Source organism: Triticum urartu, chromosome 5A, assembly GCF_056163025.1.
Source record: "Triticum urartu cultivar PI428250 chromosome 5A, HENAU_Tu73, whole genome shotgun sequence".
NCBI lineage: Eukaryota > Viridiplantae > Streptophyta > Magnoliopsida > Poales > Poaceae > Triticum > Triticum urartu.
The window spans coordinates 26,003,940-26,148,118 of record NC_141877.1 but is presented as its reverse complement, the minus strand read 5'-3'; the positions used below and the strand labels follow the sequence as shown (position 1 = coordinate 26,148,118).

At 45.2% G+C, this 144,179-nt stretch overlaps 7 protein-coding genes, 3 long non-coding RNA genes and 2 pseudogenes across 12 annotated transcripts; 7 read left to right on the top strand and 5 right to left on the bottom strand.

Moving 5' to 3' along the window:
• The first annotated feature begins 51,114 nt into the window (after positions 1-51,114).
• Positions 51,115-56,870, top strand: LOC125530321 (5-methyltetrahydropteroyltriglutamate--homocysteine methyltransferase 1). The gene is made up of 14 exons (XM_048694717.2): positions 51,115-51,272; positions 52,565-52,918; positions 53,008-53,095; positions 53,806-53,933; positions 54,011-54,202; positions 54,314-54,513; positions 54,599-54,762; positions 54,872-54,952; positions 55,039-55,205; positions 55,281-55,386; positions 55,525-55,775; positions 55,864-55,936; positions 56,031-56,159; positions 56,246-56,870. The coding sequence occupies exons 2-14, from the start codon at positions 52,569-52,571 to the stop codon at positions 56,612-56,614; spliced, it is 2,298 nt and encodes a 765-aa protein (XP_048550674.1). The 5' UTR covers positions 51,115-51,272; positions 52,565-52,568; the 3' UTR covers positions 56,615-56,870.
• Positions 56,871-58,233: 1,363 nt separating this feature from the next.
• LOC147967703 (uncharacterized) lies at positions 58,234-61,427 on the bottom strand. Its single transcript, XR_015603848.1, has 4 exons — positions 61,225-61,427; positions 60,857-61,110; positions 59,391-59,447; positions 58,234-58,933 (listed from the first exon to the last, which is right to left on the bottom strand). It is a non-coding gene; the product is annotated as an uncharacterized LOC147967703 (long non-coding RNA).
• A 4,400-nt stretch (positions 61,428-65,827) lies between these two features.
• On the top strand, positions 65,828-74,305 carry LOC147967702 (uncharacterized). Its single transcript, XM_087523220.1, has 9 exons — positions 65,828-65,857; positions 67,021-67,085; positions 72,698-72,817; positions 73,145-73,226; positions 73,383-73,575; positions 73,670-73,765; positions 73,839-73,956; positions 74,024-74,146; positions 74,233-74,305. Exons 1-9 carry the CDS (start codon positions 65,828-65,830, stop codon positions 74,303-74,305), a joined length of 900 nt encoding a protein of 299 aa, XP_087379346.1.
• A 147-nt stretch (positions 74,306-74,452) lies between these two features.
• Positions 74,453-76,277, bottom strand: LOC147967701 (uncharacterized). Its single transcript, XM_087525352.1, has one exon. The coding sequence runs from the start codon at positions 76,230-76,232 to the stop codon at positions 74,643-74,645; it is 1,590 nt and encodes a 529-aa protein (XP_087381478.1). The 5' UTR covers positions 76,233-76,277; the 3' UTR covers positions 74,453-74,642.
• A 16,032-nt stretch (positions 76,278-92,309) lies between these two features.
• LOC147967700 (uncharacterized) lies at positions 92,310-95,067 on the bottom strand. The gene is made up of 2 exons (XM_087523219.1): positions 95,031-95,067; positions 92,310-94,330 (listed from the first exon to the last, which is right to left on the bottom strand). Exons 1-2 carry the CDS (start codon positions 95,065-95,067, stop codon positions 92,310-92,312), a joined length of 2,058 nt encoding a protein of 685 aa, XP_087379345.1.
• Positions 95,068-95,184: 117 nt separating this feature from the next.
• LOC125507307 (uncharacterized) lies at positions 95,185-96,353 on the top strand. Its single transcript, XM_048671929.2, has one exon. The coding sequence runs from the start codon at positions 95,369-95,371 to the stop codon at positions 95,978-95,980; it is 612 nt and encodes a 203-aa protein (XP_048527886.2). The 5' UTR covers positions 95,185-95,368; the 3' UTR covers positions 95,981-96,353.
• Positions 96,354-96,553: 200 nt separating this feature from the next.
• LOC125507304 (disease resistance protein RGA2-like) lies at positions 96,554-101,144 on the bottom strand (annotated as a pseudogene). The gene is made up of 4 exons (XR_015603847.1): positions 97,545-101,144; positions 97,237-97,437; positions 97,031-97,129; positions 96,554-96,946 (listed from the first exon to the last, which is right to left on the bottom strand). The product of XR_015603847.1 is annotated as a disease resistance protein RGA2-like (transcript).
• Positions 101,145-102,905: 1,761 nt separating this feature from the next.
• On the bottom strand, positions 102,906-107,454 carry NLP1 (nitrilase-like protein 1). The gene is made up of 10 exons (XM_048671928.2): positions 107,282-107,454; positions 107,011-107,169; positions 104,873-104,921; positions 104,590-104,681; positions 104,332-104,483; positions 104,201-104,247; positions 104,042-104,075; positions 103,737-103,903; positions 103,492-103,588; positions 102,906-103,389 (listed from the first exon to the last, which is right to left on the bottom strand). The coding sequence occupies exons 2-10, from the start codon at positions 107,097-107,099 to the stop codon at positions 103,214-103,216; spliced, it is 903 nt and encodes a 300-aa protein (XP_048527885.2). The 5' UTR covers positions 107,100-107,169; positions 107,282-107,454; the 3' UTR covers positions 102,906-103,213.
• Positions 107,455-115,058: 7,604 nt separating this feature from the next.
• Positions 115,059-115,809, top strand: LOC147967699 (uncharacterized). The gene is made up of 3 exons (XM_087523218.1): positions 115,059-115,338; positions 115,438-115,652; positions 115,741-115,809. The coding sequence occupies exons 1-3, from the start codon at positions 115,059-115,061 to the stop codon at positions 115,807-115,809; spliced, it is 564 nt and encodes a 187-aa protein (XP_087379344.1).
• A 48-nt stretch (positions 115,810-115,857) lies between these two features.
• Positions 115,858-116,881, top strand: LOC147967698 (uncharacterized; annotated as a pseudogene).
• A 1,250-nt stretch (positions 116,882-118,131) lies between these two features.
• Positions 118,132-121,811, top strand: LOC125507303 (uncharacterized). Of its 2 annotated transcripts, XR_007282853.2 has the most exons (4): positions 118,132-120,153; positions 120,244-120,339; positions 120,454-120,684; positions 121,377-121,811. It is a non-coding gene; the product is annotated as an uncharacterized LOC125507303 (long non-coding RNA). The 2 variants fall into 2 exon arrangements; XR_015603846.1 differs by having other exon boundaries at positions 118,132-120,339.
• A 15,940-nt stretch (positions 121,812-137,751) lies between these two features.
• Positions 137,752-140,550, top strand: LOC147967697 (uncharacterized). Its single transcript, XR_015603190.1, has 3 exons — positions 137,752-138,218; positions 138,302-139,845; positions 140,353-140,550. It is a non-coding gene; the product is annotated as an uncharacterized LOC147967697 (long non-coding RNA).
• The last annotated feature ends 3,629 nt before the right edge of the window (positions 140,551-144,179 follow it).

The following is a 144,179-nucleotide window of genomic DNA, read 5'->3' as shown; positions in this document are numbered from 1 at the left end:
GTTCGGTCTCACCGATGGGATCTCGGTCTCACCGAGATGGGCTTGCAAACTCTCTGTTACCCATTGCAATATTCTCGGTCCCACCGAGATATGCAATCGGTCCCACCGAGTTTGCTTGACCAAATCTCAGTTTCACTTATTACCCAAATCGGTCCCACCGAGTTTGAGTAATCGGTCAAACCGAGTTTTGGATTTACCCTAACCCTAGCACATCGGTCCCACCGAGTTGATCCAGTCGGTCCCACTGAAATCACTAACGGTCACTAGGTTTACATTTTCGGTCCGACCGAGTTTATTAATTCGGTCCCACCGAGATTGGAGAACTGTGTAACGGTTGGATTTTGTGTGGAGGCTATATATACCCCTCCACCTCTTTCTCATTCGGTGAGAGAGCTATCAGAACACACACACCATTCCAACTCATATGTTCTGAGAGAGAACCACCTACTCATGTGTTGAGACCAAGACATTCCATTCCTACCATATGAATCTTGATCTCTAGCCTTCCCAAGTTGCTTTCCACTCAAATCTTCTTTCCACCAAATCCAAATCATATGAGAGAGAGTTGAGTGTTGGGGAGACTATCATTTGAAGCACAAGAGCAAGGAGTTCATTACCTACACACCATTTGTTACTTCTTGGAGAGTGGTGTCTCCTAGATTGGCTAGGTGTCACTTGGGAGCCTCCGACAAGATTGTGGAGTTGAACCAAGGAGTTTGTAAGGGCAAGGAGATCGCCTACTTCGTGAAGATCTACCGCTAGTGAGGCAAGTCCTTCATGGGCGATGGCCATGGTGGGATAGACAAGGTTGCTTCTTCGTGGACCCTTTGTGGGTGGTTGCTTCTTTGTGGACCCTTCGTGGGTGGAGCCCTTCGTGGACTCGCGCAACCGTTGCCCTTGGGTGGAGCCCTGTGTGGACTCGCGCAACCGTTACCCTTCGTGGGTTGAAGTCTCCATCAACGTGGATGTAGGATAGCACCACCTATCCGAACCACGGGAAAAACATCCGTGTCTCCAATTGCGTTTGATCTTTCCAAACCCTTCCCTTTACATTCTTGCAAGTTGCATGCTTTACATTCCGCTGCTCATATACTCTTTGCATGCTTGCTTGATATGTATTGTGTGTGTTGAAATTGTGCCTAAACTCCACTTAAACCGAAAAAGATTAAAAATTGCAACTTTAGCACGAAGTGTCTAACCCCCCACCCCCCCTCTAGACACATCTACTTCTAGATCCTACAGCAGTGCTCAAGAGGTAGCAGGGTGCAGTTATGATGTTCGGACACACCATCACACTATGGTGTTCCAGGCGGTATTAGTTGTGAAACAATTTCCACAATGTCTTAATTGTGTGTCAAACTCGTAACTCAGATATTCATCTCTATGATCATATCATAGACATTTTATCCTCTTGTCACGACGATCTTCAACTTCACTCTGAAATTACTTAAACCTTTCAATAATTCAGACTTGTGTTTCATCAAGTAAATATACTCAGCATCTACTCAAATCATCTGTGAAGTAAGAACAGAACGATATCCACTGTGCGCCTCAGCACTCATTGGACTGCACACATCAAAACGTATTACTTCCAACAAGTTGCTTTCTTGTTCCATCTCACTGAGAACGAGGCCTTTCAGTCATCTTGCCCATGTGGTATGATTTGCATGTCTCAAGTGATTCAAAATCAAGTGAGTCCAAACAATCCATCTGTATGGAGTTTCTTCATGCATATATACCAATGGACATGGTTCGCATGTCTCAATCTTTTCAAAAATGAGTGAGTTCAAAGATCCATCAACATGGAGCTTCTTCATGCGTTTTATACCAACATGACTCAAATAGCAGTGCCACAAGTATGTGGTACTATCATTACCATCTTATATCTTTTGGCATGAACATGTGTATCACTACGATCGAGATTCAATAAACCATTCATTTTAGGTGCAAGACCATTGAAGGTATTATTCAAATAAATAGAGTAACCATTATTCTCCTTAAATGAATAATCGTATTGCGATAAACATAATCCAATCATGTCTATGGTCAACGCAAACACCAAATAACAATTATCTAGGTTAAACACCAGTCTCGATGGTAGAGGAGCATGCGATGCTTGATCACATCAACCTTGGAAACACTTCCAACACATATCGTCATCTCACCTTTAGCTAGTCTCTGTTTATTCCATAGCCTTTTATTTCGAGTTACTAACACTTAGCAACTGAACCGATATTTTAATACCCTGGTGCTACTAGGAGTACTAGTAAAGTACACATTATAATGTATATCCAATATACTTCTGTCGAACTTGCCAGCCTTCTCATCTACCGAGTATCTAGGGTAGTTCTGATTCAGTGACTGTTCCCCTTATTTCAGAAGCACTTAGTCTCGGGTTTGGTTTCAACCTTGGGTTTCTTCACTAGAGTAGCAACTGATTTTCCGTTTCATGAAGTATCCCTTTCTTTCCCTTGCCCTTCTTGAAACTAGTGGTTTTACTAACCATCAACAATTGATGCTCCTATTTGATTTCTACTTTCGCGGTGTCGTGAGTAGCTCAAGGATCATCATATCTATCCCTGATATGTTATAGTTCATCACGAAGCTCTAATAGCTTGGTGGTAGTGACTATGGAGAACCATCACTATCTCATCTGGAAGATTAACTCCCACTCGATTCAAGCGATTGTAGTACTTAGACAATCTGAGCACATGCTCAACGATTGAGCTTTTCTCCCTTAGTTTGCAGGCTTAAGAAACTTGTCAGAGGTCTCATACCTCTTGACGTGGGCACTAGTCTGAAATCCCAATTTCAGTCTTTGGAACATCTCATATGTTCTGCGACGTTTCAAAAACGTCTTTGGTGCCACAATTCTAAAATGTTAGCATTACGCACTGAACTATCACGTAGTCATCAAAACGTGTATGTCAGATGTTTCCCAACATCTACAGACGACGCTCGAGGTTCAGCACACCGAGCGGTGCATTAAGGACATAAGCCTTCTGTGCAGCAATGAGGATAATCCTCAGTTGATGGACCCAGTCCGCATAATTTCTACTATCAACTTTCAACTAAATTTTCTCTAGGAACATATCTTAAACAGTAGAACTAGAGTGTAAGCTACGACATAATTTGCAAAGACCTTTTGACTATGTTCATGATAATTAAGTTCATCTGATTCTTTAATGAACTCCCACTTAGATAGACATCCCTCTAGTCATCTAAGTGATACATGATCCGAGTCAACTAGGCCGTGTCTAATCATCACATGCGATGGACTAGTCATCATCGGTGAACATCTTCATGTTGATCGTATCTACTATACGACTCATGTTCGACCTTTCGGTCTCTTGTGTTCCGAGGCCATGTCTGTACATGCTAGGCTCGTCAAGTCAACCTAAGTGTTTCGCATGTGTAAATCTGGCTTACACCCGTTGTATGTGAACGTTAGAATCTATCACACCCGATCATCACGTGGTGCTTCAAAACAACGAACCTTCGCAACGGTGCACAGTTAGGGGGAACACTTTCTTGAAATTTTAGCGAGGGGTCATCTTATTTATGCTACCGTCGTTCTAAGCAAATAAGATGTAAACATGACAAACATCACATGAAAATCATAAAGTGACATGATATGGCCAATATCATCTTGCTCCTTTTGATCTCCATCTTCGAGGCGCGGCATGAACACCATCATCACCGGCATGACACCATGATCTCCATCATCGTGTCTTCATGAAGTTGCCTCACCAACTATTACTTCTTCTACTATGGCTAACGGTTAGCAATAAAGTAAAGTAATTACATGGCGTTTTCATTGACACATAGGTCATAAATAAATTAAGACGACTCCTATGGCTGCTGCCAATTGTCATACTCATCGACATGAAAGTCGTGATTCCTATTACAAGAACATGATCAATCTCATACATCACATATATCATTCATCACATCCTTTTGGCCATATCACATCACATAGCATACCCTGCAAAAACAAGTTAGACGTCCTCTAGTTGGTGTTGCATGTTCTATGTGGCTGCTATGGGTTTCTAGCAAGAACATTTCTTACCTACGCAAAACCACAACGGTGATATGCCAATTGCCATTTACCCTTCATAAGGACCCTTTTCATCGAATCCGATCCGACTAAAGTGGGAGAGACAGACACCCGCCAGCCACATGCATCAAGTGCATGTCAGTCGGTGGAACCAGTCTCACGTAAGCGTACGTGTAAGGTCGGTTTGGGCTGCTTCATCCCACAATGCTGCCGGATCAAGATAAGACTAGTAATGGTAGGCAAATTGAACAAATCATCGCCCACAACTGCTTTGTGTTCTACTCGTGCATAGAATCTACGCATAGACCTAGCCCATGATGCCACTGTTGGAGAACATAGCAATAATTCAAAAAAAATCCTACGTGTCACCAAGATCAATCTAGGAGATACTAGCAACGAGAGAGAGGGAGTGCATCTTCATACCCTTGAAGATCGCTAAGTGGAAGCGTTACAAGAACGCGGTTGGTGGAGTCGTACAAGCAGCGATTCAGATCGCGGTCGATTCCGATCTAAGCGCCGAACAACGGCGCCTCCGCGTTCAACACACGTACAGCCCGGGGACGTCTCCTCCTTCTTGATCTAGCAAGGGGAGAGGAGAAGTTTAGGGAGAACTCCGACAACACGACGGCGTGGTGGTGATGGAGCTCGTAGTTCTCCGACAGGGCTTCGCCAAGCGCTACGGAGGAGGAGGTGTAGGAGAGGGGGAGGGGCTGCGCCAGGGGAAGGGTACGGCTGCCCTCTCTCTCCCTCACTACATATAGGGGGAAGGGGTGGAGGAGGCGCCCTAGGGTTCCCTAGGGGAGGGGCGGTGGCCACAGAGGAAACCCTAGATGGGTTTGGGCGCCCCCACCCCTAGGAAACTTGCCCCCCAAGCCGGGAGGGTGGCTGCCCTAGGGGAGGCGCCCCCACCTCTCCAAGTTACGTGATATGGGGTGGGATGAGCGCTCAGCCTCTTAGTGGGCTGATGTGCCCCCTCCCCTTGGCCCCTAAGGCCCCCCAACGCTTGTCGGGGCCTCCGAAACCCCATTCGGACACGCTGGTCATCACCCGGTACCCCCGGAACAATTCCGGACTCCAATACCCTTCGTCCAATATATCTATATTCACCTCCGGACCATTAGGGGACTCCTCGTCATGTCCGGGATCTCATCTGGGACTCCGAACAACCTTCGTTAACCACATACTATTTCCCATAACAACTCTAGCGTCACCAAACCTTAAGTGTGTAGACCCTACGGGTTCGGGAACCATGCGGACATGACAGAGACATCTCTCCGGGCAATAACAAATAGCGAGATCTGGATACCCATATTGGCTCCCACATGTTCCACGATGATCTCATCGGATGAATCACGATGTCGGGGATTCAATCAATCCCGCATACAATTCCCTTTGTCTATCGGTATGTTACTTGCCCGAGATTCGATCGTCGGTATCCCCATACCTCGTTCAATCGCGTTACCGGCAAGTCTCTTTACTCATTCCGTAACGCATGATCCCGTGACCAACTCCTTAGTCACATTGAGCTCATTATGATGATGCATTACCGAGTGGGCCCAGAGATACCTCTTCGTCATACGGAGTGACAAATCCCAGTCTCGATTCGTGCCAACCCAACAGACACTTTTGGAGATACCTGTAATGCACCTTTATAGCCACCCAGTTATGTTGTGACGTTTGGTACACCCAAAGCATTCCTACGGTATCCGGGAGTTGCACAAGCTCATGGTCTAAGGAAATGATACTTGACATTAGAAAAGCTCTTAGCAAACGAACTACACGATCTTGTGCTATGCTTAGGATTGGGTCTTGTCCATCACATCATTCTCCTAATGATGTGATCCCGTTATCAATGACATCCAATGTCCATGGTCAGGAAACCATAACCATCTATTGATCAACAAGCTAGTCAACTAGAGGCTTACTAGGGACACGTTGTGGTCTATGTATTCACACATGTATTAAGGTTTCCAGTTAATACAATTATAGCATGAACAATAGACAATTATCATGAACAAGGAAATACAATAATAACCATTTTATTATTGCCTCTAGGGCATATTTCCAACACCTACAGCATAATCACTAGCATCACACATAATTTCAAAGGGTAAATTCCAATCAGGTGGCTGAACAATAGGTGCACAGAGTAATGCTTTCTTAAGTATTTCAAATGCTTCTACACAATCATCATCAAAGACAAATGGTATATCTTTTTGTAATAAATTAGTTAGAGGCCAAGAAATTTTTGAGAAGTCCTTAATGAACCTCCTATAAAATCCGGCGTGGCCAAGGAAACTTCTGATACCTTTGATGTCCTTGGGACATGGCATCTTTTCAATAGCATCAACCTTGGCTTTATCAACCTCAATACCTCTTTCAGAAACTTTATGCCCCAGGACAATACCTTCATTAACCATAAAGTGGCACTTTTACCAATTCAAGACAAGATTAGTTTCTTCACATCTCTGCAAAACTCGATCAAGGTTGCTTAAGCAGTCATCAAAAGAAGATTCATAGACGGAGAAATCGTCCATGAAAACCTCACAAATCTTTTCACAAAATTCAGAGAATATAGCCATCATGCATCTTTGAAAGGTAGCAGGTGCATTACATAAACCAAAAGGCATACGTCTATAAGCAAAAGTACCAAAAGGGCAAGTAAAAGTAGTCTTTGATTGATCTTTGGCTGACACAGGTATTTGAGAGAAACCAGAATAACCATCTAGAAAGCAAAAATGTGTATGTTTGGATAATATTTCTAGCATTTGATCAATAAAATGTAAAGGGTAATGATCCTTTTTAGTGGCCTTATTTAATTTGCGGAAATCAATTACCATCCTATAACATGTAATAATTCTTTGAGGGATCAATTCATCTTTATCATTAGGAACAACAGTAATACCTCCCTTCTTAGGGACACAATGGATAGGACTTACCCACTGACTATCAGCAACGGGATAGATTATACCTGCCTCAAGGTGCTTTAGTATTTCCTTTCTTACCACTTCTTTCATTTTAGGATTCAGTCGTCGTTGATGATCACGAACTAGTTTAGCATCTTCTTCCAAATTTATTTTATGTTGACATAGAGTGGGACTAATGCCCTTAAGATCATCAAGAGTATACCCAATAGCAGCATGGTGCTTCTTCAGAGTTTTCAATAATCTCTCTTCCTCATGCTCTGAAAGGTTAGCACTAATAATAACATGATATATCTTTTTCTCATCAAGATAAGCATATTTAAGAGTATCAGGCAACAGTTTAAGCTCAAACACGGGATCACCCTTGGGTGGAGGAGGAGGACCCCCTAGGATTTCAACAGGCAAATTGTGTTTCAGAATAGGTTCCTGTTTAAAGAATACTTCATCTATTTCCCTTCTTTCATTCATAAACATATCATTTTCATGGTCTAGCGAATATTGTTCTAAAGGATCGCTAGGAGGTACGGCAATAGAAGCAAGACCAATAATTTCATCCTTACTAGGCAATTCTTCTTCACGGTGTTGTCTACTAAATTTAGAGAAATTAAATTCATGAGTCATATCATCTAAACCGATAGTAACAACATCCCTTTTGCAATCTATGGTAGCATTAACAGTGTTCAAGAAGGGTCTACCAAATATAATGGGACAAAAGCTATCTTGTGGGGAACCAAGAACAAGAAAATCAGCAGGATATTTAGTTTTCCACACAAGACTTCAACATCTCTAACAATTCCCATTGGTGAAATAGTATCTCTATTGGCAAGTTTAATTGTGACATCAATATCTTCTAACTCAACAGGTGCAATATCATGCATAATTTCTCTATAAAGGCTAATAGGTATTGCACTAGCACTGGCACCCATATCACATAAGCCATGATAACAATGATCTCCTATTTTAATAGAAATAACAGGCATGCCTACCACATATCTAGGTTTATCTTTAGCACAAGGTTTAGCAATTCTAGTAGTTTCATCACAGAAATAAATAACATGCCCATCAATATTATCAGCCAAGAGATCTTTAACAATAGCAATATCAGGTTCAACTTTAATTTGCTCGGAAGGTGTATAAGTTTTAATATTGCTTTTACGAATCACAATTGAAGCTTTAGCATGATCCTTTATCCTAACAGGGAAAGGTGGTTTCTTAACATAAGCAGTAGGAACAATATTATAAGTGACAATCTTTTCTTCAACTTTAATAGGTGCAGCTACTTTTACTTCTATGGGAGGATGATATTTAAACCACTTCTCCTTGGGGAGATCAACATAAGTAGCTAAAGATTCACAGAAAGAAGCTACTATCTCAGAGTCAAGTCCATATTTAGTGCTAAATTTATGGAAAACATCAGTATCCATAAAAGATTTAACACAATCAAACTTAGGTGTCATACCTGACTCCTTACCTTCGTCGAGGTCCCAATCTTCAGAGTTGCGTTTAATTCTATCCAATAAATTCCATTTGAATTCAATAGTCTTCATCATAAAAGAGCCAGCACAAGAAGTATCGAGCATGGTGCGATTGTTATCAGTAAAGCTAAGCATATAAATTTTGAATAATCATTTCTCTTGAGAGCTCATGACTGGGGCATGAATATAACATTGATTTAAGCCTCCCCCAAGCTTGAGCGATGCTTTCTCCTTCGCGAGGCCAAAAATTATATATATAATTGCGATCACGATGAACAAGATGCATAGGATAAAACTTCTAATGAAATTCCAATTTCAATCGTTTGTAATTCCATGACCCCATATCATCACATAGCCTATACCATGTCGATGCATCTCCCTTCAAAGATAAAGGGAAGACCTTCTTCTTAACAACACCTCTGGGTACACCTGCAAGCTTAAATAATCCACAAACTTCATCCACATATATTAAGTTCTCATCAGGATGCTTTGTTCCATGTCCTACAAAAGGATTAGCTAGCAGTTTTTCTATCATACCCGAAGGAATTTCAAAGCAGACATTTTCATTTTCAGTAGGTTTAGTAGGTTGAGGAGCAACTATGTGCTCTACTAGTCAGGGTGAAGATACCCCGAACAAGCCCCTCAGAGGATTACTTTCCATAGTAACAAGTGACAATAAATTTCAGCACACTATATAAATTTTTCCTTACCAAATTCCACCTACCAAAGGCGCTTCACTCGCCGGCAACGGTGCCAGAAAAGAGTCTTGATGACCCACAAGTATAGGGGATCTATCGTAGTCCTTTCGATAAGTAAGAGTGTCGAACCCAACAAGGAGCAGAAAGAAATGATAAGCGGTTTCCAGCAAGATATTCTCTGCAAGTACTGAAATAAGTGGCAACAGATAGTTTTGTGATAAGATAATTTGTAACGAGCAACAAGTAACAAAAGTAAATAAAGTGCGGCAAGGTGGCCCAATCCTTTTTGTATCAAAGGACAAGCCTGGACAAACTCTTATATAGAGAAAAGCGCTCCCGAGGACACATGGGAATGTTGTCAAGCTAGTTTTCATCACGCTCTTATGATTCACGTTCGATACTTTGATAATCTGATATATGGGTGGACCGGTGCTTGGGTACTGTCCTTACTTGGACAAGCATCCCACTTATGATTAACCTCTATTGCAAGCATCCGCAATTACAACAAAAGTATTAAGGTAAACCTAACCATAGCATGAAAAATATGGATCCAATTCAGCCCCTTACAAAGCAACGCATAAACTAGGGTTTAAGCTTCTGTCACTCTAGCAACCCATCATCTACTTATTACTCCTCAATGCCTTCCTCTAGGCCCAAATAATGGTGAAGTGTCATGTAGTCAACGTTCACATAACACCACTAGAGGAGAGACAACATACATCTCATCAAAATATCGAACGAATACCAAATTCACATGACTACTAATAGCAAGACTTCTCCCATGTCCTCAGGAACAAACGTAACTACTCACAAAGCATAAACATGTTCATAATCAGAGGGGTATTAATATGCATATAGGATCTGAACATATGATCTTCCACCAAATAAACCAACTAGCATCAACTACAAGGAGTAATTAACACTACTAGCAACCTACTAGCACCAATCCCAGACTTGGAGACAAGAATTGGATACAAGAGATGAACTAAGGTTTTGAGAGGAGATGGTGCTGATGAAGATGTTGATGGAGATTGCCCTCTCCCGATGAGAGGAGCGTTGGTGATGACGATGGCGATGATTTCTCCCTCCCGGAGGGAAGTTTCCCCGACAGAACAGCCCCGCCAGAGCCTTAGATTGGTTCTGCCAAGGTTCCGCCTCGTGGCGGCGGAGTTTCGTCCGACAAGATGGCTTATGATTTTTTTTCCCATCGAAAGACTTCATATAGCAGAAGATGGCCACCGGAGGGCCACCAGGGGGCCCACGAGGTAGGGGGCACGCCCAGGGGGGTAGGGCGCGCCCCCACCCTCGTGGGCAGGGTGTGGCCCCCCTAGTGAACTTCTTCTGCTGGGCATTTTTTATATATTCTGAAAACGTCTTTCGTGAAGTTTCAAGACTTTTGGAGCTGTGCAGAGTAGATCTCTAATATTTGCTCCTTTTCCAGCCAAGAAACCCAGCTGTCGGCATTCTCCCTCTTTATGGAAACCTTGTAAAATAAGAGAGAATAGGCATAAGTATTGTGACATAATGTGTAATAACAGCCCATAATGCAATAAATATCTATACCTACTAATAAAGGAAGGTGCGTTTATGACTTTTTCATCCGTTCACCCATATTGTTATTCTTTTCAGATATTTTTCTATCCGAGGTGGTACTAAAAAATTTCGTACAGCCTAAATTTCGCACATCTCTCGTGGGGCGCCTTTATTTCATGTGTTCCCTGCATGGGCCAAACATGGCCCTATTTTTGGCCCTATTGGAGAGCAGCTAAAAAAATAGCGTTCACGTGTGGTTTAAACTCACGACCTTCGGTTCCACAAGTAAGTCCGCGACCACCCGGGCTAGCTAGCGTTTTATTACAATATATAGTTCCTTAGTAATAGTTCCACCCCAATTCTTTTTGTATTATAAATTGTCTAAAATATCAGCAGCCATTGAGAATCAATAAACAGATGAAAAAGAGGAACTACAAAGAATATAAACATGCATGCATAATTATGCGGGATTGTGGGAAACAAAAGAGAGAGATCTGATGAGAGACAAAACTATTTGTGCATTCAGGGGAACTAATTAAGCGGGATTGATGATAATTAAACGAGATTGATTTGATGAGAGGAAAAGGGGAAGGGATGCGATTTGTGCATGCTGGGGATCTAATTAAGTGGGATTGATGGTAATTAAACGAGATTGATTTGATGAGAGAAAAAAGGGGAGGGATGCGATTTGTGCATGCTGGGGAACTAATTAAGTGGATTGATGGTAATTAAATGAGATTGATTTGATGAGAGGAAAGAGGGGAGGGATGCTCGTGCTTTGCATGGCTCTGTGTAAGTAGAAATTTGATGAGAGAAGAAAGTGGGATTTAATTTGATGAGAGAAGAAGTGGAGGCTCGCCCTTTGCATGCGTGGCCTTTAGTAATTAAGCTGAAACTAAAGAGGAGGATTTCATGAGGCTCGCTTGGGATGACGATAGGAGAGAAGCATAGTAGTGTTGAAAAACAAAAATACATGAATGTTTTTTGTGCGGCCAAATTACATTTTATTTTAAAATTTTACCTGATTGATCGTACATCATTGATGCAACCAGAATACATGACACTAGAAGCCTGGCTGTTGCTGCTGCAAGCAGGACGCGGTGTTCCAAGAGCAAACACTCTATGCATCTAGCATAAGCATGCCAATGCAACACCAGTTGCCACTATTCTTTTTTACTGGAAAAGTTGGAATGCCATGGTGCAACCGACTATGCATATGCTGCAAGTATGGTCGATGGTATTTCAAGTTAGAGGACGATGTTGCAAAGCCGGCCACATGAACGCTACAAGGATGACTGGCATCAATGTAAAGTCAAAAGCATATCGTTGCAAGGTCAATTGGTAGATTTGTCCCCTAAAAAAATTAAGTGTAGATTTCAATATTTTGGAGAAGTAAGTTTTCTTTGCATCGTTGCTAAGGCTGGTTTTGTGATTAATGCATAGCTGATATACATTTCTTCTACACCTCCGCGTGAGGCTCCCTCTGGTGGCTCCGTTCCATGCTATCTTACCATGCGACAAATGTTTTGATGAACACACCTATTTTCTCTCCCGTTGCAACGCACGGGCCCTTTTGCTAGTCAATATAAAAGCATGATGCAAAATGGACGTATCAGTAGCTAGATGGCTTCTTCTCTCTCTTTGGATCTCAATACAAAGTTCTCCTCGATTCTCTTGGAGATCTATTCGATGTAATCTTGTTTTGCGGTGTGTTTGTCGAGATCCGATGAATTGTGGGTTTATGATCCAGATTATCTATGAACAATATTTGATTCTTCTCTGAATTCTTTTATGTATGATTGGTTTATCTTTGCAAGTCTCTTCGAATTATCAGTTTGGTTTGGCCTACAAGATTGATCTTTCTTGCAATGGGAGAAGTGCTTAGCTTTGGGTTCAATCTTGCGGTGCTCGATCCCAGTGACAGTAGGGGAAATGACACGTATTGTATTGTTGCCATTGAGGATAAAAAGATGGGGTTTATATCATATTGCATGAGTTTATCCCTCTACATCATGTCATCTTGCTTAAGGCGTTACTTTGTTCTTATGAACTTAATACTCTAGATGCATGATGGATAGCGGTCGATGTGTGGAGTAATAGTAGTAGATGCAGAATCGTTTCGGTCTACTTGTCGCGGACGTGATGCCTATATACATGATCATTCCTAGATATTCCCATAATTATTCGCTTTTCTATCAATTGCTCAACAGTAATTTGTTTACCCATCGTAATACTTATGCTATCTTGAGAGAAGCCACTAGTGAAACCTATGGCCCCCGGGTCTATTTTCCATCATACAAGTTTCCAATCTATTTTATTTTGCAATCTTTACTTTCAATTTATATCATAAAAATACCAAAAATATTTATCTTATTATTATTACCTCTATCAGATCTCACTCTTGCAAGTGGCCGTGAAGGGATTGACAACCCCTTTATCGCGTTGGTTGCGAGGTTCTTATTTGTTTGTGTAGGTACAAGGTGACTCGTGCGTGGTCTCCTACTGGATTGATACCTTGGTTCTCAAAAACTGAGGGAAATACTTACGCTGCTTTACTGCATCACCCTTTCCTCTTCAAGGGAAAACCAACGCAATGCTCAAGAGGTAGCAGTATCCATATGCAAGACATACATCAAGTGTTCTCAAATCCAATATTCAATCCAACATAACGAAACCTCAAAGAGCAAGACTCAATTCATCACAAGAAGGTAGAGAGGGAAGAACACCATAAGATACAAATATATTAACAAAGCTCGTGGTACATCAAGATCGTGCCAAATCAAGAACACGAGAGAGAGAGAGAGAGATCCACATAGCTACTTGTACATACCCTCAGCCCCGAGGGTGAACTACTCCCTCCTCATCATGGTGACCGCCGGGATGATGAAGATGGCCTCCAGTGATTATTTCCCCCTACGGCAGGGTACCAGAACGGGGTCTCGATTGGGTTTTTGTGGCTATAGAGGCTTGCAGTAGCGGAACTTCTCATCTAGGATTCTTTCTGTAGGTTACGGAATATATATGATCTTTTGGCGTCAATCTCACATCAAGGGGATAGCCGAGGGGCCCACAAGCCGAGGGGCGCCCCCCTAGGATTGTGGCCTCATCGGTCACTTCCTGGCCCAGCTCCGATGTTTCGGGGGTCTCTTTTGGTCCATAAAAATCATCGTAAATTTTTAGCCCATTCCGAGAACTTTTATTTCTGCACAAAAAACGACACCACGGTAGTTCTGCCGAAAACAGCGTTAGTCCGGGTTAGTTCTAATCAAATCATACCAAAACCATATAAAATTGTTGTGAACATGGCATTAATACTTCATAAATTATAGATACGTTGGAGACATAATAGCATCTTCAAGCTTAATTCCCGCTCGTCCTCGAGTAGGTAAATGGTAAAATAAATAATTTATGAAGTGTGAATGCTACCTAACATGTTTGTCAATGTAATCTTTCTTTGTTTGCATGAATATTCAGATCCATAAGATTCAAAACAAAAGTTTAATATTGAGATAAAAACAATAATACTTCAAGGATACTAATAAAGTAATCATGTCTTCTCAAAATATCATGGCTAAAGAAAATTATCCCTACAAAATTATATAATCTTGTCATGCTCTATCTTCATCACAAAGTATTTATCATGCACAACCCCGATGACAAGTGATACGTCTCCATCGTATATACTTTTCCAAACACTTTTGACCTTGTTTTGGACTCTAACTTGCATGATTTGAATGGAACTAACCCGGAATGATGTTGTTTTCAACAGAATTGCCATGGTGTTATTTTTGTGCAAAAATAAAAGTTCTCAGAATGACCTAAAACTTCACGGAGAATATTTTTGGAATATATAAAAAATACTGGCAAAATAACAAACATCAGGGGGCCCACACCCTGTCCACGAGGGTGAGGGCACGCCCACCCCCCTAGGGTGCGCCCCCTGTCTCGTGGGCCCCCTGATGCTCCACCGACCTCAACTCCAACTCTATATATTCATGTTCGGGGAGAAAAAAATCAGGGAGAAGGGTTCATCGCATTTTACGATATGGAGCCACCGCCAAGCCCTAATCTCTCTTGGGAGGGCTGATCTGGAGTCCGTTCGGGGCTCCGGAGAGGGGAATCCGTCGCCGTCGTCATCATCAAGCTTCCTCCATCACCAATTTCATGATGCTCAACGCCGTGCATCAGTAATTCCATCGTAGGCTTGCTGGATGGTGATGGGTTGGATGAGATTTATCATGTAATCGAGTTAGTTTTGTTAGGGTTTGATCCCTAGTATCCATTATGTTCTGAGATTGATGTTGTTATGACTTTGCTATGCTTAATGCTTGTCACTAGGGCCCGAGTGCCATGATTTCAGATCTGAACCTATTATGTTTTCATGAATATATGTGAGTTCTTGATCCTATTTTGCAAGTCAATAATCACCTACTATGTGTTATGATCCGGTAACCCCGAAGTGACAATAATCAGGACCACTCCCGGTGATGACTATAGTTTGAGGAGTTCATGTATTCACTAAGTGTTAATGCTTTGTTCCGGTACTCTATTAAAAGGAGGCCTTAATATCCCTTAGTTTCCGATAGGACCCCGCTGCCACGGGAGGGTAGGACAAAAGATGTCATGCAAGTTCTTTACCATAAGCACGTATGACTATATTCGGAATACATGCCTACATTACATTGATGAACTGGAGCTAGTTCTGTATCACCCTATGTTATAACTGTTACATGAGGAATCGCATCCGACATTATTATCCATCACTGATCCAATGCCTACAAGCTTTTCACATATTGATCTTTGCTTAATTACTTCTCCGTTGTCACTGTTGCAATCACTACAAAACCAACTATTACTTTTGCCACTGTTACTGTTACTTCCATATTACTTTGCTACTAAATACTTTGTTGTGGATATTAAGTCTTTCAGGTGCGGTTGAATTGACAACTCAACTGTTAATACTTGAGAATATTCTTTGGCTGCCCTTGTGTCGAATCAATAAATTTGGTTTGAATACTCTACCCTCGAAAACTGTTTTGATCCCCTATACTTGTGGGTTATCAAGACTATTTTTTGGCTCCATTGCCGGGGAGACATAGCTCTATTCTTTGAGTCACTTGGGATTTATATCTGTTGATCACTATGAAAGATGAAAGAACCAAGATTTTTCCCTCAACTACGAGGGGAGGTAAGGAACTGCCATCTAGCTCTGCACTTGATTCACCTTCTGTTTTGAGTAAACTTGCGACACCTACTCCTGCTATTTATTCTGATATGTTGCATGTTATTGATGATGCCACTTCTGCTATGCATGATGCTTATGATGAAATTACTTGTATGCTTGATAATACTATGCCATCAGGTGAATTTCTAGGTGAACAACTTGCTAGGGTTAGAGAGAATGAAATTATTGAAACTGATAATATTGATGAAAGTGATGATGAAGATTCTCCCCCTAGATATGAATTGCCTGTTGTGCCTAAGGGTTATGTTATGGATGAAGAAACTGCTAGAGACTTTTTAGCTTGCAATGATAGATATGATCTTAAGAAATTGTTAGCTAAGCTGAAAGAAAAAAATCCTTGAATGCTAGAATGAAATATGACCCTGCTTTTTCTACTTCACCCATCTGTATTTCCGATAAGGATTATGATTTCTCTGTCGATCCTGAGTTAATTACTGTTGAATCTGATCCTTTTTATGGCTATGAATCTGAAACTGTTGTGGCACATCTTACTAAATTAAATGATATAGCCACCCTGTTCACTAATGATGAGAAAACTCCCTATTACTTTATCCTTAAGTTGTTTTCGTTTTCAGTAAAGGGTGATGCTAAAACATGGTTTAATTCTCTAGATCCTGGTTGTGTGCGTAGTCCCCAGGATATGATTTATTACTTCTCTGCTAAATATTTCCCCGCTCATAAGAAACAAGCTGCCTTAAGGGAAATATATAATTTTGTGCAAATTGAAGAAGAGAGTCTCCCACAATCTTGGGGAGGCTTCTCCGATTACTTCATGCTTTGCCTGATCATCCTCTCAAGAAAAATGAAATACTTGATATCTTTTATAATGGACTAACCGATGCTTCCAGAGACCACCTGGATAGTTGTGCTGGTTGTGTTTTCAAGGAAAGAACTATTGATCAAGCTGAATTGCTATTGAATAATATGTTGAGTAATGAAAATGATTGGACACTTCCTGAACCAACTCCTAAGCCAACTCCAAAGAAAAGGGGTATTCTATTTCTCAGTCCTGAAGATATGCAAGAGGCAAAGAAATCTATGAAAGAGAAAGGTATTAAAGCTGAAGATGTTAAGAATTTACCATTTGTTGAAGAAATACATGGTCTTGATAACCCGACACATGTAGTAAAGGTAAATTCTCTCTATAGATTTGATAAGGGTGAAATCCCATCTACTAAGTTTGCTAGCCAATGCTTGGATGAGTTTGATAATTTTATGGTTAAACAAGAAGACTTTAATGCCTATGTTGGTAGTCAATTGAAACGTAATGCTTATATGATTGAACACTTGAGTGATTATATGTCTAGATTTAAAGGTGAACTTAAACTTATTAGTAAACATGCTTCTATGGTTACCACTCAAGTAGAACAAGTACTTAAAGCTCAGAATGATTTGCTCAATGAATTAGATAATAAGAAAAATGAAAATGTTGTTAGAGTTGTGACTAGAGGGGGTAAAATGAATCGGGAACCTTTGTATCCTGAGGGCCACCCTAAGAGAATTGAGCAAGATCCTCATAGAACTAATGTTGATGCACCTAGTTCTTCTAAGAAGAAGAAGAAGAAAAATGATAGAACTTTGCATGCTTCTAGTGAACCTGTTGTTGACAGACCTGAGAATCCCAATGATATTTCTATTTTTGATGCTGAAACACAATATGGTAATGAACATGAACCTAGTGATAATTTTAATGATGATGTTCATGTTCATGCTCAACCTAGCAATGACAATGATGTAGAGATTGAACCTGCTGCTGATCTTGATAACCTACAATCAAAGAATCAACGTTATGATAAGAGAGACTTCGTTGCTAGGAAGCACGGTAAAGAAAGAGAACCATGGGTTCAAAAACCTATGCCTTTTCCTCCTTAACCATCCAAGAAAAATGATGATTAGGATTTTGAGTGCTTTGCTGAAATGATTAGACCTATCTTTTTGCGCATGCGCTTGACTGATATGCTTAAAATGAATCCTTATGCTAAGTACATGAAAGATATTGTCGCAAATAAAAGAAAGATACCGGAAGCTAAAATTTCCACCATGCTTGCTAACTATACTCTTAAGGGTGGAATACCAAAGAAACTTGGAGATCCTGGAGTACCAACTATACCATGCTCCATTAAAAGAAACTATGTTAAAACTGCTTTATGTGATCTTGGAGTTGGTGTTAGTGTTATGCCTCTCTCTTTATATCATAGACTTGATTTGAATAAGTTGACACCTACTGAAATATATTTGCAAATGGCCGATAAATCAACTACTATACCTGTCGGTATTTGTGAGGATGTGCCTGTTGTGGTTGCAAAAGTTACTGTTTTAACGGACTTTGTTATTCTTGATATTCCCGAGGACGATAGTATGTCTATTATTCTTGGTAGACCCTTTTTGAATACTGTAGGGGCTGTTATTGATTGCAACAAAGGCAATGTCACTTTTCATGTTAATGATAATGAGCATACGGTACACTTTCCGAGGAAACAACCACAAGTCCACAGTATCAATTCTATTGGAAAAACTTCAACGATTACTATTGGAGGTTTTGAATTTCCTCTCCCTACTGTCAAGAAAAAATATGATATTCTTATTGTTGGGGACGTGCATATCCCCGTTGAGGTAACCTAGTGCTATTCGAAAATTCTCCGGTTTCATGCGATTCAAAAGAGTTTGTTAACAAGACTTGATCAACCTTGTTAGTGGATTCCTTTTGATGAGCATGAGATGGATGAAGTTACAAAGCACAACTCTGTGTACCCTCCTTTTACTTTCTGTTATTTAGATTAAATAAAGCAAAATTAGTATTTTCTGTCTGTTTTCTGAATTATCCTTGCAATAAAAAATACCCCAAAAATAAAAGTTCTCCAAATGTCATGAAAAAATTATATGATTTTTCTAGAATATTTATGAATTATTGGCACTGAGAACACACCCGGGGGCCTCACCACCTGGCCACGAGGGTCTAGGGCGCGCCCCTGCCTCGTGGACCCCACGTGGGCCCCCTCCACTTATTCCTGCACCCACACACTTTGTCTTCCTCCAGAAAAAATCCTCCACCAGCTCAAGCCCGAGTTCTAGCTCATCTTGCTGCCATTTTCGATCTCCTAGCTCAAAGCTCCATTCAAAAACTGCTTTGGGGATTGTTCTTCGGTATGTGACTCCTCCAATGTTCCAATTAGTTTTTGTTCTAGTGCTTTATTTATTGCATTTTTTGCAGCTTAGGTGACCCTGTTATTGAGCTTGCATGTCAAATTTATGTGGTCAAAAGTAGTTTTAATGCATGATATGGCCTCTAGGCATTTGTAGGAGTAGTTGATATCAATATTGTTAAGTTTGGTTCACTTTTATTTTGAGTCACTAAAAATTTTAGAAATTTTCAGAGGAAGAAATATGTTTAGGAAAATGTACCAAGGTGGTTCCTCAAGGAAGCAAGGCCTAAGACTCACGATACGTGAGCCGGATAATGAACTACCAAGGGAAGCTCAAGTGCGGCCATGTGAATGGCCGTCAGAAGAGTTCATGGTCCGGGAAGGCATCAAGGATGAATTTGACGCGTATGTGCATAACGCTGATCTTGAGAGCTTCGTGTCAGATAAGTACCGGCAATACCTCTATCTTACTCATTCATTTGTGAGAAGGTTTAAATTTACATCCTCGCGCAATTCTCACACTATCCTATTTGATATTTATGATAAATCATATACCATGGATCTAGAAGATTTCAATACTGCTTGTAAACTCCCGCACTGGGGCAATGTTAGTGAACCTCGCAAATCTGAATATAAAGACTTTCTTGCTAGTATTACTGTGGGGGAATCTAGGGAGATCACACAAGCTACCATAGGGAGCATTCATTTCCCTTCCACACATTATTTTGCTCTCTTCATTGGTAGATGCATTAACGGTAAAGATGAGGCTTGTCACATGTGTGTTTGAGATCTTAGTGTCCTCAAGAGTGCGGTATTATGTGATAAACAATATAACTTGGGGGCTATTGTTGCACGTAGGTTGCATCACAACAGTATAAGTGGAGATCTGTTTGGTGGAATTTATGCAACTCGTGTAGCTAACTATCTTGATATACCCATACGTGGAAATGATATTGAGTTGCCTCCTGCTTACCTAGATTATAATGCCATGGTTCGCCATCAGTTTTTTGAGAGGAACGATCAGTTCCTCCAGTACCGACTAATCTTTGACAAATGGCGCACCGTCCATGTTGCTCTCCCTGCTCCTACTTTCTTTGACTTTCAGGCAAAAGGGAGATATGTTATAACCAGGAAGGAGGCGAATGAGTACAAGAGGAGGACGGAGGCAACTCGCCTCCAAGCTGCAGCTCGTCAGGCAGTGGCTGCTGCATCTCAGTACGACCCCAGCTACAATTTTGGATATCCACCAGGCCAACCGTGGTGATAAACCATCTTAGGCCAAAAGCCTAAGCTTGGGGGAGTATGTATCTCTCACCGACATTACATTCATGTTCACACACTCATACCAATTGTCGGTGATCATACTTTTTCATTGTACTATCCATGCTGGTCTATTTTCTTTTCCAGCATTCTTCTTGTTTGTTTGAAAAACCTTAAGAAAACCAAAAAATTAGCTTTTAGCTAGTTTACTTTCCATGCCTGTAGTAGTAGTAATTAAAAAGAAAACCCAAAAAGATTTCTCGCTCTTCTTTTGCTTGTTGGGAGCTTTCTCGTGTAAATATTTTATTTCCTTTCTTTTTCTTTGGGGTTGAGAGGAGAAGACCATGATGAAAATGTTGAGTGGCTTTCATATGCATTATTGTTGATCTAACAAAGAGCCCATATCACCTTGTCTTCTCCTATGTATTGAATGCTTGCAGATTCCAGCTTAGTCCAATGCACATGCACTATTATTATTATCCACACCGTTCGGTCATGCAAGTAAAAGGCAATAATGACGATATATGATGGACTGATTGAGATGAGAGAAATTGGTATGAACTCGACCTATCTTGTTTTTGTAAATATGATTAGTTCATCGTTCCTGATTCAGCCTATTATGAATGAAACATGTTTGCAATGACAATTAGAGATTATAGTTGCTCATGCCATGCTTAATTAGCTAGGAGTTTATGATGGTTTACCTTGCGTGCCAACATGCTATTAAAATGGTTGTGATGTGGTATGATAGGGTGGTATCCTCCTTTGAACGATTCGAGTGGCTTGAGTTGGCACATGTTCACACATGTAGTTGAAACAAAATCAACATAGCCTCCACGATATTTATGTTCATGGTGAATTATATCCTACTCATGCTTGCACTCAGTGTTGATTAATTTTAATGCATGTTCATGACTGTTGCCGCTCTCTAGCTGGTCGCTTTCCAATCTCTTTCTAGCCTTCACTTGTACTAAGCGGGAATACCGCTTGTGCATCCACTTCCATAAACCCCAAAAATTATTCCATATGAGTCCACCATACCTTCCTATATGCGGTATCTACCTGCCATTCCAAGTAAATTTGTATGTGGCAAACTCTAAACCTTCAAATGAAATTCTTCTTTGTATGCTCGAATAGCTCATGTATCAACTAGGGTTGTCTATATTTTCCATGCTAGGCGGGCTATTCTCAAGAGGAGTGGACTCCACTCCTCAGTCACGAGAAAATGGCTGGTAACCAGGATGCCCAGTCCCATGCTTAAATTATAATAATTGCAAACAAAACTCCCCCAGGATTGTTGTTAGTTGGAGGTACCCGTTGTTTCGGACGAGTCATGGATTGATGTTTGTTGGTGGTGGGGGAGTATAAACTTTACCATTCTGTTTGGGAACCGCCTATAATGTGTGTAGCATGGAAGATATCGAGATCTCTTAGTTGTTATGTTGACGATGAAAGTATGCCACTCAAAATATTATTTATCTCTATTTCAAAATCGAGCTCTGGCACCTCTACAAATCCCTGCTTCCCTCTGCGAAGGGCCTATATATTTACTTTTATGTTGAGTCATGATCCTCTTATTAAAAAGCACTAGTTGGAGAGCACCGCTATCATGTGCATGCATTACTATTAGTTTACATTGAGTATGACTGTGACTGAATCTCTTTTACCATGAATTACAATGCTTAGTGAGTCCTTGAACTTCAGAGGTGCTCTGCATTTATGTTTTGCGGTCTAAAAAAGGGCTAGCGAGATACCATCTTGTTATATCATATTATGATTGTTTTGAGAAAGTGTTGTCATCCGAGATTTATTATTATTGCTCACTAGTTGATTATGCCATTGATATGAGCAAACACGAGACCTAAATGTTATTGTGAATATGGTTAGTTCATAATCTTTGATGAAAACTTGAATGCTGGCTTTACATATTTACAACAACAAGATCAAATAGAGTTTGTAAAAGTTTTTCTTTATCACTTTCAGTTTGTCAACTGAATTGCTTGAGGACAAGCAAAGGTTTAAGTTTGGGGGAGTTGATACGTCTCCATCGTATCTACTTTTCCAAACACTTTTGACCTTGATTTGGACTCTAACTTTCATGATTTGAATGGAACTAACTCGGACTGACGCTATTTTCAGCAGAATTGCCATACTGTTATTTTCGTGCAGAAATAAAAGTTCTCGGAATGACCTGAAACTTCATGGAGAATATTTTTGGAATATATAAAAAATACTGGTGAAAGAATCAACGTCAGGGGGCCCACACCCTGTCCACGAGGGTGGGGGCGCGCCCCCTGTCTTGTGGGCCCCCTGATGCTCCACCGACCTCAACTCCAACTCTATATATTCACGTTCGGGGAGAAAAAATCAAGGAGAAGGATTCATCGCGTTTTACGATACAGAGCCACCTCCAAGCCCTAATCTCTCTCGGGAGGGCTGATCTGGAGTCCGTTCAGGGCTCCGGAGAAGGGAATCCATCGCCATCATCATCATCAACCTTCCTCCATCACCAATTTCATGATGCTCACTATCGTGCGTGAGTAATTCCATCGTAGGCTTGCTGGACGGTGATGGGTTGGATGAGATTTATCATGTAATCGAGTTAGTTTTGTTAGGGTTTGATCCCTAGAATCCATTATGTTCTGAGATTGATGTTGCTATGACTTTGCTATGCTTAATGCTTGTCACTAAGGCCTGAGTGCCATGATTTCTAATCTGAACCTATTATGTTTTCATGAATATATGTGAGTTCTTGATCCTATTTCGCAAGTCAATAGTCACCTACTATGTGTTATGATCCAGTAACCCCGAAGTGACAATAATCGGGACCACTCCCGGTGATGACTATAGTTTGAGGAGTTCATGTATTCACTAAGTGTTAATGCTTTGTTCCGGTATTCTATTAAAAGGAGGCCTTAATATCCCTTAGTTTCCGATAGGACCCCGCTGCCACGGGAGGGTAGGATAAAAGATGCCATGCAAGTTCTTTTTTCCATAAGCACGTATGACTATATTCAGAATACATGCCTACATTACATTGATGAACTGGAGCTAGTTCTGTGTCACCCTATGTTATAACTGTTACATGAGGAATCACATCCGACATAATTATCCATCACTGATCCAATGCCTACGAGCTTTTCACATATTGATCTTTGCTTAGTTACTTTTCCGTTGCCACTCTTACTATCACTACAAAACCAATACTATTACTTTTGCCACTGTTACCGTTACTTCCATATTACTTTGCTACTAAATACTTTGCTGCAGATATTAAGTCTTTCAGGTGCGGTTGAATTGACAACTTAACTGTTAATACTTGAGAATATTCTTTGGCTCCCCTTGTGTCGAATCAATAAATTTGGGTTGAATACTCTACCCTCGAAAACTGTTGTGATCCCCTATACTTGTGGGTTTGTTGGAAATATGCCCTAGAGGCAATAATAAATTAGTTATTATCATATTTCCTTGTTCATGATAATCGTTTATTATCCATGCTAGAATTGTATTGATAGGAAACTCAGATACATGTGTGGATACATAGACAACACCATGTCCCTAGTAAGCCTCTAGTTAACTAGCTCGTTGATCAATAGATGGTTACGGCTTCCTGACCATGGACATTGGATGTCGTTGATAATGGGATCACATCATTGGGAGAATGATGTGATGGACAAGACCCAATCCTAAGCCTAGCACAAAGATCGTGTAGTTCGTATGCTAAAGCTTTTCTAATGTCAAGTATCATTTCCTCAGACCATGAGATTGTGCAACTCCCAAATACCGTAGGAATACTTTGGGTGTGCCAAACGTCACAATGTAACTGGGTGGCTATAAAGGTACACTACAGGTATCTCCGAAAGTGTCTGTTGGGTTGGCACGAATCGAGACTGGGATTTGTCACTCCGTGTAAACGGAGAGGTATCTCTGGGCCCACTCGGTAGGACATCATCATAATGTGCACAAAGTGACCAAGGAGTTGATCACGGGATGATGTGTTACGGAACGAGTAAAGAGACTTGCCAGTAACGAGATTGAACAAGGTATCGGGATACCGACGATCGAATCTCGGGCAAGTACAATACCGCTAGACAAAGGGAATTGAATACGGGATTGATCGAATCCTCGACATCATGGTTCATCCGATGAGATCATTGTGGAACATGTGGGAACCAACATGGGTATCCAGATCCCGTTGTTGGTTATTGACCGGAGAACGTCTCGGTCATGTCTGCATGGTTCCCGAACCCGTAGGGTCTACACACTTAAGGTTTGATGACGCTAGGGTTATAAAGGAAGTTTGTATGTGGTTACCGAATGTTGTTCGGAGTCCCGGATGAGATCCCGGACGTCACGAGGAGTTCCGGAATGGTCCGGAGGTAAAGATTTATATATGGGAAGTCCTGTTTTGGTCACCGGAAAAGTTTCGGGTTTTATCGGTAACGTACCGGGACCACCGGGAGGGTCCCGGGGGTCCACCAAGTGGGGCCTCCAGCCCCGAAGGCTTGCATGGGCCAAGAGTGGGAAGGGACCAGCCCCTGAGTGGGCTGGTGCGCCTCCCACAAGGCCCAAGGCGCAGCTAGGAGGAGAAGGGGGAAACCCTAGGCGCAGATGGGCCTAAGGCCCACCCTAGGGCGCGCCCCCCTCTCCCCCTCTTGGCCGCCCCCCCTCCATCCCATCTAGGGCTGCCGCCCCCTAGGGGTGGGAACCCTAGAGGGGGCGCACCCTCCTCCCCTTCTCCTATAAATAGTGGGGGTTTTGGGCTGCCCAAGACACACGATTTGATCTCTCCCTGGCACAGCCCTACCTCTCTCCTCCTCGTCTCTTGCGGTGCTTGGCGAAGCCCTGCTGGAGTACCACGCTCCTCCACCACCACCACGCCGTTGTGCTGCTGCTGGATGGAGTCTTCCTCAACCTCTCCCTCTCTCCTTGCTGGATCAAGGCATGGGAGACGTCACCGGGCTGTACGTGTGTTGAACGTGGAGGTGCCGTCCGTTCGGCACTAGGATCTCCGGTGATTTGGATCACGACGAGTACGATTCCTTCAACCCCGTTCTCTTGAACGCTTCCGCATAGCGATCTACAAGGGTATGTAGATGCACTCTCCTTCCCCTCGTTGCTGGTTTCTCCATAGATAGATCTTGGTGACACATACGAAAATTTTGAATTTCTACTACGTTCCCCAACAGTGGTATCATGAGCTAGGTCTATTGCGTAGATTCTATGCACGAGTAGAACACAAAGTAGTTGTGGGCGTTGATTTTGTTCAATATGCTTACTGTTACTAGTCCAATATTGATTCGGCGGCATTGTGGGATGAAGCGGCCCGGACCGACCTTACACGTACTCTTACGTGAGACTGGTTCCACCGACTGACATGCACTAGTTGCATAAGGTGGCTAGCGGGTGTCTGTCTCTCCCACTTTAGTCGGATCGGATTCGATGAAAAGGGTCCTTATGAAGGGTAAATAGCAATTGGCATATCACGTTGTGGTGTTTGCGTAGGTAAGAAACGTTCTTGCTAGAAACCCATAGCAGCCACGTAAAACATGCAAACAACAATTAGAGGACGTCTAACTTGTTTTTGCAGGGTATGCTATGTGATGTGATATGGCCAAGAAGAATGTGATGAATGATATGTGATGTATGAGATTGATCATGTTCTTGTAATAGGAATCACGACTTGCATGTCGATGAGTATGGCAACCGGCAGGAGCCATAGGAGTTGTCTTAATTTATTTATGACCTGCGTGTCAACATAAACGTCATGTAATTACTTTACTTTATTGCTAACCGTTAGCTGTAGTAGTAGAAGTAATAGTTGGCGAGACAACTTCATGAAGACACGATGATGGAGATCATGATGATGGAGATCATGCTGTCATGCCGGCGACGATGATAATCATGGAGCCCCGAAGATGGAGATCAAAAGGAGCAATATGATATTGGCCATATCATGTCACTATTTGATTGCATGTGATGATTATCATGTTTATACATCTTATTTGCTTAGAACGACGGTAGTAAATAAGATGATCCCTCATTAAATTTAAAGAAAGTGTTCCCCCTAACTGTGCACCGTTGCGACAGTTCGTTGTTTCGAAGCACCACGTGATGATCGGGTGTGATAGATTCTAACGTTCACATACAACGGGTGTAAGACAGATTTACACACGCGAAACACTTAGGTTGACTTGACGAGCCTAGCATGTATAGACATGGCCTCGGAACACAAGAGACCGAAAGGTCGAGCATGAGTCGTATGGTAGATACGATCAACATGAAGATGTTCACCGATGATGACTAGTCCGTCTCACGTGATGATCGGACATGGCCTAGTTGACTCGGATCATGTAATCACTTAGATGACTAGAGGGATGTCTATCTAAGTGGGAGTTCATAAGATGAACTTAATTATCCTGAACATAGTCAAAAGGTCTTCGCAAATTATGTCATGGCTCGCGCTTTAGTTCTACTATTTAGATATGTTCCTAGAGAAAATTTAGTTGAAAGTTGATAGTAGCAATTATGCGGACTAGGTCCGTAAACTGAGGATTGTCCTGATTGCTTCATAGAAGGCTTATGTCCTTAATGCACCGCTCAGTGTGCTGAACCTCGAACGTCGTCTGTGGATGTTGCGAACATCTGACATACACATTTTGATAACTACGTGATAGTTCAGTTAAACGGTTTAGAGTTGAGGCACCGAAGACGTTTTGAAACATCGCGAAACATATGAGATGTTTCGAGGGCTGAAATTGGGATTTCAGGCTCGTGCCCACGTCAAGAGGTATGAGACGCAAACTAAGGAGAAAAACTCAATTGTTGAGCTTGTGCTCAGATTGTCTGAGTACAACAATCATTCGAATCAAGTGGGAGTTGATCTTCCAGAGATAGTGATGTTTCTCCAAAGTCATTGCCACCAAGCTGCTAGAGCTTCGTGATGAACTATAATATATCAGGGACATATATGATGATGTCAGGACCCCGATTCCAAGTCACATCGATCTAGCCGGTAACACCTCATATCACTTTGCGGCCTCATGCACGGTATCCCACGGGTGTCGCCTTACCATGGCCTAGAACCGTTTGCGCCTTTTGGCTCACATATATGATAGTGTCGCTAGCATCCATATGACAGAGAACCCGGGCCGACATGGCTAGTCATGAACCCAAAGCGGCACAGACCTATGGAGACAGGCATACATGAATCACATCGAGCATGTCGGTCATCATCGATTGATTCCGGGCTGTAGCACTGGGCTAACAGGACTCCGGGGAACCTGGGCTGTAGCAGGCTAGGCAGGACTCCGGAAGTCACAGCGTGACATTTCCCCGAAGGGACAGACATAGGAACGAAGTGAAACACATGCCGGCCAGTCAAGTGTCCTGAACAGTAGTGCTAGGCTAGCAGGACTCTGGTGAACCGGGCTGTAGCGGACTACTATGGCTCGAGGAACACTAGACTACATTTCCCCATAAGAAAGGCTGCCAAGGATAAACAACTAGATTTTCGGATCCCACTCATACCAAGCATTTCAATCATACACACAATATGCCCGATATGAGTACATACAACATGGCATCACAACAAAACTGTACAACTCAAGTACTTTATTTAAAGGCTCCAGGGAGCCATACATAACATGTTGATACAGATAGGGGTCACATAACCCGACACTCAAGTCATACAAACATACAATCACATGCGGAAGCAACTAGTCTGAGTACAGACTCTAGAAAGAAAGAAGGCTTCTCGAAGCCTGTCTATCTACATAGGGCCCTCCATGGCCAGGATCACCACCTGGGTGGCTAGTCACTCGTCGACGTCAAGGTCTACGTAGAACCCATCGGAGGGGGCGGTGTTGTCGTCTGAAAACAGTAATTAAGCAAACATGAGTACAAAGGTACTCAGCAAGTCTTACATCAGAACCTACTATACATGCTTATTCTCAAGAAGGTGGTGGGGTTAATGCAGCAAGCCAGCTTTGACTCTTGGCTAAGCTATCCTACGGAATTTCACCAGTAAAATAGTTTTCGCACACGAGTCCACTACTCACCAACACAATACTCCACCGGGGATCCTCCTTCGTCATCCTACGAGAGGGCCATCCTCGGTACTCACACTTATCTTGAGTCTTTTATTAGTACCCATTAACTTGTCTATGAACTGTATAGGCAACCAAGTAGTCCTTTACCGCGGACGCGGCTATTCGAATAGTTTTATACCCTGCAGGGGTGTACTTCTTCATACACGCTTTCACCACTTACCGCCGTTTACACGACATGTACTCGGCAACCTTCAAGCGGAAGCCCAGCGAGGGTGTCGGCCACGGCCTACCTAAACACTTAAGTCTCTAGTCTAGGTTTATCGCCTATCCAGGTTCCATCCGCAGGGAGTCCGACCGAGGTTTCCACATACGGCCCCGAACAATGTGAACAGGGATCCCGAGACACCAAACGGGTGACTCGGTACACCGTGCCACGGTGTATCTACCGCAACATAGCCCACCCCTAGGGTCAGCGCTACGCACGGCCGCCAACACATAACCTACAAACACCAAAAATTATTTACAACTCCTGGACAGAGTACTAGGGTGGTTAGGAAGCCGAGAGGGTCAATTAAGGATCCCAATGCATGGTAGTAGCTGAATCTTAAATCACACATACAGATCTCAGTTCTTAGGGACGGCCTCAATGAAACAACCCACCATGTACTCCTACATGGCCTCTCATCGATACCTTTACCAAAACATGTTCAACACATCCCTCACATTACCGGCATAATCATTTCACTCTGGCCCATCACCCAGATGAACCAGACCTGACACAACTCTAAGCATAGCAGTCATAGCAAGGTAGGAATCACGTACATGGCTCAATCAACTCCTACACATGCTAGTGGGTTTCATCTAGTTACTGTGGCAATGACAGGTCATGCAGAGGATAAGGGTTCAACTACCGTAGCACACAGCAGTTTGAATCGCGTTGTCTTAATGCAGTAAACAAGAGAAGAAGCGAGAACATGGGTTTGTATCGGAATGATCACTGGTTGCTTGCCTGATGGAGTGGTAGTGGGATACTGCCCTTCAGTTGGATACTCGTGAATATCCTCGGAGGCAGAACCTACCACGAAGAACACATCGGAACACAATCAACACATGATGATATGCAACAATATGATGCATGCTATGACATGGCAATATGAATGTGTCTTGGCCTAATGCAAGCTATAACAGAAAGGAATGAACTCATTTGAATCAAAGATTCAAATATTAGCTCATTAAACATGGCCTTAATAGTGCATTTCCTTATTCTGCTTAAACAGCAAGGTAAACTTGTTTTGTCATGCATGAAACCATTACAGATGGATAGATTAAATTTTTCTGATCATTTTTCATATATAAATATTTGCATTTGGAGCTATGGTTGATTTTCTATGATTTTTAGAAGTTTTAACTATTTTCTGGAAATTCCTGAATAAAAATAAATCCAGAAAATGCATTACTGCGTCAGCATTGCATCATGCTGACCTCAGCAGGTCAAAGGTGCCAGCCCAGGTCAAACCTGACTGGTGGGCCCCTTTTGTCAGCCTCTCAGCTAATTAACAGGATTAGATTAACACTAATTAGCTGTTAGTGGGGCCTGGGCCCACATGTCAGTGACTAATTTAATTAAAATTAATTAAAACTAATCCTAAATTAGTTAGCAGACCGGCCCCACCTGTCATAGACTCAGGGGGGGTCTACCTGGGCCCACCCAGGAGTCAAACTGGGTCAAACTCGCCGGCGACTCGACGCCGGCGAGGCCCGAGACGGTGGCGCAGCTCGGAAAACGCCCACAGGGCACGGGCGAGGCCGTTCTTGGGCTCGTTGGAGAGCTCTTGCAGTCGCGCATCTAGTGGTGGTGTAGGCCGGGCCTACGATGGCCGGAGATGACAACGGCGAGCTCCAAGGCAGCGGCCGGAGTTCGGCCATGTGCGGGGAGTGGGCTGCGGCGTGCAAACACGGAAACTGAAGCGCTAGCGAGGCACTACGCGATGCGGCAAGCACGTTGCATAGCACGGGAGGACCAAATGGTCGCCGGAGCGACGCCGGCGACGAGCTCGAGCGGAGACGAGCTTCGGCCATGGTGGAACTATGGCCTAGAGGGTGCAAACGCGTGGGAAAGAAGAGGGGAAAGGTGGCGGAGCTCACAGGGAGGTCGATGAGCAGCTCAGTGGGCTCGGGGGCGACCGGAGCGAGGCGAATCGATGAACGGCGTCCGGCGGGTACCGAGGTTGAAGACGATCCGATGGCGGCGATGCAGGGCCTCCGGCAATGTGTGGCTCAGTGGGGAGGGCGAGGGCGTCGCGGCGGAGCTTCTGGACAGGTCAGAGAGGCGAGGGGGTGACGGAGAGCGCGACTACGGCGGTGAGACGGCGACAAGCTCGTCGGCCATGGTGCGGGAGAGGGTGAGGGAGACGAGGGGAGAGTGAGCGAGGATGAGAGGGGGACGTGGGGGTCGCGTGGCACCCCTAGGCGTCTCCAGGCGTCGGCGGAAGCAGGAGGTGGCCGGCGTGTGGCCGCGGGCGCCGGCCACGCGCTCCGCGTCCTTCTGGCGCGAGGAGGACGACGACTGGCAGAGCCAGTAGGCTGGGCCGAGCCAGGTGGCTGGGCCAGCACAGGTAAGGCCCGGGTGGGCTTCCCTCTCTCTCTCTCTTTTTATTTGTTTCTGTTTTTCTAATTAACTGCAACTGTTGGGCTTTAAATAAAATACTAAAACGTTTCCAAAAATCCTGAAAATAATTGTGGGCTCTGTTTAGATTATTTCCAACAGCAAACATTTATTTCCAGGATTATTTGAGCATTTAAATTATTTTATAGCATTTAAATGCCCAAATTCAAATACTTATGATTTAATTCAATGACCTTCTGTTGACCTAGAAAATTGTGCACCAATTTTGCCAGAGGTTTTAACCCAAGACAAGGAGGGTGAACTTTTTAGAAGGGCATTTCAGGTTCATTGAAAATAATTTTAGTAAACCCTAGTTGTTTCCAGGGGGTGTTGGGGGTTTCTGCTTTCCCCATTTCAAATTTAAGAGAAATTTAAACATGATACACACTCTAATGCTTGAACTAGCTAGGGTGTGACAACTCACCCCCACTCAAAAGAATCTCGTCCCGAGATTTAGGATCCTCCGGGAAGAAGGTGGGGTACTCAAGTCGAAGACGATCCTCCCTTTCCCAAGTGGCTTCTTTCTCGGAATGGTGTGACCATTGAACCTTGAGAAACTTGATATTCTGACGTCGAGTGGTACGCTCGGCCTGATCAAGGATACGAACGGGATATTCCCGATAGGAGAGGTTATCTTGTAGATCAAGCGTTTCGTGGTCCACTCCACGGATAGGATCCACGAAGCAACGCCTGAGTTGTGAAACATGGAAGACATTGTGAACTCTGGAAAGATGCGGAGGTAGTTCCAATTGGTAGGCAACTTCTCCTCGTTTGGCAAGAATGCGAAAGGGTCCAATGTAACGAGGGGCCAATTTGCCTTTGATACCGAAACGATGGGTTCCCTTTAACGGAGTAACCCGAAGGTAAGCCTTCTCGTCGACTTCATAAGTCATAGGCTTATGTTTACGATCATATTGACTCTTTTGACGAGATTGGGCTGTTTTCAATTTCTCACGAATAACGCGAACCTGCTCTTCTGCTTCCTGAATCATATCCGGGCCAAAGAGTTGTCTTTCCCCGGTTTCTGACCAGTTAAGAGGTGTTCGACATTTTCGTCCATAGAGAACTTCGAAAGGAGCCTTGCCCAAGCTGGCTTGATAACTATTGTTATAAGCAAACTCCGCGAATGGAAGGCATTTCTCCCAACTCATTCCGAACGAGATGACAGAAGCTCGGAGCATATCTTCCAGAATTTGATTGACTTGCTCTACTTGACCACTTGATTGAGGATGGAAGGCAGTACTAAAAGAGAGACGAGTTCCCATAGCATTTTGGAAACTTTCCCAAAATCGAGAGGTGAAGAGACTCCCACGGTCTGAGTTAATTTCCAATGGAACACCATGAAGAGACACTATTCGGGAGATGTATAAATTGGCTAGCTGGCTAGCGGTGATACTCTCACGAACAGGTAGAAAGTGGGCTACTTTGGAAAGACGGTCGATCACGACGAAGATGGTATTATTCCCTCTCTTGGTCCTGGGAAACCCAGTGATGAAATCCATACTGATTTTATCCCATTTCCATTCGGGAATAGCCAAAGGTTGAAGAGTGCCAGCAGGCCGTTGATGCTCTGCTTTAACACGACGACAAATGTCGCAATTAGCAATGTATTGGGCGATTTCTCTCTTCATCCTAGTCCACCAAAACCTCTGGCGTAGGTCTTGATACATTTTAGTACTACCGGGATGAATGGTGAGAGGGGATTCATGAGCTTCCTTAAGGATCAACTGGCGCAGATGTTGTTTCTTGGGAACCACCAAACGGTTCTTGAAGAAGACAGCACCTCGCTCATCCATGGAGAAACATTTAGCAACTCCGCTAACGATGTTTTCCTTAATCCGGGATATGCCCTTATCATACCGCTGGGCGGTTATGATTTGATCCATAATGGTAGGTTTCGCCACCAGGGTGGATAGGAATCCTCGAGGAACAATGTGAAGGTTAAACTTACGGAATTCCTCATGGAGAGGTGGTTGACTCTGTTGTAACATCAGGTTGTTACAATAGGATTTACGGCTTAGTGCATCAGCCATGACATTGGCTTTGCCCGGGGTGTAAGTTATTCCTAAGTCGTAATCCGAGATCAACTCAACCCAACGTCTTTGCCTGAGATTCAAGTCTGGTTGGGTGAAGATATATTTCAAACTTTGGTGATCGGTGAAGATCTCGCAACGATTACCGAGGAGGTAATGTCGCCAGGTTTTAAGTGCATGGACTACAGCTGCAAGCTCTAGATCATGTGTGGGATAATTTTCCTCATGTGGGTGTAATTCCGTGAAGCATAGGCAATTACCTGACGATCCTGCATGAGTATGCAACCTAGTCCTTGTCGCGAGGCGTCGCAATAGATAATAAAGTCCTTGGAGAAATCTGGTGGTACCAGTACGGGAGCAGATGTCAGGCGTCTTTTCAGTTCCTGAAAGCTGAACTCGCACTGTGGAGTCCACTCGAACTTTTTATCTTTCTTGAGGAGTTCAGTTAGAGGTTTAGCAACCTTGGAGAAATTCTCGACGAAGCGGCGGCAATAGCTCGCTAAGCCAAGGAAACTCCGAACTTGCTTGACCGTCTCAGGTGGAGTCCAATCAAGGACGGCTTGAACTCGCTCGGGATTGACAGCAATACCCTTGCCAGAGATTACATGGCCTAGATAGGTCACTTCTGGCAACCAAAATTCACACTTGGAGAATTTGGCATAAAGGCGATGCTCTCGAAGTTTCATCAATACCAGCCTTAGATGTTCGGCATGTTCCTCTTCATTCTTGGAGTAGATGAGTATGTCATCGAGGTATACCACGACGAATTTATCCAAGTACTCCATGAAAACCGAGTTCATTAACCGAGAGAAGGTAGCTGGGGCATTGGTTAAACCGAAGGACATGACGGTGTACTTGTATTGGCCATAACGAGTAACAAAGGCCGTTTTGGGAATGTCCCCATTTCTGATTTTGATTTGATGGTAGCCCAACCTCAAATCCATCTTGGAAAAGACTGAGGATCCAGCGAGCTGATCATACAGATCGTTAATCCTAGGAAGCGGGTATTTGTTCTTGATGGTGACCAGGTTGACAGGGCGGTAGTCCACAACCATTCGATCCGCTCCATCCTTCTTCTTGACGAAGAGGACGGGGCAAGCCCAAGGAGAGGAACTAGGACGGATGAAACCCTTTTTCAAGGACTCATCGAGTTGGTTCTTAAGCTCGGCTAGTTCTAAGGGTGCCATCTTGTAGGGTCTTCTAGAAATTGGCACGGTTCCTGGAACAAGGTCTATCACAAACTCGACATCCCTGTCAGGTGGAACACCTGGCAGTTCTTCTGGAAAGACATCCGGAAAGTCTCGGACTATCGGAACATCCTCAAGGTTTGGAAGGGGGTTGGCATTTAGGGAGTAAAGCTGGCGCTTGGCCACTCGAGTTAAGACATTGACTGTCTTGCCCGATGGGTGAGTAAGCTGAACGGTTCTAGTGGCACAATCAATCTTAGCGTAATGAGCTGACATCCAGTCCATACCCAAGATGATGTTTATGTCCGTGGACTTGAGAGCTATCAAGGATGCAAGGAAGACAAGTCTATCGACAAGAATTTCGTTCCCATGACTTACTCTAGAAGTTTGCCATTTGGAACCCGGGGTTTGAATTACCATGGAAGTGGGCATGTCAAAGAATGTCATGTTATGCAATCGAGCATAGCTCTCGGATATGAATGAATGAGATGCTCCAGTATCGAAAAGAACAGATGCCGGATGGCAGTTAACAAGGAGCGTACCAAGGACGACGTTGGGATCCTCATGAGCCTCCTCGGCTGAAACATAGTTGACATGGCCACGTGCAGTGGTGGCCGGCTTGGCGTAGAATGTTTTTTCCGCGGGCTTACCATGGCCAACGGACTTTCCAGTTTGATTGGGGTTGTTGTTCTGGGGACACTCTCGGCTATAGTGACCCGGCTCTCCACACTTAAAGCATGTCACCACATTGGGGCGTGGAGCAGCATTAGCAGCGGGGCCACCATAGGGCTTGGGCGGTGCAAATTGCTGGTTGGGACGAGGCGCCTCAAAGGATGTCCTCGGGATGAACCTGGGTGGCAGTGCCGTGCTTGGGATCCACACCCGGCGCTTCTGAGCTCCAGAGCCGGATGAAGAGCCAAAGTCACGGGAGTGCTTGCGTGAAGCATCATAATCAGTCTGGCCTGTCTCAGCACTGATGGCTTTATTGACCAACTTCTAAAAGGAGGTGCACTCGTGCAGACGAAGATCGCGGCGAAGCTCAGGGCTAAGTCCCTTGCGGAACCTTGCTTGCTTCTTAGCGTCAGTAGATACCTCTTCGGGAGCATAGCGTGCCAGATTTCCAAATTCACGACTATAAGCATCCACAGTCAGTCTTCCTTGGGTGAAGTTGCAGAACTCCTCCCTCTTGCGATCCATGAGACCTTCCGGAATGTGATGCTCGCGGAAAGCCTCACTGAACTCAGCCCAAGTAGTAACTTGGCCGACCGGGCGCATAGCTTCGAAGTTTTCCCACCAAAGGCTAGCAGGGCCTTCGAGGTGATAGGCAGCATAGGTAACCTTGTCGGCTTCGGCTACGTTGGCAGAACGTAGCTTGTGAGTGATGCTGCGAAGCCAGTCATCCGCGTCGAGGGGTTCGACGGAATGGTTAAACTTTGGTGGGTACAGCTTGATAAAGTCATTGATTGACACCAAGTCATTTCGTGGGTGGCGTGCAGTCTTCTGCTCAATCCGCTCTAGCAGGCGGTTAGTCTCACGCTTGTTTCTTTCCGCCTCCAGCATTACTTCGGCCAGAGAAGGCGGGTGAGGCAGATTTTCACCTCTAGCTGCACTAGCTTCCCCCTGCTCCGAGGCAGCAGGGTTGCTGCGGGTGTTGACCATCCTAGGAGAAAACAAGACAATGGTTTAGATAAGGATGGCTCAAACTTAGCAAGGAGTGCAGAATGTAATGGATAACGCGGAATCCAGAGATGTTCATCCGTATGTCATGGTAATATAAAACTGCCATATATATACCAACGGTCATACACATCATACATAGTTTAGTACAAGCCCAGGCTACAGTACAACTATGATGAAAGACGTTACATCTCATCGGAGGCATTCCAAGCTCCTATACAGTATTTGTCTACACCTCCGGATTTGATTACACACAAAGTCATATTCCACAAGTCTCGCAGGACAATGGAGATACAACTACTACAATACTAGTGGTACTACTACTAACTCAGACAGCTCCGTAGTAGCCCTCATAGAAGTCACCTCCATATCCTGGAAGTTCAACGTGACCATCCGGGAACAGACGGTCCTGAGGAGCCTGTGGACCATAGGGGCTAGGATGAGGTCTTGGACCAACAAACGGTGGCCTGCGGGGACCACAGGGTGGGGTGATGCCTCCCACATCACGCCAATCCACCATGTCTGGCAGAGCTGATCTCACAGGATACAGATCCCTTGTATCCATACATCCAGCTTGCACCGCAGGTGCAAACCGAGTCAATGTGGCCCAATGATCAGCACGGGTATTGAAAAGCTCCAGCCTCAAGGCCCGATTCTCTCGGTCCTTATCTTCGAGCATCTCGGCAGTGGTATGAGTTAATGAGTCCTCCTGAGTGGAGTCAGCATAGATAGCCTGAAGATACCCATGCGCTCCCGGAAGTGAAGCTAGCATGTAACGGAAGTCGGTGTTCCAAAGCAGGCCAGTCCGGACTCGCAAGATGGTCATCATGGAATAGGCAGCATCCTGCACAGCCATCTCAACAGTAACCCCGAGTCCATAGGAACAGTGAAGGGGCTCGGTAGATCCAGGATAAGAAGGAAATATCCTGACGGTGCAGAGATATTGGCTTTGATTAAAGTCGCGGAACTGCTCTTCGACGGTGTAATCGGGATACCAACGGTAGCTCGTCTCGATCATTACCCGGACTAACATAGCAGTATGACCGGGCACGTCGAGGCACCGGGTCAGGCGAACCACTTGGTTTTGAACACGGTTGGCCATCTGAAAGCACAACCACAATGCAAAGACATCAGAATTTCTAGGGAAAATTGGACAGCATAACAGTTGTAAATGCTCAGAAAAAGATTTGAGACATCCACAACAGTTCGCAATACCACTCAACAACATCATATCAAGATTCTGATCCAATTAGCAACATACTAAAATAGTAGAAACTGAACTGGGGCTTGTAGCATCAATCCTATAAGCTACTACGGATTAGTAACACGTGAACCTGATAGAAGGAGAGAGCCTAGTCCTTAACCCACGTTGAATGAGAAGAGAATGACTCAGATCAGAGGCATAGGGTAAAGGAGTAAAAGAGCCTTACGTTCCCTCCCACAATCAATTCCCCTACATATAACTAAAGCATTTCTAGACTCGACATCAACCAGTTTGGCTCAACAAACCTACAGGCAGTCCAGCTCTGATACCAATGCTGTCAGGACCCCGATTCCAAGTCACATCGATCTAGCCGGTAACACCTCATATCACTTTGCGGCCTCACGCACGGTATCCCACGGGTGTCGCCTTACCATGGCCCGGAACCGTTTGCGCCTTTTGGCTCATGTATATGATAGTGTCGCTAGCATCCATATGACAGAGAACCCGGGCCGACATGGCTAGTCATGAACCCAAAGCGGCACAGACCTATGGAGACAGGCATACATGAATCACATCGAGCATGTCGGTCATCAGCGATTGATTCCGGGCTGTAGCACTGGGCTAACAGGACTCCGGGGAACCCGGGCTGTAGCAGGCTAGGCAGGACTCCCGAAGTCACAGCGTGACATTTTCCCGAAGGGACAGACATAGGAACGAAGTGAAACACATGCCAGCCTGTCAAGTGTCCTGAACAGTAGTGCTAGGCTAGCAGGACTCCGGTGAACCGGGCTGTAGCGGACTACTATGGCTCGAGGAACACTAGACTACATTTCCCCATAAGAAAGGTTGCCAAGGATAAACAACTAGATTGTCGGATCCCACTCATACCAAGCATTTCAATCATACACACAATATGCCCGATATGAGTACATACAACATGGCATCACAACAAAACTGTACAACTCAAGTACTTTATTTAAAGGCTCCAGGGAGCCATACATAAAATGTTGATATAGATAGGGGTCACATGACCCGACACTCAAGTCATACAAACATACAAGCACATGCGGAAGCAACTAGTCTGAGTACAGACTCTAGAAAGAAAGAAGGCTTCTCGAAGCCTGTCTATCTACATAGGGCCCTCCATGGCCAGGATCACCACCTGGGTGGCTAGTCACTCGTCGACGTCAAGGTCTACGTAGAACCCATCGGAGGGGGCGGTGTTGTCGTCTGAAAACAGTAATTAAGCAAACATGAGTACAAAGGTACTCAGCAAGTCTTACATCAGAACCTACTATACATGCTTATTCTCAAGAAGGTGGTGGGGTTAATGCAGCAAGCCAGCTTTGACTCTTGGCTAAGCTATCCTACGGAATTTCACCAGTAAAATAGTTTTCGCACACGAGTCCACTACTCACCAACACAATACTCCACCGGGGATCCTCCTTCGTCATCCTACGAGAGGTCCATCCTCGGTACTCACACTTATCTTGAGTCTTTTATTAGTACCCATTAACTTGTCTATGAACTGTATAGGCAACCAAGTAGTCCTTTACCGCGGACGCGGCTATTCGAATAGTTTTATACCCTGCAGGGGTGTACTTCTTCATACACGCTTTCACCACTTACCGCCGTTTACACGACATGTACTCGGCAACCTTCAAGCGGAAGCCCAGCGAGGGTGTCGGCCACGGCCTACCTAAACACTTAAGTCTCTAGTCTAGGTTTATCGCCTATCCAGGTTCCATCCGCAGGGAGTCCGACCGAGGTTTCCACATACGGCCCCGAACGATGTGAACAGGGATCCCGAGACACCAAACGGGTGACTCGGTACACCGTGCCACGGTGTATCTACCGCAACATAGCCCACCCCTAGGGTCAGCACTACGCACGGCCGCCAACACATAACCTACAAACACCAAAAATTATTTGCAACTCCTGGACAGAGTACTAGGGTGGTTAGGAAGCCGAGAGGGTCAATTAAGGATCCCAATGCATGGTAGTAGCTAAATCTTAAATCACACATACAGATCTCAGTTCTTAGGGACGGCCTCAATGAAACAACCCACCATGTACTCCTACATGGCCTCTCATCGATACCTTTACCAAAACATGTTCAACACATCCCTCACATTACCGGCATAATCATTTCACTCTGGCCCATCACCCAGATGAACCAGACCTGACACAACTCTAAGCATAGCAGGCATAGCAAGGTAGGAATCACATGCATGGCTCAATCAACTCCTACACATGCTAGTGGGTTTCATCTAGTTACTGTGGCAATGACAGGTCATGCAGAGGATAAGGGTTCAACTACCGTAGCACACAGCAGTTTGGATCGCGTTGTCTTAATGCAGTAAACAAGAGCAGAAGCGAGAACATGGGTTTGTATCGGAATGATCAATGGTTGCTTGCCTGATGGAGTGGTAGTGGGATACTGCCCTTCAGTTGGATACTCGTGAATATCCTTGGAGGCAGAACCTACCACGAAGAACACATCGGAACACAATCAACACATGACGATATGCAACAATATGATGCATGCTATGACATGGCAATATGAATGTGTCTTGGCCTAATGCAAGCTATAACAGAAAGGAATGAACTCATTTGAATCAAAGATTCAAATATTAGCTCATTAAACATGGCCTTAATAGTGCATTTCCTTATTCTTCTTAAACAGCAAGGTAAACTTGTTTTGTCATGCATGAAACCATTACAGATGGATAGATTGAATTTTTCTGATCATTTTTCATATATAAATCTTGGCATTTGGAGCTATGGTTGATTTTCTATGATTTTTAGAAGTTTAACTATTTTCTGGAAATTCCTGAATAAAAATAAATCCAGAAAATACATTACTGCGTCAACATTGTGTCATGCTGACCTCAGCAGGTCAAAGGCGCCAGCCCAGGTCAAACCTGACTGGTGGGCCCCTTTTGTCAGCCTCTCAGCTAATTAACAGGATTAGATTAACACTAATTAGCTGTCAGTGGGGCCTGGGCCCACATGTTAGTGACTGATTTAATTAAAATTAATTAAAACTAATCCTAAATTAGTTAGCAGACCGGCCCCACCTGTCATAGACTCAGGGGGGGTCTACCTGGGCCCACCCAGGAGTCAAACTGGTCAAACTCGCCGGCGACTCGACGCCGGCGAGGCCCGAGACAGTGGCGCAGCTCGGAAAACGCCCACAGGGCACGGGCGAGGCCGTTCTTGGGCTCGTTGGAGAGCTCTTGCAGTCGCGCATCTAGTGGTGGTGGAGGTCGGGCCTACGGTGGCCGGAGACGACGACGGCGAGCTCCAAGGCGGCGGCCGGAGTTCGGCCATGTGCGGGGAGTGGGCTGCGGCGTGCAAACACGGAAACTGAAGCGCTAGCGAGGCACTACGCGATGCGGCAAGCACGTTGCATAGCACGGGAGGACCAAATGGTCGCCGGAGCGACGCCGGCGACGAGCTCGAGCGGAGACGAGCTTCGGCCATGGTGGAACTATGGCCTAGAGGGTGCAAACGCGTGGGAAAGAAGAGGGGAAAGGTGGCGGAGCTCACAGGGAGGTCGATGAGCAGCTCAGTGGGCTCGGGGGCGACCGGAGCGAGGCGAATCGATGAACGGCGTCCGGCGGGTACCGAGGTTGAAGACGATCCGATGGCGGCGATTCAGGGCCTCCGGCGATGCGTGGCTCAGTGGGGAGGGCGAGGGCGTCGCGGCGGAGCTTCTGGACAGGTCAGAGAGGCGAGGGGGTGACGGAGAGCGCGACTACGGCGGTGAGACGGCGACAAGCTCGTCGGCCATGGTGCGGGAGAGGGTGAGGGAGACGAGGGGAGAGTGAGCGAGGATGAGAGGGGGACGTGGGGGTCGCGTGGCACCCCTAGGCGTCTCCAGGCGTCGGCGGAAGTAGGAGGTGGCCGGCGTGTGGCCGCGGGCGCCGGCCACGCGCTCCGCGTCCTTCTGGCGCGAGGAGGACGACGACTGGCAGAGCCAGTAGGCTGGGCCGAGCCAGGTGGCTGGGCCAGCACAGGTAAGGCCCGGGTGGGCTTCCCTCTCTCTCTCTCTTTTTATTTGTTTCTGTTTTTCTAATTAACTGCAACTGTTGGGCTTTAAATAAAATACTAAAACGTTTCCAAAAATCCTGAAAATAATTGTGGGCTCTGTTTAGATTATTTCCAACAGCAAACATTTATTTCCAGGATTATTTGAGCATTTAAATTATTTTATAGCATTTAAATGCCCAAATTCAAATACTTATGATTTAATTCAATGACCTTCTGTTGACCTAGAAAATTGTGCACCAATTTTGCCAGAGGTTTTAACCCAAGACAAGGAGGGTGAACTTTTTAGAAGGGCATTTCAGGTTCATTGAAAATAATTTTAGTAAACCCTAGTTGTTTCCAGGGGGTGTTGGGGGTTTTTGCTTTCCCCATTTCAAATTTAAGAGAAATTTAAACATGATGCACACTCTAATGCTTGAACTAGCTAGGGTGTGACAGATGATCCTTGAGATATTCGCGATGTTTGACACCACAAAAGTAGAAATCAAGAAGGAGCATCAATTGTTGATGGTTGGTGAAACCACTAGTTTCAAGAAGGGCAAGGGCAAGAAGGGATACTTCATGAAACGGCAAATCAGCTGCTGCTCTAGTGAAGAAACCCAAGGTTGAACCCAAACCCGAGACTAAATGCTTCTGTAATAAGGGAAACAGCCACTGGAGCAGAATTACCCTAGATACTTGGTAGATGAGAAGGCTGGCAAGGTCGGTAGAAGTATATTGGATATACATTATGTTAATATGTACTTTACTAGTACTCCTAGTAGCACCAGGGTATTAGATACCGGTTCGGTTGCTAAGTGTTAGTAACTCGAAATAAAAGCTACGGAATAAACGGAGACTAGCTAAAGGTGAGATGACGATATGTGTTGGAAGTATTTCCAAGGTTGATCAAATATCGTACACTCCCTCTACCATCGAGATTGGTATTAAAACCTAAATAATTGTTATTTGGTGTTTGCGTTGAGCATAGACATGATTGGATTATGTCTATCGCGACACGGTTATTCATTTAAGGAGAATAATGGTTACTCTGTTTATTTGAATAATACCATCCCGATCGTAGTGATACACATTTTCATGCCAAAGGTATAAGATAGTAATGATATTACCACACAAATGTGGCACTGCAATTTGAGTCATATTGGTATAAAACGCATGAAGAAGCTCCATGTTGATGGATCTTTGGACTCACTCATTTTTGAAAAGTTTGAGACATGCGAACCATGTCTATTGGTGTATATGCATGAAGAAACTCCATGCAAATGGACCGCTTGGACTCACTTGATTTTGAATCACTTGAGACATGCAAATCATACCACATGGGCAAGATGACTGAAAGCCTCGTTTTCAGTAAAATGGAACTAGAAAGCAACTTGTTGGAAGTAATACATTTTGATGTGTGCAGTCCAATGAGTGCTGAGGCATGTAGTGGATATCGTTACATTCTTACTTCATAGATGATTTGAGTAGATGTTGAGTATATTTACTTGATGAATCGTCTGAATTATTGAAAGGTTCAAGTAATTTCAGGTTGAAGTTGAAAGATCGTCGTGACAAGAGGATAAAAGATCTATGATATGATCATAGAGATGAATATCTGAATTACGAGTTTGGCACAGAATTAAGAAATTGTGGAAATTGTTTCACAACTAATACAACCTGGAACACCATAGTGTGATGGTGTGTCCGAACATCATAACTGCACCCTGTTGGATATGATGCATACCATGATGTCTCTTATCGAATTACCACGATAGTTTATGGGTTAGGCATTAGAGACAACCACATTTACTTTAAATAGGGCACCACGTAATTCCGATGAGATGACACCGTATGAACTATGGTTTAGAGAAACCTAAGTTGTCATTTCTTAAAAGTTCGGGGCTGCGACGCTTATGTGAAAAAGTTTCAGGCTGATAAGCTCAAACCCAAAGCGGATAAATGCATCTTCATAGGACACCCAAAACAGTTGGGTATACCTCCTTTCTCAGATCCGAAAGCAATAAGGGATTGTTTCTAGAATCAGGTCCTTTCTCAAGGAAAAGTTTCTCTCGAAAGAATTGAGTGGGAGGATGGTGGAGACTTGATGAGGTTGTTGAACCGTCTCTTCAACTAGTGTGTGGCAGGGCACAGGAAGTTGTTCCTGTAGCACCTACACCAATTGAAGTGGAAGCTTATGATAGTGATCATGAAACTTCAGATCAAGTCACTACCAAACCTCGTGGGATGACAAGGATGCGTACTACTTTAGAGTGGTACGTAATCCTGTCTTGGAAGTCATGTTGCTAGACAACAATGAACCTACGAGCTATGGAGAAGCGATGGTGGGCCCGGATTCCGAAAAATGGCTCGAGGCCATAAAATCCGAGAGAGGATCCATGTATGAAAACAAAGTGTAGACTTTGGCAGAACAGCTCGATGGTCGTAAGGCTGTTGAGTACAGATGGATTTTAAAAGGAAGACGGACAATGATGGTAAGTATCACCATCAAGAAAGCTTGACTTGTCGTTAAGATGTTTTCCGACAAGTTCAAGGAGTTGACTACGATGAGACTTTCTCACTCGTAGCGATGCTAAGAGTCTGTTGGAATTATATTAGCGATTACTGCATTGTTTATGAAATCTTGCAGATAGGATGTCAAAAACATTGTTTTCTCAACGATTTTCTTGAGGAAAGGTTGTATGTGATACAACCGGAAGGTTTTGTCAATCCTGAAAGATGATAATAAGTATGCAAAGCTCCAGCAATCCTTCTAAGGACTGGAGTAAGCATCTCGGAGTTGGAATGTATGCTTTGATGAGATGATCAAAGATTTTGGGTGTATACAAAGTTTATGAGAAACTTGTATTTCCAAAGAAGTGAGTGGGAGCACTATAGAATTTCTGATGAATATATGTTGTTGACGTGTTGTTGATCAGAAATGACGTAGAATTTCTGGAAAGCATATAGGGTTATTTGGAAAGTGTTTTTCAATGGAAAGCCTGGATTAAGCTACTTGAACATTGAGCATCAAGATCTATAAGGATAGATCAAAACACTTAATGATACTTTCAAATGAGCACATACCTTGACATGATCTTGAAGGTGTTCAAGATGGATCAGTCAAAGAAGGAGTACTTGCCTGAGTTGTAAGGTATGAAGTTAAGACTTAAAGCTCGACCACGGCAGAAGAAAGAGAAAGGACGAATGTCGTCCCCTATGCTTTTGTCATAGGCTCTATACGGTATGCCATGCTGAGTACCGCACCTGATGTGTGCCTTGCCACATGTCTGGCAAGAGGGTACAAAGGTGATCTAGGAGTGGATCACTAGACAGCGGTCAAAATTGTCCTTGGAGTAATAAGGACATGTTTCTCAATTATGGAGGTGATAAAGAGTTCGGCGTAAAGGGTTACATCGATGCAAGCTTTAACACCTATCCGAATGACTCTGAGTAGCAAACCGGATACGTATAGTGGAGCAACCATTTGGAATAGCTCCAAGTGGAGCGTGGAAGCAGCATTTATAATATGACCTAGAGATTTGCAAAGTACATACGGATCTGATTGTTGCAGACCCGTTGACTAAAACCTCTCTCACAAGCAAAACATGATCAAACCCCAGAACTCATTGAGCCTTAATCACATGATGATGTGAACTAGTTTAGTGACACTAGTAAACTCTTTGGATGTTGGTCACATGGCGATGTGACCTATGAGTGTTAATCACATGGCGATGTGAACTGGATTATTGACTCTAGTGCAAGTGGGAGACTGTTGGAAATATGCCCTAGAGGCAATAATAAATTAGTTATTATTATATTTCCTTGTTCATGATAATCGTTTATTATCCATGCTAGAATTGTATTGATAGGAAACTCAGATACATGTGTGGATACATAGACAACACCATGTCCCTAGTAAGCCTCTAGTTAACTAGCTCGTTGATCAATAGATGGTTACGGTTTCCTGACCATGGACATTGGATGTCGTTGATAACGGGATCACATCATTGGGAGAATGATGTGATGGACAAGACCCAATCCTAAGCCTAGCACAAGATCATGTAGTTCGTATGCTAAAGCTTTTCTAATGTCAAGTATCATTTCCTTAGACCATGAGATTGTGCAACTCCCGGATACCGTAGGAGTGCTTTGGGTGTGCCAAACATCACAGCGTAACTGGGTGGCTATAAAGGTACACTATAGGTATCTCCGAAAGTGTCTGTTGGGTTGGCACGAATCGAGACTGGGATTTGTCACTCCGTGTAAACGGAGAGGTGTCTCTGGGCCCACTCGGTAGGACATCATCATAATGTGCACAAAGTGACCAAGGAGTTGATCACGGGATGATGTGTTATGGAACGAGTAAAGAGACTTGCCAGTAACGAGATTGAACAAGGTATCGGGATACCGACGATCGAATCTTGGGCAAGTACAATACCGCTAGACAAAGGGAATTGAATACGGGATTGATCGAATCCTCGACATCGTGGTTCATCCGATGAGATCATCGTGGAACATGTGGGAACCAACATGGGTATCCAGATCCCGCTGTTGGTTATTGACCGGAGAACGTCTCGGTCATGTCTGCATGGTTCCCGAACCCGTAGGGTCTACACACTTAAGGTTCGATGACGCTAGGGTTATAAAGGAAGTTTGTATGTGGTTACCGAATGTTGTTCGGAGTCCCGGATGAGATCCCGGACGTCACGAGGAGTTCCGGAATGGTCCGGAGGTAAAGATTTATATATGGAAAGTCCTGTTTTGGTCACCGGAAAAGTTTCGGGTTTTATCGGTAATGTACCGGGACCACCGGGAAGGTCCCGGGGGTCCACCAAGTGGGGCCTCCAGCCCCGGAGGCTTGCATGGGCCAAGAGTGGGAAGGGACCAGCCCCTAAGTGGGCTGGTGCGCCTCCCACAAGGCCCAAGGCGCAGCTAGGAGGAGAAGGGGGAAACCCTAGGCGCAGATGGGCCTAAGGCCCACCCTAGGGCGCGCCCCCCTCTCCCCCTCTTGGCCGCCCCCCCTCCATCCCATCTAGGGCTGCCGCCCCCCTAGGGGTGGGAACCCTAGAGGGGGCGCACCCTCCTCCCCTTCTCCTATAAATAGTGGGGTTTTTGGGCTGCCCAAGACACACGATTTGATCTCTCCCTGGCGCAGCCCTACCTCTCTCCTCCTCGTCTCTTGCGGTGCTTGGCGAAGCCCTGCTGGAGTACCACGCTCCTCCACCACCACCACGCCGTTGTGCTGCTGCTGGATGGAGTCTTCCTCAACCTCTCCCTCTCTCCTTGCTGGATCAAGGCATGGGAGACGTCACCGGGTTGTACGTGTGTTGAACGCGGAGGTGCCGTCCGTTCGGCACTAGGATCTCCGGTGATTTGGATCACAACGAGTACGACTCCTTCAACCCCGTTCTCTTGAACACTTCCGCATAGCGATCTACAAGGGTATGTAGATGCACTCTCCTTTCCCTCGTTGCTGGTTTCTCCATAGATAGATCTTGGTGACACGTAGGAAAATTTTGAATTTCTGCTACGTTCCCCAACAGGGTTATCAACAAGCCAAGCAATTGTTTCATACTTTTGACGTTCTCAAATCTTTTTAACTTTCACGCAATATATGAGCGTGAGCCATGGATATAACACTATGGGTGGAATAGAACATGATGGTGGAGATTGTGTGGAGAACACAAAAAAGAAATAAAGTCTCACATTAACGAGGCTAATCAATGGGCTATGGAGATGCCCATCAATTTATGTCAATGCAAGGAGTAGGGATTGCCATGCAACGGATGCACTAGAGCTATAAGTATATGAAAGCTCAAAATAAAACTAAGTCAGTGTGCATCCAACTCGCTTGCTCACAAAGACCTAGGGCATTTTGAGGAAACCCATCATTGGAATATACAAGCCAAGTTCTATAATGAGAAACTCCCACTAGTAATATATGAAAGTGACAAAATAGGAGACTCTCTATATGAAGAACATGGTGTTATTTGAAGCACAAGTGTGGAAAAAAAGATACTAACATTGTCCCTTCTCTCTTTTTCTCTCATTTTTTCTTCTTTTTCTTTTTCGTTTTCTCCTCTTTTTTTATTTTGGGCTATTTGGCCTCTCTCTTTTTTTTCTTTCTTTTAGTCCGGAGTGTCATTCCGACTTATGGGGGAATCATAGTCTCCATCATCCTTTCCTCACATGAGACAATGCTCTAATAATGATAATCATCACACTTTTATTTACTTACAAACTCAAGAATTACAAATCGATACTAGAACAAAAATATGACTCTATATGAATGCCTCTGCCTCGACGCGTTCTGGGTACAGGTGGTGAAGCTCCACCATTGTAAGCCTCACCGGTTGCCTATGCCTCGAGGTGCTCGCGGGTCTCCCGTTCTTCCACATCTTCCGTGTGGTGGCTATCCAGGGGTCGACGGGCTCTAATCAAGGTAGGCCATCGAGGAAGTTAAGCCAAGCGGTGACACCGTGGAGGCGGATCGACATGATGTCGTACTCCCACTCCGCCTGCACTTTAGAGTGTAAGGAGCCAATCCAAATCTGCTTATGGGTGTCGTAGTCGGTGATCTCCGCGACCCACGCCCCCCACTAGTGTTGCCGCATGCTGAGGTATTTCCTCTGCAACTGTAGCAGTGGTGGGAGGGCGAAGAAGAGGGCACCACCGGCCTCGCGGTAGGAGGAAGTGTTGTGGCAGCCGCAACCACAAGCTCAGGACCGCTCGTGGCGGCGTGGATCCACACTGGGGATGGGCGGCGAGGAGCGGCTGGATTCAGCCATTATAGGCAGTGGGCGGCGCCACAATTGATGGGGTGGGGCTAGGGGCCCGCCGGCAGGCCGGGCTTGGGTGGCAACGACGGTGTGAAAGAGGAGGCGAAGTGGGGAAGGAGTTTTACTTCGCGAGAGTGCGCTCGAGTATATTTAAGAGCCGCGGATGCCGCAACAGTGGCGGGGCTACAATACCTGGGTGGTCCCGTACAAAGGAAAGCCCACTATTTTCTTCTCATGGCCCAGGTTTTTCTTAATCCATCACTGTTCGAGCTAAGTTCTGGGCGGGCCATGACCCATTTGGCCTGGCTATAGCTCCACCAGTGCACTGTGGAGTAATTTTTTTCCTTCACTAAAGGTTTTCGGGCTTTGGTTAATTATTGGATAGATGAGGAAAAATGAATTTATCCACCTATAACGATTTATTTGAATAGGCTAGAGATGCTCTAAGTTCTTAACTTGATTTTTACTCCATCCGTTCTATAATATAAGAATATTTTTTTACACCAATGAGTGTCAAAAACACTCTTATATTATAGGATGGAAAGAGTGTATGATTATTAGATTATCCTACGCAAATCCTGGCCCCACGCCCGGAGGGATGTGGATTTTTTCCCACGCAAAAGAATCGCTGAAGCAAAGAGGCCCGCAAACGGGAAAGACACACAATCTCATTAGTTTTTGTCTGAACGTCATTGTCTTTTGTGACAACACTATTAATAAACACCAGTAACATGTAGTCTCTTCGTTCCTTTTAGTCTGTATATCAATTTTGTGTCAAGTCAGAGTATCTTTAATTTGATCAAATTTACAGAAAAAAATATCAACATTCACAATACCAACCAATATCATTAGATTTATTATGAAATGCAGCTTCATACTACATATATTTGGTATTCTAGGTGTTGGTGTTCTTTAATTTAAACTTGGTCAAACTTTACAAAGTTTGACTTGACAGAAATCGTATACACAAAGTAAAAAGGAACGGAGGGAGTATATTTTTCTACGAGGGAAGTAATATGTGTATCGTCGGAAAAAAAACACAAGTAGCATGTACTGTAGACATGTAGCGACGTGGACCAGAAGAGAGATGCAAATTATCTTTTCTGTAATCTTATGAACTGCCTTAGCCTTGTTTTGGACTTCAGATTTGAGCAATTCAGCATTCAGTGCAAGTAAAGAACAGAGCAAGTGAGCTGCCACTATCTCACCAACCCCCACTGTCGGCGATATTTTCCGTGGTCCAATACATATGCACGTCCTTTTCAGCCATTCTATTTAATTCCATCGCTAGCTGTTGTCCCAGAATAATGGAGTATATAGTTTTTCTTTTTCATCAAGGTAGAATCATATAGCTAAACATAATTATCTTTTTTTCTGAACACAATACAATAAGCAGACACCTCCCCGCTCAAAACAGGTATCCTCTCCAATGGCAATGGCCATGTCTGAATGTCTGCCGGTGCTGTTTGAGATGCACTGTACAGCGGCGGTGATATCTGCTGGCTGCATAAATACAACACTAGGTCACATGTTTCAGCAGGAATGTCAGGTATTTTTGGTACTACAAAGTTACTACTTCCTTCGTTCCTAAATATTTGTCTTTTTAGAGATTTCAAATGGTCATCACATACGAATATATATAGACATATTTTAGAGTGTAGATTCACTCATTTTGCTCCGTATGTAGTCACCATTTGAAACCTTTAAAAAGACAAATATTTAGAAACGAATGGAGTAGTATGTAATAAAAAGTGGCACTGCTCTTAAGTATTTCGTTGCCATGCTTCATCATTCGTGCCCGTGAAAGAGAGGCAAAGCTTTCCACAAAAGCATCTTTTGCCTTCTTTATTTATGGTGGCGACACAGTTGGCTTGGCCTGGATGCACTATCATAGTACCATTTTCCTACAAATAAATAGTTTCTCTTTGTTTTTTCAAACATTAAAAGATATGCAAATCTCAGCTAACACTGCACAACAATAGGCGCGGCTCGTGCTAGAAATAATTTAATGGGATCATCAAGCTAATGCTCCCATGATGGTACGTAGTTATGCTAAAAGAAAGAGGAACCGGACACCCGGATCGAGCTGTTTATTTTTGTTTTTCTACTCGAGTATTAATTGAAAATTTTAAATTATTGCCAGTAGGGATTAAATTACTGTTCAGATATAGTATAGGCGGCTTCGTGTAACAATTGATCCATGTGAGCAATGTCAAAAGTGATTGAGTGATGATGATGTGGTTGCTGGAGTTAACATGCCTAATTTACGGTGACCTTCCACTTAACACTGACAGCTATTTGTTTTTACGCGCATTGAAAGATGTTCACCAATTGACCGTAATTGTGGACCTTGCATATGGTATAGGAGGACGATAATACGACATAGAATGCGACATATATGTATGACTTTTCTCCAAAACAATGACATATGTATAGCTTAGATTATGATATACGCGGGTCAAGTGTGGCACTTACGCATATCTTGAACATCAACTCTTTTTGCCGACCAATTTACTCTGCTTTGCTACCGAACCTAGCGGGAAATGATATTCGTCGTGCATCGGGTAAAAAGCATAATAGAAGGTGGAGGGGGGAGGGGAGGGTTAGATCTCGACCGTGGCACATCAAAATTTTTCAATATGAGTGTCATTTGTTCTTCACCGACCTTGTCTTCTTTCTCCACGTCCCTGCCCAAACGATCATTGATGTCCTCATCGGTTTCACTACTGTCTCCCCATTCTTTCTTCTAGCTTATCCTTCACCTCCTCGACCATCTGTGCCACTAGATCTAGCAGGTCATCCGCCACCAGGCATCAACCAAAGGTTTCGAGGTAGGACACCGACACCCCAACAAAGACAATTGGTTTACGTCCGGGGGTGGAGCATCGCCATAAACCATGAAACATCGCCGAGTCCTCGGAAGGCGGCGGTCGCAGCTCCCCTCCCATCCCCTTCTTTCCCTTCCTCCCCTTGCCTCAACCCCCCGCCGATCAACGTGTTCGCTCCGCAAAGCCAGGTAGCGAACGGCCGTTACCTAGTTTTCCAACAATAAATAAATAAATAAATAAAACAAGGGGGAAAAGATAAAAGCATTTTTTTTGTGGTTTTGAAAAATCGTGCATCCACCAGATCCACAGAGGCGAGCATTCAGATCTCACCAACCGCATACCCCACGCACCAACCAATCGCCAGCGGTTTATAAATAAGCACACCCCTAAACCCCTCACCCTCGCCGTTCTCTGCCTCCCCTCCTCCTCCTCCTCCCCGTTGCTCGCCGCCGTCCCCCTCCGCCTCCGCGCACCCAGGGTAAGCGAGCCCTCCCCCTCCCCCTCCTTCCTCCGTGCGCCCGTGAATCCCCACGCACGGGCGCACGCCGGGCTCCCGTGGATCCGTGCACCACCGGATCGGCTGTCCCGCGCGCTTTGAATGACGATCTATGTTGGTAATCTGTCGTAGGATCGATCGCCGGGCCACCGCCGGCGGGTCTCGTCCTGGACCCGTGTCCTGTGCGCGTCGCGCGTAGGCGGCGCGGACGGAGAGCTCGGCTGCTCTGTTTGCAGGAACAGGGGCGGGAATGGGCTGCTCCGTTTCCGCGAATAGTTTTTTCTGGTGCCGTTGCTGAGGTCCGATCTGAGCCGATCGGGCGCTCAGATCCGATCTCCGATCACGGAAATGGCCAGGCCATTTGGTGGTTTCGGATTTGGGGGATCTGGCGCTTCTCGCCGTTAAATTTTGATTCAGTATTATATTCTTTGGATTGCTAAGTCTCAGTCGATGCTATATTCATGGGATCTTACACGGTGATCCGTGCATTTTTTTTTACATATCATGTCACTAGTTTTTTTTTTCTGTCACTTGACCTTAACTTAGTTAAGTCTCGGTCGATTGAGACCTAGCCACACTATATTTAGGCCCATGCTCTGTTTATTAGGTGCCCAGCCCAGTGGTTCTGGATCTGACCCTGAGCCCAGAGGGTTTTCTCCTCGGCTTTATTATTCAGTTCGCTGGAGATTTATTTGTTTATTGTTAGTGCATGGGTACTGGCGTGTAGCTCAAAAGATCTGAAAATTCTGCTATTAGTGTCCATGCATGCAGTGTCTGTTATAAGCTTGGAATGCACTCCATGCTAAATTTTGTTGATCGTTACTTGTGTATTTGTCCAAGATCCACCTGTCCCACCCTTTGCTGGTGTGAGAGGGACACTGCCACTGCCTCCCACCAATTGTTGTTAGGATTTATGTACCAACCCTGAGGTCTACATGGTAGTGGTTGCTGTTGGTACACCTAACCTAACCTACCTACCTGTATTGATTTAGTTCAGTTTTCTACTTTTGTTCTTTTAGACACTAGTAAATCAGGTGTATGAGTCCATGCTAATAGATTTCCTGCAAGAACCAAGAAATTTTAATGAATGCGTTTTATCGTTTGTTCACTATGTTTCTAGATAGTTGCTTGCAGAAAATTGTTACTGAATTTTTTTATTTTGTAAGTTAGTTTTCTTCAGGTTACGTTTAAATTATAGAGATCCATAGTCTCAGTTGCAAGATCCTAACTCTCTTAGCTGGATCAAGCTGATTCTAATTCTATTATTTATGCAGAAAGATGGCGTCCCACATTGTCGGATACCCGCGCATGGGCCCCAAGAGGGAGCTCAAGTTTGCCCTGGAGTCTTTCTGGGATGGCAAGAGCAGCGCCGAGGATTTGGAGAAGGTTGCCACCGACCTCAGGGCCAGCATCTGGAAGCAGATGGCTGATGCTGGGATCAAGTACATCCCCAGCAACACCTTCTCCTACTATGATCAGGTTCTTGACACCACCGCCATGCTCGGTGCCGTCCCAGACCGTTACTCATGGACCGGTGGGGAGATCAATTTGAGCACCTACTTCTCGATGGCTAGGGGTAACGCCACCGTCCCTGCTATGGAGATGACCAAGTGGTTTGACACCAACTAGTAAGTCCACCGGATTCTACCTAAGGTTGTTCTCACATAGTTTATTCTGTATCTAGTACTTTTACTAACGACATCTTTTACTATTGCAGCCACTTTATCGTCCCTGAATTGGCTCCTAGCACCAAGTTCTCCTACTCTTCTCACAAGGCTATCAATGAGTACAAGGAGGCTAAGGCGGTATGATAGTAGAATCATATATTAGCTGACTTTCTATATCTTGTGAAATTTTACCCTTGTGACGTTAGCCTGCCTAATTGTTATTTTTGAACACGCAAGCATTGTGATGACACCCTGATCACTCTAGAATGCCCCTGTTTTAATCAAATCTCAAGTGATAGTAGTAATAAACTATTTTTATTCCTACATTTGCTTAACTGTTTTGAACTAGTAAAAGAGTTGCAAGTTACATTAAGGTGCAGTTTTACATTGATATTTCAGAACATTCTCACTCTTGTCTGATCAAATTGGTTAATGGCCAACCAAGTAACTCTAATAATTACTTTATATAGTTGTAACATCTCATTACCATAGGTCCTGTGCTGAAAACTTTGAATGTAGAAAGTGTTGAATAGCAAAAATGAGATTGCAGTTACTAATTATATTTTCACTACAAACCCTGCAACGTGGTAATAGCGATGCTGGTAGGATTACATGGTTTAGCACCAGGTTGTCAATGTACCTGATTTGACAAGCTTTCAGCTACTAATTATCTGTTCATTATAATCCCTCCAATGTGGGAATAGTGATGCCGGTATGATTACAGAGTTAAGCAGCAATTTCTGAATTTTGTGACGTTCACTCGGAAATGAATCTTAGTGTTTCTTTTAAAGGTTATTTGCGTGCTTGTATTGTATGTCTTATATTATGTGCACTCGCTACTCATGCAGCTTGGCGTTGATACCGTCCCAGTACTTGTCGGACCAGTCTCATACTTGTTGCTCTCAAAGGCCGCCAAGGGTGTAGAGAAATCATTCTCTCCCCTTTCCCTTCTTAGCAGCATCCTTCCCGTCTACAAGTAAGCATAGAAACGAGTAAATGACTACTATTGCACCTAAATCATCAGTTGATAATTTGACTTATCATGGTTTTTAGGGAGGTTATTGCTGAGTTGAAGGCAGCTGGCGCTTCATGGATTCAGTTTGATGAGCCCACCCTTGTTAAGGACCTTGAATCCCACCAATTGTCTGCATTCTCTGCAGCTTACGCAGAACTTGAGTCCGCACTTTCTGGATTGAACGTTCTTGTTGAGACCTACTTCGCTGACGTTCCCGCAGACTCGTACAAGTATGCTTCTTTTCTGTGCCAGTTTACCATTTTAATCGATTGTTCCTTTTATATGCCCTTTTGTTGGAATATCACATTTAACCTTGACTGTGGTTTTGACCGCTACTTCAGGACTCTTACATCATTGAGCAGTGTGACTGCTTATGGTTTTGACCTTGAACGTGGAACCAAGACTCTTGAGCTTGTCAAGAGTGGTTTCCCTGCTGGAAAGTACCTCTTTGCTGGTGTCGTAGATGGACGCAACATTTGGGCTGATGACCTTGCTGCATCTCTCGCCACTCTTCAGTCTCTTGAGGCTGTTGTTGGGAAGGGTAAGCATGTTGTGCTATGTAGAAGTTTTCCTTATTATAGGCTTGCAGCTACTATTTCCAGTTTCTGACTATGACATTTGTGCAGACAAGCTTGTCGTATCGACTTCCTGCTCACTCATGCACACTGCTGTGGACCTTGTAAATGAGACCAAGCTTGATGATGAGATTAAGTCATGGCTCGCATTTGCCGCCCAAAAGGTCGTTGAGGTGAACGCCCTTGCCAAGGCATTGGCTGGTCAAAAGGATGAGGTATGATGAACGTTTATGGCCTTAATTTGCATCCTCTTGACTAGAGCCTGGTTTTCTTTTATATATTTCAGACAATGACTCGTTCATTTCTATATGTTATCATCTGCAGGCTTACTTTGCAGCAAATGCTGCTGCTCTGGCCTCAAGAAGGTCGTCACCACGTGTCACAAATGAGGAGGTCCAGAAGGCTGTAAGTAACCTGGGCTTCAAAACTGCACATTCCAATTCCATGCTGACATAACATGTACACAATCCATAATCATATATTCCTTACAGGCTACTGCCCTCAAGGGCTCTGATCACCGCCGTGCTACCACCGTTAGCGCTAGGTTGGATGCGCAGCAGAAGAAGCTCAACCTTCCGGTCCTTCCCACGACCACCATTGGATCATTCCCACAGACCGTGGAGCTCAGGAGAGTCCGCCGTGAGTACAAGGCAAAGAAGTGAGTAATATTCATAATGCTGCTTCATTAACCAGTTATATTTTGTCTATTGCTCATAAATTAATTGTGTTTCAGGATCTCTGAGGAGGAGTACACCAATGCCATCAAGGAGGAAATTAGCAAGGTTGTTAAGATCCAAGAAGAGCTTGACATTGATGTGCTTGTGCACGGAGAGCCAGAGGTCAGTATCCTTGTGTCATCGATGTTCTGTTTGAGAAAATACCTTTTTATTTTCTCAAGCACAAAATGTAATGACTTATTTTTTATATCTTGAGATGTCTGATTCTGTGTTTGACCGAGTTGGATATGCATTTCACAGAGGAACGATATGGTTGAGTACTTCGGTGAGCAGCTCTCTGGTTTCACATTCACTGCCAATGGCTGGGTGCAATCTTATGGATCAAGGTGTGTCAAGCCACCGATTATCTACGGTGATGTGAGCCGCCCCAACCCCATGACTGTGTTCTGGTCCAAGATGGCACAGAGCATGACTGCTCGCCCAATGAAGGGAATGTTGACAGGCCCTGTCACAATCCTTAACTGGTCTTTTGTTAGAAATGACCAACCGAGGTTAGTAGCTTCCTCAAATAATGTTTGCAAGATGTTGAGGATAGCACCTGTCTTTAGAGGCTAAATCTGCTGCTTCATATCTTATCAGGTTTGAGACTTGCTACCAGATTGCTCTTGCAATCAAGAAGGAGGTCGAGGACCTTGAGGCTGGTGGTATTCAGGTTGGCACTGCTGTATTTGTTTCACATTTGAGCAACGGGATCCATGCACATAATGAGTGTACCTGGGATTTTTTCTAAATGGTTCCCTTTGCAGGTCATCCAAATTGACGAGGCTGCTTTGAGAGAGGGTCTGCCACTCCGCAAGTCTGAGCATGCTTTCTACTTGGACTGGGCCGTGCACTCCTTCAGGATCACCAACTGCGGTGTGCAGGACACCACCCAGGTAAAAATCTGCTTCAGTGGAGCCTTGCAGGAACCTACCATTCTTCTGGATCATTGCATTGCAACTGACACATTCTCTCTTTATAGATCCACACCCACATGTGCTACTCCAACTTCAACGACATCATCCAGTCCATCATCAACATGGACGCTGATGTGATCACCATTGAGAACTCGCGGTCCGACGAGAAGCTTCTGTCCGTCTTCCGCGAGGGTGTGGTGTACGGTGCTGGCATTGGCCCGGGTGTGTATGACATCCACTCCCCCAGGATCCCGTCCAAGGAGGAGATTGCCGACCGTGTCAACAAGATGCTCGCGGTCCTGGACACCAACATCCTGTGGGTGAACCCTGACTGCGGTCTCAAGACCCGCAAGTACGCCGAGGTCAAGCCTGCCCTCACCAACATGGTTGAGGCCGCCAAGCAGATCCGTGCCGAGCTCGCCAAGGCGCAGTAAGCCGTGCTCGTATAGCAGAGCCCCCCTTTTAATTGCAAGGAGGATGTCACCACCATAGCCGTGTTTACTTTGAATAATCTGGGTCTCGTATCCACTTGTTGGCTAGGCTAGTTTGTTTCTCGGCGCCATGTGCTCATCCCTTGATTTGGTGGTTTTTGAGGCGGTTTGTCGGTGTGTATTGTAAACTGAGTGGCGAATTGTTCATCTAAGTCTTGAGTTTGTTACGTTATGTTTGAAATTACAAAATTTCTCCAGATGTTCTGCCTTAGTCTCACATGGTTCGTTGTTTGTGTGTTGCCTTGCCAATTGCGCTGCTGTTACTTTGCCCCATAAAATAGGACATTATTACATCCCATATACTAACATATTGGATGTAATAACGTCTTATATTATTTATATTATGGGATAGCGGGTGTAGTTAGTAGCTTAACTTCAAATAATTATTAGTGCACGTTGGTCATGACACTCTACCGCTGCTGCTCCGACGAGGCCATAAGCAATGCCCATGCATTGCAATGAGATAAAAATCTTCTAGTACGTCGGCTTGTGATTTATCTGTCAATAATAATGCGATTATGTAAAGAAATGATTATCAAATTCAGCCCGCGATTATGTAAAGAAATGATTATCAAATTCAGCCCGTGAAAGATTGGACGAAGGGGCAGTAGAGACTTGTTGTATCTTCGAGAATGAAGATTTTCCACGAAAATCAGTTTCTGAGCTCGGGCTCAGATGATCCCGAAATCTACACCATCAGCTCATATGAGGATCCGTGCCATCAATTGTATTTCACTGTCATATTCTTACTTTCTCAGTCAACCGTTGTAGTGTAATTAATGCAACGTCGCGTTATGGTAGCGAGGCGGAACAGGCAGCAAACCGATGGATCGGCGTGTTATCTGACCCAGGCTAAGCCATCAACTCCACCGGTCTCCAAACGGCGAGTAGACAGACTGGCTTTAAATGCACCCACCCACCATCTCGCCCTCCACATCCAGACGCACTCAAAAGAAAAATCCCCATTTCATACCTACTAGCAGCGACCATTGCGCTAGTCCTCCAAATCCAGTGAGACTCTGACCGCCATGTCCGACGCGTCTTCTTCACCCCTACATGTTTTTTCTGAGCTGGCCTAAGCCGTGCTAGCTGATTTCTGTTAGTACCATAGTACTTGTAGGTTACAAATCTAATATGTATGTAGCTTCATCCTTCGGTCAACACTCGCATCTGAGTAATACACGCATTATTCATGGACATTCTTCATGGTAGAACACCACTTCTCCCAGGCCATCCAACCTGCCGTATTTGTAGTACATCTTGAAATTCCGTTATCAACTAACGTCCTCCTAACCATCACATTTGCAAACTTGGTCAGTTGAATAAACAGAGCAATACCTTTGGAATTACATAAACCTTTGTCAGTTCAGACATGACCGCCATTTTTTTGTTCTCCTGATGGAAGACCTAAACTGCTTGCTAGGCACACAAAATTTGCCGACACCACTCATCCTACTTGAAATTTTTGGGGCTCTCCAAAAGGTTTGTTTTGCTATATAAACACGGTTGCCCATGTCATGTAGGTAAAGCAAGTCACCAGAAATAGATGCAACCCCAGCAAATGTAGACACATGGTCATTTCGTCTCACAACATAACCAGTTTTCACTTAGTCTAATTAGGTTCCCACCTGGGAAAATATGACATGACTATAGTTTTCCCAAAATACAAGATGGTACGGATTGTGCCGCAAAATGACCCAACTACTTAGTCGGGTTAATCCAACTGCCTAGCACACGCACAGCCAAAAGATACACCTACTACTATCTTCCACTTCAGTCAACGATCACATCATACAGAAACTCTGGGATAGCTCCTTTGTTCCCTTTCATTGTCACTATCTCGTAAGCAATCTTCTTCCGCAAATGCTTAGTCTGTCCCTGTCACAAGCCAAAAATGGGGAAACGCTCTCACTGCGTTGTATGCTCGTCATCTTGGCACAGAAAAAACCCTTGAAATATGGTTTTGCCCACCTTTCTGATGTCGTATATTTGGGTCATGTAGGGGTGCTTTCTCAGATCGTACTTATCTAACAGCGTAGCCAACGCCGTCTCAAACTCATCTTCAGTTAGCATGTGGTTCACAACCTCATGGAACTCAGCCTGGAACTCACTCTTCTTCGTGTACAGAGGGCCCAATGTCTCCTTCGTTTTCTTCAGCACATGCCATTTTTGCACCACCTATGCACGATGCCCGGATAAACTTTGCTGATTGCCACCTCCAAAAGTAGTGATCTCATCAACGGCCTCTTGTTTGGTCATCACCTAAATTTGCGTCATATCGTTGTTAGTGTCATTTGCATATTGTAAACTCATAGCTGATGCAACTTAGCAGCTCATGCATGCACTCAATGAACCATTAACTTATAACCCATGAAAAAATGAACGAATTAAAATATGAAAGCCTCGCTTTATGACCAGTTTCCCAGCTTCTGAGTTCATGAAGTTATGAGGTGGAGAATTATCTTGTTTCTAATAGATAATACTTATCCGACAAATTAAGGGGGTTCTACTGTGAGCACCTTTGTATCATATTCATCTTTTGGTTTCTTAATCTTGGAGATTTGGGAACTACCACATGATCTCAGATGGACTAAAATATGTTTGCGGAAAAGAAAACTAAAACACATAAATGCATGATAGAACACCAGCAAGATCTGCATATAAAAGCACATGCTTTAAGTGCCAAACGTTGGAATGATCAAATATATGTTTGACATACCTTCTCCACTGCAAGAATATATAGACAAATTAAGCTGCACTCCAGTTTCCATCATCGCTGAAGATCACAGAAATAAGTAGTCTGAGAACATAACTAAAGTACTAAACATGCCCAAATTTCTGCAGGTACAGCCAAACTAAACCCAAAAGAATCATCGGCTCGTACCACACGAAGTCCAGGAACACAACATGGAACAACACTTTGACGATAATTATTAAAGTACTGGATTTGAAGTAAGAAAGTTTATGAGAAACATGTCCACAATTAATGCCTACAGAAAATGTAATACTTGCAAGAACCTAAGAGGAAAAACCAACATCAATTTGCCACATCTGCACCAACCCGTCTCTGCAATTCCACACGAATTTGTAATTGCCGTATTACAAATTACACCATAGAATCCTAATATTGTCTTGCTCATCAAGTGTCCATACTTCTTCTCATTTCATGTACGGACATCAACAACCTTTCATAGAATCCAGGAAGTTTTTTTTTTCTATTTTTGCACAACAAGTTCAAATTCTATTGTAGAAAAGAAAAGAAACCACACATATATCTTTTCCCTTGAAACTGAATGAACCGCAACACCAGCCCAAAGATCCTTGTTATCAAAATTCCCAAATCAGCAAAAGGAAAATAAACATCATAATTTCACTACCTGTACAACCGTAGTTGAAACATACGGAAAGCAATAGTTTTTTTCTCTTTTTTTTTTACATCCTATCCAGGCTAAACCAGATGTTATTTTTAAGGAGGCCACTTCAGATTCCACATTGAATTTGCAGGTCCTTCCATAGCAAAAACACCATGCAAATATGGACTTCCGTGAGTATTATTTCGTGCTTTTAGAAACCCTACCCGTGCTTTGCTCTAAAACTATGTTTTCTTTGGTGTTTAGAACAAGCCTCTTATCCCAAAAGTTACCTTTCTCTATGTCCTGGCCTCGATGCGGCTTTATACATGTCTCAGTCCTACCTCCTTTCTTCTTTGAAGGAGTGCGGCAATCCAAAACCTATTCTAGCTTCAAGGTTTGTGCTTTAAAACAGAAGACTTTGAATTTTTTGTCCACAGTTTTTTGTATTCTAGTGTATATCAGTATTAATAGAGACACTATTCTCGTATCAATTCACTACACTCATTATGGCTAGCTTAATTTTCTTTTGGCGGCTGTGTACCAGGTGAAAGGCAATATCATTGAAGCACTCCTGACGTGCAGAGTAAGCCGAAAGCTGCAGTTGGTATGGCAATCTGAATTTTTGCAAATGCACACATTCAGTATACTAGAATCTCAACACTAATAGCAGTGTACTTTCTGCCATTCTGCCAATAAGGATCGGCTGCCAACGACTAATCTATCTAGATCAGATTCTCAGTTTCTAAACGATTTTTGCTACCTAAACTGATTTTGGATAGTCAAAAGGATCAACATATATAGTTAATCAGCGGCATGGGCTTTAGGTTCACACCTTTTTGTCCAACCTGGGGCCTCTGGGTTGACTCTGTTACTTGACTGTGCCGACCTAGTTGGAGATGAATTTGGAAGACGGCGGCCTCCACCTCGTGCCTTTTCAGGTCCTCCGTCGCTGACCCATTGACCTCAACTAAACAAGGCATCTGAGTCTTCAGGATTGCTACGGTTGGCTTCTCTTGTGGGCAACAAGACCAGAGGAACCGGATCTGGGTGTTTAATGTTGTCCCCGAACTCCTCCCTCAGCGGGAACTTGAAGGAAGGAAGGTAGTGGCCGACGGCCAGGCCCCATTGTTAGCAACCTCATTCAGTTATGGTAGATTGTAAAACAAATACCGCGAAATACTCAGATCTTTAGGTACTAACCTGTCCACGGCAACGAGCAGAAACTCGAGACCAGCATCCTCCATTTTTCCTTGGCCGCAGGTGGCCGAGACTAGCGCCGCCGCCACCAGCTGCTCGCTTGTAGAGGAAAGGGGATAGATGTGTTCTTGGGGAAAAGGGAACAGAGGTGTCCACGATAACAAACGGCTCAGCTTTTCCGTAACGTCCCGTACTCGTTATCTGATCCGTGGCTCGGGTAGGAATTGCGACGTTCTGGTCCACGGACCAGGACGGCCGCGTGCGCCCACCGTCCCACACATACGGTTCGGCCCCACGGATGCATCACTGTTCCATACAGTATATCCCCGTACGTCCTTTTTTCTCTAGCGCCTGTCAGACGCGTCAGACAGCTTTATTCGGATCCCGAGTCAGCAATGGACGCCACAGATATCGGGAGCAGCTGGGCTCGGGCACCAAATCGCCCTGTCCGATTTTCCAGCACTATATTGCAACAGTAGGATTATACTAGGATTGGCGGCAAAGAGTTTGGAGCTGCCCCTGCCAGGACTTGACAGAAGGAGGTGTGGTCTGAACTGGGGCTCTTGAGTGTCATACAGGAATCCATATCTTAGGACAGGTCAGGCTCTATCACTGTAGAAATCTTTACAAAGTTACAGCCAGGCATGAGGGAACTGCCAATACCTGAACTTTGGGCTGAAGTTTGGAGCATTTCTCGTCGTGAATCCTTTGCCCAAAGTATCAGGAACTGTGTGCTGAAGAGGAAGCAGAACCACCATGTGTGCGGTGCAGGTGCAGACAGCAGGAGATCAGACTCAACACAGAATAAAAAACACCATGTTTTTCTCCTTCGACCAAACCCTTTGCTCCTCATGTCCCGTGTTGCTCCGTCGCGATACAAGAGGTCACAAACTTTAATTAACGGCGGTGGCATCCGGCCAGCGACAAATTGGTTTATTGTCAAAATTACCAGAACCCATCTGTCACCCCAAACTCTTGCATTATCATCTTTTAAAGCAACTCCAACGAGCCGACCCAAACGGATGTCGATTTCGTCCGTTTTTTGTTCGTTTGAGTCGGCTAGACGGACACGGATGCCCGCTTCCGCATTTACGTCGGCACGTGCGCCCAACGCTAGCCTGCGACCCATTTAAACGGCGCCAGAAAAAATGAACGCATGCATATTTAAAAAAAGAGAAACTACATTAATTAAACATTAAAGCCGGCCACGAAGGCCGGCGAAAGTCCATGCGTCCACATTTACATTTAAAAAAATAAAAACAGCCTAAACTACGAAGCGGTGCGCTGCCCTAGGCGTCGTCGTCGTCGTCCTCGGGGTCCGTGAGGTCGATGAGCGTCGGCGCCGGTCCGGCCCAGGCGAACGCCGTGTTCCAGAGCGCTGCCATGTTGGGCTGTGCCGGCGCAGGCAGTGCCGGAGCGGGGGGCTGTGCGGCCGCCTGTGCAACCGCCGCCTGGCGCGCCTCCTCTTCGGCCTCGCGCGCCTCCTTCTCGAGGTCGTGCTCGAACATCTCCTCGTACTCGCCTTGCTGGCGCTCCTCTGCTAGTCGGCGCTGGCGCCACATCTCGAGGTAGGCCTGCTGCTGCGCCGGCGTCGCCCCCAGCCAGACCGGTGGTGCAGACACCCACTCGCGCACCACTCCATTACAGGAGAAGCACGCAATGGGCTCGGGCTGCGGCCGCGGCTCCGGCTTGATGGGGACGGCGGGGCCACCGGCGGCACCACGCTGTCGCCCGCCGCGGAGAGGGCAAGGGCCTGCGCCATTGCCGCCTCGTAGTGGGCCTCCTCTTCCGCCTCCGCTCTGTGTCGTTCGTCCTCTTCGCTCTCACGGTAGACGGCCGCAAGGGCCGCCTGGTCCTCCTCGCGGACGACCAGTGGCGTTGGCCTCCGGTCGACCTCGCGCACGCCCCGGCGCCTCGCCTCCTCGTGCTCGAAGGCGAACCACCTCGCCCAGTTGGGCAAGTCGGTTGCGTAGGCGGAGTCGCGGCGCTGCTCCGCCGTCAGCAGCGCCCGCCGGCGCCGCACCTCCTCCGCGTGAGCACGAGCTAACCGCGGCGCCGCCGGCACTGGGATCCTATCTAGATCCAGATGCCAGTCGTGCGGCAGCGTCACGTCGGGATATGGCAGCGGCTGGCGGTTCTGCCAGTGCCACTCCGCCCGGTGCACTAGCACGTTGACGCGCTGCCTCTGCCGGCGAGGCGCCGGCGGGGGTGGGAGAAACTCGGAGGGGAAAGGGGTGGCGGGGGACTTGCCTTGGCCTTGCTGCCGCTGGCGCCGGAGAAGAGGCCCATCGTCGCTGTGGTTGCGGTGGCTAGGGTTTGCCGGCGACGAGGGAGCAAGGGTGGGCAGATGGGGACGGCGAGTTTGGATGAAGACGGCCCCGCCACACGGTCGGCTTAAAAAGAACGAGCGCCGTCGCTGACGTGTGGGCCTGTCGTCATAAATTAAGCTGATCGCGTGGGCAACGGGTAGTTGGACGGCCGCCATGTAAAACGCAGCGGACAGCGAAAAGGCGCGCGAAGCGTCCGTTCGGCGTCCGCGTCGACGCATTTGGGGCGCAAATTTGGGCCGCAAATGCGTCGGCGCGGACGCGACGCGGACGTGATTTGGGTTTGGGTCGGCGCGTTGGACCGCCACTTTTGTCCGCGCCGACCCAAACAAACGCAGGCGGACGAAATAAGTCAGCCCCTTGGAGTTGCTTTTAATCAGCCCATTTTTTTGAACACTTGAATGAGCCCATTTTGTATGTGCTTGCTATATAGTACTTCCTCCGTCCGAAAATACTTGTCATCAAAATAAACAAAATGGGATATATCTAGACGTATTTTAGTTTTAGATATTTCTTTTATCTATTTTAATGACAAATATTTTCAGACGGAAGAAGTATTTCACTAATTGTCACACATATCGTCGAGACCTCCTCGCCAGCGCCTTAAGCGGCAGGTAAAGGAGCCAGCGCTCACGTACCCCAGCTCCATGGGCCCACCCAACAACGAGGCGAACGCTTGCTCACGACGCGCCAGTTCTCCTCTCCCGGTTCCCTGGTTTACTGGTCGCGCTAGACTGGGCCACCGTTCACTTTTTTTACTAGAATGCATTTTTTTTAAATATAGAATTTAAAATAGGGAAAAGCTCTCCTTCACCCGACCGATCACTCGCGCCGCATCCGCCGGCTCCGCGTCCGTCGGATCGCCTGTTGATCGGACGGACGACAGCCTCCCCGCCGCGTGACGCGCGTGCGTTTCTGAAACAGAGCCATTGTTTCAGTACAGTTATTCTTGCAACTGACCAGCTCTATTGACTCTTGTCTCTGAGAGGGCTAGGGATACGCGGCTGGATTCGGGAGGGCGGCGGCGGGCGGCGCAGGGCGTTGGGCGGCAGGGGCGGTGGCGCATATCCTCCGCGGTGGCGACGACGATGACGGGTTCGGCGGTGGCCAACATGTATGGATCGGGCAACCGCCCCCCTCCCACGAACAAGATGCTCCGGAAGACGGGCGGCGGCCGAAAATTAGCGTGTATTTTCCTGCACTGATAGATTTTTGTTCCTTGTTCGATTTCTTGAGCATGCATTTGGCCGAAGGAACGAAACAGCGTCAGAATTGTAGGTTTCCTTGTGCGGATGGATTGTGTTCCCCAACTGTTGATGTGATTCTGTTGCGGCTGCTGTTCTACTGGAAGGCATTCTGTTGCCGTCCTGATGAACTGGAATGTTGATTTGGAGCATCTTGTTCGTCCGGTTTTACTGGCTGAGCTGGAACCATAAACGAGCGAACTTGTTCATTTGTTGCATTGGATATCTGTGTTAGGTTGCTGAAATGGTAGTTCAGTTATTTGCTGCTGCAAATTAGCGGACGTGCTCTCACCTAGTTTGGAGGTTTTTCTTAAAATCAACTCTAGATCTTGGCAATTTGGATGCAGATGGTTTGATTTTTTTTACTAGGGAACTGTTAAAAGAAACAAAATGTAACTGAAATAGGACCTCTTAGTTGGCGAACGATTCGCTGGGAGGAGGTGGACCCGTGGGGATGTAAATGGCAAATAAGTGGCATTCATAAGTCCCGTTTAGTCAGTTTTAGCTACCTTCATAGTTCATTTTCCTCAAAAAAATAATTAATGGCATGTCACCATGATAGAGACGATGGCGCGACAAGGAGCAGAGCGGTTGTAGGTAGTTCGGCGGCGTTGTAGGAAGTTCGACAGCGCGACAACGAGTTTCAGGATCATTTTTTTTTTCAGTTTTTATGCTGCTGAAAATTTGTGCAATGGAGCGCATAGTTCTGAAAACTCGTAGGTGTGTTTCTGAATTTTTGGGGCGTGCAGTTTCTGTAGGATCCCCTTGTTTCATTTTTCTGAAGCTCATAGTTTATGTTGTGATACAAATTTGTGCACTGGATCCCCTTCTGCTGAAAATTTGTGCACTGGATCCCATTTGTGTGTTTCTGAATTTCCGGAGCACGCAGTTTCTGTAGGATCCTCTTTGTTTTATTTTTTCTGGAGCTCATAGTTTATGTTGTGATGCAGAGAGAACTTACAGTTGCAGGATCTCATTTTTGTGTTAGTTTCTGAATTTTTGCAGCTCATCGTAGCGGTGCTCTGATATAAGGAGATGCTCTCGTCGTCGGCGCCGAGGTGGATGGTGTAGATGATATAGGTGGTGTAGATGGTAGATGTGCAGTAGGGATTTGGATGTTGCACATCCAGTGTTGCAGAATTGTTTATTTGACTTTTAGAATACGCTGCTGGAGCTCATGCTATTCCCTTGCTGTGCTGTAGCTGATATTATCTTTTCTGAATGTTTATAGCTCAAAACTTCTGTAGCATTTTTTTACTTGGAAGTTAGTGATGTAAGATTTTGATGTGTTGTACGGAATTAGTGGTACAGACTTGATGTGCTACAGGAAACTAGTGATGTAGGATTTTTCTTTTTAGTTCAAAGCTTCTGTATCTCATGCAGTTATTCAGTTTGTAGTCTCAGAGAAACATATATGTAGTTTCAGAGAGGGAAGGAAACATATATGTAATTTCAGAGAAACAGTAGCTAAATTTCAGAGAAACTTACCTTTCTGAAACTAGTTTGTAGGTTATGTCTGTAGCTTATATTTCTGAAACTACAGGAATGTTTGTACTGCTAGCTTATAGCACAGGGAACTCAGTTTTTGCTTCTTAAACTACATATATCTTTTCTCTGAAATTTAGCTACTGTTCCAATACTTTTCCATGATTTTTTAGCTCGTGTCTATCTGAAGTTAGTTGGATTAACTAATGTTCTTTCAAACCTGCATTTTATCTGCAGTTATATATGCAATCTTCAACTTTTGCTTCAATACTTTTCATTCTCTGATAAGTAGATATGCATTGCTGATAGTTTCCATATTTTCATTTTTGCTCTTATTTTGCAGCATGCCTATCTTCCAAACTCGTTGGTCGACAAAGCAGCTGCGCGGAATATTAATCGTTTCCATGTTTTTTTGTACTCCCTCCGGTCCTTTTTACTCTGCATATTAGAATTCTCTGAAGTCAAACTTCACAAAGTTTGACCGTATTTTTATGAAATAATATCAACATCTGCTATGCTAAAGTTATATAATATGAAACTTTAAGTCGTGACACATCTAGTGGTATTGATTTCAGATTGTGAATGTTGGCATTTTTTTCTACAAAGTTGACCAAACTTTACGAGGCTTGACTTCAGTCAAATCTTATATGTGAACTAAAAAGGACCGGAGGGAGTATTTCTGCCTTTTCTATGCTCAGGACACGAGGTCGTTGCTCAATTTTCGGACATTCGTATCACCGAAGCTTTTCAAGCACCCTCAGAACACTCTCAACTCAGCCGAAGAGTTCCATAAACTGCTGAGAAGCTCGTAGAAGATGACAATCGGAACAGAAGCTCGCTAGCTTAGTTTTTATTTTTTATTTTGGTGAGTCCATGTGTCCGAAACATCCATTTATGTAACTGAAAACAACAAGTATCATGCTGGAGCTACCTAGATGTTTTTTGTGGAACTCAAGATTGGAGCATCTATCATGCTGGGCATGTCCTTTTTTTCCTTTTTAGTTTGTTTTGAAATGCTGGAGCATCATCCATGATGATTCATGCTGACCCATGTGAATGTGAACTAGAGATTGATGGAGAGTTGGTAATGAAAATGACATGCATTTTTTGCAGCTTGGTATATTTTTGTTTTCATTGGTTTTTTTGTGCTGAAACAGTGAAATCACACTTCATGTGCCATGTATATTTACTGGGATTATATTGCTGAAACAGTTCATTTTTTTAACTGAAACCATCTTGCATCATCATGTATGTATGTAAATTACTGGAGGGAGGACAAAATGTGCTTAGCAATACTGGGAATATGTCAACATATGCTGAAAACATCATTCATGTTCTGGATCAGACCTCAAAAAACTGTTCAATACACAAGATGTTTCAAGTACTGGAAACATGTTTTGTCGTAACATGAAAACAAAAATATTGTAAGAAGGACAAAATGAAGAAAACAACAAATTCAAAACTATTTCAAGATACAAAATGTGAGCCTTTCTTGCCTGTTTTCTTGCAGGATAGTGCTATGTTTTCCTCTGTTTTCAGGCACACATAGGTATCAATTTCAGTCACACATAAGAATATGAGATCTTTTTATTTCCTCTGTTTTCCCGTAACATAGTTTTTGCAAAATGGAAATATATCTTAAATGCATCATCAATGTTGCAAAATAGAAACTATGAATGTTTTTTCCTCAAGCACAATGTGAGGCTCAAAAGAAAATCGAAAACATTTTATGGAGCATTTTTTCCTATAGGTTGAGTTGCATTGCTTGGGCACTTCTTGGAGCATTTGTCATCACCGCTCTCAAGTACACACATTTTGGTACAGCATGTCCAACCTCTGAGCAAAATTGACATTTATGTGGTGCTGCCACTGCCTCTGTCGCAGCTTTGAGTGGTCTACATGTCTACACAAGCCGCTTGCTGGTGTTGCTTGCTTCTGTTGCAATGATCTCCGATGTGCTACTTGTTTCCGGTTTATCACCTGTTCTAGCATGCACACACCCAACGACCCTCTTGATCATTACGACATCCTCTCGCTTCCGTCCCTTCTTCTGACTGTACTTTGTTGAAGATATGTGTGTCCCGAAACCCAACTTGAAGGCATAGTCATTGTAGAATTTCTTTGCATCCTGAATTGTGTCAAAGACCATGCCAACATAGGGTGGTAGTGGCTGCGACGAAACATCTTCATCATCTGAATCATCTTGCATTGCATCATCAGCATGCACCAAACCATCTGAATCTTCATTATCATGGATAGAGAAGTTCCCTTGGACATAGCTCCCTTCCCCTTCAGTCGCAGCTTCCTGAAATGAGGCACAAGTTTTTAATTTTGTAAAATATAGCAGATGTTGTGCAACAATCACTTTTTTCATCTACAAGGCATTAAGAGTTATATTTGTTGTTTCAGAATTGCCAGAATTTTAGAATTTCATCTACAATGCATCAATAGATACATGGCATCAACAGTTGTATTTTGTTGTTTCAAAAATTCATGCAATCCATGCCATTCATAAACAAAATTGAAACCAGAGACAACAACTAGCTATGTGTTTCTTCTGTTGATAAACAACAAAAATGAGATGTTTCAGATACATGTTGCAGAGATACAAGAAGGGGGCAGGGGGTTAGGGTTGTGCCTTGGCTTCACCCACATAATTCTAAAACTTTTTTTTAGCTACCACACGCATGAATCCAAACAGCCCGCTTCTGATAAATAGGATCTACAGCAGTTACAGTGACACACAGCTCAGGGATTGAGATTCGGAAACTTACCCAGCTGCCCTGATTTGATCTTGTCGAAGGAAGCCCCCCGACGGCGGTCGGAGCTGAGAACGACGGCCACGGCTGTCCTTGAAGCAGGGACCGCGACTTGCTCGATTTGCGTCGAATCCCAGCGTGCGCCGCGCGATTTGGTGCGCCATTGTGCTGCAGGATTTTCCGTCGATGGCCTCAGTCCCTGTAGCGCCCCGGCAGCAGCGTTTTCACGGTGGCGGGGGCTGGCACCGCGCTGCGCGCAGGTGTGTCTGGATGGCGGACATGGTTTTTTGTTTCTGAAACAGAGCGGTTGCTGCAGGAATAGTCACGCGCGCGATAGTTGGATGGGACGGTTGTCAGGACGCGTATCGGACGGTGGTACAGGCGGCGGATGTTTCCAAAACAACCACCGGCCGACGCGTAGCGGCCGCCTTTAAAATATTATCACAAATTTGAAAAAGTTCAATATTTTGTGGATTTGAAAAGTTCATGAACTTGAAAAAGTTCACGGATTTGAAAAAAGTTCATGCATTCAAAAAATAGTTTTCTGAGGGAGCATTCAAAAAATATTTGAAGTTTTTTAAAAGTTCATAGAATTCATAAAAGCTCGTGCATTTGTCAAAATCATGGATTTGAAAAAGTTCACAGATTTGAAAAAAGTTCATGCATTTGAAAAAAAATCTTGGATTTGAAAAAAGTTCATGCATTTGAAAAAAGTAATACATTCAAAAAATATTCACTGGATTTGAAAAAAGATCATGGATTTAGAAACAGTTCACAATTTGTTCCTTGTGAAAAAAGGAAAATCAAAATAGGAAATAAAGAACGCGGAAAATTGTAGAAGCTTCCCAAAACCAACTGGGAAAACATTTATGAAAAAAGAAAAGTGACTGTTATATTGGCCAGGCCATTCACGTGCGATGCATGTGTTTCGGAATGGCCGAATTCCTGTCGAGAAGTAAAGAAAAAAGCTAAATGGTTTGAGCCCAAAATGGAGTGGAGGTGTGCACCGGTTTACAGAAAATAGGATTTTAGGAGCATTGAAGTGGGCCAGCCCATTTAGCATGGATTTGGATATTCCCGTTTAGGAAGCCTGAGGAAGGTTCTGTGGGTGTTTCCAGTTTGGCGCTTCATGCGCCCACTTGTATGCATTTTGAAAACAGGTACACACAGCCCTCTCGCGCTGGACCGACACAACTCCCCTTTCGTCTTTATTTTTTTTACAGTAAATAAGAAAAGCTAAATGGTACTCCGGACATAAAGTTGAGTGGGGATGTGCACGGGTTTACAGAATAGGATTTTGGGAGCATTGAAGCGGGTCAGTCCATTTAGCACGTTTTTGGGTACTCCGGTTTAGGTAGTCCGAGGAAGGTTCTGTGGGTGTTTTCTATTTGGCGCTTCATGCGCCCGTTTGTATGCAATTTGCAAACGGGTGCACATAGCCCTCCTGCAATGGGCCGGCCCAACTCCTCTTTTGTTATCTGTTTCTTATAACGCAAAAAAGCACGCATGTGGAGTGAATCAAACCAGGGACGTCCCGCATCAAGTTACGCTTGACTAACCACAATGCCTCTTAGCCCGATCTGATAAGTTACATAACTTTCCTTCTTTTCATTTCCCGTTTTTCGTTTTCTGTTTTTCCATCTTCCTTATTTGATGAAAAAAATCAACTTGTAATTTTTTTTAAATCAATGACTTTTTAAATTGATGATTTTTTTCAATATCGATGAACTTTTTTTGAAAATCGATGAACTTTTTTTGAAATTCGATGTTTTTCCCAAAATTGATGATTTGTTTTTTCACAATTTATGAACTTTTCAAATTCGATGAACAGGTTTTTAAAGATGATGACATATTTTTCAAAATCGATGAACTTTTTTCAAAATTGATGGAATTTATTCCAAATTCGATGGACCTTTTCCTGAAAAATCTATGAACTTGTTCTGAATTCCATGAACTTTATTCAAAATTTTGAACTTTTATTCCGTAATCGGGAACCTTTTTCAGATCCAAGTTTTTGAAACAAAGTGAATGAGCCAGTTTTTTTAGAAATGCTAACGCGACAGTTGGTTGAAAAAAGGGATCAATGCTACAGGCGAGCTGTCCACAGAAAAAGCGCTACAGCCGAGTGATGCTACAGGCTGCTATAGTTCGTTGTGCTATCAAACTGTGCTGCGAACTAAGCGTCAAGCCAGGAGGAATGTTGGGCTGGCCCAACTAACCGGCTACCTGTGCGCCGGTGTGCGAACGGGCGCTTGAAGCGTGGATTAGGAGCACCCGGTTCTGTGTCCTACTTCTTAAAAAAAAAGGTTCTGCGACCTTTTTCTTTGAATTTCTTTTAGTCGGTTTTCTATTTTCCCTTTGGTTTTTATTTTTTCTTTTTCTTTTTTATGTTTCCTTTCTTAACTTTTTTTTGCGGGATTCTTAACTTATTTTCAAATACATGATTTTTCAAATACATGATTTTTTAAACCAAGTTTCAACCAGTTTCAGTGTTATAATTTTATTAAGCAATTTTTCAACCAGGACGAGCAACAACAGAAACACCGATGAAATCTAAGGTGGTAGTCCGGGCACCTCCTTCTTCCAGACTAATAGCAAACCACCCTTTCTTCCCTCAAGACTCAGAGCAACGATGATCATATGATCCATATACCGTTTCTTCATCAAACCTTCTGCCCCTTCTTCATCCAAATGCGATTCGGAGAGGAAAAACCCATTTGGTTCATGGCGCCTTTGAATATTTAGAAGCGAACGGACTCTCAGGGCTCCTAAGATGCCCCGACAATTTTTCCAACTTAATACAAGCTTCATTGTTCCCGGCTATGATTACTTCAACAATAATCTTCCGAACATCCAAGAAACACCAGCCAAATCGACGTACGTCCAGACCCTAATTCGCAAGGAGTAGAGTGGACGGAGATCAAGACTCTGCAAACCTTGCTGAGAGGGTGGCAAGCACCGCAGGACAGAAAAACCGATCGCCGGCGAAACCAACGTCGGGACAAAACACCGATCACTGCAGAAGACAACGTTGGGACGGAAAACTTGCACGATCTCCAGGAACTTCCAATCTGATCAGCAGCCAAGATGATGATGATTATTATTATTGTTGTTGTTGCTGCTGCTGCTGCGGGGCCAGCAGGCAAGATTCCAATGCATAGACACCATATATAAGAGCCCAACGTAACGACGCCGGGATGTAGACCTCAGGACTGATAAAAGAAAAAACGCTTCGTCGTCGCGCGCGCACTGCGATTGGTTAGCTCGAACACGCCCGCGTAACACGCACAGACGCGAGACACGGCGAGACCTGTGTTTGAGTTGAAGCCGGACAAGGAGTCGTGGTTTCGTTCCAACAGACTTGGGGCCCGACCCCCACCCCCGACCCCGACCCCGGCTCTAATTCAACAGAGGCGGAGACCCTTGCCTTGATATAACCCCGCCTCGCCTGGCCCACGACGCTCCGTCCAACTCCACAACCCGCCGGCCGCTGCCCAGTTCCCACGCGACTGCAGAGCAACGGGTCGACCAACCACCAATCCGGCTAGCTGCAGGGGTTCTGAATTTTAACCAATTAGGTTTCTTCTTCTTCTTCTTCTTCTTCTTCTTCTTCGTACCTGCGTCTGCGTGTGCATGCTTGTAACACCCTTGTCATATCAAGAATGAAGCTGATGCGGGAGCTGGGGCAGCCCTGCGAAGTATGGCGCCGCGAGTGGCGCATCGATGCCCGCCTTCTCTTCAACCGCCACAGCAACTGCGACAAGATCGACTGGGGAGACGGGTAGGCACTGCTATTATTCTTAAGTTGTACGTACTAAACCACCGACACTTGTTTTAAGACGGAGGAAAGTATCTCGTGTACACTTTAATATTTCAACTGCGTACTTTATTAAAGTAAACAATTGTCCTATTTTGGGGCACCATCCGTCTTGGTGGATCGTTGTCCTCCCGCATCATGCATTCTAGCTCTAGACCGTGCGAATAATCTCTGGGTACATGCAATTTAGTTAGTGCTCAACAATCCATTACTTGGATGACCTTTTTTGTAGATCCTTATCTTAATATTATGGCCAAGTGTAATTTTATTCCTTTTCTTTTTTCATTTTAGGCATGTTGATCCGGAGATTTTGCTCGAGAGAGAAAGGGCCTTCTGGAGAATTGCCATGGAATACCGGAGAGCTCAAAACATGGTGATGAATTGTTTCCATCATTGAAATTCTTTCATTTACGACGAAATGAACATTGCCTATCAACTAGAACGTATAGCTGAAATAAACTGCGATCAGGTTCCATGTTTAACTTCCTGTCTCGTAGATTCTTACTAATCAATAATTTCATTTTACCAGGACGCTGAGTATGATTTGATTCCTAGCAATATGACCTTATCTCCTATAATGTCGGAGAGTGGCTTCTGGTACCATGGGAATCTGGTGGGCTCTAAGAGAGAATTTCCTTCGGAAGGGGTGCAACAATGTTTTTTCCTTGAGCTCAGCCGTACTCGACAAAAGACTTACGATGTGACAGCCTGTATTGCACTTGGTACGCCCTTCTCGTTTGTATGCCATCAAGCAAAGTTATTCACTAGTCTTTAGTAACTACGAACGATTCTGATATGTCTTCGATCTGTATTTAGATGATTATGATGTTGACACTACATGTAAGAGGTGCTCCTCTCATACGGGCGTCTTGCATCCACGCAAAGGTGGATTTACTTTTGCGAGCAAAGAAGGTTAGATAGCTTTTCCCTACATTATTGCATCATTATAGTTTCATGTTGGCTGTCTCATGGCATTGTCATGTAGTAGGTCCAAGCAAGGAGGATCTGCGAGCCACACCAGCAAGTGCATTGGATCGAGTTGTGCCTTTGCCTGCCCCCTTGCCTACCCTAGGGAATGAAACCCTAGAGCCCATTATCAAAAGGTATTATTGTTATTACATTTCTTGCAATATTGCATTTATTTTATCCCACGAATTTCTTATTGGACAGACTATCAACTATGGTTGGAGGCGGACCTTCTGGAGCTGCAGCTGCAACTGCAATAGGAACCCATCCCAAGTCCAAATCCTTGACAGCCATGCCGAGTGGAAGCTCAAGGCTCATCACCAAGAGGTACCATTGCATTTTTATTTCATTGTTTCCATGTTGCGGTTAATTCTAACAAATGTATTTATGTTGATCACTTGCCGAAATTTTAGGCAACTGGAAGTGGCATTGGCATCGGCATTGGCTGGAGGTGGAACCTGCTCATCTGAAGACAACAACCAATGAAATTAGCAGGAATAAGTGAACGACTAATTTTCGAGTTTATTTACAACATTATAGGCCGGTCCATGTTAGTTCACAACTAGTCCAAGCATGTAGTAAATAGCAATGCTGAGTGTTAAACTTTATGTCTCTTGCAGATCAAACAAAGTCTGATATAAACGATTGCATGTGTTATTTACGTTGTACATATATGTACAATTAGTTAGTAGCTTAACTTGGGCAGATAATTAACAGTGCACGGTTATTTACATTGTACAGTACATGTACAATTAGTTAGTAAGTTTAACTTCAGCAGATAATTAACAGTGTGCACTCATTAGCCTTATGGTGGCAGGAGCTGCTAGCTGCTGCTCATGGTGCGCCAAACTGACAGCGCGATCCCCACCAGCACCACCACCGCGGCCGCCATGTTCGTCACCAGCTCCGTCGTCGGCGGCGTCCCTGGATCCTCGCTCGCCGGCAGCAGCTTTGGTGACACGTCCCAATCCTCGTGCTCAGTCGGCTGTCTTCCACCGTTCGCCGCCTCCCTCGCTTTCTTGTCCTCCATCCTCTTCTCCTCTTGCTTCTTCATCTTCTCCAGCAGTGGCAACCTTACCTTGCCGTCTTCGTCTTGCACCTTGCGATGCTTCTTCTTCGTCTTCGCCTTTGCTTCCGGGAGACGATGACTAGGCGGCCGTGGTGGTGGTGGTGGTGGAGGCGGCGATGGAGATGAGACGCCGATTGGTATATCTGACAGCGGGGGTGACTTAGGCTGAGGCAGAGTGGCTGTACTCTGTTTTGGAGGTGGCAATGGCGGTGGCCCGTGCTCCGGCTCGGCCGTCCTTGGGCCAGGAACGATCGCCGGAGGTATCCAGGGCTTCCGTTCGGCGGTGGCGGGAGGCTTTGTTAATGCGGGCTCGGGAGGGGTGTCTCGAGCGTGATCTGAATGCCGCCACGGCAGCCAGAGCTTTGGGTCGAAGAAAGTGGGCCTCGCCGGAGGAGGAGGAGGGGGTGGTGGTGGTGGTGGTGGTGGTGGAAACGACGGTAATCGTGCACGTTCACGTGGTGGCGGAGGTGGCGGTGGACGCGACGGCAATGGTGCCGGTGCCGGCTCCTGTGGTGGAGGCGGCGGCGGTTCCTTTGGCTCGAAAAAGCTGGGGGGCCTAGACGAGAACGGAGGAAGTGGACGTGACACTGGAGGCGGTGGTGGGGGCAGCGGTGGTCGGAGCTTTGGCTCGAAAGCAGTGGATTTCGCCGGCGGCGGTTCCTTTGGCTCGAAAAAGCTGGGGGGCCTAGACGAGAACGGAGGAAGTGGGCGTGATATTGGCGGCGGTGATGGAGGCGGTGGCGGTGGCGGTCGGAGCTTTGGCTCGAAAGCAGCGGGCTTCGCCGGCGGCGGCTTTGGCTCGGAAACCGTGGGGGGCTCAGCCGGAAACGGAGGAAGTGGACGTGAACGCGATGATGGCGCCCGTGGCGGCGGCACCGGCGGCCGGATCTTCGGCTCGAAGAAGCTGGGCTTCCCGGGAGGCGGAGGCAAGCGTGGAGGAGGAGGCGCCGAAGACGGCGGCGGCTGCAACGCCGGCCTCGGCAGTGTCTCCGGGGGCGACGGCGTGGGCGTGGGTACCAGGTCCGCCTCACCGCCGGGGACGATGGGGAGGCTGATGAGCAGCTTCTCGTCCTCGAACCTGGCGCGGACGCCGTCGGCGTCGCAGTTGTCGGGGAGGCGGAGGTCCTTGGTGAAGCGGACCCAGCGGCCGCCCCGGGCGGGGCGGCCGCCGGTGACGCGGAGCACGCCGTAGTTGTCCACCTGCACGCGCACGTGCTCCTTGCGGAACCCCGGCAGCCGGAGCTCCACCACGTCCTGGTCGTCGCCGGCCTGCCTCCACTCCACCGCCGGGTCCAGCTCCTCCTCCTGCTCCTCCCCGTACGCCCGGCCGCCGGGGACGTCCATGGCTTGGTATGCGGCCGTGTATGTGATGGCGATGTGTTACGTGTTTCTATATGCAGATATATGTATTCCAAGGGTCGGAATCGATGGGTGTAGTGTACGTGGCATCGAGGTTGCTTGACGGCGATTGCGTAGAGTGGTATTTTTCCTTTTGCCTTGGGGGCAAGAAAGCAAGGACATGGTTCCTTTCTTGCATGCCTATGTGTGCTTTCATCTGCTTTTGGTTTCGTCTCCCGGGGCAGGTCTTTGGTGTTCCATCAAAGTCACATTTCCTTAGCCTAACACTCAAGGATTGGTGTGCACTGTGGACACTTTTTTTTGACACATTGCTTAGTGCTGTTCCATCAAAGTCACATTTCCTTAGCCTATTAGTCTTCTCTTAAGAATGCCATGTATTATGCCGTATATTTTGGATGTAATAACATATATAGTATATTGCGAGACGGAGGGAGTAATTGCCTCATCTCTAGCGGCCTTAGCGCCATTGGAGCGTGGTGGATGCCAGCCCTTGCCAGCGGGAGGGCTCCGTTTTTAGATGTTTCTCTAAATTTTGTTTTGGTTTTCCATCAAACTTACCACTTTCTTAGCCTAACACTCAAGGATTGGTGTGGACACTGTGGGACACATTGCTTAGTAGTTTAAAAATTTTGTGACTTGAGTCTTCTCTTAAGAATGTCGTGTATGATAATGGGGCTGGCTAGTCGACTTAAAATGAATTATGGTGAGCCGATTTTTGGATCAGCCCTTAATTTTAGATCAAACGGACAAACAGAATTGACTGGCCCAAATTTAGAATCAGTCGATTTTGTGGAGAACAGCCCAAACCAATAGAAGCCCACAACAGTTCTTGGGCCGACGCAAAACAACAGCCCGTTGATGAAAAAAAAGGTTTTCTAATGGAGAGTGAATTAGTTAATGCACAAAATAATGGGAAAAAATTGCATGCAATTTACAGAAAAATTACGCTTTTGTGCAATGTGTACAAGAGTAAACATACAGGAGTGGAATTTATGCAAAAAAGGAAGTTTTCTAAAAAGGAATTAGTTTGTGGGATTGGTATTACCCTTTTAAAAACTTTAAATGAAAAACTAAAACAAATAATGACAAAATTTACACACAATTTACACATAAATTGTATGTTTATAATATGCAGAAAGGAGCATATAATAACAAAAAAATGGGGGAGAGTGTTTCAAAAAAGTAATGGATTAGTGATATCGGTATTACCCTTACAAAAAAAATATGAAAAGTAACACAAAATAAAATATAATATAATAAAGCAAAATGAAAATAGTGAAGTTTTCTAAGGAAGAATGAAACCCTTTCAGAAGAAAGAAAATAAAAAACTTTAAGCACACAATGTTGCACTAGAATTGCACATAAATAATAAGCATATAATACTGCAACTTTTGTATTCTACTATAATTTAAACATATATTATTTAGTAAGTACACGTATACCTACACACAAAAAATAAAAATATATTTTATAAGAATGAATGAATTATTGCCATTGGTATTACCCTTTAAGAAGGAAAAGGTGAAAACAATAAAATAATATAATGAGAAATTTTGCTCACAATTTATTGCGTTTTTCTATATACGCAAAATAAGCATATGATAGTGGAACAAAAAACCTTGCACGCAATTTTACCCCGAAATTGCACTTTTTGTAATATAAAAAGAATAATCATATAATAATAAATTTTGCTACATATTTTATAGTATTTGTGTGCATATATTTACAGTCACCCAACATCCAAAAAATACCCACAAAAGAAAACATTAACACCAACTAATAAAGAAGGGAAAACAAAAGAAATAAAATAAAAGAGCAAAGAGCAAAGAGCAAAGGCTATAGCGCACATGAATGCACTTTGGCCCGTTGAAGAATCGATTGAGCCAAATATGTGCTCATTGAAAAAAACAGCCCAAAACAACACAAACGCCAGCAAAAAAAAAGAATGTAACTCCAACGATCTTGTATGCATATTCAGGGATAAGCCCCCCTGCTATATAACACGTACGCATCCCTCCAACGAGGGTAAGACACCTCGGGTGTGCTAGGTTTGGGCTCGGGGTGGGTCGATGCGGATGCACCGGGTAGGTGAGATTGGGCTTGGCCTGAGTGGTGCCCGCGTGGGTGCGGTGGTCAGTGCTGGTGATGGTCGGGTCTTCAATATCCTGTCATGCGGATCGGTGCCGGTGACCACGGTTGAGGCACCGCGCGAGCCGCGGCGGCCGTCGGGAGTCACGGGGTTGTGTCCCCCCCCCCTCCCCGGTCCACCTAGACTGCCTGGGAACGCAAGTGTGGACGCCCCCTACTGTGGGGGGCATCGACCCAGATCCCGTGACTGATGCCAGGCTAGGAAGGGAAGGAGACACCCTTCTTTCCTCCTCTCGGGGTTGGTGCTCCATGATGTGGACGGACGGTGGTGGTCTGGACGTGGATTCCGGAGCAATGGCTTCAGATGGCGTCCGCATGGTTGGCTCTTTTGAATCCTTAAAACCTCTACATAATCTTAAAAAATTGAAGATGTTAATTTGGTTACTTCTGCAACCTTGTGGGGCTTATGGTTGCTTCGAAATGATTTTGTCTTCCAGAGGCGAAAATGGCGAGGCATGTGTGTGTCCTGGACTTGGTGGGCTCACTGATAATGCAATGGAAGATACTGTGTTCAGACGCGCAGGGTGCTCTTCTTTTTTTGGAAATGGAGGTATACCCCCGGCCTCTGCATCATGATGATGCATGCGGCCCCTTTTATTAAAAATGCAAGAAGTATCATCATAAAGGTCTTACAGCTCGCAAACGGAGCAAAACATAGAAAGGGCCTAAAACAAACAACCGACACGGTGATAATAAGGACAAGCTCTCTAGCCCTCTATCCTGTTATGTGAACGCCATCCGAACCGGTTGAATATAGCCCGAGCCACCATCTCCCACTGGTTGCACCCAGTAACCAAAGGCTCCCTGGAGTCCATAGGAGTGAGTAAGGACCACGTACGGATCCAAGCTGTAGCTCTGAAGATAACCTGCAAAAAAGTTAAGTTGTGTTGTCTGTTAAAAATTATATCGTTTCTGCAGTTCCATATAGCCCATAATAGCGCACATATTCCAATCCGAATACGAGCCGCCGTGATCTGTTCAACTCCAACCAACCACGTCCCAAACAAAGACGCAATATCTATTGGGGGATTAATATCAAAAGCTATATGAATCGTTCTCCACAGTAATTTGGCAAGTGGGCATTCAATGAGTAAATGTTGTATTGTCTCATCTTGAGCACAAAAATAACACCGCGAGTTGCCTACCCATCGCCTCTTAATTAAGTTGTCCTTTGTGAGTATAACTTGCTTATAGACAAACCACATGAAAATTTTAATCCGCAAAGGAACCTTAACCTTCCATATATGAAGTGACCTTGAGAGGGGGCCAGAATTAATCAAATCCGTATAAAAGGATTTCACCGTAAATATCCCATTTTTAGTTAACTTCCATTGTGTAGAATCCGGCACGTCGGAGAGTCGAACTTCAATCAATCTCCGGACCAAGTGCAACCAGGCTGTCCATCTCGCACCTACTAACGTACGTCTGAACTGGATATTCAAGGGAATAGTTTGAAGGACGATACCTATGTAATCTTCCTTATGTTGCACAATATTGTAAAGGGTAGGATATTGTAAGGCCAAGGGTGTCTCTCCTAACCATGTATCCTCCCAAAATCTCGTTGACATCCCGTTGCCAACCAAGAATTTGACCCTACGAAAGAACAGATCCTTCGTTCGCATAAGTCCCTTCCAGAACGGTGAATCAGTTGGTCTGATGGTAGTCTGTGCTAGCGTTTTCGAGTGCAAGTACTTATTGCGCAGGATTTGAGACCACATGCCCTCCGGCTCTGTCCCTAACCTGTACAACCATTTGCTCATAAGACATTTATTCTTAATTTCCAAGTTCTCAATACCGAGACCCCCTTGGTCTTTAGGTCGACAAAGGATATCCCAACGCGCGAGACGGTATTTCCTCTTGGCCTCATCAGACTGCCAAAAGAATCGAGATCTAAAGAAATCACGTCGCTTTCGGACCCCTTTCGGAATTTCGAAGAACGAAAGTAAAAACATTGGCATGCTCGTTAGTACTGAGTTGATCAGAACTAATCGGCCCCCATATGACATCAACTTGCCCTTCCAGCAGCTGAGTTTTTTTTGATTCGTTCTTCAATTACTTTCCATTCTTTATTAGATAATTTACGGTGATGAATCGGAATACCCAAGTAACTGAATGGTAAGGCACCTAACTCGCATCCAAACAATTGTCTGTAAGTGTGTTCCTTGTCTTTTGCCTTCCCAAAACAGAACACCTCGCTCTTATGGAAATTGATCTTTAAGCCAGACAATTGTTCGAATAGACATAAGATAAGTTTCATATTACGTGCCTTAGCCATGTCATGTTCCATGAAAAGGATAGTGTCATCAGCATATTGTAGAATGGACACCCCTCCATCAACCAGATGAGGAACTAGACCCTCTACATGCCCATGTTGCTTGGCCCTGCCAATAATGATGGCCAACATATCTGCCACAATATTGAACAGAAGGGGTGACATGGAATCCCCTTGTCGCAGCCCCTTATGCGTCTGGAAATAGTGACCAATGTCATCGTTCACCTTAATTCCGACACTACCCTTCTGGACTTGAGTATCCACCTGGTGCCTCCAGGTTTCACTAAAACCTTTCATGCGCATTGCCTGCTGAAGAAAAGGCCATTTTACCTTATCATAAGCCTTCTCGAAATCTACTTTTAAGATAACCCCATCTAGTTTCTTCGAGTGAATCTCATGAAGAGTTTCATGTAAGACAACTACTCCTTCGAGTATGTGTCGTCCCGGCATGAAAGCTGTCTGACTAGGTTGAATCACCGAGTGAGCAATTTTTGTCAATCTATTGGTTCCAACCTTTGTGAAGATTTTGAAACTCACATTCAGCAGGCAAATGGGTCGAAATTGTTCTATCCGGACCGCCTCCTTCTTCGGTAATAACGTTATCGTACCAAAATTTAGATGAGACAACTCCAAATGGCCTTCGAAAAAATCATGAAACATAGGCATAAGATCATATTTAATGATGTGCCAACATTTCTTATAGAATTCAGCTGGAAACCCATCTGGTCCCGGTGCTTTATTCGGCTTCATTTGAGTTATGGCCAAATGGACTTCTTTTTCAGTAAATGGTGCAGAGAGAACATCATTCTCCGTTGCCTGTAATTGAGGTATATCATCAATCACAGACTCATCAAGAGACACCGTGGAAGTATTGGGAGGTCCGAACAGACTTTTATAATAGTTGGAGATATACGATTTTAAATTATCATGCCCCACTATTGTTCCCTCGTCCTGTTCCAGCTGTATGATTTTCTTCTTCCTATGTTTACCATTTGCAACCATATGGAAGAATTGTGTGTTGTCGTCCCCTTGGACAACCTTAAGCGTTTTCGCACGCAACGCCCACTTGAGCTCCTCCTCTCTCAGGAGAGCACGTAGGCCTTGCTCAGCTTCAGACTTGGTTCGATGTTCATAAACTGAGAGAAGAGTGGTTTCAGCCTTTACATCGAGTGCCTCAATGAGTTGCGTTAGACGTTCTTTTTTCTGCTTATAAATCCCGCTCTCATTCCTGGCCCATCCTCTCAGAAATTGTCGTAAGTGTCTAATCTTATTTTGCCATCTCTCAACATGTGTCCTTCCCATAACCGGCTTAGCCCATTCACGTGCAATCATCTCCATAAATCCTTCTCGCTCAAACCAGCTTTGCCCGAAGGAGAAGGTATTTTTGTTTGCAACATGGGTAGCCTCTCCCGAATCTAAGAAGAGTGGTGTATGATCCGAGATCGTTCTTTGCATCGCATGAACTGACACCAACGGATATTTTTGTTCCCATTCCACACTAGCAAGTACCCTGTCCAGCTTTTCATAAGTGGGAACAGGTAGCGAGTTGGCCCATGTGAACTGTCTACCGGTGAGCTCAATTTCTCTCAGATTAAGACTCTCGATAATCATGTTAAACATCATAGACCACCGTCCATCGAAATTGTCATTATTCTTTTCTTCTCTTCTCCAGATTATATTAAAATCCCCCCGACTAGTAGTGGCAGATTTTCGTCTCCACAAATCCGCACTAAATCGGCAAGAAAATCAGGTTTAAATTCAGGTTGCGCTGCCCCATAAACCACAACTAATGACCATTGGAACCCGACCAATTTCGATCTCACCCTGAATTTAACTAAAAAGTCTCCCTGCACTACATTAAGTACCTCGAGCGTCTCGCACCGTACTCCTAGTAAAATCCCGCCGGATCTTCCTCTAGGTGGTAAGATGTGCCAATCAAAATCGATACCACTTGAGAGGGTTTGAATGTTGGGGAACGTAGCAGAAATTCAAAATTTTCTACGCATCACCAAGATCAATCTATGGAGTAATCTAGCAACGAGGGAAGGAGAGTGCATCTACATACCCTTGTAGATTGCTAAGCGGAAGCGTTCAAGTGAACGGGGTTGATGGAGTCGTACTCGTCGTGATCCAAATCACCGATGATCCTAGTGCCGAACGGACGGCACCTCCGCGTTCAACACATGTACAGCCCGGTGACGTCTCCTACGCCTTGATCCAGCAAGGGGAGAAGGAGAGGTTGGGGAAGACTCCATCCAGCAGCAGCACGACGGCTGGTGGTGGTGGAGGAGCGCGAGACTCCAGCAGGGCTTCGCCAAGCACTACGAGAGACGAGGAGGAAGAGGGGTAGGGCTGCGCCAACAGGGAGATTGAATCGCGTGTGTTAGGTAGCCCCAAAACCTCAAGTATATATAGGGGGAGGGGAGGGGCTGCGCCCCCACCTAGGGTTCCCTCCCTAGGGGTGGCGGCAGCCCCCAGATCCCATCTGGGTGGCGGCCACAAGGGGGAGAGGGGGAGGCGCACCTGGGGTGGGCCTTAGGGCCCATCTGCCCTAGGGTTTGCCCCCTTCCCCTCTTGGAGGCGCCTTGGGCCTTGGTAGGAGGCGCCCCAGCCCACCTAGGGGCTGGTCCCTTCCCACCATTGGCCCATGTAGGCCTCCGGGGCTGGTGGCCCCACCTAGTGGACCCCTCGGACCCCTCCAGTGGTCCCGGTACACTACCGGTGATGCCCGGAACACTTCCGGTGGCCAAAACCATACTTCCTATATATCAATCTTTACCTCCGGACCATTCCGGAACTCCTCGTGACGTCCGGGATCTCATCCGGGACTCCGAACAACATTCGGTAACCGCGTACATACTTTCCCTATAACCCTAGCATCATCGAACCTTAAGTGTGTAGACCCTACGGGTTCGGGAAACATGCAGACATGACCGAGACATCTCTCCGGTCAATAACCAACAGCGGGATCTGGATACCCATGTTGGCTCCCACATGCTCCATGATGATCTCATCGGATGAACCACGATGTCAAGGACTTAATCAATCCCGTATACAATTCCCTTTGTCTAGCGGTACGATACTTGCCCGAGATTCGATCGTCGGTATCCTGATACCTTGTTCAATCTTGTTACCGGCAAGTCTCTTTACTCGTTCCGTAACACATCATCCCGTGATCAACTCCTTGATCACATTGTGCACATTATGATGATGTCCTACCGAGTGGGCCCAGAGATACCTCTCCGTTTACACGGAGTGACAAATCCCAGTCTCGATTCATGCCAACCCAATAGACACTTTCAGAGATACCTGTAGTGTACCTTTATAGCCACCCAGTTACGTTGTGACGTTTGGCACACCCAAAGCACTCCTACGGTATCCGGGAGTTGCACAATCTCATGGTCTAAGGAAATGATACTTGACATTAGAAAAGCTTTAGCATACGAACTACATGATCTTGTGCTAGGCTTAGGATTGGGTCTTGTCCATCACATCATTCTCCTAATGATGTGATCCCGTTATCAACGACATCCAATGTCCATGATCAGGAAACCGTAACCATCTATTGATCAACGAGCTAGTCAACTAGAGGCTTACTAGGGACATGGTGTTGTCTATGTATCCACACATGTATCTGAGTTTCCTATCAATACAATTCTAGCATGGATAATAAACGATTATCATGAACAAGGAAATATAATAATAACCAATTTATTATTGCCTCTAGGGCATATTTCCAACAGTCTCCCACTTGCACTAGAGTCAATAATCCAGTTCACATCGATATGTGATTAACACTCAAGGTCACATCCCCATGTGACTAACACCCAAAGAGTTCTGGGTTTGATCATGTTATGCTTGTGAGAGAGATTTCAGTCAACGGGTCTGCAACATTCAGATCCGTATGTACTTCGCAAATTTCTATGTCATCTTGTAGATGCAACTACTACGCTACATTTGGAGCCATTTCAAATAACTGTTCTACTTGGAGCTATTCTAAATTGTTGCTCCATTATACGTATCCGGTATCTCTACTCAGAGCTATCCGGATAGGTGTTAAGCTTGCATCGACGTAACTCTTTTCGTCGAACTCTTTATCACCTCCATAACCGAGAAACACATCCTTATTCCTCTAAGGATAATTTAGACCGCTATCTGGTGATCTACTCCTAGATCACCTTTGTACCCTCTTGCCAAATATGTGGCAAGGCACACATCAGGTGTGGTACTCAGCATGGCATACTGTATGGAGCCTATGACAAAAACATAGGGGACGACCTTCGTCCTTCCTCTTTCTTCTGCCGTGGTCGAGCTTTAAGTCTTAACTTCATACCTTACAACTCAGGCAAGAACTCCTTCTTTGACTGATCCATCTTGAACACCTTCAAGATCATGTCAAGGTATGTGCTCATTTGAAAGTACCATTAAGCGTTTTGATCTATCCTTATAGATCTTGATGCTCAATGTTCAAGTAGCTTAATCCAGGCTTTCCATTGAAAAACACTTTCCAAATAACTCTATATGCTTTCTAGAAATTCTACGTCATTTCTGATCAACAATATGTCAACAACATATACTCATCAGAAATTCTATAGTGCTCCCACTCACTTCTTTGGAAATACAAGTTTCTCATAAACTCTGTATACACCCAAAAACTTTGATCATCTCATCAAAGCATACATTCCAACTCCGAGATGCTTACTCCAGTCCTTAGAAGGATTGCTGGAGCTTTGCATACTTGTTAGCATCTTTCAGGATTGACAAAACCTTCCGGTTGTATCACATACAACCTTTCCTCAAGAAAATCGTCGAGGAAACAATGTTTTGACATCCTATCTGCAAGATTTCGTAAATAATGCAGTAATCGCTAATATAATTCCAACAGACTCTTAGCATCGCTACGAGTGAGAAAGTCTCATCGTAGTCAACTCCTTGAACTTGTCGGAAAACATCTTAACGACAAGTCGAGCTTTCTTAATGGTGATACTTACCATCATTGTCCGTCTTCCTTTTAAAATCCATATGTACCTAACAGCCTTACGACCATCAAGTAGTTCTTCCAAAGTCTACACTTTGTTTTCATATATGGATCCTCTCTCGGATTATATGGCCTCGAGCCATTTTGGAATCCAGGCCCACCATCGCTTCTCCATAGCTCGTAGGTTCATTGTTGTCTAGCAACATGACTTCCAAGACAGGATTACGTACCATTCTGAAGTAGTATGCATCCTTGTCATCCCATGAGGTTTGGCAGTGACTTGATCTGAAGTTTCATGATCACTATCATAAGCTTCCACTTCAATTGGTGTAGGTGCCGCAGGAACAACTCCCTGTGCCCTGCCACACACTAGTTGAAGAGACGGTTCAATAACCTCATCAAGTCTCCACCATCCTCCCACTCAATTCTTTCGAGAGAAACTTTTCCTCGGGAAAGGACCCAATTCTAGAAACAATCCCTTATTGCTTTCGGATCTGAGACAGGAGGTACACCCAACTGTTTTGGGTGTCCTATGAAGATGCATTTATTCGCTTTGGGTTCGAGCTTGTCAGCCTAAAACTTTTCACATAAGCGTCGCAGCCCCAAACCTTTTAACAAATGACAGCTTAGGTTTCTCTAAACCATAGTTCATACGGTGTCATCTCATCGGAATTACATGGTGCCCTATTTAAAGTGAATGTGGTTGTCTCTAATGCCTAACCCATAAACTATCGTGGTAATTCAATAAGAGACATCATGGTATGCATCATATCCAATAGGGTGCAGTTATGATGTTCGGACACACCATCATACTATGGTGTTTCAGGCTGTATTAGTTGTGAAACAATTTCCACAATGTCTTAATTCTGTGCCAAACTCGTAATTCAGATATTCATCTCTATGATCATATCATAGATATTTTATCCTCTTGTCACGACGATCTCTCACCTTCACCCTGAAATTACTTGAACCTTTCAATAATTCAGACTCGTGATTCATCAAGTAAATATACTCAACATCTACTCAAATCATCTGTGAAGTAAGAACATAACGATATCCACTACATGCCTCAGCACTCATTGGACTGCACACATCAAAATGTATTACTTCCAACAAGTTGCTTTCTAGTTCCATTTTACTGAAAACGAGGCTTTTAGTCATCTTGCCCATGTGGTATGATTTGCATGTCTCAAGTGATTCAAAATCAAGTGAGTCCAAACGGTCCATTTACATGGAGTTTCTTCATGCATATACACCAATAGACATGGTTCGCATGTCTCAAACTTTTCAAAAACGAGTGAGCCCAAAGATCCATCAACATGGAGCTTCTTCATGCGTTTTATACCGATATGACTTACGTGGCAGTCCACAAGTAGGTGGTACTATCATTACTATCTTATATCTTTTGGCATGAACATGTGTATCACTACGATCGAGATTCAATAAACCATTCATTTTAGGTGCAAGACCATTGAAGGTATTATTCAAATAAATAGAGTAACCATTATTCTCCTTAAATGAATAACCGTATTGCGATAGACATAATCCAATCATGTCTATGCTCAACACAAACACCAATCTCGATGGTAGAGGGAGCGTGCGATGCTTGATCACATCAAGCTTGGGAAAAACTTCCAACACATATCGCCAGCTCACCTTTAGCTAGTCTCCGTTTACTCCGCAGCCTTTTATTTCGAGTTTACTAACACTTAGCAACCGAACCGGTATCTAATACCATGGTGCTACTAGGAGTACTAGTAAAGTACACATTAACACAATGTATATCCAATATACTTCTATCGACCTTGCCAGCCTTCTCATCTACCAAGTATCGAGGGTAATTCTGCTCCAGTGGCTGTTCCCCTTATTACAGAAGCACTTAGTCTCGGGTTTGGGTTCAACCTTGGGTTTCTTCACTAGAGCAGCAGCTGATTTGCCGTTTCATGAAGTATCCCTTCTTGCCCTTGCCCTTCTTGAAACTAGTGGTTTCACCAACCATCAACAATTGATGCTCCTTCTTGATTTCTACTTTTGTGGTGTCAAACATCGTGAATATCTCAAGGATCATCATATATGTCCCTGATACATTATAGTTCATCACGAAGCTCTAGCAGCTTGGTGGTAATGAGTTCGGAGAAACATCACTATCTCATCTGGAAGATCAACTCCCACTCGATTCAAATGATTGTTGTACTCAGACAATCTAAGCACAAGCTCAACAATTGAGCTTTTCTCCCTTAGTTTGCAGGCTAAGAAAATCGTCGGAGGTCTTATACCTCTTGACATGGGCACGAGCCTGAAATCCCAATTTCAGCCCTCGAAACATCTCATATGTTTCGCGACGTTTCAAAACGTCTTCGGTGCCTCAACTCTAAACCGTTTAACTGAACTATCACGTAGTTATCAAAATATGTATGTCAGATGTTCGCAACATCCACAGACGACGTTCGAGGTTCAGCACACTGAGCGGTGCATTAAGGACACAAGCCTTCTATGAAGCAATGAGGACAATCCTCAGTTTACGGACCTAGTCCGCATAATTGCTACTATCAACTTTCAACTAAATTTTCTCCAGGAACATATCTAAACAGTAGAACTGAAGCGCGAGCCACGACATAATTTGCGAAGACCTTTTGACTATGTTCAGGATAATTAAGTTCATCTTATGAACTCCCACTCAGATAGACATCCCTCTAGTCATCTAAGTGATTACATGATCCGAGTCAACTAGGCCGTGTCCGATCATCACGTGAGACGGACTAGTCAACATCGGTGAACATCTTCATGTTGATCGTATCTTCTATACGACTCATGTTCGACCTTTCGGTCTTCCGTGTTCCGAGGCCATGTCTGTACATGCTAGGCTCGTCAAGTCAACCTAAGTGTTTCGCATGTGTCCCGAGGCCATGTCTGTACATGCTAGGCTCGTCAACACCCGTTGTATTCGAACGTTAGAATCTATCACACCCGATCATCACGTGGTGCTTCGCAACGGTGCACAGTTAGGGGGAACACTTTGTTGAAATTTTAATGAGGGATCATCTTATTTACTACCGTCGTTCTAAGCAAATAAGATGCAAAAACATGATAAACATCACATGCAATCAAAAAGTGACATGATATGGCCAATATCATTTTGCTCCTTTTGATCTCCATCTTCGGGGCTCCATGATCATCGTTGTCACCGGCATGACACCATGATCTCCATCATCATGATATCCATCATCGTGTCTTCATGAAGTTGTCTCGCCAACTATTACTTCTACTACTACAGCTAACAGTTAGCAATAAAAGTAATTTACATGGCGTTTCTCAATGACACGCAGGTCATACAAAAAATAAGGATAACTCCTATGGCTCCTGCCGGTTGTCATACTCATCGACATGCAAGTTGTGATTCCTATTACAATAACATGATCTCATACATCACATATATATCATTCATCACATCCTTTGGCCATATCACATCACAAAACACTTGCTGCAAAAACAAGTTAGACGTCCTCTAATTGTTGTTGCAAGTTTTTTACGTGGCTGCTATAGGTTTCTAGCAAGAACGTTTCTTACCTACGCCAAAACCACAACGTGAATTGCCAATTTCTATTTACCCTTCATAAGGACCCTGTTCATCGAATCCGATCCGACTAAAGTGGGAGAGACAGACACCCGCCAGCCACCTTATGCAACTAGTGCATGTCAGTCGGTGGAACCAGTCTCACGTAAGAGTACGTGTAAGGTCAGTCCGGGCCGCTTCATCCCACGATGCCGCCGAATCAAGATAAGACTAGTAACGGCAAGTAAATTGACAATATCGACGCCCACAACTGCTTTGTGTTCTACTCGTGCATAGAAACTACGCATAGACCTAGCTCACGATGCCACTGTTGGGGAACGTAGCAGAAATTCAAAATTTTCTACGCATCACCAAGATCAATCTATGGAGTAATCTAGCAACGAGGGAAGGAGAGTGCATCTACATACCCTTTTAGATCGCTAAGCGGAAGCGTTCAAGTGAACGGGGTTGATGGAGTCGTACTCGTTGTGATCCAAATCACCGATGATCCTAGTGCCGAACGGACGGCACCTCCGCGTTCAACACACGTACAGCCCGGTGACGTCTCCTACGCCTTGATCCAGCAAGGGGAGAAGGAGAGGTTGGGGAAGACTCCATCCAGCAGCAGCACGACGGCGTGGTGGTGGTGGAGGAGCGCGGGACTCCAGCAGGGCTTCGCCAAGCACTACGAGAGACGAGGAGGAAGAGGGGTAGGGCTGCGCCAACAGGGAGATTGAATCGCGTGTGTTAGGTAGCCCCAAAACCTCAAGTATATATAGGGGGAGGGGAAGGGCTGCGCCCCCACCTAGGGTTCCCTCCCTAGGGGTGGCGGCAGCCCCCAGATCCCATCTGGGTGGCGGCCACAAGGGGGAGAGGGGGAGGCGCACCTGGGGTGGGCCTTAGGGCCCATCTGCCCTAGGGTTTGCCCCCTTCCCCTCTTGGAGGCGCCTTGGGCCTTGGTGGGAGGCGCCCCAGCCCACCTAGGGGCTGGTCCCTTCCCACCATTGGCCCATGTAGGCCTCCGGGGCTGGTGGCCCCACCTGGTGGACCCCTCGGACCCCTTCGGTGGTCCCGGTACACTACCGGTGATGCCCGGAACACTTCCGGTGGCCAAAACCATACTTCCTATATATCAATCTTTACCTCCGGACCATTCCGGAACTCCTCGTGACGTCCGGGATCTCATCCGGGACTCCGAACAACATTCGGTAACCGCGTACATACTTTCCCTATAACCCTAGCGTCATCGAACCTTAAGTGTGTAGACCCTACGGGTTCGGGAAACATGCAGACATGACCGAGACATCTCTCCGGTCAATAACCAACAGCGGGATCTGGATACCCATGTTGGCTCCCACATGCTCCATGATGATCTCATCGGATGAACCACGATGTCAAGGACTTAATCAATCCCGTATACAATTCCCTTTGTCTAGCGGTACGATACTTGCCCGAGATTTGATCGTCGGTATCCCGATACCTTGTTCAATCTCGTTACCGGCAAGTCTCTTTACTCGTTCCGTAACACATCATCCCGTGATCAAATCCTTGATCACATTGTGCACATTATGATGATGTCCTACCGAGTGGGCCCAGAGATACCTCTCCGTTTACACAGAGTGACAAATCCCAGTCTCGATTCGTGCCAACCCAACAGACACTTTCGGAGATACCTGTAGTGTACCTTTATAGCCACCCAGTTACGTTGTGACGTTTGGCACACCCAAAGCACTCCTACGGTATCCGGGAGTTGCACGATCTCATGGTCTAAGGAAATGATACCTGACATTAGAAAAGCTTTAGCATACGAACTACATGATCTTGTGCTAGGCTTAGGATTGGGTCTTGTCCATCACATCATTCTCCTAATGATGTGATCCCGTTATCAACGACATCCAATGTCCATGGTCAGGAAACCATAACCATCTATTGATCAACGAGCTAGTCAACTAGAGGCTTACTAGGGACATGGTGTTGTCTATGTATCCACACATGTATCTGAGTTTCCTATCAATACAATTCTAGCATGGATAATAAACGATTATCATGAACAAGGAAATATAATAATAACCAATTTATTATTGCCTCTAGGGCATATTTCCAACATTGAAGGAATTGGGATGTGAAATTATCTCGTCCAGTTTCCAAAAGTGCTATAAAATCTAGATGATGCTCTAATGTTGTCTCTGCTAAGAATCTCTGTTTAGCCAAGTCTGCTAGACCTCTGCTATTCCAAAAGAGTCCTTTCATAAGTCATCATGGAATTTCTTTTCTTAAGCTTAACTCTAGCACTTCTGCGTATCGCCGAAGTAGGATAAATTTTTCGCTTCCAGGGTCGTTTGGGCTTCTCCCCAACACCCTGTGGAACGATATTATCATCAATAACAGACACTGCCTCCTCTATCAGGAGAGGCGCTACTGCATCTGTGGTCTCAACTTCCTCCTCATCTTCAATATCGACACTAGGCAAAAGGTTGTTGCAGATATTTGCAAGATCAGTAATTCCTAAACTATTCATGTCATTGTCATTCATAGGTTGGATAGCGGCAAGATTACGAATGATCTCAGAAGCCCTCTCCGCTTCCATGTCTAGAAGATCACTGACGGATTTGACGACCTCGGTATCATTTGACCCCAAAGAAATGCCTAAGTCGTTTGCCTTATCAACTAACTCATTCTCAGAAAAATGTAAAATTGAACAACGTATATCAAATGACATACCTGCAGTAGTCCCGGCATGACGAAGCATGGAAGCCCTCTTGGCCCGCGCTAGCTGAAAGTCATCTGCATCCGGCTGTCCCTGGATCCGGTTGCTGACACGCCTGCCAGTCGACACCGGATCCGTAATCCCACCAAAAGCGATGAGCTCCTCTATGGTCCTCTCGCGCGGGGTGCGGTCAGGACTCCCACGCCCCTCCCGTAACGTCGGTGAAGGAGGAAGAGGCGTGATGGAGGGAACTGCCGGTGTGGGTGACAAGGGGACAGAGGACCTTGGAGCCGCCTGCTCACAAATCTCGTCCCCCTTATCACCCGTGGTAGTCGTTGTACCTCGGCCGCCCTGCTCGGTGCCAAGCTGCAGAGGGGCTACAACACGGGACTCCTGCCCGCATATCACCCCAACTCGACCGGAGATGTGGAATTGGGAAGCACGCCGTGGATCTCCTTTCCAGGCGCCCCTCCCGCCGGCGAAAGGTCTGGCAGTGGTATGTGGGTGTGGTGGACCTCCTGCCCAGGGTCTCCCAAAACCACGGCCATCCCAACAGAACCCACCATCGCCCCGGAAGTAGGCTCCATGGTCGTCACCTTGCCGACTAAACTCGGCACTGGTGGAAGCTCAAGCTCTATCGGGTCATCTGTCTCGACCCTAGTGCTCCATAACCGGCTAGGCACGGACCTCGATACAAAAGAACCAAAACAAAGCGTGTTCATCGGAGTGGTGGACGAGGGCGTCTCTTTGGTAGAACTGTCTACCTTATCAGAATATGTAGCAGGCCCCTTGTCCGACTCCGGCATAGTGTCATCGGGCCCCTTCTCCTGGTCCCCGGGTGCGCCGCCCCCCTCCGTAGTATCCATGTCTTGTGTGCCATCTCCAGCCTCTGAAACTGCAGTATCCTCAATCTCAAGCTCTAAGAGGTAAGTAACTCCAGCATGTGTCCATCTGACTACATCTGGTATGCGCTCAACGCTCACAACACTGACCAAAAGCCTCGCCGCGTTTTGTGCACGAGTGAAAGGCATATCCACCTTTTCTGTCTTACCAATCAAACCACCCAAACTCCAAGCAATCGGAAAATGTTTTACATATTTAGGTGGAACCCCAAAAAAACGAACCCACACCTTCTCCAAAGGTGTACCCTTGGGATCCTCCTGCTTCCACTCATCGAAAGCGATAACAATGTTTGTGCTCGTAACTCTGCATAAACCCCACTTAAGAACATGCATCTGATCCTCTTTAGTGGGAAAGTCACCCTTATAAGACTGACCTTCTAACTTCTCCAGGTGCCACTGATAATTACCCGGCACAAGCTCACGTAGTTGTCTGACGATCTGCGCCTCGGTCAACTGTCCATTAGTGACTCTGATGACTGCCGGGAAGGAACTCTCAATCATCTGTGGTAAAGGATCCACCTCCGGGGTCTCAAAGAACATCAACTCCTTACAGCAGACCCCAAATATATTAATGCCAGGCTTAGGACCGGAAAGGAGAGGGCATTCCCCGGTCACATGCTGGGAACGGAGGCAGTAAACACAAAGCTCATTTGTACACTCTGCTACAAAATGACCCGGTTCACCACATCTATAACAGGGCAACTTTTTCTTTTTAATTGCCCATTTAGAGAGCTTTTCGCCCTCCGCTTTATCCGGCCCTTTATCAGACGTACCATACTTAGGCTTAACACCTCCTGTATTCACCGGAACATTCACTGCTGCGAGAGCCCGAACCGTGTCTAGTGCCACCGCGGGTAACGTGGGTGTGTCTCCCACCCCCTCAGCTGCATGCTCAAGCTCCTCCGAAGGCATCTCCGCAACCGGCAATGGTGGTGGTGGGTATTGACGAGGTGGTGGAGGTCGTCTCCCTCTCCCACCGCGACGATAACCACCTCGGAAGCGATCATTCGGTCCGACGGCACCTTCCACAAAATTACCAGGTGGCCCTTGAAAATGTCCAGTGTTATCAGGATTATACCGGTTGTAACCACGGCCACCACTGGAGGAAGATCCACGGTGCAGCCCCTCACCATAAGCATCATATCCGTCATCTCCCCACTGACTGTAGCGGTTGTAGTTCTGAGAATCTCTGTTGTAACCAGTGTATCCGTCATGCCCTTGCCCGCCACGACCCCTTCCTAGGGCCAGTCCCTTGGCTGCCGGTGGCTGCGCCATGTCATCCGGCTGGTGCTTGGAAGCGACGGTCCCCTGACGCTCGGTAGGCTGGGTGCCTCGAGCAGTCCCGGCGCGAGGCAGTGTAGCAGATGCCACCGGTCCCGTTGCCGTCGGCCTGGGAGGGATTGAAGCACCCCGTCCTCCACCACCGCCCTGGGCAGGACGTCCTACCGCGCCTGCCGCCGTAGTCGTGTTGGCCTGGCCTGAAGCCGAGGCGCCGCGGCCCTCTTCTTGTCCGGTGTTTAAGTCTGCTCGATCATCGGTGAGGGGGATTTCTTAGAATCGCCTGGGTCTAGCTTCGAGTGCATGGGGGCATACTCTTCTTATTTTGTGTTCTTACATGTTCATCTAATCGAGTATTCCCCTCATGTATGTATCCGTAGGTGAAAAAACTTGCAAGCTTTATAATTCTGCTGCAGCTACTTTTGGCTTGCGCCGAGGCCTTGTAAATTGTGTGGACGCGTTACTTTGATACTTTCTGCCTTGGCTTAATAAAAATTTGGTGCGGGGGAAACCCCTTTCATTTCAAAAAAATAAATAAATTAGCCAACCGTTCATTTTTTGGCGATAAACCGTAGTCAGCAGTTGGAGCCTTAAGATGAGGAGCTAAACCTGAAGTTAGGTAAGCTAGAGCGAAATCTGGCATCCATGATCCATGAGCATGATAAGTAGTACTCCCTTGGTCCGGGAAATACTACACTCCCTCCGTCCGAAAAAACCTGCCCATCCGGAAATATTAATCATCAAAATAGATAAAGGGAATGTAGTATTTCGGGACAGCTGTTGAAAAGCAACCTGGGTACACTACTACACCAGATGTTGCTTGCGCCGCTAGAAACGAGGGGCCGCCGGAGGACCGGTATCATGCCCATACCTCCTACACACTTGCGTGATGCGGCTACCGATCAATCATCTACGGGTGCCGCACGATTGTGCAGCCGAAAATACATGCGAACGGGAGCCGTTGAGAATGAGACCACACCATGATGCCGGGGCCGCAGCAAAGCAGTACGTATCTGCGTCTCGCGGCCCAACACGGTAGCCCAAGGCGATAGCATTATCATGACGGGCACGGAGCCGCCCGCCACCGCCCTCCCCTCCCCACTCGTGACAGCAGCTGGCCCCCATCCCGTATCTGCCCGCCCCTATAATTCACCCACGGACGGACGGACGGACGGACCACATCGACTTGCAGCAAGTTGCGACGCGCCAACAGAGTCAGAGAGGAGAGTTTGAGTTCCGGCGTTCCACTTGACGTCTTCACCTCACCACGTACGCGCGCGCGCATGGCCGCGACGGCATGCGCCTACGGCTACGACGGCGGCCTGGTGCCGCCGGCGCCGGCGCAGGCGATGGGCCCGTTCGACGACGGCGGCCACCACCGTCCCGTCATCCACGACCACTATCCCATCATCCACGGCCTCGTCATGCCTCCACCTCCTCCTCCTCCTCCGCCGCCGCCTCCTTCTTTCCATCTCCATTCGGGCCACGCCAGCTCCAAGGCGGCAGCGTCTCGCCACCCCGGCCTCTGCACCGAGGGCCTCGGCTCGGAGAGCTCCGAGAGCTCGGGCGACCTCGACCTCGGCGACATCGTGGCCGACGACGACATTCAAGACTGCAAGCAGGGCGACCAGGAGCTAGGGGCGCTGATGCCGGCGAGGAAAAGGGTGTTCCCGCCGCCGATATCGGTGATCGGCGCGGCTGGGAAGCCGTGGCAGTACCTGAGGGCGCAGCGCGGGGGCGGCCGGCTGGTGCTGCGGGAGGTGAGGATACCGTCGCGGGAGCTGCTCCACGCCTGCCGGGAGGACGGCCGCCTCAAGCTCCACTTTGCACACCCGGAGCCGGAGGAACATCACCATCTTGCTGATGATGATCAGGAGGAGGAATGCAACAACTAGCATAGCAGATTGCAAGAGCACTCCAAGGAGAAGAACCAACAGAACAGAACAGGGTTTTGGTTTTCTTGGTTTAATAAGTTTTGAGTTATTATATCGTCAAAGAATCCTAAGAGTGCCATGGCCATGGCAGTGCCCTTCCTAAAGAGATGTAAATATCGCAACAAAATTGGTCAGTTTTTTGCATCCATCGTCGATATACTGCTACTTCTTTTTCTGTCCAAGAAGAAGCAGATGCACGGGTCAAGGATTCAGTTCCAAGAATCAGCAAGAGAAAGACGCGTTTGTCCTCGACGTAGTCGCAATGATGCTCCACAGCTAAGGATGAGCGTGTGTACAGGCTGCAAAGCACTCTAGGCTCACAAGGACCCTGCATCGACTTGGTTTGATGAAAAAGGAATACAACACATGTGACAGTTGGTTCACAGGTCTACATTACAACCAAAGCAAAGGGTATCTTGGGGGTCAAAGATGCTGATTCTGCCAATTATCATCCACCTCTTCATTTTTAGCAAGTGATTAAAAACACTAACTGTCAAAAATGTTTGAAAAACTGGGAAGCAGTGATGCATTCTTATTATATTGATTTCATTCAAATATTTCGTTTCCGCTCACATCATCGCATGACAGTATCTTATTGATGTTATATTGGTGGGAAAACACCATGCTGGAAACGCAGAGGCTGATCACTATTAATGCAGGGCGAAGCTAGACACGAAGATCTACCGTTTGGTGTTCTCCCAGTATTGTGGAGCTCATGTCCTCTTCATAAAAGTGGAACCTAGGATGATGATGATGTCTTGCCATCCAACGTCAACAGCACTTTTGTATAGATCAGGACGCATGTCCCTGAATATACCCCAACAGCACGCTGTATAGATCAGGAATTGACCTCGTCCAAGTCGAACTCTGCTGCAAGCACCTCCTCGTCTTCGTCATTTGCAAGCTTGATGATTTCTTCAGTTGGCCCTGCATATGCACAGACATATCAATCATGCTTCTATTGTTGCACCTTCCTCTGTAATTTAAGAGTACACACTCAAGCTGGATTACCTGCGATGAACGAATTCCCATAGAACTTTATAGTGCTTTTGCCATGCTCAGTCTCTCAACAGTTTCCCTTCCTATCCGGTGAGAAGCAACAAGGGAAACCTGTTGGGCATACTTAAAGGTGACTCACTAAACTGTTGAGCCAACTGGTAGAACCTTTTAGAAATAGAATAAATATTACAGAAATACAACGGAACAAATAACAGTACCAAGTTAGCGCCAGTGTTCACGGGAATCCAGGTTCATATCCTGGGGTTCAGAGCCAATAGCAGTGGGATAGGACAATATCTCTGCCCCCTGCTTGCAGTCTCTGGAAACCAAATTACTACCAAGGCATGGATGACAAGGTCGGTCTTTGGCTCTTAGCTCCTTTCTTCATGAAACCACAACACCGCATTCATCCTACACTGCTGCAGAAGTAGAACAAACAATAAGCTCCAGGTATTCACAAATCATTGAATCAAGTACACACAAGGAAGCACAAAAGAGTGTAGATAACAGAAGAGAGCAAACGCACCTCAGTTGAGACCTGAGAGTCAGCAGGAGGGCATTAACCTCTTTAAAAACGTCTGGTTCATCCTGCCAGACTCAGTTTCTGCTGCTGGAATGTCCTTATGTGGAATAGAGGAAATCAAGTGGAAATACTCCCCACCTTGTCTGCAATGTCTTTGCAAGTTGGGGCAACCAACTATCTTCAAGGACTTGAGTGCTGGGAGCCGTTGGAGGAGGTCCTGCGGGAATTTTTCTATCCCTGTACACCTCTCGATTGTCAGCTGCTCAAGAGAGGTGAGGCCATCCGGCAAAGTTTTCAAGCCACTGCAGCCCTGAATCCGGAGCACCCTCAGCTTGGATAGATTTGAAGGCAGCGCGATCAAACACGTGCATTCTCCTATCACTAATTCATCAAGGGATGCAGCCACCTCGGGAATATACCGTAAGCTGCTACAGTTGTGAATGCTTAACATCTCCAGCTGGGGCGGCGGAAGGATTTCATCAGACGGCGAGCCCTTCCCCTTGAGCTTAACACAGAAGCTAATGCGCAGAAAACGGAGACGAGCCAGGTTCCGGAGCTCCTCCGTCGGCCAGTGGACAAGTTCGTCGCACCCAGAAATGCACAATTCTTCAACAAAGGCAAAGCACTCCCAGAGCCTCAGCAGGTGCGATTTTGACAAAGTGGATGTCGTTTCAAAGCAATTGGGACCGGATAGCCACATACTCCGAAGGGTTTCCAAGGGCCTATGGCTTTGCTGGTCCCCTGGAGGCAGCATCATATCACCCAGTGAGCTAACACTTAATTTCACGAGGGATAGCCAAGAGCCCAAAGGCATGCTTGCAGAACGAATTAATTCTCCACCAAACTCAAGCTCAGAGAGCGTTGTCAGATGAGCGATTGAGCTGATTGGAAGGCTGTAACATTCCATTATCCGCAGCTTCTCTATAACTGGGCTGCTCGGAACACTTGCAACCTTCGGACAGGCATACATACTTAGCTCTTCAAGCAGAGGAAACATCACCAAGCTATGAGGAGGTTCCCCTGCAGTACTGTTTTCTGTCCATCTCTCCAACTCTGGTAAGTTTTCTAAGAACATTCTTTTTAGCTTTGGGAAGATCTGACGAGATGCATTGCATCCTTCAACCTCCACATCAGTGTCCTTGCATATCATGGTCAGGCTATCCATGTAACCTAAGGACAAATACTCGAGGGAGACCAACAGCGGTGCGGATGGGAGATGTTTGCATTTTGGGCAGTTGAAGATTATGAGTTTTCTTAGGCACTGGCACATCGGAGAGTGCATCATCCATGATGAGAATTTAGTGCCACCATAACCATGTATCTCCAATACTTTGATCTCACTATGAGGTGCAAGAGCCTCCAATACTTCTTCCATGTTACCAACATCATCTTGAGGCCCGTGATATTTTCGACGACCCCAGCATAGCGACAGTTCAGTTAGATTTTTTTTTCTGATAGAGTTTGGCTTCTTTTGCATCCACCACACTCTCTATTTTTATCAAATTGTATAGTTCCAACCGGTGGCTAAGGTATTTTAGATCTTTGAGTTGATCAATTCCACAACCATCTCCAGTGCCCACAACAAACGATGTTAGCGTGTGCAGGTTGCTTAGTTGACTAATCTTTGGGGGCATCCGCTCCAGTTTATCACACTCAAAAAGATAGAGATGGTGAAGTTTTTTCATGCTTCTGATGCCTTCAGGTAAATATCGGAGCTTGTGGCAATGATTGAGCCTCAGCGACTGTAAGTTGTACAACATGCATACCGAATCTGGCAATGTAACAATTTCAGAGTGAGACAGGTCAAGATATCGCAAATGCTTTGTCTTTATGGGTTGACGGATATGAAGGCCACGACAACATAATGCTCTTAACGACGTCAGCCTTAACTTGCTGAGATCCTTATGTGATGATGACGGTGCTAACAAAGTTCGGAGAGATTCCTTATTTTTCAGTAATCCGTTGCTTTGTTCCAATTCATCCGATGATATTTTCATGTGAAAGACATCTTCTACATATGCTTTCTTCTGAATCAACTCTTGCATAGTTGCGCATTCACCCGTAACATGTTTTGCTAGGTCATGCATTAAATCATGCATCCCACATCCAACCAAACCATGCCTTGAAGCTGGGCCATCAAATGGTTTCACTTCCACATCCTGAAGGAAGGATCTCCAAACCAACTCGTTGAAAACAAATTCGCCTTTCTGCTCCAAATCCATCATTCCCTCTTCTTGAATAAACCCATTGGCCATCCATAGTTGGATCAACATGCTTTTTTCCATCTCACTGTTCTTGGAGAAGACGGCGCAGAAGGCAAAGCATTGCTTCATTTCAGAGGATAAGTGTTGGTAGCTCAATTTGAGTATGGATATGATTTCTTGTTTGCCTGCAACACTATCCCCAATATTGCTTTCTGCAATGGCCTCCCATTCCCAGGCCCGTCCTTTTGAACACATCAAACCCCCCATTGCACTCAGAGCAAGAGGGTGCCCCTTGCATTTGCTGACGATACGCTTGCCGATCGACATCAACTCTGCCTGCTCTCGCACATTTCCCTTAAATGCTTTCTTTGAGAACAATTCCCATGAGTGTTGTTCACTCAGATGTGCCAGCTCATGGGTTTGAAGCGTGCCCATTATAGACGCTGCTCGTGGGCTCCGAGTCGTGACGATTATAACGCTTCCGGAACCGCCGACGGAACACAACGCTGATTTCAGGCTATCCTCCCACTTTCGCTGTTCTTCATTCCAGACATCGTCAAGAACAAGCAGAAACCTTTTCCAGCCAATGACCTCCTGAAGCCTCCCTCGCAGCAGCTCGACTGTGTCTGGAATGTCGCATCTCCCTCTCGTAGCCAACTCGATGATGGACTTCACAAGGGCGGCGGTCTCGAAGCTGTCCGACGCACAGTGCCACATGAGTAACTGAAAATGTTGCTGGACCTTGGGGTCGTTGTACACCATCTTGGCAAGCGTGGTCTTGCCCAGACCACCCATCCCAAAGACGGGCAGGACCTGCACTTTCTGATGATCTTGCTGGCCGAGCAACAGGTTCACCACCGCCTCCTTGTCGAGATCTCTGCCGAAGATCTGCGCAGGGTCGTCGATTGCCGAGTGCGTCTGCCGGCAAAGAACAGCATGCGGCGCCTCGGCATGGTTCTCCAGGCCGAAACTGTTCATCTCCGCGACAAGCAGATCGATCTTTTTGAGGACACTGTTCAGCCTCCAGCTCATTGCGAGACGGAACAGAAGCGGGTTGTGCGGCAGCGTGAAATAGCCGAGCACCTTGCGGGCGGCCGACTCGCCGATCCGGGCTTCGCGGCGCAGCGCCTCGTGGTGGAAGTCGTCGAGGACGTCGTCGGCCTGGTAGGCGGCGGTCCGCAGGTCCTTGATCCACCGCCGGACGGCCGGGTTGACCCCGCTCTTGAGCTCCGCGTCGGCCAGCTTGCACTGGACGGCCAGCAGCTGGCGCTCCAGCTTGCGGCGGTCGGCGTCGACGCCCCACATGCCGGCCACGCCCTGGACGAGCGCGTCGGCCGCCTTGCCGGCCGTGATGCGTACCACCGGCAGAAGCAGAGCTTCTACTACTTCCTCCGTTGGGAATTACTTGTCTCAGAAATGGATGTACCTACTACGCTCAGGTCTTGCTAGCAGTAGCTACTGATTACTGAAGCGCCGCCCGGCAGTAGCAATCATTCTAGGAGATTTTGTGAGGCCCCGAGATCGAGAGGCAACTCAGAGATGAGATGAAGCAGTGAGGTGGGGAGGAGGGGAATTGGGGATGAGATTTCGTTCAGAGAATAAAGTGGCATAAACAAAGTTGGCAAAAACTAGAGTGGCAAAAACAAAATTTTCCCTTCAGAGAAAGTGTGCAAGTGGAACACACTGCCCGTGGGCCCGTCGTACGTCGGTCGACCGCGTCCCGTTCATCGTTAGGCGAGGCTTTGTCGCCGCTCGTCATATCTCCACCAACCACCCCCACCTATATAAGGGCATGTACAATGCATAGCTTCAAGGTGATGCCTCATATGTCATGTAGGATCGGATATGACGTAAAGCAGGTTCAGATAAGGAATGGGAAGCGGGATCCTCTTCAGGAGGCAGGTGCTTGAAAAGAAAATTTGTGGTCCGGTGACAAAAGCTGAAAAAGTTGGAGTGAAAAGTAGAGATGCATGTATATTAGAGTCTTTATTTTCTATTTTTTAATGAGGCCCACTAATAATAGTTTGCATTGGAGAGAAAAAATTAATGTAGATGCCTCAAATTACTTTTTATCATAAAATATATGTATCCATATGCCACCATTGTACATGCCCTAAATGGCCCCTTTTACGACTTACTTAAGTGCATCTATAGCCCCGCGAAAAACTTATTTGCTCGTCTAGCCCCTTATAGAACGAAAATGATACGCTTACAGAAACAATCTACGGAAACCAAACGTCTTGCCGTCAGCTATACCTGGCCATCTCTCGGGCCGGGCCAACTAAAGCCCGACGCAAAAAAACCAGGCCCGAGCCCGGCCTGGCCCGACTGTCAGGCCTAAAAATCGAGCCCGAGCTCAGCCCATCATGCTAAAAGCCCGTCGGGCCTCAGGCCACGAGTCGGGCCTTTTCCTTAAACGACAAAAATGACGGGTCCGGTGGCTCAAAACCTAGGCCCGAGCCCGGCCCATGGACAAGGCCGGGTCGGGCCGACCAGGCCGGGCTGCCCATGGCCAGGACTATCGTCAGACAATGCTCAAGTTCAACGGTCATCGCTCCGCCACCTGCCCCACCACCACCTCCTCCTCTGCCACCGCCACCTTGGCCTCTGCACCGAGGGCCTCGGCTTGGAGAGCTCAGGTGACCTCGACGCCTGGTCGACGACATTGAAGACTGCACAAGGGAGCAACAGCAACACTTTTTTTTTCGAAACAAAGGCAAAAGCTTTGCCTCATCGATTAATTAAGAAGAAGAGAATTGCCCAGTTAATTAACGGAAAACCGAGCAGCACTCTGACGACCAGGAGAAGACACCGATACCGGCAAGGAAAAGGGTGTTCCCGCCGCCCATATCAGTGATCGGCGCAGCGCGGGGGCGGCTGGCTGGTGCTGCGGGAGGCGAGGATACCATCGCGGGAGCTGCTCCACTTTGCCCACCCGGAGCCCGAGGAACAACATCATCTTGCCGATGAGCAGGAATGCAACAACTAGCAGAGCAGATTGCAATATAACAGTCAAAAGAGAAGAACCAACACAACCGAAGAGGGTCTTGGTTTAATATAAGTTTTGAGTTATTATCGTCAAAGATGCTGATTCTGCAAATTATGATCCACCTATTGATTTCAGTAACTAAAATCAATAACTGCAGGAGTATCACCAAAATGTTCCAACAAATGCTATGCATCATTATTATATTGCTTTGATCCCTCATGTCCATAACTGTAGGAACAAATATTCTCTTACATGACAGTATTTTATTAATGCTCTATTGGCGGAAAATCACCAAGTTGCAAACACAGGGATGCCTTTTTTTTTGCGGGGGAAACACAGGGATACCTTGCACAGAGGCAAATCATTCTTTTTGCAGGGAGAAGCTAGACTTACAAACGATCTACCATTTGGTTCGTGGACCCCGTGTTTTCCCAAGATAGAGCATTGTGGAGCTCATGTCCTCTTCATAAAAGTGGAACCTAGGATGATGATGTCTTGCCATCCAACGTCAGTAGCACTTTGTATAGATTAGGACGCCTGTCCCTGAATATACCCCAGCCGTGCCTCGTAGATTTGATCTCGTCCAAGTCAAACTCCGCGACGAGCACCTCCTCGTCTTTGTCATTTGCAAGCTTCACGATTTCTCCAGTTGGCCCTGCACACACACAGAGTTGTCGTATGAAATGATCATATCAATCATGCTTTTATTGATGCGCCTTCCTCTGTAATTTTAGAATACAGACAGAAGCTGGATTACCTGCGATGAATGAGTTCCCATAGAACTTTATGGTGCTGTTGCCATGCTCAGTCTCAACAGTTTCCTTACCTATCCGGTTAGAAGCAACAAGAGGAACCTGTTGGGCACATTAAGGTGAATCACGAAACCGTGAGAACTCTTGAACCAACTGGTAGAAACATTTAGAAATAGAAGAGATGTCTTTTAGACTCGTGAAAGAAGATACGGGTCCATTTAAGGACATTAAACAGAACAGCTAACAGTACCAAGTTAGCGCCGGCGTGGCCTTGCATGACACGCTTCCAGTGTTCACGGGAATCCAGGTTCATATCCTGGGGTTCAGAACCAATAGCAGTGGGATAGAACAATATTTCCGCCCCCTGTAGCACCATAGCCCTTGCGGTCTCTGGAAACCACTGATCCCAGCAAATTCCTACCAAGGCATGGATGACAGGGTCAGTAATGATAAGCAAAGCTGCAAATTTGCTAATTGGTCACGCTGATCATTAACAGAGCTACTGTGACAAAATTAAATAAATAAATGGTATCAGTGCAAATAAAAATAACTTACCAACACCAATTGTTGCATACTTGGTTTTGAAAGCCTGCATCAACAAAAGGTGGTCTTACTAAGAAAGTTCCTAACAATAACAATGATAGCTACAGCTACAATATGTAGATCTTGTTTAACCAAAACTGGTATCTTATACAGATACTGAATAATGTTTACCTTGAATCCAGTGTCACCCGGGTTGAAATAAAATTTCTCTTGATAACCTGACAAAAGAAAGCGCTTATCTAGATAAGATAGTGCACTTAGGATTTATACTGTATTAGGCGAACACTACTGTTAAGTCATACCTGGTCCATCTGGAATGTGTGATTTGCGGTATAGGCCAAGATCGGTGCCATCAGCATCAATAATGGCCACGGAATTGTAATGAGCATTGCCCGCTTCTTCAAAGAAACTTACAGGTATTACAACATCCAACTCCTTTGCAAGTTTTTGCATTCTATGGACAATGAAAAACGAAGTGAATGTATAAATATTACAGACACTTGACTGAAAATATCACTAGCCAGCAGTCCACATGCTTCAAGCACAACAAGCTACCCTACCTCATTATAGTCGGGTTCTCTTTATAAGGCTTGGCACGCCCAAAGAAATCCATCCTTTGAGCTTGACAGAAATAGTGCCCCTCAAATAGCTCCTACAGAATTTAACAAATGTAAGTGGAAAATTAAATATGTCTTATTGTACTCGTTTTACTGTGAAACTAAAGGAAGAATATACATCTGAATTCATATGTCTGCCATGCATGTCTTGAAAGAAATATTGCAAGCGTAAATTTTGTCACTCGTCAATGAACGTCACATTTATTTACCATATATATGGGTTTACCTGAATGAGGACAATGTTTGCGCCTTTCTTATGAGCTTCTCTAATCAACCTGAAATACAAATGATCGGAAATTCAGGCTTAGGTTCTTTTGTATTCCCAGTGACAGATACGAGTGACAACAACTAAAAGACCATAGGAAACAGCTTCCTTTTTTGTCACTATGAATAATAGTTGGGGACCACAAAACTCTTGATTTCTAGCAGTACCACAAGTCAGAAGCACATTCCAGATATTGCATGTACATGTAACTATGGAAAAATGTCATTTTTATTCTTGTCACATAATAAATGAAAAAGCATATAGCAGCTTCATAAAGTGGCCCTACACATATAAAAAAGATGACTAGACACAATTATCCTCTTCACTAGCAAATAGTCCTTAGAAAAGGTGACCTACGAACCATGGACTCTGTTCTGCACTGTTACTTTTCATGCAAAGATCCTTGCTAGCAAAGAGAAACAGTGGCAAGAGAACTAATCCTCACACTAATGGTGAATACTTATCAAAATCATCACTACAGAGCTAGAACAAAATATCCCCAAAGTCAATTATCAAAATAATGAACACAAGTAGAACAAAAATTCCCAAATTCAGATATCAAGACCACTGATATGGAGCTTGAACAGAATTTACTAAAATAAAGTGCTATACAGCAGCTTTAGAATCCAGTGAAATATGAAGATAAAAGCTGCACCTTGAAATGTAGACAAAAATAGCACAGTAACTTTAAGAATCTATGGTCTACGGAGGAATCACAGCATGGCTACAGTTTTCCATCAGGATGTACAACAATAAGAACTGTAGGCTGATTTAGACATTATTAGGCCAATCAGGGTTAAAACAAATAAAACACGGAGACCACTGAGTTTTTCTCTTTGGCATGACAAGGTCGCTGTGGAAAAGTGAAGTCCTCACTCCTAGTTGACTCATTTGGTTTGTCTATCCAAACTATATAGATGAAAATGGTTTAAAATACATGTTTTGAAACGGCGAAAGAACAATAACTGCTGATTTGGGCGAGGAGCCAAGTCCACACCAACTGGATGTCATCTGTGGTGATTAGTGTACAAAGCCACTAAATAGACTACCTGGTGCAAATGGATAGTGCTCTCTCACTCTATCATGGCATACGCAAGATCCCATAAGTAATAGAAAGCTTATGCTCACAAGGTGGTACAAATCGAGAAGATATGTAGCACCTCATATTCGCAATCATAACAGACTATTAATACAGCAGGAGCATCTGATTGGCATTGATTTTTTTAAAATCTTCACTATATTGGATTATACTCCTATCAGGTGATATTCTATTTATGACATCAGTTATTTGAAACATCAAAAAAAAGGTTTATTCTCATGGTCAGGTCAGATCAAGAAAGTGGAAGGCATAAAGTGTGGCAACAGCTTGTGGAATATGAGAAACACTAATAATTTGCGGTTAGAACAGGCTATTAATAAAGGAGGAGCAACTGATTGCCATTGGTTGGTTTTCTTGATTTTCATTAGGTGGAATTTGTATAAGGTGATATTCTGTTTATGACATCAGTTATTCGAAACAGCAAAAAGAAGCATATTCTCATTGTATACCCTAGTCAGACAGAGGCGCACAATCAGTAGATAAAGGCACTTGTTGAGATCAGATCAAGTGGAAGGTATAAAGTGTGGCAACATTTTTGTGGAATATGAGAAACACTAATAATTGGTATGAAAGGTCATTAGGTCAAGTAAAAAGCAAGTTGTGGTCAGGAGCTTGCAGTTATTCCCTTGAAAAGTAATTCAGATCTAGTGTGCAATTACAAAGTGTGTAATTGAGATCCAAGAGATTATGCAGCTTCAATGCCTAATTTAGAAGCACGAGCACATGGAAATGAAATTAACGCAAGCGCAGCCCAAAACCGAACAACACAGCTAGGCGATGGTAAAATCCAAGCCTGACGCAAGGAACTGAACTAGTACTTTCATCTGAGGCATAGTTAGCAAAATCAAAATCCAATCACCGCGAATCCTACAAACCACAATACTCCTCTCTGCGGCGGTCAGATAAAAGTAGTTGGAGCTTTGGTTCCTTGGGTAGGTTGCTAGTAGTTGTACAGAGTACAGATAGGGGATGGGACACCGGGAGCTGGGCGAATCCATACCTCTCGGCGGCGGCGACGTTGTCGGCCACCGTGTCGGTGCAGGCGAACTGCACGGCGGCGACCGCCACCTTCCTCCCGGCGCCGGCCATCTCCCCCCTCACCTACCCCTTCCTCGGCCCGCGCAGTTCCGCTTTGGCTGCTGCTGCCTGCTGCTTTCCTCTGACGGCGAAGAGATGTCGAAGATTTTAAGCGCTGAAGAAAAAGGTAGCCGCCACGGGGCCCACATGGCATGGAGGAATCCAAATTGACGGAGAGAGGGGGTCGAGGTTACCGGCGGAGAACGGCGGGAGATGGGGTTCCTGGCGAGCGGGCGAGCGAGCGACTGCCGGCGGCGGCGGGGAGGACGAGCTCTAGGCGGCGCGAGGCAGTGGGGAAGCAAGCTGTCCCGGCGGCGGTGCAGTGACGTGGCGGCAGTGTGGACATGGGGAGGAGGGGAAAGGAAGGCGCCCTTTGGGGAAACCGCTTTCCTTCGCTTTATACGGTAAGTTACGAGCTGCTTTTCCTTGGACCAATTGAGTTCGGGCCAACTTTCAACGCCGGCGGCTGCTGCCAGACAAAGTAGCCAAACAATCTTTACCGGTCCAAAGGAACCACATATGTGCTACACGTGTCTATCTAGCCTCCCATGTACTCCCTCCGTCCGGAAATACTTGTCGGAGAAATAAATGTATCTAGAAATGAATGTACTATATGATGGGGCTGTATATTTTGCTACAAGAGGTACATAGCTCCTTTGACGAGGATATTCTACGATTCTTCAGACGGACGGACGGTTGATGTGGGTCAAAAATGTTTCCTTTCGACGGACGGTCAACAAGGAGCCTCCCTGTTCTGTCTCCGCCACGAACATGGTCTCGCCGGCCAACATCTCCGCCATGATGCACCCAAGCGCCCACATGTCCACCGCCTGGCCATAGTACCGGTTGTCTTCCAGCTATTCCGGCAAGGTGTAAATCAGGGGCACTCTTCATACGGTTTCGCCCGCATCGCCGACCCAAAGTCACCAACCCTAAGCCCCCCGAAGAAGCCGACCAGGACGTTCTCCGGCTTAAAGTCCCGATGGATGACGCCGGCTCCATGTATCTTCTTTGCCACCTCCATGATCTGCTCCATCATCACTCATATCACTTCCTCGGATATAGGCCTCCAGAGCGATTCGCAAAGGGCGGCCGTCGGGGACGAGCTCCATTACGAGGAATACGTCCCCTGTCTCGTCTCGGCGTCCGTTGCCACATCCAAGATCTCGATAATCTTCAAATTGGCGCGCGATTCACAGATACTGCGTATGCGTCACATTTACGCGAATGACGCTTGCTTCGTCACGGGTTTTTCTTTCCGATCGATTCGTCCATTCATCTTTTTTTTTCTTCAAATTTCTTTCGCGTTTTCTCTCTGTTTTCCCTTCTACATTCATCATTTAAAAAAATCAAACACTTCTTTAAAAAATCAAGAATTAATTTAATAGTGTGAAAACATCTTAAAATTACATGAATGTTTATATAATATACATGAACACAAATTTCCCACCAAATGAAGGTTTTTTTAAATATGTGAACACTTCTTTTTCCCTTTTCTATATGAAAATATATGAACTCTATCTAAATGAGTGAACACCTTTTATAACACATGCATATTTTTTTTTGAGATAGTCACCATCCATGCTGAATGGTAACACATGCATATTTATTACAAAAGCATGAACACTTTTTAAAATTACATACATATTTTTAAAATATGTGGACACTTATACAAAAAAATTTAAATATATGATGAATAAACTTTAATACATGATAACTTTTTTTAAAATTACACTATGAGCATTTTTTAAATACGTGATGAATATTTCTGAATGCACGTGTGAACATTCTTAACACACGATAAAACATTTTCCTGAAATACACGCCAAACATTTTCTTAGTACATGATGACCATTTTCTAGTAAGTTGAAGAATTTTTAATATGTTGTTAAAAAGATATTTTACAAATTTATAGTTTGTCGAGCATTTTTAAAATATCTCTACTATTAAAGGGGAGTCCATAGTTATTTTGTTCGTTTCATTTGTTCCGCATGCATCCACTAATGTCCAAAAATCGTCCCAATTATTTCAGGAAAATTGTGAGTGTATTAGCACACATATGAATACATGATAATAGTTATATATTTGAATAAGATGATAGTTTCCATTAAAAAAAGAAATAAGATGATGGTGTTCCTTTCAAGATGTAGTCGTATATAACGACTTCCCTTGCCGAGCTCATGAACTTGAACATGTCGTCGAACAGATTGAGCGGTCAAATCCCAGACATGATCGGGGCCATGCGGTCGCTGGAATCTCTCGACCTCTCTGAGAACGAGCTCTCTGGTGAGATCCCATGGAGCTTGTCGAGCCTGACGTATATATCTGTCCGCCCTTAACCTGTCCTACAACAACTTGTCCGGAAGGATACCTTCCGGCCCGCGACTTGACACCCTCGTCTCGGACAGCATATACGTCGGCAACGGCGGGCTTTGTGGGCCTCCTCTCAGCAGAAGTTGTCCAGGAAATGGTGATTCTTCCGTCATCCATGGCGACGTCGGAAGCAGCAAGCAAACAAGAGCTTGTTCCACTGGCCTTTTGTTTCGGCCTTGTGCTGGGACTTGTGGTGGGGCTCTGACATGTGCGCGGGCCGTCCTTGGAGAATGCCGTCATGTGATGATCCGCCGGTAACATCATATATAGAAGGAGCAAAGTATATATTGTATCAGTTTTGCTAAAGCACATCTAGATGTACCATAAGTATTGCACATCTAAATTCTATGTCATTGATCTTATGTCGAGATTCGTGTGGATATTTCCTTTTTTCTTTTCTCTTTATGCTTGATTCACTCACTTAGATGTGCAATAAATAGAGCACATCTAGATGTGCCCTAAACACACCCATATTGTATTGTAAGACGTGTGGGTCGATGTAATACGTGTTGATTCAGCAGGTAGGGCTGCAGGTACTTCTCCCCCGATCCACCACCACCCAACCTCGCTCGAGAAAAATAACTCACTCTTTTCCTTCTCTTCTTTGCCACGCCGGCGCGCGCTCTCCTGAGGAAGACGATCGAAGCAGATTCCCATGCATGGCGCTCACCCCTCCTCGTCATGACGAAGCCCTCTCTGCTGACGCTGAGCACCAACTTCGTCCTTCCTCGCCGTACGTCGACTTGGGCTAGGCCACCACCATCCACACCATCAATCAAATCAAATCAAACACCGCCGTGGTTGCTGTCTTCCTTCCTCCTCGCCTCCGGCCGCAAGAGATCGATCCCCTCCACGTCAAAAAGAAAAGTAAGATGACTTTTCTCTTTCCATTTTAATTTGCCATGCTCGCCTCGACGGCGCCGCGAGGCCGGTGAGATCAATGACCGACCGGGGGCGAAGAAATGGTGGTGGTTGTGGTGAAGAGTTGGTGTGTCTTCAAGGGGAAGGGGACTCGGGTGGATGGTGAAAGATGGTGGGGATTGTATCCACATCGGCGGCGTCGACGAGACCCTTGACGCCGGCCTTTGTGTCGTCCAAGGCCTTGAGCACGCGGATGCGGTCATGGTCGAGGCAGGCCTCTTGGATAATTGGAGCTTGCTCGTACGTGCGGTGTGTGTGCGTGCGCAAGTGAGTGGAGTAGACGTGCTGCTCTACTGACCGGGATTGCAACAAGTAGTAAATCACACTTCAATTCCGATCGATGCAAAGACAATCCCTGAAACTTATACAGTTGCTCACGTAATGGATCCTTCCATCAGGCACTCGAGTACGTCGTTTGCCGGATATTCGACAAGGGCTTTGCCGAGTGCAATATGGGGGGTGCTCGGCAACATGAAGGTACCCGACGAGCCTTTCTTCAAATACACGTCTCAGCTACAGACGGAGATAATATGTATACGGAGAACAATTGAGGGAGGCACTTCTGAAATTCGGTGTCGGATCAAAGTACAACATGGAGGACACAGCTGGTGTGGGAGTGGAGCCGAGGTAGATTTATTCGTCCGAATGCCGCTTCCACCACCCCAATGGCACACCACGACCTACAAAACCAAACCCTAACTATAAAGCGGAGGAACGGGTCCCCCTCCCTCCTACCGCTGGAGCAACAGTCAGGGGAAGAGGGGACCAGCCCTGGCCGGTATAGATCGAAGGTAGAGGATCGCTTCCTTAGTCGCCTTCACATGGCGCCGGCTAGGTTAGGGAAAAAACACCTCATCTTACACATGCATGCATTGACGGACGGACACCTTCTGTTTCCAATATTCATTCACATACCCCTGAAAAAAATGAATATCCATTCACATGTGCATGCATGCATGCATGTGCAGCCTACTCGACGTCCACTGCCCGCTGACACCTTGATCAACTTCAACCACTTACTTTCGTCCGTCTGCCAGCGCCGCCATCTCCGAGAGACCCCACATGCCTACTGCGTCGACTGGCTACAAGTAGGTGTGGTGACCATGGCCACACATATTTTGATTGTGTCTTAGTAGTATAGTCACTGGACAGATCAAACTCGGGATAAACTATATTGTTTGGCGATAACCGTCAATGTAATATTTCCGGGGCTTTGTACCGCGCCCTGGCCTCAACCGACACCCCCCCCCCCCCCCCCCCCCGCATCGCCACGAGCGTGTCGGACATGGCCGACTCCGACGTCACCCGAAAGAAGTCCACCGTCTCAGCGGCCACCTTTATGTCGTCGACCGCCAATGCTCGCCTTGACGGCCCCGCGAGGTCGGTGAGGTCAATGACCGGGACGGAGAAATGGCAGTGGTTTTGGTGAAGAGTTGGTGTGTCGTCGACGGGAATAGACTCGGATGGGTGGTGGAAGATGGCGGGTATTGTGTCCACACCGACGTTGACGAGACCCTTGACGCCGGCCTTTGCGTCGTCCAAGGCATGAGGAGGTGGTCATGGTCGAAGCAGGCCTTGGATGATTGGAGCTAGCTCCTCCATGCAGTGCGTGTGTGGAAGTGAGTGGAGGAGTCGTGCTGCTCTACTGACCGGGATTGGAGCGAGTAAATCACACTTAAATTCCGATCCATGCAAAGGCAATTTGTGGAACTTAGGCCCTGTTTGGTTCATAAGTTCTAGGAATTTTTTTAGTCCCAACTTATAAGTCCCAAATTCCTAAAAAGTCTCTATCTGTTTGGTTCCTGGGACTTATAAGTCTTTATAAGACCATATTACAACTATAAGTCCCTATAAGTCCCTCCTTGAGAGTCTTATTTCATAAGTCTCAAATGCCTACTTTAAGTCCCTATAAGTCCCTCATGTTTGGTTTAGATGGGAATTATAGAAACTTATTTAAGTCCCTAGACCAATAAGTCCCTGGAAACAAACACCCTCTTAGTTGCTTAGGTAATGGATCTTTCCATCAGGCACTCGAGGTACGTATGTGGTTTTCATCAACTAAAAAAAGGTATGTGGTTTGGTACGATGGAGGCCACGATGATTTCTTTTTTTCCTTTTTTATTCAGTGTGTGTGGATTATTATGTGCTTCTTTTCTTTTCTTCGATCCATCCGTGGTTTAGTATTAAATTTTAATGGGTGATGCGTCGATTTTACAAGCGCATCAGGATATTCATTCATTAACGGGTCCATTTAATTCCCTCAATCCAATCTAATTAATTTTCTTTTCGATTCGATCCACCAAATTGACGTGTACATGCATCCGTACGTGTCTCACATTATAAAATGCAAAAAAAGTACACACAACTTAATTACACCTACGTACGTACACTGCTGATATCTGCTTCATGAATGCGTGATTAGCTCGCTTATTACTATCCCCTCAAATAAAAGCTAGCTTATTACTACTACCATGCAAAAAAAAGTGGACTACTTTTTCTTTTTTGAGATTAGCTTACGGGTACATGTACGTACGTACGTCCACTCCCTCCATCGATGATGGAGTTAATTACACGATAGTACCACATTTGGGGGCGGTGGTGGCGAATTGATACCATTTTTGAAAATTTTTACGTGTCAGTACCACGTTTGAGTCGAACTGTTGCGAATCGGGCTAAACCTCGTATTTCTACGTATTGACGCTGGAACTGACTGCCCGGGCCCGCGCGTCAGCTGCCACGTTGGCGAATCGGTACCCGCCCGCTCGCTCGATAGGTGCGGTCCGGCTCGAACCGGACCGGCCCATGCTCTGTCTCTCTCTCCTTTCCTCTGTTCCTCTTTTCGTCAACGAACCCTAGCTCCACCGCACGTCTGTACTGCGATGGCGGCGGCGACCCCGGGCGGTGGTGGCGGTAGCGGCGGTGGCGGCAACGGCGATGGCGGCGGCGCAAACAATCCCCTCTTCGGCAGCCGCGCGGCAGGAGAAATCGACGAGAGATCTCCAATCGAGGGCGGCGACGACTACTCAAGCTCTGACTTGTATTCCAGCGACGACGACGAGTTCATGGAGCCCGCACTGTCCATGGAGCAGCGGGTATGGCTGGCACAACAATGGGTGGCGAACCCTAGCTGTAGCCACGAGCTGACCCACGGCTTCGGCGGCGTCTTGTAAGTTTTCTCTCTTTTTTTGTTCTCATTTAATTTGTAATTAGGGTTATAGTGTACTGATTAGACAAATTGCATGTGAATTGTAGTTTATATGAAGACATATGGAATGTTAGGATCCATTTTGACAATAATGATCTGTTAGAGAGGAAGTTAAGCTGTTCAGATGTGACATATCTGAATATGGTTGCTTTGATGGAAACACAAGGCTTTAGTATTGATGATTCACTGATGTTTTACATGGAGACCCCAGGAGAGCAGGGTTTGGAATTGGTTGATAGTAATGTTAAACTACAGTTGATCAAGAGGCAGAATGAGGAGAGTTTGGTGCTTAATTTGTTATTTAGGGCTTGTCCACCAGCTGTTAGTGTAGCATAGAAGGGTTTTGCAGAGAAGCAAAATTTAGATCCTATTGTTTATTCTGAGCCTGTGGTTTATGATCTGGCTGATCCTCCTGTTTATGCTGTTGATCAGCAAGGTGTTGCTTATGAACGTCAGAGTAGCTGCTCTATTGCACCTGTAGGCCCTGCTATTTTAACACAAGAGAGCGGGAGTGTTGTAAATCCGAAGTTAAAAGAAGTTGTGGAAGAAGAACAAGATGGCTATGATGCCAGTTATGCATCTTCATCTGAAGGGCAATATGATAGTGACACTATCCCTTATTATATGGGGGATTTAAGGCCTAACTATAATGAGGAAATGAATGATGCTGAAGACATGGAGATGGAAGAGGGAAACAGACAGAGAGAACCAGAAGAGGAAGAGGAAGAAGTACAAGAACAAAATGAGGAAGAAACAAAGGAAGAAGAATCAGAAGAAGAAACAGAGGAGGAAGAACCAGTGCATTATGAGGGTGACACAGAGGTAGAGGAATTATTTGAGTTGGAGGATGATGAGCCTATTGTTCAAGAAGAGGAAGAAAAAATATCTGTGCCAGCAAAGAAGAAGCAGAAGCTGCAAGTAAGGAGGGGACCAACAACAAGGTCACATTCCAGTGTTTTAGAAGAAGTGCAACCTGATTGGAAACCATCATTAGATGAAGAAGATAATAGTTTACTTAAGGACAGTGAAGATGATGGGTTTCAGCCACTAGCATTTGTGCTACCTGAAAAAAGGAAGAGCAGGGCAAAGAAGAGGCCACCTAGAGTATGGTACAATGAGGATTTGGAGCAACCACACCAACAACTACAACTGCAAATGTGTTTCAGAGATCAACATCAATTCAGAGATGCTTTGTTGAGCCTGCACATCACTCAGTGCAGAGACTTCAAGTATCACAGGAACTCAGATCAGAGGATCATTGTGCATTGCAAGAATTCACAATGCAAGTTCTGCATTGTGGCAGCTTTATAAAAGGGGAAAACACTTTTGCAACTAAGAAGATGAGATTACAACACACTTGCCCTAGTTCTACTGGAACAAGCAGGGTAAGTGCCAAGTGGCTTGCAAAGCAATATGAGCCACTATTCAGATCTGATGTCAGTACTAGCATACATACACTTATTAATGCCTGCATGGAAAAGTATGGTGTGGATGTGCCCAAGGCAATGGCATATAGGGCAAAAAACCTAGCTGTTGAGGCTGTGTTGGGAGATCATAGGAAGCAATACCCAAGGTTGAGAGACTATGCTCAGACTGTCATGGATACAAACCCTGGGAGTAGGGTTGTAGTCACCACTGTAACTTCAGCACCCACTCAAAAAATCCCACATCCAGGACCCAGATTCCATGCAATGTTTTACTGCACCAATGGAGCAAGGGAGGGATTTCTACAGGGGTGTAGACCATTCATTGGTTAGTTCATTTTAGCTTGTGCACTACTTTGATTTTTTTAGTTTCAATAGCTTGCACATATAAATGCATTTAACATGTTATGTTTACATCATGTTTTAGGTGTTGATGGATGTTTTATCAAGCTGACCACTGGTGCACAAATCCTTGCTGCCACTGGTAGAGATGGCAATAACAATATATACCCACTGGCATTTGGCATTGTTGGACAAGAGGACAAAGCAAACTGGTGCTGGTTTCTACACCAACTGAAGATTTGTCTTGGAGGAGAAGTTGGACAGTATGGTCCATATACTATAATGTCAGATAGACAAAAGGTATGTCTATCCACCTTGCATTGCCTGCTAAATATGTGTTGACATGTGTATTACACAATAGCTTAGCTATTTAAATTGTGTGCACCAGGGGCTACTGTATGCAGTGAGTAAAGTTCTTCCTAACGGTAATCAAAGATTCTGCTTAAGACACATATAGGCAAACTTCCAAAATGCTGGCTTTAGGGGGGAAGACCTTAAGAAGTGCATGGATAATGCCAGTTATGCATATAATGAACACAAATTTAATAAAGCAATGGATGATCTCAAAGCTGAGAGTGAGCAATCTTGGCAGTGGCTTAGTGCAATACCCAAGAATACCTGGGCTAGGCATGCATTTGACACAAATTGCAAGACTGACTTAGTTGTCAACAATTTGTGTGAGGTGTTCAACAAGTACATCCTAGATCATAGGAAAAAACCAATAAGAACTATGTGTGATGGCATAAAGGATAAGCAGATGGTCAGGTGACATAGGAATAGAGAGAGTGGAAAGGAGGCTAGATGGGAGATCACACCACATTACAGTGAGAAGTTGGAGAGTGAAAAGGAAAGGGCCAGGTACTGCAAACCCATTCAAGCAGGTGTTAACTTGTGGCAAGTAACTAGTGGGGAGCAAACACATGCTGTAAATTTGGAACTTGAAACCTGTGGTTGCAGAAAGTGGGACCTCAGTGGCATCCCATGTAACCATGCCATCTCAGCAATTAACAAGGCAAAAAGGTTTCCAGAGGACTTTGTAAGCAAAATTTTCAAGAAACCATATTACTTGGCAGCATATGAACCTATGATATATCCTGTCCCTGGTGAGCATGACTGGACAAAGACCCAAGGTCCAGACATAGAACCACCAGCATTTAAAATCAAGAAAGGAAGAAGGAAAGAGAAGATGATAAAGGGAAAATTTGAAGTTCCAAAGCCAAAGTCCACCTCAAGAATGGGGACAATTACTTGTAGCAATTGTGGATTGCAAGGGCATAAATACACAAGTTGCCTTAAACAGTTAAAACCTGAGTTGGCCTTAAGAAAGAACAAACATGTGGTAAGCCCCTTTGAACTACTTCTTCAGTTTGTTGTTTCTGTAAATTACCTTTCTCCCTTGTGCATTTTTTACTTTTAGAATTATTAAGTGTGTTTCCTTTGAATTGTTTTCCAAGCCTGCTGCAAGGAATTCACAAGGAAGAGGTGTTGCTCCTACAGCTCCTCACTACAACAAATTTGACATACTGTGACGAAAAGCCTCATGACGATGGTGGACAATGTCACCGATTACCGCAAATCGGTGACGATAAACGTCACCTAATTGCCTCAGTGTCTGAGCACACCTGGCTGCCAATTTCTGTGACAGTATGGTATTTTCATGACGGATTTGCCAGTGTCACCGAATACTACGAATGTGTGGTGATCATTTTTTTGTCATGTAATGTCTAGCAGTGGGACCCGCCATAGCTAGTCCAAGGGTTATTGAGAGGTAGGACCCATGCATTAGTTTTGGTAGTGGTACTCTCCATAATTTTTCAAAGGCTATTTAGCATTGTAATTATTTTGTTCTATCTAATATAAATAGGTAGTATCCCGCAAATAAAATATAAGTAGGTAGTAGCCATGCAAGACATATATTTTATTATTTTTTACAAATTGAAAACCTTGGTCTGTTTTCTCTTTTTTCTGAGATGGTTATTTTGTTCTTTCTAATATAAATAGGTAGTGACTCGGCAAGAAACTTTAATCGGGCATTTGTGATCTGATGTTGTTTATCTCAAAATAGAAATGGAAATAAGAGAGTGAACAGGCAATGGAAAAAACATATATTTTTAACATAGCTATTTTGTTCTTATATCTGGAATAAATAGGTAGTGGATGTGTTGAAAACTTCAATTGGGCGCTCATAAGGTAATGTCGTTTCGCTCTATGTAAAAAATTAAAATGGAAAGATGAGAGTAGATGGAAAATCTTATTTTTATTCTTATATGTAAATAGATAGTTGTTGGGCAAACAACTTGAATGGGGCACGCGTGAGGTGACGCTGTTTCGTTCTATCTAATTTTTTAAATGATTTATCTATATGACAAACCATCCAGTTCTACAACAGATACAAATGATTTCTTTGTCGTTGGATTCCGATCAAAATCAAACCACCAATTCCGTTGTGGTCGGGATCGATGCCGCAGGAATCCTTGTGGGCGAAAAAAACATATTTAAGACCATTGTGTACAAGTTTCGGCATATTTATTTACAATTATCTAAAAAAACTACATGGAAAATACTGAATCATAATGTTTATATAAGATTTCCTTTTTTCTAATAATAATTTGATATTTATTTCGAAGTAAATGAATTACATGGTATTAGAGTGGAAGATAAATACTGAAAATAAATCATTCCTCGTGTACACTGTGTCCCCACTCGTCAAGGACCCAGCCAAATTCCTCCTTTTCACCCGCGAAGAGCCACTGCCTACCCCGCATCTTTCTTCTGCCCCGATTCAACCGGCTCTCTTCTCCCCAAAATTACAGCCCCGATTGGAACGACTGGCGGCGGCAGATCGGGGGAGGTCGCCCTACAGGCCGAGCTCGGATCCACCCAAACATCCAGCCCCGCGAGCACCCGACCCTCTTCTCCCCCAACTGCAGCGACCCGTGACGCCAGACTGAAAGAGGCTGCCCCGCCGCCGAGGTTGGACCCACCGCATCAACCTGCCCAGTGAGCACCCGGCTCTCTTTTCCCCAGCGACCGATGACTTTTCGGTGATTTCCTCATGCCGCCCTCCTCATCCAGCCACCCCTTGGCGTTCAATGATTAGGTTTCATGCATACTAGTACTAATGACCTCGCCCTTCTCTGCAATTAGGATTTGCTACAGCGTGCGATGTTAAAAAGCCTGAACCTCCTGCTAGATAAGTTTACTTGATATCCTATTAATAGGTCCGTGTGCAAAACCGCAATAGTGACCATGGTTTTGCATTTGTTATAGCCTGCTATTGTCAAAAGGGATGAACCTGAATATATGCTACTGTAGCACTGTTAGCCGTTATGGAAAAGTTTAGTTAGGTATGAGATGTGTGGCCTTAGCTGGGAGATTTCTTTTGCTTCCATGTGCTTGTATGGCTACTCTTGCATTCAGAAGAAAATTATATGTTAACCATCTGATGGTTGTACCCTGCTGTAATGAATAAAACTAGATGCTCTTGATCGCTGTATGGTGTCATAATCAGATGAACATAAACACATGAACTAAAGTATGCGGCATATAAAAGGAGAACTAATTACAAGTAGGAAGCAGTGCATCCTTGTATCCCTGTATCTATATGTCAGGATAAACTAGCTTCTTGATGCAACCACTTTATCTATGTTAAAACGTGAAACTGAATTCTATGTTTGTGGTTCTGTTGTCCCATAAATAGTCCTTAACTAGTGCTGTCAAAACTGAATAAAGACTGAGACTGCACTTGATTTTGACTCCTTAAGGAGATGTATAGCTCTGTATCAGTGTACTTTTGTCTACAGTACTAGTCAAAAGAGAACTAAACTTAACCTTTGACATGCCTCTCCTAATTTAGCTACCCATGATGTTAAGCGTCTGAAGCCCACAAGCATTTTCAGTACGCCCAGAACTTGATAAAAGCAGATACATGGTAAACTTTAGTTTTTTTACTATATTCTGACATACTAAGCTGGGTAAAATCAACCTGCTCCTACTTTGCAAACATACAACACCATCCATCGAGCCTTAATTCTGAAATAGCAGTAAAACTTTCCGGTTTCTAAACTATGCCATACTAAGCTGACATACTAAGCTGGGTAAAATCAACCTGCTCCTACTTTGCAAACATACAACACCATCCATCGAGCCTTAATTCTGAAATAGTAGTAAACTTTCTGGTTTCTAAACCATGCCAGTAGCTCCGGTAATCATATATTTTTGCTGTTTTTTTTATTCTGAACATTCTAGTCTTGTTTTTATTGGCTTGCTGGCTGCTTCTCCCTGACTGTGACCCAGCTGCACCATGCATGTTGATTTGTTTACTTGTTAGATCCCAATGCGTGAGATCTTCATTTTGTATTTATACATTCTGACATGAACTTCTTGTTGGCACTGCTGCCTGCTTACGAGTTATGACTGTTTTACACAATCTAGTTTCTTTTTGTCTACCACCAATGCGAAGCCAACTTGTAATAGCTAAATCAGTCAGTTACGTTACAAGTACTCCTCCATCCATATGCTTACTCATAGTGCAAGTAAGAGTAAATGTTTTCCATTAGTTTCACTTTAACAATTAGTTATACACGATATTAGTGCATCCCGTGCTTGCATCCTAACTTATCTACTTTATTATATTCATGTAAGCTCTAGGAAGGGGCTTTGAGAGATGAAGAGGAAGCCACTCTTGCTATGTCCAAAGCAATGGTAATATATCGTGTGGACTTACATCTTGAATAATGTGTACATCAGTGTGCATTCACTGGCTTTAATTAGGTCTTATGTTTCCACTTTCAGCAAAATTGTAAGCATTCCAAATACCTTACTTCTAGTCCTATGTCTATCGGATCTTGTCAGTATGTATGGAGTGGTAATGTTAGATTTTCATATATAGGAAAACGGCAAGTATAATAATCAGGAGCCAAGTCCCATTGAGTTTTTCAAAGAGACCCATACTAACAGCATGAGCGAGCCGACACATCTAGCTTATGTAAGATTTCTTCCTTTATTGTTTTTGACTTGAAATGATTCTCATATTGATCGAGTGTATCCATCATATGAACTTTGCCTTACTTGAGCATCAATGTTTTCCTTTATACAATAGAATGCAATGGAAAAGAAAAGGGAAACACAATCAGAAGTGACAACCAGTGTTTGATTCAATGATTGTGGCTGAAGTTCTAAAGGAAGAAAACGCCCATAGCACCTTCCTTTCTAGCATGAGTTATGCATCAAGATCCGGGAGATTTGGGAACTCTAATTCATCAGCAAGGATCTGAGTTCTAGAAGAAAGAATTGAGCAAAAGGATAGAGAGGCGAGAGATGCAAATGACAGGTACTTGTCTTGTTTCTTGTTGTGTTCTTGTTGTTTATTTTTTTCATGCTTTTCTGCCTGTGCATAGTGCCCTCATGATAGTAAGAAAATGCATACACAAATACTTGTGAATAAGACATTTGTCTTCAGTTCTTGTAACAAACTGAGGAGTGCTTCGCTGTTTATATATGGTTTGATCCAAATCCAATAATCCAAAGTAACATAAAAATAATAATTCTTGTAATGAGAAATACATGGTTTTTGCTGCTACAACACAAAGGCATGAGAATAAGATTGTAATGCATGGTTTCTAATCCTGAAATCTAGTATGATTTGTTGATTGGTTTATATGCTTGCTTTTTAGTAGAATGATATAGGTTGGTTGAGTTTGATCTAAAAGTTGTTGTCCAAGCATAGTTGCTTCTTGCCTAGGTTACTAACTTGATATCTTATCGGTGATGCTTGCTCCTTTTCAGAATGTTAAATGAAATTTATCTCTTAGTTATGCATGTTTTTTACCATTATAAGTTATTCTTCAGTTTACTGTTTCATTTGCCCATCCATATGTTTGCCTTCACATTTAATAATGCACCTCTCTATTTTACATTCACATTTTGATAGATTGTAAGCTTCTTAGTGATACTCTCACCTTTTTATCTTGTCTGTTTTCATCTCATCAAGATGCAACATTGTTATGTTTTGTCAATTTATAGGCACTGAGAGGAGTTAGTGGTGAGACTTGAAGCACAAGTGAGAGCATTTGAAGAGGTGTAGAGGAAGCAACACGAATAATTGGAAGATGTGAAGAAGATCGAGCAAGAGAAGAATGAAGCCTGGCAAAAGAAGCAACAAGAGACGGATATCCTGATTGGTTTTCTCTTAAGGCTCAAGCAACTCAGCAAGCAACTTAGCAGTCCTAATCCAAACTTAATGGTGCATGAAGGCCATCCTTTTGCGATGGAAAGATAGTTGTTGAATCATACATTGCAATCATCAGGATAACACATGTGGTCTTTACTTATCTAAATATTGCTTTTCAACTTGTCTATTCTTCTGTCAAACTCGTGAGTCAGTGTTAATTTTTACTATGAAACACAAGAGGACGAATTGGCTGAGACGATTAAATATATAATATCATAAATTTATGATGTGATTTGGATCTTAACTTATATTTATATAATCTCATGAATTAAATAATTATTGTCATATGCATTTGGATTATGGTGGATTTAATCATTTGTCATAATTTAAATTCAAAATAAATCAAATATATGTGGTGTCATCTTCACCAATAATGAAATTAATGATGCTAACTGTGGGATAGTCTGCTTGGGTGTTGACGTGGCATGAATTTGTGACGTTCCTACATCACTGAATATGGTGCAATATGGAATTTTTTCTCGTAGCATGTGACATTAATCGACTGTCACAAAAGTAACAACTTGATGATGTTCTAGAGAACGTCACTGAAGGTCCTATATCCAGTGACGTTATTTTGCGCCCGCCGTCACTAGGAGTAATCTGTGACGGGGATTCCGTGACGATCCTTGTGACACCCATAAAATGTCACTTAGGGGTAATTTGTGACGTTAATAGCTATTCGATGACATTTTGTGTCTCGTCATAGTAGGCCCGATCTCTTGTAGTGGCCTGCAGCAACACCTAGAGCTCCTGCACCACCAACAACTACAGCTTCTGCACCAACAACTAGAGCTCCTGCACCAACACCAAGAGCTGCTCCAGCTGGAGGAGGAACTGGAAGTGCTGCTGGTAGAGGTGGTGGAAGTGGTGCTGGTAGAGGTGCTGGAAGAAGGTCTGGTGGTGGAAGAGGATCTGGAAGAGCATCTTCTAGTGCTCAATCTTCTGCTGGGAGAGGTGCTCATTCTTCAAGGCCTTTCTCTGCCCCAAGGCAGCATGGTGCCTCAACTTCTAGTGCTCCTCCACCAACTGATGGCACACACACTGGATGGATGGCCTGGTTCAATGCTAGTAGAGGTGGCAGAAGGTGATGCAAACTCCAATAACTTGTGCTGCTGCTACAATGTGCTTTATTTTGGTTTGATGCCATTGTAGCAACTTGTGTTGATGATACATTGTAGCAATATTTTGGTTTGATGCCACTGCAAGCAACTTTGCTGATGATACATTATGCTTTATTTTGCTTTGATGACACATCAACAACTTGTGCTCATGCTACATGTGTATTATTTAGAGTTTGATGCCACTAAAGCAACTTGTGCTGATGCCAATGGATATCTTGATGGTTCTGTTGGGGATAACTTAATGGTTCATGGATTTATGCCACTTGGGTGGATAACTTGATGATTCATAGATTGATGCCATTTGGGTGGAATAGTTGATGGTTTATGTTCATACGTTAATGTTATTGTTTTGCTATTTGGTCATGTGGATGAACCAACCTAAACCTAAGCAGATGGGTTTACGGTGCCTCGGGGTCGATGAAGCCACCTAAGCCTAACCATTAGGGTTTACGGTGACTCGGGGTCGATGAAGCCACATAAGCCTAACCATTAGGGTTTACGGTGACTCGGGGTCGATGAAGCCACCTAAGCCTAACCATTAGGGTTTACGGTGACTTGGGGTCGACGGGGCCACCTAAGCCTAACCATTAGGGTTTACGGTGACTCGGGGTCGACGGGGCCACCTAAGCCTAACCATTAGGGTTTACGGTGACTCGGGGTCGACGGGGCCACCTAAGCCTAACCATTAGGGTTTACGGTGACTCGGGGTCGACGGGGCCACCTAAGCCTAACCATTAGGGTTTACGGTGACTCGGGGTCGAGGAAGCCACCTAAGCCTAACCATTAGGGTTTACGGTGACTCGGGGTCGAGGAAGCCACCTAAGCCTAACCATTAGGGTTTATGGTGACTCGGGGTCGACGGAGCCACCTAAGCCTAACCATTAGGGTTTACGGTGACTCGGGGTCGACGGAGCCACCTAAGCCTAACCATTAGGGTTTACGGTGACTCGGGGTCGAGGAAGCCACCTAAGCCTAACACTGGTAGAAAAAGGGCCTGTTGTCCCGGTTCGTAAGAGCCTTTTGTCCCGGTTCCTGAACCGGGACTAAAGGGTCGGTACTAATGCCCTGTCCCTTTAGTCCCGGTTCAATCCAGAACCGGGACAGATGGGCCTCCACGTGGCATGTGCGCGGAGCCCAGGCAGGAGACCCTTTGGTCCCGGTTGGTGGCACCAACCGGGACCAATAGGCATCCACGCGTCAGCATTTCTGTGGCTGGGGTTTTTGTTTTTTTTGAAGGGGGGGGGGGTTGGGGGTTTTGGAGGGTTAATTTAGGTGTTTCATATATTGTGTTAGCTAGCTATAATTAATAGAGAGAAGTGTCCTCTCTTATGTCCGTGCTTGGTCGACGCTATGTACTATACATACGTATAGAGAGGACTAGACACGCTAGCTAGCTAGTAAGCAAACGAAGGAAACAGAAGATCGTCATGAACATATATGCATACAGAGAGAAGTGATATTGACCACCTCTCCTTCTCCAAGAGATTGGTCGAACAACAAGTTCTCGTATATCTATCCGACACTACCGGCTACATATATACAATAATTATCTCTTACAAATATAATCATACGGACTCATGGTCCACATAGTATTCTCCGTCTTCAGCGATCACGTGGTCAAGAAAGAATGCCGCCAATTCCTCTTGAATTGCTCGCATGCGAGCTGGTGCTAGGAGTTCATCCCGCTTCCGAAACATCTAATTTGAAGAAGGGGGTCAATACATATATATATATATATATATGAATGAATGAAACTCAACACAAATGATGGTAATAAAATAAAATTGTGAATGTTGTTATTTACGTACTTCATATTGTTCGTCAGTGTAGCCTCGCTCACAGGTCGTGTGGCGGATGGACTCGCAAACGTAGTATCCACAGAAATCATTCCCTTGTTCCTGCCACAACCACTTTACAAGAAATAGAGGTCAATCAAACTGATAAGCAAGAATGCCAAATGGTATTGATGAAACTAGCGCTTGAATCAATATGAGATGCACGGAACATGCTACTATAGTACTTACTTTCGGGTGTCTAAATTGCAGCTTCTTCGGGAGTCCTGGAGCTTTTTTGGAGAATTTTTTCCAAACCCTGCCAGACAAAGAAAACAATTACTTGATACATCAGGAAATGAACAAAGTTGCTGATATGGTGGATAATGATCGATTTAACTTACTTCTCGAGCATTTGAGTCATGTCTGCATAGTCCTGGGGATCTTTTTGTCTTGAGTCTAAGACGGTTACTAGTCCCTGCTCAAGCTTAATCTCTAGGAGAATATAGTGGTAACTGCACACGCATGCATAACTCATCAATTACATTACTATAACCTTGACTAATATATAAGGGAAACCGAATATGCACAAGACAGTAACACTCACTTGAAGTTGTAAGAAAAGAGTATTATATCTTTGTTTTCATTTATTACCAACGATCGTAGCAAGTTGGCCTCGGTATCTGCGGCATGAAATTTAACCTGAGTTGCATCTATGAGATATGTGTTAATGAACCCAATATCACCGACTTGTCTTTTCTTCAATTCGGCGATCTTCAATCTGCATAATATATTGAGGATGATTATAAATACATGCAATGAAAGAGCTGAGCTATATAGAGAGACTTAATGACAGAAGTAGTACTACTTACAGACAGTAGCAGGCGGCCGTTGTTTTATCGAGGGCCAATTGATTGAAAAACTGAAAGAACTCCTCAAATGGAACAGTCAACAGTTCAATTCCAACGAGGCCATGCTCCTTTTTAACTTTCACATACAAAGTACTCCTCCCCCCAGAGTCTCTGCAGATTTTCAAGTACCAATCATGCAATCTTCTCATCATCATTGATAGAGATCTTTCATCTTTGACGAGAGGCTTCCCGTACTCGTATCTTTGTATCTGCACCTCCATGAAATCATAATGTACATCGTCGGGCAGGTAATCGCCAAGATTGCTATAACCGGGCACCATCCTCGGATCATTAGCAACGTTGTCGCTAGGCACCTTGAGCGGGGGGCACGATTGCTTTGCTTGTTCGCCGAGTTGGGCAATTTGTTTCCCAGCTCGTCGTTCTTTCAGCCTTTGATCACTGACAGTACTTCCCGACCGCTCCGCTTCGGCAAATTCCTTTCCAATAATGCGCTCATAGTTTCCTTTCGGCGAAGGCTTGGGTGGTTTTGTCAGGGCAGCCAGAGTGCGCTTCGCTTTCACCGGATCTATCTTCTCCTTCAGAAGTGGATGTTTCTTTGCTTTCACCCCTTCAAAGTAGTTCCTCACTTCTTCTCATGCAATCTCGGCGTTCTCCTCCGGGATCCTCTCGTATGGTAATTTCTCTGGAGTCTTCAGAGAAGGACCAAATCTGTATTTCCTCCCGCCTCTGGCTGTACTGCTAGACGCCGGCAAAGCAGACGGAGTGGTTGTCTTCTTTACTTGCTTACGAGGCGGAGGAGAAGGACTACGACGCGCCGGAGCAGCCGGAGTGGCGGCAGGTCTCTTCCGCCCTTGCTGACGAGGCGGAGAAGGAGGAGGCTGGCTGCTCGGGCGCGTCGGCGCAGGCAGAGAAGGAGGCGGAGTGCCGCCACGCACTGGAGAAGGAGCCAGTCGAGTGCCCTGATCGTCACTCGCCGGAGGAGGAGGAGGTGGAGGAGGCAGAGTGCCCTGACTCGCCGGAGGAGGAGGCGGTGGAGGAGGCGGAGTGCCCTGACTTGCCGGAGGAGGAGGAGGAGGCGGAGGCGTCTAGTTCAGAAGGTTGATGAGCTCCTTCCGCCATAGGCATGGAGTCTTCAGAGCAGACCCCAGCCTAGTCTCCCCTTCACCGGTAGGGTGGTCAAGCTGGAGGTCCTCAAATCCCTCCGTTATTTCATCCACCATCACCCTAGCATATCCTTCTGGAATCGGCCGGCAGTGAAAAGTTGCGCCGAGTTCAGTAGGATAAACAGAGCCAACAGCTGCCTTGACCCTTCAAATTCATCCATTGCGTCATAAGGTGGCAATTTTGAGACTTCGTGATAGCATCCACGGGATAGCTGGCAGGAGCCGTCAAGGCATGCTCCGGCTGAAGCAGCTCGCTGGAAGCCACGCTGCTTCTCCGTTGAGATGGCGGGGTAGCTTCGGGGGAAGCTTCGGTAGTACGTTTGCTGCGATTTGCTTCTCGTTCCTCTATCGCTTGTACCCTTGCTTGCAGTGCCTGTATTTGGGTCTGCTGCAATTTTTTCCTCCTCTCATGGGATTTGTAACCGCCTACGTCCGGAAACCCAACCTTCCACGGAATGGAGCCTGGCGTGCCTCGTGTCCGTCCAGGGTGCTCAGGATTCCCGAGGGCCATTGTGAGCTCGTCGTTCTCTCTGTCTGGAAAGAACGTCCCTTGCTGCGCTGCTTCGATATACTGCTGAAGCTTCCTGACTGGTATGTCCATTTGATCGTTCGTCCAAATGCACTTCCCTGTTACAGGGTCCAAGGTTCCGCCAGCCCCGAAGAACCAAGTCCGGCAACGGTCTGGCCAGTTAATTGTCTCTGGTTCGATCCCTTTATCAACCAGATCATTCTCAGTCTTGGCCCACTTAGGCTGGGCTACGAGGTAGCCACCTGACCCCATGCAATGGTGATGCTTCTTCTTCGCAGCATTTTGCTTGTTTGTCGCCGACATCTTCTTACTCTTTTCCGATGTCTTGTGGGCCACAAATGCGGGCCAGTGATCTCTGATCTTCTCATATCTGCCCTTGAATTCTGGTGTCTCTTTATTTTCGACAAACTTATTCAGCTCTTTCTTCCACCTCCTGAATAGTTCTGCCATCCTCTTAAGAGCAAAAGACTTGATTAATTGCTCTTTAACTGGCTTCTCTGGATCATCCTCTGGCGGTAGGGTGAAATTTGACTTCAGCTCAGTCCAAAGATCATTTTTCTGCATATCATTGACATAAGACACCTCAGGATCTTCTGTAGCCGGCTTTAACCATTGCTGGATGCTGATCGGGATCTTGTCCCTAACCAAAACCCCGCACTGATCAACAAATGCGCTCTTTGTCTGGAGGGGTTCAATCGGTTGGCCATCGGGCGCGATTGCTATGATCTCAAACTTTTCATCCAAGCTCAACTTTTTCTTCGGGCCTCGTCTCTTTACCGATGTTGTGCTCGATCCGGAGGGCTAGAAAAAAGAACAAAGACTTAATTAATATGTGTACATACCAAAACAATGAATGCATCAATTAGCTAGTCAACAGAAGCTCAACTAATATATATACCTGGCCGGACTCGGTTCGGTCACCGGAGACGTCATCACGGTCTCCTTCTTGCACCGGCATTGGGTCACCGGAGCCGTCCTCACGGTCTCCTTCTTGCACCGGCATTAGGTCACCGGAGCCATCATAATCATAGCCAGCTACTTCCAGACCATCGGTGTCGTTGAGAAACAACGAGCAGACGGCATCACTTCCTTGTGCGATTATGTCCCCCAACAACTCTTCTTGTACTTCGTCTCGGGCGGTGTCCATAGTTTCTACAAATATTTACAACATGGCAATTATTATTCAAACATGACAGATGGATACATTAGTGGCAAACGTAGAACTAATATTAATTAGTGGCCTCGACGCTGCTTCTCTAGGGTTTGGGGTGGCCTCGACGCTGCTTCTCTAGGGTTTGGGGTGGCCTCGACGCTGCTTCTCTAGGGTTTGGGGTGGCCTCAACGCTGCTTCTCTAGGGTTTGGGGTGGCCTCGACAACGCTTCAAGGACAAAAAAAGAAGAGAAAGAAGAAAAAAAGAGGAGAAGAAAGAATAGAGGAGTTCTTACTCCTCTATTCTTTCTTCTCCTCTTTTTTTCTTCTTCTTCCTCTTTTTTTATCGGGAACGAGGGTCGTCGAGGGTCACCGAGCGGTAGAGGAAACCCTAAATAGCAAGTATCGTGGGTGTGAGATACATGTGGCCATCGGTGTCGGACACTACATCCACGTCCCACAAGTGACGTGGGCATCGAAGCCCACGTCACTTGTGGGACGTGGATGTAGTGTCCGACACTGACGGCCACATGTATCTCACACCGACGATACTTTCTATTTAGGGTTTTCTCTACCGCTCGGCGACCCTGACCCTCGACGACCCTCTTTATTTTATCGGGAACGAGGGTCGTCGAGGGTCAGGGTCGCCGAGCGGTAGAGAAAACCCTAAATAGAAAGTATCGTCGGTGTGAGATACATGTGGCCGTCGGTGTCGGACACTACATCCACGTCCCACAAGTGACGTGGGCGTCGAAGCCCGCGCCACTTGTGGGACGTGGATGTAGTGTCCGACACCGACGGTACATGTATCTCACACCAATGATACTTTCTATTTAGGGTTTCTCCTCTACCGCTCGGCGACCCTCGACGACCCTCGTTCCCGATAAAATAAAGAGGAAGAAGAAGAAAAAAAAGAGGAGAAGAAGAAAGGAATAGAGGAGAAAAGAGAAAATAGAATATATATATTCTAATTTTCTCTTCTTCTCCTCTATTCCTTTCTTCTTCTCCTCTTCTTTTTCTTCTTTTTTCTTCTTCTTATTTATTTCTCCTCGTCTTCCTCTCCCCTCTCGGCGACCCTAGACCCCCTCTCGACCCTCGACCCCTAGGCAACCGTCGACCCCTCTCTTTTTTTTCTTCCTCTTCTTTTTTATCCTCTTCTTCCTCTACCGCTCGGCGACCCTCGACGACCCTCGTTCCCGGTAAAAAAAAGAGGAAGAAGAAGAAAAAAAAGAGGAGAAGAAAGAATAGAGGAGATCTTCTCCTCTATTCTTTCTTCTCCTTTTTTTCTTATTCCTCTTCTTTTTTTATCCTCTTCTTCCTCTCATGTTCGACGACCCTCGACCCCTCGGCGACCCTAGACCCCCTCTCGACCCCCTCTTCTTCTCCCTCTTCTTCCCCTTCTTCCCCGCCTCTCTCATGAATGTCCGACGTCCCCCCTCCCCCCTCATCATCATCTATCATCCCCCCTCTCATGTTCGACGACCCTCGAGCCCTTGGCCGCCCTCTCGACACACCCACGACCTAAAATGACCTAAAATGAAAATAACCTAAAATTCACTAAAGTTATCGATGACCCTCTCGACACACCCACGAATAAGAAAATATATCATCTTCTTCATCTCCTCTTCTTTGCATATTCACATAGCCACATACACATACATAGCCACATACATATTCATCTATGAATAAAAAAACATCATAGGTACAATTCATATCGACATTTATACATACATGAAAAAAATTATATGAACATCGTGAACAAAAAGATCATCGAGCAAAATTATTTTCCATGAACATACATATAGCCACATTCATATAGAACTTTTCCATATATGAACATATATAGATGATTTTCTAAAAATGTAACTTTTGCATATATGAACATATATACACAGAGAAAATACATGCATATATAGCCATATCCATAAACAGAGAGCAGCGGCGGCAATGGGTGGCATCGTCGGCGATGGGGATGGGAAAGGGGGGAGCTCACTGGGGGCGGGCGGCGACGGGGAGAGGAGGCCAGCGACGGGAAGGAGGACGGCGGGCTCGGGGATGCCGGCGACGGGGACATCGTGCGCGGGGCGGCACGCGGTGACGGGGACGATGGGCTCGGGGTGGCACACGGCGACGGGGACGGCCGCGGGCTCGGGGTGGCACACGGCGACGGGGACGAGGAGGCGGGGCTCGGGGCAGGGCGGCCGGCGACGGGAAGGAGGGCGCGATGATGACGACAACGACAGGGCGCGGCGACGGCGACGGGGCAGGGCGCAACGACGGCAAGCACGCGGGGATGGGGCAGGGCGCGGCGACGACGACGAGGAGGACGAGCAGCCTGGCGGCGTCGGCGATGGGGAATGGAGTAGTTGGCGAAAATTTCCTAAGTGTGGACTTATATAGCAGAGCCTTTAGTCCCGGTTTGTGGTAGCAACCGGGACTAAAGGTGGGCATTAGTCCCGGTTGGTGCCACCAACCGAGACCAAAGGCCTCTTTTCAGCAACCCAAAGGGCGGGAATCGGCGGCCTTTGGTCTCGGTTGGTGGCACCAACCGGGACTAAAGGGGGGCATTGGTCACGGTTTGTGCCACGAACCGTGACCAATGCCCTCCTTTAGTCCCGGTTGGTGCCACCAACCGGGACCAAAGGCCTTGTGCGGCTGCTGCGTCGAAAGTTTAGTCCCACCTCGCTAGTTGAGAGGGGTGCGCAGTGTTTATAAGCCCCACTGCCGCACCCCTCTCGAGCTCCTCTCCATTGCAGGCTTACGGGTCTAATTGTCACTGCAATACCTGTGGGCCTACTGGGCCTCCTGCGGGCCTGAATCCTGGCCCTTGGATGGGTTTCTAGTCGTATTCAGGCCGTGGGGGCCCAGTAGGTGGCATTTTTTTTATTTTTTTGTTGCTTTATTTATTTTCTTTTGTTTTTTGCTTTATTTTTTTTTAATTCTTTATGCTTTTAGTTTTAGAAAAATTATAAACTTTTTGTTAATGCCATTAGTTTTCAAATTTGAAAACACTTTTTTTGTTTTTTTGTTTCTTTGTTGCTTTATTTATTTTATTTTGTTTCTACTTACAACAAAATACTTATTGTTGCTATTTTTTCCAGTTTTTTGTTTTGTTTTCTGCATTATTTATTTTCTTTTGTTTTTTGCTTTATTTTTTTATTCCTTTTGCTTTTAGTTTTAGAAAAATTATAAACTTTCTGTTAGTGCCATTAGTTTTCAAATTTGAAAACACTTTTTTTACTTTTTTTTGTTTTCTTTGTTGCTTTATTTATTTTATTTTGTGATTAACTTTACTATAGGAATAGTTTTTTTTCCTGTTTTTTGATTTGTTTTTTGCATTATTTATTTTCTTTTGTTTTTTGCTTTAATTTTTAATTCTGTTTGCTTTTAGGTTAGCAAAATTATAAACTTTCTGTTAGTGCCATTAGTTTTTGAAAAATTATAAACTTTCTGTTAGTGCCATTAGTTTTCAAATTTGAATAGTTAAAATTTGAATTCTTTGAAAATTGTTTGAATCACAAGTTTGTGATTAACTTACTAAAAAAATGAGAATAGATGCGCTTATAGAGAAAATTCAACCTAAATTCCTAGTAAATTTCTATGAATTTCAGAGAAATTCACTATGAATTTAGGTTAAACTTTTCTCTATTAGGGCATCTATTTTCACTTTGAGAGGTGCTCAACAAGGCAGAGAGGGAAGGGCTTATAAACCGGTGTGAGCCCCCTTCGGTTGGCGAGGTGCGACTAAACTCTGCCCGCAACGAGGACCAACCCTTTAGTCCCGGTTTGTGGCACAAACCGGGACTAATGGTCATGGGCCAGGGGCGAGGAGCAAAATTATAAACTTTCTGTTAGTGCCATTAGTTTTAGAAAGTTGAAAGTTAAAAGTTGGCATGGGCCAGGGAAAAATGGTCATGGTATTACGAGGGCCGAACCATAAGACATGAAAGCATTTCAAATGAACTCTGAAAAAATTGAAAGTTGGCAATGGTATCATAATTTCACCCACATAGCATGTGCATGTACAAAACGGACAATGGTAGCATGTTCGTGTGTTACAAAGTTGGCATGGTATCATCATAATAGTTGCGGGAGAAAGTCTTCACTTTTTCTTCGCTTGTGTCATTTGCTTATTGCGCCGTAACCATGGATAATCTTCATTGTTTATCAGGATGCTTGGGTCAGCCTTGACATTGAAGGGAGGAATTTCATGAAACTTTTCATAATCTTCAGACATGTCTGTCTTGCCGTCCACTCCCAGGATGTCCCTTTTTCCTGAAAGAACTATGTGGCGCTTTGGCTCATCGTATGATGTATTCGCTTCCTTACCTTTTCTTTTTCTCGGTTTGGTAGACATGTCCTTCACATAGATAACCTGTGCCACATCATTGGCTAGGACGAACGGTTCGTCAGTGTACCCAAGATTTTCCAGATCCACTGTTGTCATTTCGTACTGTGGGTCTACCTGTACCCCGCCGCCTAACAGATTGACCCATTTGCACTTAAACAAAGGGACCTTAAAATCAGGTCCGTAGTCAAGTTCCCATATGTCCACTATGTAACCATAATATGTGTCCTTTACGCTCTCGGTTGCTGCATCAAAGCGGACACCGCTGTTTTGGTTGGTGCTCTTTTGATCTTGGGCGATCGTGTAAAATGTATTCCCATTTATCTCGTATCCTTTGTAAGTCAATACAGTCAAAGATGTTCCCCTGGACAACAAGTACAACTCATCACAAACAGTGTTGTCACCTCTGAGACGTGTTTCCAACCAACTGCTGAAAGTCCTGATGTGTTCACATGTAATCCAGTCGTCGCACTGCTCTGGGTGTTTGGAGCGCAGACTGTTCTTGTGTCCATCCACATACGGGTCACCAAGGTAGAGTTCTGTAGAACTGTGTAGTGTGCTTGAGACCAAGAATATCCATCCCTGCATATTATTGAGTCTCTTCCAAGAGTGCCTTTTCCAGTCAGTCTCCCCTCATACCGCGATTTAGGGAGACCTATCTTCTTAAGGCCAGGAATGAAGTCAACACAAAACCCGATAACATCCTCTGTTTGATGGCCCATGGAGATGCTTCCTTCTGGCCTAGCACGGTTACGGACATATTTCTTTAGGACTCCCATGAACCTCTCAAAGGGGAACATATTGTGTAGAAATACGGTCCCAGGATGACAATCTCGTCGACTAGATGAACTAGGACGTGCGTCATGATATTGAAGAAGGATGGTGGGACCACCAGCTCGAAACTGACAAGACATTGCACCACATCACTCCTTAGCCTTGGTACGATTTCTGGATCGATCACCTTCTGAGAGATTGCATTGAGGAATGCACATAGCTTCACAATGGCTAATCGGATGTTTTCCGGTAGAAGCCCCCTCAATGCAACTGGAAGCAGTTGCGTCATAATCACGTGGCAGTCGTGAGACTTTACGTTCTGAAACTTGTTCTCTGGCATATTTATTATTCCCTTTATATTCGATGAGAAGCCAGTCGTGACCTTAATACTGAGCAGGCATTCAAAGAAGATTTCTTTCTCTTCTTCCGTAAGAGCGTAGCTGGCAGGACCTTTATACTGCTACGGAGGCATGCCGTCTTTTTCGTGCAAACGTTGTAGGTCCTCCCGTGCCTTAGGTGTATCTTTTGTCTTCCCATACACGCCCAAGAAGCCTAGCAGGTTCACGCAAAGGTTCTTCATCACGTGCATCACGTCGATTGAAGAGCGGACCTCTAGGTCTTTCCAGTAGGGTAGGTCCCAAAATATAGATTTCTTCTTCCACATGGGTGCGTGTCCCTCAGCGTCATTCGGAACAGCTAGTCCACCGGGACCCTTTCCAAAGATTACGTAGTGTAAATCATTGACCATAGCAAGTACGTGATCACCGGTACGCATGGCGGGCTTCTTCCGGTGATCTGCCTCGCCTTTGAAATGCTTGCCTTTCTTTTGACATTGATGGTTGGTCGGAAGAAATCGACGATGGCCCAGGTACACATTCTTCCTGCATTTGTCCAGGTATATACTTTCAGTGTCATCTAAACAGTGCGTGCATGCATGGTATCCTTTGTTTGTCTGTCTTGAAAGGTTACTGAGAGCGGGCCAATCGTTGATGGTCACGAACAGCAACGCCTTAAGGTTAAATTCCTCCCGTCTGTGCTCATCCCACGTACATACACCGTTTCCATTCCACAGCTGTAAAAGTTCTTCAACTAATGGCCTTAGGTACACATCAATTTCGTTGCCGGGTTGCTTAGGGCCTTGGATGAGAACTGGCATCATAATGAACTTCCGCTTCATGCACATCCAAGGAGGAAGGTTATACATACATAGAGTCACGGGCCAGGTGCTGTGATTGCTTCTCTGCTCCCCGAAAGGATTAATGCCATCCGCGCTTAAAGCAAACCATACATTCCTTGGGTCCTTTGCAAACTCATCCCAGTACTTTCTCTCGATTTTTCTCCACTGCGACCCATCAGCGGGTGCTCTCAACTTCCCATCTTTCTTTCGGTTCTCACTGTGCCATCGCATCAACTTGGCATGCTCTTTGTTTCTGAACAGACGTTTCAACCGTGGTATTATAGGAGTATACCACACCACCTTCGCAGGAACCCTCTTCCTGGGGGGCTCACCGTCAACATCACCAGGCTCATCTTGTCTGATCTTATACTGCAATGCACCGCATACCGGGCATGTGTTCAGATCCTTGTATGCACCGCGGTAGAGGATGCAGTCATTAGGGCATGCATGTATCTTCTCCACCTCCAATCCTAGAGGGCATACGACCTTCTTTGCTGCGTATGTACTGTCGGGCAATTCGTTATCCTTTGGAAGCTTCTTCTTCAATATTTTCAGTAGCTTCTCAAATCCTTTGTTAGCCACAGCATTCTCTGCCTTCCACTGCAGCAATTCCAGTACGGTACCGAGCATTGTGTTGCCATCTTCGCAATTGGGGTATAACCCTTTTTTTGTGATCCTCTAACATGCGATCGAACTTCAGCTTCTCCTTTTGACTTTCGCATTGCGTCCTTGCATCGACAATGACCCGGCGGAGATCATCATCATCAGGCACATCGTCTGGTTCCTCTTGATCTTCAACAGCTTCACCCGTTGCAGCATCATTGGGCACATCGTCTGGTTCCTCTTGATCTTCACCAGCTCCCCCCGTTGCAGCATCACCGTATTCAGGGGGCACATAGTTGTCATCATACTCTTCTTCTTTGCCGTCTTCCATCATAACCCCTATTTCTCCATGCCTCGTCCAAACATTATAGTGTGGCATGAAACCCTTGTAAAGCAAGTGGGAGTGAAGGATTTTCCTGTTAGAGTAAGACCTCGTATTCCCACATTCAGTGCATGGACAACACATAAAACCATTCTGCTTGTTTGCCTCAGCCGCATCGAGAAACTCATGCACGCCCTTAATGTACTCGCAAGTGTGTCTGTCACCGTACATCCATTACCGGTTCATCTGCGTGCATTATATATAATTAAGTGTCCAAATTAATAGAAGTTCATCATCACATTAAAACCAAAGTGCATACATAGTTCTCATCTAACAACATATAGCTCTCTAGAGCATCTAATTAATTAAAACATACATAGAAACTATGTAAAACATTTCAATGCGAAAACAAATGCGATCATAATCGCAACCAAGGTAACAATTGATCCAACGGCTACCAAGCCTCGGTATGAATGGCATATTTTCTAATCTTTCTAATCTTCAAGCGCATTGCATCCATCTTGATCTTGTGATCATCGACGACATCCTCAACATGAAACTCCAATATCATCTTCTCCTCCTCAATTTTTTTTATTTTTTCCTTCAACAAATTGTTTTCTTCTTCAACTAAATTTAACCTCTCGACAATAGGGTCGGTTGGCATTTCCGATTCACATACATCCTACATAAATAAAATCTATGTCACGTTGGTCGGCATAATTTTCATAAACAATAAATGAACCAATAGTTATAAAGATAATATATATACCACATCCGAATCATAGACAGGACGAGGGCCGACGGGGGCGGATACCAAAACCATCGCACTATATAAGATGCAATAATAAAAGTAAGAAAATAATACAAGTATCTATGTAAACATACAAGTAAGAATATTTTTCCTTTCAGAAAGAAGATAAGAACAAGAGGCTCACCACGGTGGTGCCGGCGATGAGCTCGGCGCGGGTGATCGACGGCGGTGAAGACGGGGACGGGGCGTGACGGACCGCTAAACCTAGACAAATATTATGGAAAATGGAGCTTGGAGGTCGAGCTTGGAGAGGAGAAAGCTTAAGTAGTGTGGCTCAGGCATTCCATCGAACACCTTGTGTGCATAGGAGGTGAGCTAGAGCACCACCAAGCCCTCTCCCCCTCGGCCAGAGAAAAACAGAGCACTGGGGTGCTCTGTTCGTGAGCGAGGGGTATATATAGGCACCTCATTGGTCCCGGTTGGTGACATGAGCCGGGACTAAAGGGGAGCCTTTGGTCCCGGTTCAAGCCACCAACCGGGACCAATGGTGGTGGGCCAGGAGCGAGGCCCATTGGTCCCGGTTCATCCCACCAACCGGGACCAAAAGGTCCAGATGAACCGGGACCAATGGCCCACGTGGCCCGGCCGGCCCCCTGGGCTCATGAACCGGGACCAATGCCCACATTGGTCCTGGTTCTGGACTGAACCGGGACTAATGGGCTGACCCGGCCTGGACCAAGCCCTGTTTTCTACTAGTGTAACCATTAGGGTTTACGGTGACTCGGGGTCGACGGAGCCACCTAAGCCTAACCATTAGGGTTTACGGTGACTCGGGGTCGACGGAGCCACCTAAGCCTAACCATTAGGGTTTACGGTGACTCGGGGTCGACGGAGCCACCTAAGCCTAACCATTAGGGTTTACGGTGACTCGGGGTCGACGGAGCCACCTAAGCCTAACCATTAGGGTTTACGGTGACTCGGGGTCGACGGAGCCACCTAAGCCTAACCATTAGGGTTTACGGTGACTCGGGGTCGACGGAGCCACCTAAGCCTAACCATTAGGATTTACGGTGACTCAGGGTTGATGAAGCCACCTAAGCCTAACCATTAGGGTTTACGGTGACTCAGGGTCGAGGAAGCCACCACTACAAGAAACCTGTTAATCTGTGACGAATTTGTGGTGACGTTCCTATAAACTGTCATGAAAATCGTCACATATTAGCAAGTGGTGCATGGGCCTCAATTGTACTGCCTTTATGACGGACATCGAGGGACCGTCATGGAAATTGTCATGGATCGACTAGCTAGGCCTAGCCTTTTACTTCTTGATCCATGATTGGACCGTCATGGATGGCTCCTGATGATGTGTCGTGCATGCCCTTTGTCTGGCCCACATGTCAGTTGGAAGCAATCGACGTGTAGAAAAAAAAGAGCAAAACTGTGAAGGAGCGCGCGCGAAGGAAAATTTTAAGTCACGAGCGCGGGGAGTGAAATTGTAAGCCAACCCATTTAACTACAGAGTCCACACCAGCCTAACCCTAGTTACCTTTCTCCCATCTCCCGTACCAACCATAGCCGCCGCCACTTCACCTTCCTCCTCTCGCCGCTCCATGTCGGTGCCTGCACCGACGGGCCGGCCCCGAACCACACCGCGTCGAGCCCCTCCACATCTATACCGCCCGGGACTCCTCCCCATTCCACGGCTCTCCCCATTCAGATCGGCCCCTCGAGTTATTGCATCCCAGTCATACCCCTCGATCTGAGGCGGCAGCGGTGGCGGGGGGACCAACTGCCGGATTTGGATGGCCCTAAGGTCGCTGGCGGCGTGCATTGATCCAGCTCCATCTGGCGGCGAGCTGAGGTGAGGTACAACCGTACAGGAGGTGGCAACACAGCCACGGATGCAGAGTACATTGGCGACCTGTGGCTCGGTCAAATTGTCCGTCAGCCGCCCCACCGTCGCTCCCCTCATCATCGTGGTCGTCTTCTCCATCCGCGGTGCGCAGCCTCCTCTATGCGTCGCCGTTCACCTTCTCCAACCGGAAAGACCCAGTACGTACCTCTGCACCGGTCCCATACCCTACCGTTCCCCTCTGCTCGTCTCCGCTAATATAAGGTTTATTGGAGCTCTGCAGAGGAGTACAGAGTACCACCAGGACGAGCAAAACACTTGGGGCAGAACACCGGCCATGGATTGATCTAGCCGTACCTGTTAAAGGATGGCTGGAGGCCTCGTTGGCCATGTTGAACCAGTACAGAGAAAACATCTGGGCGTCTACCTTGTTCGACATTAAAACGAACAGCAAGGGCAGAAGCACCACTGAGGGTTACTCGTTCATTACTGATTGTTTGTGATTTGTTCCTTTCTAGTCACATTGTGAAGCACATTCATTTTTTGTACTGCAAACAAAAAGTATTAGGCAAATCTCCGTTCTTGTTGCAGTTCAAGCATTGTTTTGTACTTGTACACTTATAATTCAGAGTAATGGCCTGCAAGATTTATCCTGTCAGCTTTTAGTATTAAGAAACTCATACCATTTTATATCTAACTGAAGAAAAACTCATATTTGCAGATTCTGTAGGTAAATTTTACTGCAGTGTCCAATGTTTCTGCATGCACATAATGGTGATGGATCCCACACCGGTCAGTGCATCTAATGGTCTTTGTACAGCTAAAAACATTTTTCACTTGGTGATGATATCTGCACTGCCCTTGCCTGCATAATTTGAATATCTCACATGGACTAGAAACATTTTTTTACTTGGTGATGATATCTGCACATCCCTTTCCTGAACATGCCCTTTATGTTATTCATACACTTTACTCAAGCATCTATTTGCCCTTATGTTCTGCTAGGGCTCAATGTTTTCTGGAAGTAAGCTTGACTGAAAATACACGTAATTCAATGCTTGTTCTTCTAACTAAAAATTCAGTTCATGATTCTGGTCCTATACTTACTGAAATGATTACTATAGAGGTCAAAAAGCTTTCAAATTCAAGAATAAGGAGAGTATTTTCTGTTTTCTTTCCGCCAATTTCTTTTCATATAAATATGACATTTATTGTTTATAGTTAATGGGCTTGTTTTAGCTATGCAGTTTTCAACCTATATGATTTCTGGTTATTGGATAATAAACTTTCATGTAGCTCTCGACTGCCCACACATGTAGCTGTACAATTTAATCTCTAGATACATCATACATGCAAATTCTATCTCCCTGTCTCCTTCTATAGGTACCTAAAATACTTGACAAAGAAGCGAAATGACAAACAAGCCGCTTGAAGTTCCATGTGCTGTGTCAAATCTTATTTTTTTGTACAATGAATCAGAACTCTTAGTGCTCTAATTCCTGTGCAATGCTTTGTGCCAAAATCATATAATTGCAATGTACTTAACTGCTACTTAGCGACTTGAAAAGGCAACAATCTTGAAAAATCTAATGAAGAAGATAACATTTATTTTGTGGTGCACCCATTTTTCTTGTTGTGCACATGTAGATAGATGACTAGTTACTCTGGATTTATTTCGGAGCTCGCTGTATTACTTATATAGTTTTGTATGTGTTTTGGATTTTATGCAAGTTTTTAGCAGGAATTACTTGGGTCTGAATAGCTTCCTGAAAGCATTGGTGATGTATTGTTGGAGATTAAAATCAGCTAGCAGCGCATATTTTAATGGTAGTCATGTTACTTGATTTTTTTTATAAAATGCTTATAGTGATTTCTAGGTATGCATGTGTCATTTTGATATTAGTGGAGGACTGAAAATATGCTTCATGACAGACATGTTGACTGAAATATACATATTTAATAATATTTCATGTTCTTTGTTTTAGTAGGACATTTATTTCAATGATCTTAGTAAAGATTTGTTCTATCCACATATAGTAACTGATTGATGCCCTAATTTTCCAGGATAGATATTCCACCAACCATCTCACTCTTAATATTTATATTTGACCTATTTTTGTGTTCTTTTTGCATGCCAAATCCTTTTCTGCCTGCTGCTAAAATGTGCATGTTAATTGAAATATCTGATGTTGCTGTATATTGTTCCCTGCACTTGTCATTTTTTTGCGGGTGAGCTAATTAGTGTCATTTTAAATAGAGGTTTGTCTGAATGATTCCCATAATAGATTTCTCATGTCGATAGTTCTCACATTTTTTTCTGCTATTCTTTTGCAGGTAATTGAGATAGAACAGAAGACACTTGAGTTTGGTTTAGAAGGGTTACTCCACTTGGATAGCACAGTGATACTACTGTCAACACGATACACATATTATGTGTATCTAAATGTCCAGTGTGACTGATTTGTAATTTTAATATGTTATTTTGATCAGAATTTTGTAGTTGTGCACTCCAGTATTGTTTTTTTTTGCTAAATAGAGATTATTTACTTCTTTCATGTGGATCAAATATTTGGCATGCTGGGCCGAAGATGGGTTGGACAAGCCAAGGCCAATAATAATCTGGAACATGCTAGTATAATTAATGTGTACAAAATGCAAACTAGAAAGAATATAAAATATTAAATAAATGCATGAAGGCCCAATCCACCATGATGCCACATCAGCTGCCACGTCATGTACATCCATGACGGATAGGTTTGTCATGAAGTTTTGGGCTTGTTCAGGGCCGGACGGGCCTAGGGCAAATCGATGACGGCCAAAAATCCGTCATGGAGTGCACATTATCAAATTATGACGCGATATACATGACAGGTTACAAATCCGTCATGGACGCCCATCCATGATAGTTTTTCACTATTTTGTGACGGACTGATACTGTCATGGATTAACAAATTTCTTGTAGTGCACCTAAGCCTAACCATTAGGGTTTACGGTGACTCGGGGTCGACGGAGCCACCTATGCCTAACCATTAGGGTTTACGGTGACTCGGGGTTGACGGAGCCACCTAAGCCTAACCATTAGGGTTTACGGTGACTCGGGGTCGACGGAGCCACCTAAGCCTAACCATTAGGGTTTACGGTGACTCGGGGTCGAGGAAGCCACCTAAGCCTAACCATTAGGGTTTACGGTGACTTGGGGTCGAGGAAGCCACCTAAGCCTAACCATTAGGGTTTACGATGACTCGGGGTCGACGGAGCCACCTAAGCCTAACCATTAGGGTTTACGGTGACTCGGGTCGACGGAGCCACCTAAGCCTAACCATTAGGGTTTACGGTGACTCGGGGTCGACGGAGCCACCTAAACCTAACCATTAGGGTTTACGGTGACTCGGGGTCGACGGAGCCACCTAAACCTAACCATTAGGGTTTATGGTGACTCGGGGTCGACGGAGCCACCTAAACCTAACCATTAGGGTTTATGGTGACTCGGGGTCGACGGAGCCACCTAAACCTAACCATTAGGGTTTATGGTGACTCGGGGTCAACGGAGCCACCTAAACCTAACCATTAGAGTTTACGGTGAGGTTTAGGGTTTAGGGTTTAGGGTTTAGGGTTTAGGGTTTAGGGTTTAGGGTTTAGGGTTAGGGTTTAGGGTTTAGGGTTTAGGGTTTAGGGTTTAGGGTTTAGGGTTTAGGGTTTAGGGTTTCTCCTCTACCGCTCGGCGACCCTCGACGACCCTCGTTCCCGATAAAATAAAGAGGAAGAAGAAGAAAAAAAAGAGGAGAAGAAGAAAGGAATAGAGGAGAAAAGAGAAAATAGAATATATATATTCTAATTTTCTCTTCTTCTCCTCTATTCCTTTCTTCTTCTCCTCTTCTTTTTCTTCTTTTTTCTTCTTCTTATTTATTTCTCCTCGTCTTCCTCTCCCCTCTCGGCGACCCTAGACCCCCTCTCGACCCTCGACCCCTAGGCAACCGTCGACCCCTCTCTTTTTTTTCTTCCTCTTCTTTTTTATCCTCTTCTTCCTCTACCGCTCGGCGACCCTCGACGACCCTCGTTCCCGGTAAAAAAAAGAGGAAGAAGAAGAAAAAAAAGAGGAGAAGAAAGAATAGAGGAGATCTTCTCCTCTATTCTTTCTTCTCCTTTTTTTCTTATTCCTCTTCTTTTTTTATCCTCTTCTTCCTCTCATGTTCGACGACCCTCGACCCCTCGGCGACCCTAGACCCCCTCTCGACCCCCTCTTCTTCTCCCTCTTCTTCCCCTTCTTCCCCGCCTCTCTCATGAATGTCCGACGTCCCCCCTCCCCCCTCATCATCATCTATCATCCCCCCTCTCATGTTCGACGACCCTCGACCCCTTGGCCGCCCTCTCGACACACCCACGACCTAAAATGACCTAAAATGAAAATAACCTAAAATTCACTAAAGTTATCGATGACCCTCTCGACACACCCACGAATAAGAAAATATATCATCTTCTTCATCTCCTCTTCTTTGCATATTCACATAGCCACATACACATACATAGCCACATACATATTCATCTATGAATAAAAAAACATCATAGGTACAATTCATATCGACATTTATACATACATGAAAAAAATTATATGAACATCGTGAACAAAAAGATCATCGAGCAAAATTATTTTCCATGAACATACATATAGCCACATTCATATAGAACTTTTCCATATATGAACATATATAGATGATTTTCTAAAAATGTAACTTTTGCATATATGAACATATATACACAGAGAAAATACATGCATATATAGCCATATCCATAAACAGAGAGCAGCGGCGGCAATGGGTGGCATCGTCGGCGATGGGGATGGGAAAGGGGGGAGCTCACTGGGGGCGGGCGGCGACGGGGAGAGGAGGCCAGCGACGGGAAGGAGGACGGCGGGCTCGGGGATGCCGGCGACGGGGACATCGTGCGCGGGGCGGCACGCGGTGACGGGGACGATGGGCTCGGGGTGGCACACGGCGACGGGGACGGCCGCGGGCTCGGGGTGGCACACGGCGACGGGGACGAGGAGGCGGGGCTCGGGGCAGGGCGGCCGGCGACGGGAAGGAGGGCGCGATGATGACGACAACGACAGGGCGCGGCGACGGCGACGGGGCAGGGCGCAACGACGGCAAGCACGCGGGGATGGGGCAGGGCGCGGCGACGACGACGAGGAGGACGAGCAGCCTGGCGGCGTCGGCGATGGGGAATGGAGTAGTTGGCGAAAATTTCCTAAGTGTGGACTTATATAGCAGAGCCTTTAGTCCCGGTTTGTGGTAGCAACCGGGACTAAAGGTGGGCATTAGTCCCGGTTGGTGCCACCAACCGAGACCAAAGGCCTCTTTTCAGCAACCCAAAGGGCGGGAATCGGCGGCCTTTGGTCTCGGTTGGTGGCACCAACCGGGACTAAAGGGGGGCATTGGTCACGGTTTGTGCCACGAACCGTGACCAATGCCCTCCTTTAGTCCCGGTTGGTGCCACCAACCGGGACCAAAGGCCTTGTGCGGCTGCTGCGTCGAAAGTTTAGTCCCACCTCGCTAGTTGAGAGGGGTGCGCAGTGTTTATAAGCCCCACTGCCGCACCCCTCTCGAGCTCCTCTCCATTGCAGGCTTACGGGTCTAATTGTCACTGCAATACCTGTGGGCCTACTGGGCCTCCTGCGGGCCTGAATCCTGGCCCTTGGATGGGTTTCTAGTCGTATTCAGGCCGTGGGGGCCCAGTAGGTGGCATTTTTTTTTATTTTTTTGTTGCTTTATTTATTTTCTTTTGTTTTTTGCTTTATTTTTTTTAATTCTTTATGCTTTTAGTTTTAGAAAAATTATAAACTTTTTGTTAATGCCATTAGTTTTCAAATTTGAAAACACTTTTTTTGTTTTTTTGTTTCTTTGTTGCTTTATTTATTTTATTTTGTTTCTACTTACAACAAAATACTTATTGTTGCTATTTTTTCCAGTTTTTTGTTTTGTTTTCTGCATTATTTATTTTCTTTTGTTTTTTGCTTTATTTTTTTATTCCTTTTGCTTTTAGTTTTAGAAAAATTATAAACTTTCTGTTAGTGCCATTAGTTTTCAAATTTGAAAACACTTTTTTTACTTTTTTTTGTTTTCTTTGTTGCTTTATTTATTTTATTTTGTGATTAACTTTACTAT

Coding starts and splice junctions, on each gene's coding strand:
- LOC125530321 (XM_048694717.2), top strand. CDS start 52,569: ATGGCGTCCCACATTGTCGGATACCCGCGCATGGGCCCCAAGAGGGAG. Junction 55,206..55,280: donor CGTGAGTACAAGGCAAAGAA/GTGAGTAATATT, acceptor ATTGTGTTTCAG/GATCTCTGAGGAGGAGTACA. Junction 56,160..56,245: donor GTGTGCAGGACACCACCCAG/GTAAAAATCTGC, acceptor CTCTCTTTATAG/ATCCACACCCACATGTGCTA.
- LOC147967702 (XM_087523220.1), top strand. CDS start 65,828: ATGCTCTCGTCGTCGGCGCCGAGGTGGATG. Junction 73,227..73,382: donor ACCGGAGAGCTCAAAACATG/GTGATGAATTGT, acceptor TCATTTTACCAG/GACGCTGAGTATGATTTGAT. Junction 73,576..73,669: donor GACAGCCTGTATTGCACTTG/GTACGCCCTTCT, acceptor ATCTGTATTTAG/ATGATTATGATGTTGACACT.
- LOC147967701 (XM_087525352.1), bottom strand. CDS start 76,232: ATGGACGTCCCCGGCGGCCGGGCGTACGGGGAGGAGCAGGAGGAGGAG.
- LOC147967700 (XM_087523219.1), bottom strand. CDS start 95,067: ATGGTGTGGTCTCATTCTCAACGGCTCCCGTTCGCAT. Junction 94,331..95,030: donor TCAACGGCTCCCGTTCGCAT/GTATTTTCGGCT, acceptor ATGATCGAGCAG/ACTTAAACACCGGACAAGAA.
- LOC125507307 (XM_048671929.2), top strand. CDS start 95,369: ATGGCCGCGACGGCATGCGCCTACGGCTACGACGGCGGCCTGGTGCCG.
- NLP1 (XM_048671928.2), bottom strand. CDS start 107,099: ATGGCCGGCGCCGGGAGGAAGGTGGCGGTCGCCGCCGTGCAGTTCGCC. Junction 103,589..103,736: donor GCCACGCCGGCGCTAACTTG/GTACTGTTAGCT, acceptor TGTGCCCAACAG/GTTCCTCTTGTTGCTTCTAA. Junction 103,390..103,491: donor TGGGAACTCATTCATCGCAG/GTAATCCAGCTT, acceptor GTGTGTGTGCAG/GGCCAACTGGAGAAATCGTG.
- LOC147967699 (XM_087523218.1), top strand. CDS start 115,059: ATGGAAAAGTATGGTGTGGATGTGCCCAAGGCAATGGCATATAGGGCA. Junction 115,339..115,437: donor GGGGTGTAGACCATTCATTG/GTTAGTTCATTT, acceptor ATCATGTTTTAG/GTGTTGATGGATGTTTTATC. Junction 115,653..115,740: donor TAATGTCAGATAGACAAAAG/GTATGTCTATCC, acceptor TGTGTGCACCAG/GGGCTACTGTATGCAGTGAG.